A 102,313-nucleotide genomic window follows, 5' to 3' on the forward strand; every position below is an offset into this window, starting at 1 on the left:
ATTTGCAGGATCCCCTGACTCAGGAAGTATTCAGTAAACAGGAATTCTTTTTAAAAGAGGTATACTTGATCGGCAATACTCTGTTTCATGTGTATGGCAAAGTGATTCACATATATATTCTGAAATAATACTTCAGAGTATTTTCCATTACAAGTTATTACAAGATTTGAATATAGATCAATAAATGGGAGTTCTTACCACAACCTTTTATGCTCCCAACTTGCACATTCAGACAGAGGTGACATGCAGCAAACTCTTCAGTCTCCTCAAAGGAGATAAAACAGCCCTAGGCTAGTTCTACACCTCAATCATCTTTAAATACCAAGAGCCCAACTTAGGCAAAGAAGACTTTTAATCAACCACCACTGACGACATAAATGAGTAGCCCAATAGGAAGCACCGAGGTCAACTTCAAATAAATGTTAACTCACTTTAAGCCAAGTGAGAGGAGAAAGAGGCGATCTGGCCAGGTTCTCAAGCCCCGAGGCGTCTTGGTAGAATCCCCCGGGCCTTTCCACAGGCTAACACCTGCCCTTGGCAAAGGAACGCCAACTATGGGTCTCTGGAACCTCTGCCAGCTTTGTCCTTTGTGATAGTGCCACCTAGCGAGGCTCCAGAGGCACTGCTGCCTATCCCCGGCAATGCCGGGACCACTGCGACAAGGTGTTAGCGCTTAGGACTTGAGACTGGGAAAGTGGTCCGCCCAGGCTTGCGTCCCTCCATCTTACTGCCGGGTTAATGGTGTAAACTAGTCATGCACTGCTCCCATGACACCGCAGAGGAAGCCCGTGCCGTCCCACCCCAAACGTCGTCCAGACCCCGAGAGTCTGATAGCCGTGAAAGGTTAGCTTATTGGCTACTCTTCGTACATAATCGACCAGCAATCACTTCGTGATTTCAATTCCAATCCTCGGAGGGAGGCAAAGCAAGCATTACTATCCTCATCTGTCATTGCACAGATGAGAGAAATGAGGGAAGGTAATTAACCCAAGGTCACAGAGGGTCCTGGCCCTGCCAATCCGGCTCATTCTCCAATCCCATGTCCCTCATTCAGTGTGTGCCCAAGGGGACAGAGGCTCGGGCACCCTGCGCCGAGGACAAGCGTGGGTGCGCAGGACAAAGCAAATAGGCGACCGCAGCTCTCCGTCTTTCTTCCGACCACCGAGCGCCCGGCACGTTCACCGGTGCTCGGCGTAAAAGGGCCCAGAGCAGGAAACAGAGTCCCGCACAAGTAGCCCCTGGGAGCACGCGGCGCCGGGTCACGTGAGAGGGGAGAGCCGGCGAGGGCCGTCGCACGCACGCACGCACGCACACCCGCCGTACGTAAACACGCACTGAGGCTCTGCAAGCCGCGAGCTGAAGCCCTGGGTCACATGTGGAGGGTGGCCGCGGAGAACAAGGGGCGGGAAGAAGAGAGGTGTCACGTGAAGGAGGTCAGAACAGCGAAGTCACGTGAGAGGGGACGGAGGCGGAGTCTCCGAGAAGGAGGAGGAGGGGCGCGCGGCTTCCGGCGGCTGTGGGGGGGGCCAGGGAGCGGAGGGGGGGGGCCCTGTCCCAGAGGTGGCGGCGGCGCCATCTTGGCGAAGGGGGGATCAGGAAGTGCGGACCGCGGCGGCGGCGGCGGCGGCGGCGGCGGAGCCCGGAGCGGAGGCCGGAGGCTCCCGGCCCGCCGGCCCCGGAGCGGAGCGGAGCGGAGGATGCAGCAGCCGCAGCCGCAGGGGCAGCAGCAGCCGGGGCCGGGGCAGCAGCTGGGGGCCAGGGGGCGGCGCCGGGGGCCGGGGGCGGCCCGGGGGGGGCCCGGGGCCGGGGCCCTGCCTGAGGCGGGAGCTGAAGCTGCTCGAGTCCATCTTCCACCGCGGCCACGAGCGCTTCCGCATTGCCAGCGCCTGCCTAGACGAGCTGAGCTGCGAGTTCCTGCTGGCTGGGGCCGGAGGGGCCGGGGCGGGGGCCGCGCCCGGACCTCATCTCCCCCCACGGGGGTCGGTGCCTGGGGATCCTGTCCGCATCCACTGCAACATCACGGTGAGGACCCCTTCGCGTGCGCGTCTCTGGGGACCTCTTGTCTGGGACTCGGGATTACCCCACACGGCTTTTTGCTCTCCAAAGACCTGGGAGGCCGAATCCCCCTCTCGGGGCTAGGCTCCTTTTCTCCAGGTTACACTTGTTTGTGCCGTTTGAGGTTCTGTCGTGCACCTGGAAAGAATCTCTGCCCTTCATAGTGAGGGACACCCGACATATGGCGCCTCAACTACCCCTTTCCACTAACCCACCCACATCCATGGGTTCATGATTTTGGCTACTAAGCAACTTTACCTTGCCACCCAAGAATGCCCCTCTCATCCCCCCACTATCACCTGAAGGTTCCAGGCTGCTGCACTGACTTGAGCTGGAAGGACCTCCCTTGGAACTCTGCAGATTTCAGTGATGCCCCCTTTTCAGTAGCACCTTTGATTTAGGACGTTGCCACCTGTGGGATCCCTGCCCAGGCATCTCTTATTTAGCCCCTCTTTCAGTTTTATTAAGTGATAGTTTGCAGTTCAGCGACTCCTCTTTTTGGATTCCCTTTTATTCTGGTATAACCTCTAACTCTCCTCTTGCCCCAGCTGGTAGTCGCCACTCCCCTCCTGGTCCCTGTGGGTATCTCTCGTTGTCTTGGGTTCTTGCCTTTCCTGGTAATGATGGTGACGTTTGGGGGCTATCCCGTTTATTCTGACAGTTCCTTCTTTTTTCCTAGTGAACATCATACCATCCTAGGTGCGCTAGAGTAGGAGGCACCTTACATGTCCTAGGCTATACCCTCAAACATCCTGTGAAGAGGTTTGGCCTCTGATAATCTGGGAATGCCTGATACTGCATGGTGTAGCACTTACAGTGGTTGATACCACCTGGTGTGATAGTGTTTGCCCTGCTGGCAGCACTGGTTAGCGAGCCAGGGGACAGTGCTTTAATCCAGGCAGGCAGACTGCAATTGGGAGCAGCTTGGGGAAAGGCAGACTTGTGAATTGCGTGGCGCTTGGGGGTCTGAATTCAGTTTACATGGCTCTTGTTTCTTATCCCTTTTTTCTATCAAACCAGGTCAAGGTGTGGTGAGGCCAGCCTCCGCTTGGGTTGGATGATGCCCCACCAAACTGTGTTTCATGTCCCTCTCCTTTTTCCTGCTGAGATATTAAGGTTGAAGGACTAGGTGTGGCTCAGTGAGCTGAAGACTTGAGCATCTTTGATAATTTGTTTTCCTTCAGCATTGAAGAGTGTAGCCATGGCAGAGCTAAGAGCCCAGGGAGGAGTGGATAAGGTTTCCTTGGCATGTGTGGAAACTTCAGGAGTTAATTTTGTGCCTGAGTTATGCTTCCACTTCCTTAAGGATAGGTTTGCCCCCTTCTATCTGCCCTCCCAGTTACCAGAAGCCACCCACTGTCTTTCTGCCTGGAAGGGCTTCGTTGAGAAGGTTCTCAGTCGGACTTCTTGTGGCCCCCATATAGGAGACTTTGGCCTGAACTGGCCCCCTTGGTTTGGGCAGAGGGGGAGTCTGGTCAGGCTGCATTTGGCACCGGGGCTCAGGAATGCTGGGAATGTTAGCAGCGTAGGCTTCTTTCTCCCAGCCTGCCGTGTGGAGCCCTACAGCCTACGCCTGGACTGAGAGGGTGGCAGGTTCCCAAGGGAGAGGTGGGGAGAACCGGCCTTTGAGGGGTTCTGTTGGGAACGGGGTGGGAAGATTCTTCCTGCTCCTCTTTTACTTTTAGATTCTGGAGAACTAATCTAGTTTTTAACGCTTCCCTCCCCATCTAAAATGAAAGTGATCTGTGGTTTCTGCTTTTTTCACGTCAGTGTGATGGTGATGAGGTGGTCCTGTCCTCAACTGATTATGGAGTTTCAGAAACAGAAGGTTGGAGGACCATGTGTTGGGGGCGGGAGAACCCCCAGTCTGGAGCACCCCCAGTCTGGAGCGTGTATGGGCAGCACAGGAGAGAGGAGACCTCCCTCCCTGTTAGGAGAGTTTGCTGCGCTGCTTTCTTCTGACATTTACTCTTGAAGAAAAAAAGAAGGGGACCTGGCTTCTTGGAAAGGGTCCTCCCAGGGACTTTTTCTCCTGGTCTGGGATTTCTTTGGAACCTGCTGAGCTGGGCGAGTGGGGGGGGTGGTGGCGTTGGTGGAGAGCGAAGGGACTAGAAGTCTTGGGGAGTGTAAAGCAGGCCAAATCTAGCTTTTCCCTCTGGAGTCTCCCATCTTGATTGTTCTCCCTGCTCTTTTGCCCTCAGGAATCATACCCTGCTGTGCCCCCCATCTGGTCGGTGGAGTCTGATGACCCTAACTTGGCTGCTGTCTTGGAGAGGCTGGTGGACATAAAGAAAGGGAATACTCTGGTGAGGGGTCCAGGGTGTTGAGGTGGGGGTGTGTGGGACCCATGTCCTGAAAACATCCTGTGAAAGATACATGTGGAAAGTGGATGGTGTAGTATAGCCTGAACATTTGGAGGCAGACACCTTAGGGGAGTTGCTTCCTGAGGCCACAGGGAGAGCCCTGCCTCAGTCCCAGGGCTCCTCCAGTAAACTCCTCCCCACGGCCCCATGGCTTGTGAGTTTTAGAGAACTAGGTACCAATTTGGGTTCTGAGATAAGAACGTGCCCAGATTGGGGTGAGGAAGGAGTATTTGATGTCGTGTGGTCCCTACCCCCAGCTATTGCAGCATCTGAAGAGGATCATCTCCGACCTGTGTAAACTCTATAACCTCCCTCAGCATCCAGATGTGGAGATGCTGGATCAGCCCTTGCCAGCAGAACAGGTGAGCAACTGAGGGCCTTTGAACCCTGTCATGCAGAGTTGCTCCACAGACAGCACTCAATAAGTAACAAGTTGAAATGAACCTGCATTCGTTTCTCCTACCCACTCCAATCACCTACGCATGTCATGATTCTTGGCCTCTTTCTCTAAATGGGAATCCAGCTAAATGGGGCACTGGTAGCTTCCCCTCTCCTATCAAAACACCCTCCTGGGCAAGATTAGTCCTTATATTGAGAGGAAGGGGGTGGTTTTGTCGTTGGGTTTTTTTTTTTTTTTTTTTTTACCATTTGCAGGGGATAGCCACTGGGGACTGAGACCCCCTTGTCCAGATCCCAGAATGCAAATATCAGTCTAGAAATGACTGAATAAAGCAGGGCTTCTTGGGGAAATTAAATGGGTGTGTGAGTTAGGTAACAGAAACAGCCATTGTGCTACTCTTTTATTCTCTGGCTTATGGTAGAAGAATGGGCTGGTAGTGAAGCCATTGCCAGGGCTGTTGCTTCCACTCAGTTCTGGCCGTGGCAGCATTATGGGCAGGCACACAGCTTCCAGACCCAGGGGCTCAGGGGAGTAGGTCAGAGGCTGCATTCTAGGAAGCCAACAGGGTCTGATCCCTGTCTTTCCTCTCCCCACTGCAGTGTACACAGGAGGACGTGTCTTCGGAAGACGAAGATGAAGAGATGCCTGAGGTAAGCTTCCACCCAAGGTGGCACTGAAGGAAGCTCTTTCAGTCACAGCATTGAGCACCTGCTATATGCAGAACTCCAGTCTAGAACTGGGACAACAAAGGAATAAAGACAGATTCACTGCTGTGGAGGGACAGCAGAGTCGTAGAGGCAGGGCACCCACATCCAACCACAGAAGACAGTTCAGCGCAGGTCTGTTTACACTAAATAGTCAAGAACTTAATCTCAAATGACTTTGTAGTCACACCTGAGCTTGCATCCTGTCTCTCCTAGCTATCTCAATTGGGGAATTTTACCTGCTCTCACTAAGCTGCAGTTTCTTTATAAAATGCATCATACTATCTATCACATCTGATTTTAAGATTAAATGAGGCGTTGCACGTACAATGCTAAATAATTTATTTGATACATTCTCTGAAGATATACTTTTGTGAAATGTAACAGTTAAAAATTTGAACTTCAGAGCCAGACAGGATTTGATTCACATCTTGGGCCTATTGAGAGTTATATAACTCTCAATATGATTATTATTATATGATTATTAACCTCACCTGAACCTCAGCTTCCTCATTTGTAAAAAGGGGGTAATGATGGAATAATGGCCTGGTGGTTATAAGAACTACATGAGCTAATGTGTATATAGCATCTAGTATGGCACCTGACATATAATTTTAGTCAGTAGATATTAGCAATTAATGTAATTATTAGGTTAGTATTATCATGTCCTGCCAGAGTGAGGAAATCATTCTAGCCACTTTCTCAGCACTGAGCTAAGAGCCCAGGTTCTGCGATTTCTGTAACTTTGTCAGAGTCTTAAGATCCACTAAGGGGTTGGGGATCCAGGAGACATCCTCTGGCTGGACAGTCTCCACAGGCTGACAGAGAGGGGGCTGGATCCTGGGTGCAGTGTCGTTCCCCCCCCCCCATGCAGTGAACGGCTTCCTCCCTCAGGGCAGGGCAGAGGGCTGCTCCTGTTCTTGACCTCTACCATCTGCCTTTTTGGACCTCCTTCCTCATATCTGTCTTGACAGTGGGTGCCCCTCCATGCCTGATCCTGGCCCTGCACTTGGGAAGGCAGGAGATTTCTGATCCAGGTTTCTCCTTTGGACCTGGAATCCTGGGAACTCCTGGGTACAAAAGGCATCTAATGAAACATGAGCTTTTGAGTCATTGTGTCAGGCCCAAGTCATTCTAGGAATTAAGAGTTTTTGCTGCCAAAGGAGAGCTTGAGGGAGGGTTGAAGGAGGCTCAGTCAGGGAAACAAGAGGGCCGAGTCTCTCTCCTCCTTTTCCTAGGCCCTTACATAGCTCTGCAGCTTGAGAACTGAATAGGAGAGACCGGCCTCATCCTTTGGGTTGTGGAGGGAATGAGGCTGGGAGTTCTCCAGCAGTGGGTAGGCTGGCGTCCTCACTGGCCTGCCACGCAGACTACTGTTCCTTAACTCACAGCTCTAGCTCAGGTGGGACAGGGAAGGGGACGGCCCCTCTCCACAGCATGTGTTGGTTTCTTTCCTCCTCTATCCTACTCCCACCCTACACCTCCTCTAGGACACAGAAGACCTAGATCACTATGAAATGAAAGAAGAGGAGCCAGCCGAGGGCAAGAAATCTGAAGATGATGGCATCGGCAAAGAAAACTTGGCCATACTGGAGAAAATTAAAAAGAACCAGAGGCAAGATTACTTAAATGTACGTGCCCTCTAGGGAGAAGCTGGGCCAAGGGGTGGGTGGGTCCTGGCTGGGAGGTGTTAGGCCATCAAGTATCAGTCTGGGGACCAGGATCCTCTTCTGGGTGGGTTATGTGTGTGCCTCATCCTTGCCTGAACCCTGGGCCTGCTGCCAGGCTGCCCCTAAGGTCTAGTGCAGTGTTTCCGAGCACATGACCATGAGGCGTTCTCTCGTCTCTCTCCCTCGCAGGGTGCGGTGTCTGGCTCGGTGCAGGCTACTGACCGGCTGATGAAGGAGCTCAGGGATATATACCGATCACAGAGTTTCAAAGGTGGTGAGTTTGCCTCACAGAGGGGTCTGAACACGAGCTTCTCATGAGGGGCATGATGGTGGCAGGAGGTTTGGGATGTAAGGGTGCTTATGAACACCCCAGGCCAATGGCTTAGATTGGATGTACATCCATCTGGAGGGAACCTGGAGCCTTTGACCTTTTTTTCTCAGCCTGAGAGAAGGACGTGCATCGAGCATCACTCACCCCTTGGATCATGCTAATAACACCCGTCTTCCCTCCTTCCAGGAAACTATGCAGTCGAACTTGTGAATGACAGTCTGTATGATTGGAATGTCAAACTCCTCAAGTGAGTGGGGGCTGCGGGACTGGAAAGGAGGGCGAGGAGTGAGTGGAGCCACTGGGGCGGGGCGGGGGGGGGGGTCCTCAGGAGTGGGTGTGGCCAGGGGCTTGGTCCTCTGCTGCTTGCTGGTGAGGGGGAGTTGGGGTCACCAGGCTCCTGCGCCAGACTGGGAGCTGAGCCCAGACTCATTGCTTTCTAGAGTTGACCAGGACAGCGCTTTGCACAATGATCTCCAGATCCTCAAAGAGAAAGAAGGAGCCGACTTCATCCTACTTAACTTTTCTTTTAAAGTAAGGCCTTCTTTTCTAGAACCTCCCTCCCCCTCCTCAGCCTATGCCGCCTCCTCCACCTTAGAGTCCCCCGAGGACGCTGGCCTGCCTTCTCTGATCATCGCCTGTCTCTCCCTCAGGATAACTTTCCCTTTGACCCGCCATTTGTCAGGGTTGTGTCTCCAGTCCTCTCCGGAGGGTGAGTGGCCCAGCCAGGGCAGAGGGTGAGGAAGGGCGGGGACCTCTCGCCAGGCATGCCTGACTAACCTTTCTTCTGCAGGTATGTTCTGGGTGGAGGTGCCATCTGCATGGAACTTCTCACCAAGCAGGTGAGCCTGCTGGCCTGGGCAGGGCCAGGTTGAGCTTTACCCACACAGCCCCCTACATAAGGTGGCCTTTTCATTCTGCCGGGCAGGCCCTGCACCCACTGACCTGGGCAAACAGATGGCTGTTCTGGGAGTGAAGAGCAGGGGCCCTTTAGTAGGTGCAGCTGCTGTCTGGAGAACAAGCTCTTGAGACCTTTTCGCTTCACCCCCACTGTTTCCTAGGGCTGGAGCAGTGCCTACTCAATAGAGTCAGTGATCATGCAGATCAGTGCCACACTGGTGAAGGGAAAAGCACGAGTACAGTTCGGAGCCAACAAAGTAAGGGGCGGGGACTGGCTGGACCACAAGGAGGCCGAGGAAGCCTCTGGGCTGGTAGCATGGGCAGTGGGCTAGGGAGGCCCATGGTGGGAACAGGAGCAGGGCCTTGGCCTGAGGGAGGGTCTGGGTAGCGACTGAGCAGAGCACAGTGCTGGGAGCTGGGACTCGTGCATCTCTGGGTAGCAAGAAGGCCATGGCCTGATTTTGGTGGCTTCCTCTCCCCAGTCTCAATACAGTCTGACAAGAGCACAGCAGTCCTACAAGTCCTTGGTGCAGATCCACGAAAAAAACGGTGAGGCTGGAGCCACAACTTGAGATTTAGACCTTTGCAAGCCTGAGGTTTTCACTTTCACCAAAACAGCAAGAACCCCTTTTGGTTTCTGAGCCTTTCCTGCCCATTAACACAGCGCCTGCCCCTGTTCTGCGAAGTGAGTGAGGCAGAGGTGATGCCTGCCACCCTTGCTTTGCCACTCCTCCTCCAGTAAAGCACGGCAGTCATAGCACATGGGCGCTCGCCGCTGCCCCTCTTCCCCAGCACCCTTTAGGAAAGCTCATCTCACGCTGCTGTCCTCTCGGGTTGGGCGCATCATTCTCCCTGTCCTTAAAATCTCCAGGTAGGCTGGTTCTCGCCTTCCCACATACCTGTCCTCCCCACACCAGGAAGCTGTTCTAGGACCTTTTCACCTTTGACCCTGGAGACACCTTCAGTGACCTGGAGCCAAAGGTGCACATCAGCCTCTGCCTCACTGTTTTCTTGGGTCTCTCTGCAGGCTGGTACACACCCCCGAAGGAAGATGGCTAACCCTGGAGAGCGGTCCCCTTCCTCCTTCCCCAGGCACCACTGGACCAATTACCTTTGAATGCTGTATTTGGATCTCACGCTGCCTCTGTGGTTCCCTCCCTCATTTTTCCTGGACGTGATAGCTCTGCCTATTGCAGGACAATGATGGCTATTCTAAACGCTAAGGAAAAAAAAAAAAAAAAAAAAACAAACAAAAAAAACAGAACTGTTTCAAGTACTCAAGACTGACTTACAGACCAACCAACCACCTGGCTGGAACCCTTGCTAGCAGGCATTCTTATAAAAGAAACTTTCGAGCCTCCTTATATTGCTGGAAACTCAGCTGTGCTCCAGACTAGAGCCTCCTTACCTATGCTATGGATTTTTAATTTATTTTCTCTTATTTCATGTACACTGCTTTTTTTGGTTACAGTGTATGATGGATGTGTATGAAAAAAAAATGTATCTTTGGGAAAACAATTACAGTTTGTTAATTTGAAGACGCTGGTCTTGACTCATCTTTTTTTTAAATTCCCCACCCCCATCCCCTGAACTACTTGAGGGGTGCCAAGTCCACTGTGGCTTTGGTATAAATGAGGGGCTCCTTCAGCCAGAGAGACAGGGCTAAAAGCACCCAGCCTCCTCCTGGGGGCCCTGGAGTGCCCAGTACTTGTACCCCCTGGAGGCAGAGCCTGTTTTGCTGAACCAGTGTGGGAGGCTGAAGTGATGACCTTAATGAACTCTTAGGACTACTTTTCACTTCTAGTCACAGATGTTTTCGAATTTCTAAGAAGAAAAAGGCTGAAAAGGCGGTTTCAGAGAAACGCTTTTAAATGAACAGAGTGGGGATGGGGGCAGTCGCGAGCACTTATGTGGTCTCTCTAGTCTTGGCAACAAACCGTGTAGCTACCACTCCTGTGTCACTGGTTCCCCTCCTTCCCAGGAAGTGGCTTCTAACTAGCACTCAAGGGTGACAGCTGGTAGCTCCCTTGCTCCTGCCTCCCGTCTCTCACTTCATCCTGTCTTGTCAGAGAGTGGCCGACAGAGCTCTGAAGTGAGTTGTGTGGCTTGGAGATGGTGGGTTCTTTCAGGGCACTCCCTTGAGGTGGGTCCTACCCGAAAGGGTCAGCTTTAAGGAGACTGCTCTGTCTGCCTGCATCCTCGCCTCAGGCCCTGGGAAGCGCTGGGGAAGGGAGTCCGCTGAGCTGAATGGGCAGTGCCCAGGGCCAAGCCTGTTCCTGTGGTTTAGAGGTGCGGGCATGACTTCCGCGTGTGGCACCAGCTGCTGCTCTCTCCGGGTCTTGGTGAGTCTGCTTTGAGGCAGACAAACTCAAATCCTCTGAGGACTGACTCTGCCTACAGACAGGATGGTGACAGACACCAGAGGCCAGGGCTGGCTAAGCCCAGACACAGGACAGCAGCCATCTGGGAACCTGTAGGATGCCAGAGCTCTGGGATGCCTGGTTTGACACAGCCGTTTTCACACTGGTCATTTTCCCCTTTTAAGGGACCGTAATGTCCTGCTGCTTCAGGGGGATGGAGAGCTCACCGCTCCCACGCTACCGCACCCGCCTGACACGTCGCTCACCTGTGCTGAGGTGGAGATAAAAGAGGGGACCGGGGTAAACTCACAGAGTTGAAATCGGGCCCCTGTGGCTTTCTTCTGAACTAATCACCAGCCCCGGCTGGAAGGCAGATTGCGTTTTCAGTGATGTGTACTGTGAGCTGTTCTCTGTACAATGTATTTTGTAATGTATCTTTCTCATCTACCAAAGGATGAAGCAAATAAAATTATTTAAATAGTTTGGCTCCAATCAAATCATTTAAAGAAATAACAGGGTCCACTTCACCTGCTGTAAAAGGAAGCACCAACTCCTCTGCGCGAATCAACATCAACTCTAAGAAAACCCTCCCCCTTTCTGGTCAAACCTAACGCTCCCTTTTGTGACTTACCTGAGGTTTCTCATAAAGTCTCACAGCATTGAAAAAAAAGACTCAAGACCATGACATCCTGAACCAATGTTCTTCTATCCACTAAGAAGGTGAGAAAACAAACTTTGACCTGCATGTATCTACATCCCAGACGGTGTGCAGGGCCCTCAGACGCCGCGGGTACGTGCAGGAGGCACACAGCCGCTTCCTAGTTCCACTGCTTGGGTTTTACAGGGCAGGGCTGGGGACCGGTGGCTACACAGAGGGATCATTCACCCCAAATGTGAAGCATGCCAACATTTATTCACCAAGGTGACAGCTCAATGTTTAAATGTTCCCTACCTGATTCTACAACGGAATGCCAGGAAAATTAAGCAGCGGGGCCCCTCCATTCTCCAGAATCTGTCAGGGCAACTTACATCATGCTCTGGGGGCACAAAGGGGAGACACGGGAAAGAATACACCGGCTACCTCCATCTGTTGACCTCATGGAACCGTGTTTGGTTCATATGTTCACTCTGAGCTGGGGGGCTGCAGAGACAGGATGAACTGAGAGGTGAGCTTGGGAAAGGCCAATGTGGCCTCTGTCTTCCCCAAGGCCTTGAGAGTGATGGCAGGAGAGGGAACATGCCAGCTGTAGCCACGTTATTTAAACTCTTCAAACTTCAGGATGTGAGACTGGAAGAGAAAGAAAATTTGAGAGGGAAGGAAGGATGGCCCCCAGCCGGTCCACCCAACCCTCGGACAACTTCGGATTGCTTCTGCGCGGCCTCCAGGCAGGGGCTGGGCCTGTCGCTGAGACCCTGGGCTGGGCAGGGAGGAGAACAGCAGATACAGGGCGGTTACCTCCAAGTTCAAGGCGCCGGTGATTTTCCCTTTGAGGATGTGATGAATAACCTGGTACGAACTCAAAACACCTGCAAAACAAAGCACAACAAAACCTTAGTGGCCCTTGGTCAGGCAGGAGGAGCCCAGGAGGGAAGTGAGAGGCCGGGGCTCCAGGAAAGTGCTCTGGCTGCAGACCAGCTCCTGCAGACAAGTCTCTGCTAGTTTAGTGCTCACTCCCTGCTGCCAGGATAACACGAGATAATAAACGCTGGGGAGGGAGGAGAGGGGGAGAGCAAAGCAAAGAGCATGTAAAAGGAAGCATTATTGTCGTTAAAATAATTACAGAGATCTGGGGTTTGACATTCCCTAATGGGAAATTCGGGGGACAGAAAATTGCCTTCACTCAACTCTGCTCTCAGAGTCTTGCCTGAAGAGATAGCGGTTAAAAGACAGAGAAGCCCCTTCATCAGAACCAGGGAGCATCCCACCTGCTGGGACAAGGCAGGGTAGAGCGCTGGTGTGACACTCGCCTTTCTCCACGACGACAACGTCTGCCCTTACTCAGCTCCTGCCCACCCACCCCCAAATTCTGGGACTGAGTGTATGAAAGCAGCTCATAGCAAGGGTCAGGCCTTGGTTCCACACCCAGCTATGCCATTTTCTTGCTATGAAACATGAAATCCCTTTCACTTTTCTGAGCCTTTCCTCATCCATAGAGAGAAAAACTACACCTGTCGCTTGGCTTCAGGGGCTGTTTCAAAGCTGAGCACCCCTGTATCTGGGCTGTAAACACTGGCCACTCTGACAGGCTGGGAGCTGCTCCGTGGGGCAGGGGGCTCCTTACTCTGGACCACCCTCCAACCCCCAAGCAGTCAGGTTCAGTCTACCAGAAGGAAGCTCTGAGCCAAGAAGCCCTGTCTGCTGGCTTCACTCCCTGGGCTGGGCCTCCCTCTTCATGCAATGACCCAAGATGACCTCTGGGTGGAGCCTCCTGACCACTGGGCAAAAGCCCATCAGCCTCACAGGGAGGCTTGGTCCAGCTCTTCTGGGAGGCGGTTTTCCATCATACTTTGCGTGTGTGTGTTTCTTCACGTCCACATCTCCTCCTGACCCCTCACAGCAGTCTTTCACCCTTTCATGTCTCACCTAAACCCCAGTCTTGAGAAGGGGCCTCTCTAGTTCAAGACTGTCTGGCTCTAGAGCAACAAACACCTCATACTATCTACAAAAATAAACTAAAAATGGTTTAAATACTTAAATATAAGACATGACACCATAAAACTACAAGAGAACATAGGCAAAACATCTTCTGACATAAATCATAGCAGTATCTTCTTAGGTTCAGTCTCCCAAGGCAAAAGAAATAAAAGCAAAAACAAACAAACAGGACCTAATTAAACATAAAAGCTCTTGCACAGCAAAGGAATCCATAAACAAATGGAAAGACCACCTATAGACCGGGAGAAAATATTTGCAAATGATGCGACCAACAAGGGGTTAATTTCCAAAGCATACAAACAGCTAATGTAGCTCAATTATCAAAAAACAAACCACCCAGTCAAAAATGGGCAGAAGACCTAAGTAGACATTTCTCCAAAGAAGACACATATGATCAACATGCACATGAAAAGATGCTCAACACTGCTAATCATGAGAGGAATGCAAATCACAACTACAACGAGACATCACCTCACACCAGCCATCATCACCAAGTCTACAAATAATAGATGCTGGAGAGGGTCTGGCGAAAAGGGAACCTTCCTACATTGTGGGAATGTAAATTGGAAAACAATATAGAGGTTCCTTAAAGAACTAAAACCAGAGTTGCCATAGGATCCAGCAATCCCACTCCTGGGCATACATACCTCTGGAAAAGATGAAAACCCCAATTCAAAAGATGCGGAGTTCCAGTCATGACTCAGTGGTTAACGAACTTGACTAGCATCCATGAGGATGCGGGTTCGATCCCTGGCCTCAATCAGTGGGTTAAGGATCTGGCGTTGCCATGAGCTGTGGTGTAGGTCGCAGACACGGCTCAGATCCTGCAATGCTGTGGTTCTGCTGCGATTCGACCCCTAACCAGGGAACCTCCATATGCCACTGGTTCGGCCCTAAAAGACAAATAAAAGAAAAAGAAAAAATACATGCACCCCAATGTTCACAGCAGCACTATTTACAACAGCAAAGACACGGAAGCCACCTAAATGTCCATCGAGAGATGAACAGATAAAGAAAATGGGGGAAGTTCCTTTGTGGCTCAGGAGTCAAGAACCTGACACAGTGTCCAGGACGATATGGGTTCAATCTCTGGCCTCACTCAGTGGGTTAAGGATCCAGTGTTGCCACAAACAGGACCTCTTAATAGGCAAGTCACACATGTGGTATGGGTCACAGATGTGGCGCTGCTGTGGCTGTGGTGTAGGCCTCAACTGCAGCTCTGATTCGACCCCAACCTGGGAACTTCCACATGTCACGGGTGTGGCCATTAAACGGGAAAAAAAAAAAAAAAAAAAAAAAAAAGATGTGGTACATATATATTACTCAGCCATAAAAAACGAAATACTGCCATTTGTAGCAACAAGGATGGACCTAAAGATTACCATACTAAGTGAAGACAAATATGATATCACTTATATGTGAAATCTGAAAATACAAATGAACTTCTTTACAAAACAGAAACAGACTCAGACACAGAAGACAACATAATGGTTAGCGAAGGAGAAGGGGGAAGGGAGGAATATACTAGGAGTTTGGGATTATCAGATACACACCATTATGTATAAAATAGATAAATAAGGATTTACTGTATAGTACAGGGAACTATATCCAATATTTTAAAACTACCTATAATGGAAAAGAATCTGGGAAAAAAAAAAGCACATATATATATCCGAATCACTCTGCTGTAGACCTGCAACCAACACAATACTGTAAATCAACTAGACTTCAATTTTAAAAGAGAAAAACAAAAAACAAAAAACAAAAAACTAAGGGACAAACAGCACATCAGGGAAAGACCCTGAGTCCAGCACTCAAAACCCCTATCAATGGTCTTCAAATTCTAGTTTTTTCTACAAAGAATCCTTCTCTAAAGAAATCTTAAGCAAAACTCAATGCACATGAAATACATGGCAGCTGAGCGGCTCTGGCAGAAGTGAGGGTGGGACGCTGCCCTCCTCTCCATCTCCCCAGAGAACTCTGCCTTTGGGCAGCACCTGCGGCCCCTTTGGGGATCTTCCTGCTCACAGAGACCATGTATGCAAACCAATACTCAAGACGCAGCTTTGCAAGGGGCAGATTCGGCAACCTGGGGGGAGATCAGAAGAACAGAGGCTGACGGGCAGATATCCTGAGGGCCTCAGCTGCCATCCTGCTGAGGGTCCGGAGGCGGGCAGAGCATCTCTGGTCCCCAGGTCCTCATGAGGAGGGTGAAGGGTGCCTACCTTTCTCCAGCATGAACGGCTGAGTCAGAGGAGGGATGGTCCAGAAGTCGTCACTGTCCAGGCTGCGCAGGGACTGCACGGGGATGGTGGCTGACCGGCCAAAATCAATGAACATGACCACAGCCCAGGAGTCCACGCGGTCCAGCACCCAGCACCTGGCCAGAGGGAAGGAGAAGCAGGTCATGGCACCGGGAGCCACACACAGCACAGAGGGGAGGGCTTCAGGGGCTGGACTAAGAGGAGTGGGGTTTCCTCTGTCTTCTCCCCAGACCAGGAGATGATCCAGAGGAGACATGATCCTGAGAGAGGAAGCAGCAGCAAAGAAAGAGTCCGCAGGAGGGAGAGGCGAGGAAGGGCAGGCGCGCTCTGTCCGAGGGCCTCCCCGCCTCCGGCCCTGCCCGGGCACGCACCTGTTCCAGGCCCGGCCGTACTCGCCCAGGTGGTACTCGGCCAGACAGCGGGTCCCGCGCCGCACGGCCAAGTCGTGCAGGTAGGGCTGCTGCTCCTCCGCCTCGGCCAGGGCACCGAACAGCGCCTGCATGTTCTGGTGCAGAGTCTGTGGACGGTACAAGCCCCACAGGCCTCACTGTCTGCCTCGCGTCCCACGTCTGTTCCTGCAGAGGTCACCTATCCCATCAGCACTGCTGAGCTACCCCAAGGGGATGGAAGGCATGAAGGGCGAGAATGAGACTGCGACCAAGAGTGTGGCCACTCTGGATGAGTACCTCTGACGCGCCCCCCGTCACCAGGGGGCCCAACAGGGCCACAGCAAGCCCGTACCTCGGTGACATGCATGGCCCAGAAGAAGGGGGTCTGAGGGACGATACTGGTCACCAGCAAGCCTACTTCCCCGCCGATGCCGTGGATGGTGGCCAGCCAGCCCAGGTCTCGGAAGCACTCCCTCAGGAGCAGCACCAAGAAGGAGCCTCTGCGGGAAGAGCGGGAAGCAGGTGAACACAGGAGCGATTCCACCAAAGCCTGTCCTGGAGGATGCCAGGCAGGACAGCCACCCTGACTGGGGGCCGGGTGCCCCCCCGAGTGGGGACGAATGCCCAAGTAATCCGAACACAAAGGAAGTGCCCGCTGGGGGCTCAGGGGTTGGAGAGTCTGGGGAGGTCCCAGAGAGGAGACGGGAAAACAAAGACACCAGGAACTCAGTGGAGGGAGAGACACGGGCAAAAGCCCTCGCTGGGCTGACCCCGGGCCTGTGAGCGATTCCTGAACCTCAAGCGATGCATCTGCGGCCTGTCCACGGCGCAGGCCACACCCACATCACGCCTGCCTGAGTTTAAGCACAAGCCACACTTCATCCTGACACTCCAGTAACTTTTATCACCCAAGCCATGCGTCGTTATTAGCAAGGAAATTTGCTGCTTTAGAAAAACAAAATAAAAACCACCCATCCTACGGCATTTCAAGTCAGACAGAGCTCCGGCATCCCTAAAGTTAAAGGCGTCTGCTGTTAAAGCAGAAGATGTGGTGCACATGCTGATCTCATAGCATCCTGAATGGGTAGTTGCGGGGGGCGGGGGGGGGGGGTCCACAGGCCATTACTGTACAGAAATGGAGACAGTTTTTGTTTTGTTTTGTTTTGTTTTGGCTTTTTTAGGGCTGCATCCATGGCAATATGGAAGTTCCCAGGCTAGGGGTCTAATCGGAGCTATAGCTGCCGGCCTACACCACAGCCACAGCCATGCCAGATCCGAGCCAAGGCTGCAACTTACACCACAGCTCACGGCAACGCCAGATCCTTAACCCACTGAGCAAGGCCAGGGATCAAACTCACAACCTTGCGGTTACTAGTCAGATTTGTTTCTGCTGCGCCATGATGGGAACTCCAAGACAAATTTTTTTTTTTTTCTTGGTCTTTTTAGGGCCACACCTGTAGCATACAGAAGTTTCCAGGCTAGGGGTTGAATCGCAGCTGCAGCTGCCGGCCTACGTGGGATCCTTAACCCACTGAATGAGGCCAGGGATCGAACCCACATCCTAAGGGATACTAGTTAGGTTCTTAACCTGATGAGCCACAATGGGAACTCCAGAGACAGATTTTTTTTTAAGTCACTGTGGGTCACTACCTTAGAGCCTGGGTCTGACACAGGAAGGAGCTCCTGAGAACTTTATCCCCCACCCACAAAGACAGAGCAATGTTTGCAGTCGCCATTTGGCAGGCACCTCTCCCCACCTCGGCTCACCTCATTTCCATGGGAACCGCAAAGACGCTTGTCCTTGGCTTCTCTGGCACACAGGCATCACCAGAAGCTTTAGGAGTGAACTGTGCACAAGCTAGAAGGCAGGAGATTGAGCCCTGGAGGCACCAGGGCTGTCTGGAAAGGACTGCACCCCCCACTCCCCAAGAAGCCCTGGCCCCTGCCCTCAGCAGCAGGATGAGATGGGTGGAGAAGCCACATCCTCCCAGGTCTCAGCTTCCAGATCCTCAGCTGGGTGGGGAGGGTCTGCTGGTTATCTTTAATCAAGAAAGCATCCTAGAGGAATAAAAAAGGGGTACTTCCTACACCAAGGGGTCGGCGTGGGACAAAGCTGGAAGGGAGGCTGGGAGAAGATGATCAGGAGCTGCAAAGACCCATCCTAGGCACAGACGGCAGCTCAGCATCTCACCAGTGGTTCTGGCAAATCCTTGACCAGAGGCCTTCTCCAAAACCTAGGAAGAAAAAGAAAAGGGATCACTCAGGCATGGCAGTATTCATTTCAATGGTTCTTATGCTGAATCTTTCCAAGGAGATTTGGAGACAGAGCATCAACAGCCCCCGGCTTGCTTCAGCTGACTTTTGGGGCTCCCCCGCTTTCTCCTTTCTCACAGGGATCCTGAGTCAACCAAAGACAAAACATTTCGAAACGGGAAGGGATGGGGAGGGAGGTACTGGCAGAGGGTCTCATCGGGACCTACAGTCACAGAAGCGCCATACTGCTTAGCCAGGGCTGCTCCCGCGGGCACTTCTGGGGGGAGGAAGGGGAAAAAGAGGTGGAAATGGTTACCCTGGCAGCAGGGCTGGGTGGACACAGAAAGTCTGCAACCCTGCAGCCCCCACCCCAGGCGGGCTGGCCTCTCTCCACTGCCCTGGAAAACCTCCAGCCCTGGTTCCACCACAGATCTGCCTGCCTGCTGCTTCCCTGCCTCCCCCGAGGCCCACGGACACACACACAGCCACTGTTCTCAATTTCAGGAAACTGTGCCATCATCTACCTAGCGGCTCAAACCATGTTCCTCTCTCTCAACTGGACACGACGCTACAAGCCCACCGCAGGCCCCTGGCGAGTTAACCTCCCTTCCCTCCAAATGGACTACACCTCACCCTCACCTCTCCTCAAAGCCTCCACACGTCCCTGCCGAACCTGCCCTTCATCAGAAACTGGAAGCAACGGGATGGGAGGTCCCGCATCCTCTGACCGCCCCTCCAACCCACCCAGCACCCTCTCCGCCCTCCCTCCATCACCCTGGCTGCTCAGAAGGCTCCGGCTCTGGGGCTGGCACCTGCCCCCCTGCCCAAGGACAGCACCCCTGCGGCCACGCCCTTTCTCCTCCGCTGCTCTATCCCTCCCCGTGGACACCTCCCACCAGGAAGCAAACACACTTGATTATCCATGTTTGAAAAGACCCTAACCTGCCGCACACCCCCACCGGCAACTCCTCTTCTCCGCTCCCTTCACTGAAAGTGTCGTCTAGAGCCCTGTCTCCTTGGACACCTAACATCGAATCTCCAGCTCCTTCTAGTCAGGCCTGCCTGGGCTCTGCGGTGGCCTTCGTGTTGCCCAATCCTCTGTGTCCTCTGCTCTGACTGTACTGGCAGAAGCCGTGCCCCCTCTTCTCGGAAACATCTCTCCTCTTGGCTTCCCTGACATGCGCACATCGGGTTTTCCTTCTCTTTCACTTGCTGGCCCTTTCCAGGTCAACCAATAAACACTGGCACATGCCAGGACTTGGTCCTCTCCTCCACCTCCCTTCTCTCCAAGGTCATCTCCAGTTCCATGGTTTCAGGTGTCACCCACAGACCACGGACTCCCAACCCACGTCTTCGGCCCTGATGACTGTGGAATTCAGCTCCAACATGGAGATGCCTCTTGCAGGCCAACCAAGAAGAATAAAAGCTCAGCATGTCTGAAACAGATCCTTCCGGTGCTGCTTCACCTCATCTTTCTCCGTCTTAGTAAACTGCATTATTATCTGCCTAGTGGCCTGGGCTAAATTCCCCTCTCTCTCTAGCTCCCTAGATCAAATTCTCAGCAAGTCAAGCCATCTCTTTCTCCAGACACACCTGAACTCATGACCTCCTCTCTCTCCACATCCACCACCCCGACACTAGCTATCACCACCTCTTGCCAGCACCATAGCAACAGCATCCGAAGAGCTCCCTGTTGCCGCACTGGTCCCATGATCCAATCACTGCACCATAAGCTCTTACAAACAAAACTCAGATCACATCACTCACCTGATTATCCGACCTTCCAGCACTTTCCCATGGTGCTTACAAAGAGAACCCCGGGTCTCCACTTGAGCTCAACAAAGCCATGACTGACCCTCCTTCCCACTGACCTCCCCTCGGCCCCCTCACCCTCTTTCCCCCCATGTCACACCCGGAGACATATGTAGGGGGCCCCTCTGTCTGGAATGCTCTCCTCCTGGTCGGCTCTGACTTGTCATCCAGATCTCAGCTGAAACGTCACTTCCTCTCAAAGAAGCCTCCCTAAGAACCATCTAAGGGATCCCTCTCTCTGCATCACCTGACCTTATTTATTTTTTTTTCTTTTTGGGCCATCCCACAGCATATGGAGTTCCCAGGCCAGGGATCAGGTCTGAGCCACAGCTGCGACCCACACCACAGCTGTGGCGACACTGGATCCTTTAACCCACTGTGCTGGGCTGGGATGGAACCTGTGTTCTGGTGCTGCAGAGAGGCCATGGATCCCACGGCGCCACCACGGGAATTACATATCACCTTATTTTAATCCTCTGTCTAGTACGTATGCTCTGGCAGCGTCTTTTTCTTTTTTTTTGGGAAGGTCATTTTCTTATATATTCATTTAACTACTAGTTCACTGTGTCTTTCCACTGGAATTTAAGCATCACGAGAATGAGAACTGCATCTATCATTTAACGATTATCCTCACTGCTGAGCGAACGCCAGGGCCAAGAACAGTGCCCAATACATATAAAGTTCTTAGGGAATAGATGTCAAAGAAAAAAAAAAAGAGAAGAAAAACTAGGGAGGAGAAATGAACTGGGGAAAATTCTTAATCTAAGCCATGGTTTTCCCATCGATATCACGAATCCCATTTGATGAGAGGATTTTGCTGGGCAGTACCTGTTCAGCACGTGACCTCAGTAGGTGCTTAATGACTGGAAGTGCTGTAAGAGAAGTTAAAAGTGCAGGTTCTATTGACAGACGAATGGATCAAGAGGATGTGGTATATATACACAATGGAACGCTCCTCAGCCATAAACAAGAACAAAATAATGTCATTTGCAGCAACATGGTGGGAACTAGAGACTCTCATACGAAGTGGGGTAAGTCAGAAAGAGAAAGACAAATACCACATGATATCACTTATATCTGGATCTAATATACGGCCCAAATACACCTTTCCACAGAAAAGAAACTCATGGACTTGGAGTTTCTTTTACACTTATGGTTGCCATGGGAGAGGGAGTGGGATGGACTGGGAGCCAACTGTTGCATCTGGAGTGGATAAGCAATGAGCTCCTGCTGTATAGCACAGGGAACTATATATCTAGTCACTTGTGATGGAGGAAAATGTGAGAAAAAGAATGTGTGTGTGTATGTGTAATATATATAACACATACACACACACATATATACATGCGAGACTGGGTCACTCTGCTGTACAGTAGAAAACTGACAGAACACTGTAAACCAACTATAATGGAAAAAATCAAAATCACTAAAAATAAAAAAAAATTATCTTTACTAATCTGGCAGAAGATCTAACTTCAGTGGCAATTCTCCTGTCATGCGTAAAGACTGGATTTCTCATTTTAAAAAATAAAAGTGCAGGTTCTGGAGTCAGACCGTCTGGGCTCCAGTCCTGGTTCCAGAACCCACTGGTGACTTGGCCTCCTCGTCTGCAGGACGGGAGAGGCGCGGCACGACTGCCGTAGCTGAACAGGTTCATACAGCAAAGCGGGCAGAACAGAGCCTGCAGACTGAGCCCTCCGTGAAGCCTGGCTCCCAGGGCCAACCCAGGAGGCCCAGATCAAAGCTCCACGCTGAGCCGGGCTACCCCGGCCATTTATCTACAACAAAGCAATGTTGCAACGTAAAAACGGTCCCCTAGCCAAGTACAGAAGGTGCTGCTTCGTCTGGCCACATCCACAGCTCGTGGAAGGTCCCGGGCCAGGGAGCAAACCTGCACCAAGTTGTGACCTGTGCCACAGCTGTGACGAAGCCAGGTCCTTAATCCGCTGGGCCACAAGGGAACTTCCGGAAGGTGCCTTTTTATGTGGAATCTCCTCAGACAGCTCCACAGACCAATTCCAAGAGCCAATTACCAGCAGTAATTTCACGCTAAAAATTATCATTAATATAGAAATATTTAAAGCCATTTTGGGTCTAATTATGATTCCCTAATGATTTAAGAGAGAAATACAACTAGCCGGTCTCGGTAGTTTTATTAAATTCCGCTCCAGAGGAAAATCTAAACAATCATCATCCAACCACCACGGCAGGCATGTCACCCCAAAACGAACCTCAAATTTCAGGGTGTCAGTAACACAGAAGTGGCCACCTGGAAGCTGCAGAGATCAAGGCAGCATCTCAGGAGCTGCCAAGCCAGCCAATTTTAACTAAGTTCTCTTGTTGCTACAGGCTCAGGAGCTCTACACACATCAGTCAACAGCTGTCGACAAGCTCCTTACTTTGTTCTGGGGCATTTCTACCAGCTGGTCAAGAGCTCTAAGAGGTGGTCTTCTCCCGAACTATGCTGGTGAGCTCCCCTGGGCACCCAAGGTGGCCAGAAGGCTTTTCCGGGCAGGGATGGGAAGCCCATCCACTTGCCCCACACACCACGGAGAAGCTCTCCAACTAGTTGGGGGGTGGGGCACAGGTGCTCGGAGTAGTGGTGGCCTCCCTGAGACCACACCCTGCCACGCTCCTGGTCCACTGCAGTCACCCCGGGCCATCACATTGAAGGCCCCTGTCTCCACACAGGGAACCACACCTGGAGCCACCTGAAGGGCAGGTCCTGGTAGAAATTTAATACGTGCAGCTTTAACCCTCGACTGCTTGCCTGTCACCCGGTACCATGCCTTGCACTCCAATGTGACAGAGAGACCAAGATGACAGACACAGACCTTGGTCTCAGGGAGCCACACTGAGTCACTCCACACATTTTGATAAAATGTGTATGTCCCCGACACCGCTACCATGAAGCTCACACCTTGGTGGGAGCAGCAGACAAGACATACACAGAGGGGTATAAGGTTGGTGACCATAAGGGCAAAGAAGGGGCATAAAGCAAGGAGAGGGCACAAGAGGTGGTGGGGTGGGGGTGGGGTGTGGCTGAACAGAAGCCTGAATGAGGTGAGAAGGCAAACCCACAGACACCTGGGAGATGACCCTGCAGGCTGAGAACACCTGAGGCCCTAAGGTGGGGACATGTCTGGGCAACGGCACTGGGGCTGGCATCTTTTTCCTGGACCACCTGAGATGCATCTTCCTGCTTCCACTCTGACCCCTGATGTCTATTCCACAGGGGTCTCTTTAAGACTTAAATCTAGGAGTTCCCGTCGTGGCGCAGTGGTTAACGAATCTGACTAGGAACCATCAGGTTGCGGGTTCGGTTCCTGCCCTTGCTTAGTGGGTTAACGATCCAGTGTTGCTGTGAGCTGTGGTGTAGGTTGCAGACGCAGCTCGGATCCAGTGTTGCTGTGGCTCTGGCGTAGGCCAGTGGCTATGGCTCCGATTCAACCCCTAGCCTGGGAACCTCCATATGCCGCAGGGGCAGCCCAAGAAATAGCAAAAAGACAAAAAAAAAAAAAAAAAGACTTAAATCTAGGTGTAGTTCCCGTCTAGCTCAGTGGAAACGACTCTGACCAGCATCCATGAGGACGCAGGTTTGATCCCTGGCCTCTCTCAGTAGGTTAAGGATCCGGCATTGCCATGAGCTGTGGTATAGGTGCAGACATGGCTAGGATCCCACATTGCTGGGGCTGTGGTGTAGGCCGGTGGCTATAGCTCCGATTGGACCCCTAGCCTGAGAAGCTCCATATGCCACAGGTGTGGCCCTAAAAAGACAAAAAAAAAAAAAGGACTTAAATCTAGGTGAATGGAGGAATCAGTGGTGGGACATCCATTCGACAGAATACCAGTCACCAATAAAAAAAGAATTGCTGATGGTGCGAGCACATGGATGAATCTTAACAACATGCTGCAGAGTGAAAGAAGTCAGACACAAAGAAGTGGAGATGGCAGGGTCCACTGACACACAACTCTAAAAAGGACAAATCTCATCTAAAGTAATGGCGAGCAGGAGTTCCCATCGTGGCACAGTGGTTAACGAATCCGACTAGGAACCATGAGGTTGCAGGTTCGATCCCTGGCCTTGCTCAGTGGGTTAAAGATACAGCATTGCTGTGCCTCTGGCATAGGGTGGCAGCTACAGTTCCGATTAGACCCCGAGCCTGGGAACCTCCACATGCCACGTGTGCGGACCTGAAAAGACAAAAATAAAATAAAAAGTAAATAGCTGCTGCTAAATCAAATTACTGAGAAAAAAAAAATTTTTTTTTTCTTTTTTTGGCCACCCCTCGGCATAAGGAGTTCCTGGGCTGGGGTCAGATCCGAGCTGCAGTTGCGACCTACATCACAGCTGTGGCAATGCCAGATCCTTAACCCACCATGCCAGGCCAGGGATTGAGCCTGTATCCCTGAGCTCCAGAGACACCACTGATCCCATTATGCCACGGCAGGAACTCCTAAGAAAAAATGTTTTAATTTCAATACTAAAAAATGTATGTATTATGATTGTTTTAATCCTTATACAACATTCTCCAGGAGTTAGCTGTTGCCTTTTGCCCCTTTCATTTAGTTGGATTTCCTTAAATCTCACTGAGTTTCCCCACACCCTCCAATGGCTCTTCCTAACACCTCTCCAATCAATTGTACACTTTTCTCCACACAGATGTCACCCTGGAGTCCCACACTGTCCTGCGTGTGTCCTGGGCGGTACACAATGAATGTTTTACCCTTTTGTCATCATCTGGGAAGTCTCGGGTCCCCTCCCTGGGCTGGATCTCTTGTTCCCAGATCCCCTCATTTTTTGGCTTATTGCTTCATTTTATTGGAGCACATTCTTCCATGGCTTTCTGAGAACAGGTACATGGGACACAGAAGGTTTCTGAGACCCTACATTCTCAAACAAGTTCTTATTGTACCCTCATTCTAGAGTAATTGAATTAAGAAGAGATTTGGGGTTGGGCATTATCTTTCTGCAAAATTCAATGACAGCATCCAATCCTATACCCTTCGATGTGGGCCTCTCTTTCTGAAGCATTACTGAATATTCTAGAATACTTCTATAATGTTTCCTGATGTCGGCTTTTATTTTCTCATTCATTATCCTGAGCACTCACTGGTCACTTTCAAGCTAAAAACTCATATCCTTCCCTCCTGGGAAATTCTGCCCTATCATTTGATACTTTCGCCCTCATGCTCACTTGAATTCTCCCTGCATGTTCATATTGTACCACTGAAGCTGAGCCTGTAATTTTATCTTTTCTCTATAACAATTTTTCTACAAAATATTTCAACTGATAAATTCTCTCCCCCAAAAACTATTATGATATTTGACAAAACTGTCAAAAACAACCATTTCAGGATTCTTGAAATTGACCAGAAGCATACAACAAAACGACAGTGTCAAAAAAAACGACAACAAACTACAGGCCCTTAGATAAGAACAACTGGAGACAGAAGTTTTTTTCAGCATGGAGCTTCTTCCACTCCCCACCTCTTGGCTCCTTTGTTCTACCAGGGTGAGCAAAGCTGTGAAAACAAGTAGCTTCAGGGGTGGTTGACTTTTCTGGAACCTGGAAACATCAGGAAGTAAGAAAGAATATGGGGAGTGCCCATCGTGGCTCAGCAGGAACAAACCCAACTAGTATCCATGAGGACTCAGCTTCGATCCCTGGCCTCACTCACTGGGTTCAGGATCTGGTGTTGCTGTGAGCTGTGGTGTTGGTCGCAGACTTGGCTTGGATCAGGCATCGCTGTGGCTGTGGTGGAGGCCTGCAGCTTTAGTTCTGATTTGATCCCTAGCCTGCGAACTTCCACATGTGGGTGCGCCCTTAAAAAAAAAAAAAAAAAAAAAAAAAGGCTAAATAAATACATAAATTCGTCATTTAAAAATACAGATTGGCAGTGTAGATCAAAAATATGACCCAACTATATGCTGTCTACAAAAAGTTAACTTCAAATATAATGATATACAGCAGAAATCGACAGAACACTGTAAATCAACTATGATAGAAAAAATACAAATCTTTAAAAAATTAAAAAAATATAATGATAGGAGTTCCCTATCATTGGCACGGCCAGAAACTACTCCAACTAGGAACCATGAGGCTTCGGGTTCAATCCCTGGCTTAGTTCAGTGGGTTAGGGATCTAGCATTGTTGTGAGCTGTGGTGTAGGTTGTAGTCGCAGCTCGGATCCCATGTTGCTGTGGCTGTGGGGTAGGCCGGCAGTTGGTATAGTGCCAATTGGACCCCTAGCCTGGGAACCTCCACATGCCGTGGGTACGGCCTTAAAAGAACACCCCCCACACACACACACGCACAATGATATAGTTAGGTTTAAAGTATAAAGATAAGAAGCTTGCAAATATTAATCAAAGGAAAGTAGACATGGCTATATTAATATAAAATAAACCTCAGAGTAAAGAGAATCACTAAGATGAAATCACAGGAATATTACGTAATTATAAAAACATCATTCCACCAAGAATACATAGTAACCATAAATGTATACCCATTAAACATGAGAGCCACAAAATACATAATGCAAAAACTAATAGAACTGAAAGGAGAACTACACAAATCCACAATTATAACTAGAGACTTCAACACCCCTCTCAACAACTGATAAAACAGCTACGCAGAAAATCAGCAAGGAACTTACCACCACCAGCAACCAACAGGATCCAACTGACATGTACAGGACATCCCTCGCAACAGCAGAATACACATCTTGACAAGCGCCCATGGAGTATATACCAAGACAGACTATATATACATCCTGGGCCATGAAATAAGTCTCAATATGTGTAAAGGGTTTCAAATAATATGAAGTATGCTACTAACCATAAAAGAATTAAATCAAAAAACCAACAATAGAAAATATGTGGAAACAGCCAAATATCTGGAAACCAAATTACACACTTCAAAAAACACCCATAAAATGAAGAAATCAAAAGGAAAATCAGAAAATATTTTGAACTGAATGAAAAGAAAACATACCAAAAATGAAAATGAAAAATACTCAAATTTGTGGAATGCAGGTAAAGTGTCAAAGAGAAATTTATAGCATTAAGAGACTACATTAGGAAATAAAAAAGGTTACAAATGAATGACCTCAGCTTTGACCCTAAGAGGGGACAGAAGCTAATTAAACCCCAAGAAAACAACGAAAAGGAACTAAGTGTAGAAATTAACGACATTGAAAAAATAAAACTAGAGAAAATCAATAAAACAAAGAGCTAGTTCTTTGAAAGGATCAGCAAAACTAATAAACATCCAGCAAGACTGAAAAAAGAGAGGACACAAATTACCAATATCAGGAACAAAACGGGATGTCACTACAGACCCTGCAGACATCAAAAGAATAACAAGGAGGAGTTCCCGACGTGGCGCAGTGGTTAACGAATCCGACTAGGAACCATGAGGTTGCGGGTTCAGTCCCTGCCCTTGCTCAGTGGGTTAAGGATCCGGCGTTGCCGTGAGCTGTGGTGTAGGTCGCAGACGCGGCTCGGATCCCGCATTGCTGTGGCTCTGGTGTAGGCCGGTGGCTACAGCTCCGATTCAACCCCTAGCCTGGGAATCTCCATATGCCGAGGGAGCGGCCCAAGAAATAGCAACAACAGCAACAACAACAACAACAGACAAAAAAGACAAAAAAAAAAAGACAAAAAAAAAAAAAAAAAAAGAATAACAAGGAAATACAAAGAACAATTCTACAAACGTGAATGTCAAACATGAAGTTTTTTGTCTGTTTTTGTCTTTTCTAGGGCTGCACTCATGGCATATGGAAGTTCCCAGGCTAGAGGTCTAATTGGAGCTATAGCCCCCAGCCTACACCACAGCCACACCAATGCCAGATCCGAACCGTGTCTGCGACCTACACCACAGCTCATGGCAAAGCTGGATCCTTAACCCACTGAGTGAGGCCAGGGATCGAACCTGCAACCTCATGGTTCCTAGTCGGATTCGTTAACCACTGAGCCACGACGGGAACTCCCAAATACGACGTTTCAAAACTTAGACAAAATGTACCACTTCCTCAAAAAACATAAACTATCAAAACTCACCCAAGCTGAAAGAGCTGATTTGAATAGCCCATTACTTCTGGAGACACTAAACTCTTAATTAAAAAGAACACCTTCAAGTCCAGATGCTTTCACTGGAGAATTCTACCAAACATTTAAAGAATTACGGAGTTCCCGTTGTGGCCCAGCGGTACGAACCTGACTAGTATCCATGAGGATGTAGCTCTAGATCCTTGGCCTTGCTCAGTGGGTTAAGAATTCAGTGTTGCTATGGGCTGCAGTGTAGGTCAAAGACACAGCTTGGATCTGACATTGCTGTGGCTGTGGTGTAGGCCGGCAGCTACAGCTCCAATTTGACCCCTAGCCCGAGAACCTCCATATGTCGTGGGTGCGGCCCTAAAAAGACAAACAATTAATAATAATAAATAAATAATCACTCAAAGAAAATGAAATATTTATGTGTAAATCTAAAAAAATATTATTAGGACTTGTATGCTGAAAACTGTACAAGGCTGATTAAAGAAACCAAAGACCTAAATATATGGAAATACATACTGTGTTCATGGATTGGACGAGCCAACATATAAACATATCAATTTTCTTCAAACTGACATACAGATCTTATGTAATTGCTATAAAATTCTAGTCACAATTTTGTAAGTATAGATAAAATCATTCTAAAATCTATATACAAAGGCAAAATAACTCAAACAGCTACAACACTGAAAAACCAAAAAGTAGGAGGAATCAGTCTACCCAATTTCAATACTTCTTACAGCTCCAGTAACTAAGGCTGTGGTAATTGGAGGAGGTACAGACATGCAGATCAACAGTACTGAGAATCCAGAAACGAACCCACATATATGCCCAGTTGAGTTTTGATAAAACTGCAAAAGCAATTTAAGAGTGGAAATATAACCTTTTCAACAACTGGTGCTGGAGAAACTGAACATCTATAGAAAAAATAAAACTCAATCTAAGTTTCAGAGTTTCCATAAAAATTAACTCAAAATGGAACATGGACTTTAAGATGTAAAATTTATAACTTAAAAAAAAAGTATGATAAAATCTTTGAGACCAAGGGCTGGCCAAAAAGTTCTTTTTTGTCTTTTTTTTTGCCATTTCTTGGGCCGCTCCTGCGGCATATGGAGATTCCCAGGCTAGGGGTCTAATCGGAGCTGCAGCCACCAGCCTATGCCAGAGCCACAGCAACGCGGGATCCGTGCCGCATCTGCGGCTTACACCATAGCTCATGGCAACACCGGATCGTTAACCCACTGAGCAAGGGCAGGGATCGAACCCGCAACCTCATGGTTCCTAGTCGAATTCGTTAACCACTGCGCCACGACGGGAACTCCATAGTTCTTAAGACTTGACAACAAAAACACCATCCATAAAAGGAAAAATAGGAAAAACTGATAAATTGGACTTCACTGAAATTTAAAACATGTTCTACCAAAACAAAAACAAAACAAAACAAAACCCTGTTAAGAGCATGAAAAAAATGAACTACAGAGTAGGAGAAAATATTTGCAAATCACATATCCAACAAAAGATTAGTTAGTACCCAGAATCCATAAAGAACTCTCAAAACTCAAAAAAAAAAAAAAAAAAAAAAAAAAAACAATCCAATTAGATAATGGGCAAAACAGGGAGTTCCCATCATGGTGCAGTGGAAAAGAATCTGACTAGGAACCATGAGGTTGCAGGTTCAATCCCTGGCCTTGCTCAGGGGGTTAAGGGTCAGGTGTTGCCGTGAGCTGTGGTGTGGGTTGCAGATGAGGCTCAGACCTGGTGTTGCTGTGGCTCTGGTGTAGCTGGCAGCAACAGCTCCGAGTGGACCTCTAGCTTGGGAATCTCCATATGCTGTGGGTGTGGCCCTAAAAAGACCAAAAAAAAAAAAGAAAGAAAATAAAAGAAAATGGGCAAAAGAAAGATATTTCACCAAAGAGGATATACAAATGATAAATAAGTACATGAAAAGATATTCAACATCATTAACATTAGGAGAGTGCAAATTAAAATCCTAATAAGATATTATTATATCAGAAGGCCAAGACAGAAAAGTGACAATACCAAATCTTAGAGGGGATGCAGAGAATGCCTCACACATCCCTGGGAGGCGTGTAAAACGGTAAAACCACTCTGAAAACAGTGGCTATTTCTTAGAGAGATAAACATGCAATGACTATACTACTCAGCAATTTTAATTTGGGCATTTATCCCAGAGAAACACAAACACACACACACACACAGTACACAAATGTTTACAGCAACTTTATGATAGTCTGAAACTAGAGACAATCTAGATTTCCTTCAATGAATAAATGGTTAAGCAAACTGTAGTACATCTACAACACAGAATACGACTCAGAATTAAAAAGGAAATCAGGAGTTCCCGTCGTGGCATAGTGGTTAATGAATCCGACTAGGAACCATGAGGTTTTGGGTTCGGTCCCTGCCCTTGCTAAGTGCGTTAACGATCCGGCGTTCCCATGAGCTGTGGTGTAGGTTGCAGACGCGGCTCGGATCCCGTGTTGCTGTGGCTCTGGCATAGGCCGGTGGCTAGAGCTCGGATTAGACCCCTAGCCTGGGAACCTCCATATGCCACAGGAAATAGCAACAACAACAACAAAAAAAGACAAAAACAAAAACAAAAAAAAAAAGGAAATCAACTACTGGCATGTGCAACAACACCTGGATCAATCTCCAAAAAATCACATGGAGTGAAAGAAAGCCAATCCCCAAAGGTTACATACTATGTTATCCCATTTATATAATAATCTTGAAATTAAAGAGATAGAGAACAGATTCGTTATTCCAGGGATTAAGGTGGGGATGAGGATGGGAGGGAGGTGGGTGTAGTGATATGGCTACAAAAAGGCAACAGGATTATTTGTGGCCCTGATGGAAAGGCCATGCATCTTGACTGTATCAATGTCAATATCCTGGTTGGGAAATTGTTACCACTGCAGGGAACTGGGTAAAGGGTACAGGGGATCTCTGTTTTGCTTTTTTCCTTTTGCTTTATGACGGAATGCATGTGAATCTGTAATTATCTCAAAAAGAAAAGTTTAACTGAAAGAAAAAAAAGTTTTCATCTCACCAGTCGCATAAAAGCAGGCAGAGAGCCACTGACCAAAGTTCACTGACCCCCTTCCTGGTTAGTTGTATTATTGCACTTATGTAAGTTATAGCTCTTCTCCCAGTTTTTGGCTTGAATTTAGCTTCCTTTATATTCTCTTTCAAAGAAAATAAGTTCATAATTTTAATTCATCCACCCATCCTTTTTTTTTTTTCCCCTCAGTTAACTCTTTATGCCTTAACAAATCTTATCTGACTCTTGAGGTCATAAAGATATTCTAAATTTTCTCCTACAAGTTTTAAAGTTTTGTCTTTCCCATTTTAGACTGGTCTACCTAGAGTTTATTTTTCGGCATGAGACAAGACAGGGATACGATTTCACATTTTACTACATGAATAAGCAATGGTCCAGATTCAATAACTGAAGTGTCCATCCTTTCGCCAGAGATGTACAAACAACTCCACCAGAAGAGCCAGTAGTTCTGCATCTGCATGAGCCTCTTTGGGGGGCTCCCTACTGTATTTTACTGGTCAAACCGTCTTCTCCTAGGTCAATACTACAACATCTCCTTGTAGGGCAAGGTCTCCCATCTTTATTTTCAGGAAGAAATGCCTTAAATATTTATTGCCTTTTGGTCTTCCATATAAATTTTAGAATCAGCCTGCCTCATTCCTGAGAAAACCTGTGGGAATTTTTATTGGAATTATCCAGAATCAATAGATCAATTTGGAGAGAATGACTCTTCGATAGCTCTTATTCTGTCTTCTTGTCCATGAATATGAAAGTTTTCCTATTTAAGACTAAAGGAGTCCCCTGGTGTTTCAGCAGGTTAAGGATCTAGCCTTGTCCACTGCGGTGGTTCAGGTTGTTGCTGTGGTGTGGGTTCGATCCCAGGCCCAGGAACTTTTGCATGCTGTAGGTGAAGTCAAAAAAAAAAAAAAAAAAAAAAAAAAATCCTTACAGACTTCCTTTTTTGTTTTGGAGGTTTTTTGGGGTTGTTTTTTGGTGAGGGGGTGCTTTTCTCAGCTGCACCTGGGGCATGCCTGTTCCAGGACTAGCAGTCAAATCCATGCCACAGCAGTGACAATGTTGGATCCTTAACCTACTGAGCCACCAGGGAATTCCCAGACTTTCAATAAAGCTCAATTATTTCCTCCAGGCAGGTGATGCTCTTATTATTATTTTTGTTGTTTATTCACAGAAAATATAAATAAAACTGATTTCTTATATACCTGATATATATATCCAGCTACCTTGTTAAATAAACTATTTCTAATAATTTATATATTAAGTTTTTCCATGTAGAGAAACCTCATCTATAAATAATGACAATTTTGTTTTTCCTGTTCCAATATTTATGCCTGTGACTTAAATTTCCTTGTCTTAATAGACAAAACTGGAACAGGTATATCCTTGTCTTATTCTTTTTTTTTTTTTTTTTTTTTTTTTTTTTAGGGCTGCACCTGCAACACATGGCAGTCAGTTCCCAGGCTACTGCTGAGCCACAACACGAACTATCTTGTTCCTATTTTTAAAGAGAATGCTTATGTTTTTCTACTAAAATAGTATTTTTCTGAGTTCCCATTGTGGTTCAAAGGGTTAGAATCCAACTAGTATCTATGAGGATGGGGGTTCAATCCCTGGCTCTACTCAGTGGGTTGAGGATCCAGTGCTGCCACAATCTATGGCATAGGTCGCAGATGAGGCTGGGACCTGGCATTGTTGTGGCTGTGGTGTGGGTCAGCAGTAGCAGCTGCGATTCAACCCCTAGCCCGGGAACTTTCATATGCTGCAGGTACAGCCCTAAAAAGAAAAAAAAAATTAAAATAGTATTTTCTATAGAGTTTGGTAAGAATAACCTTCTATTTCTAAATGCTGAGAATCTCTATTTTTAAATTATAAATTAGTGCTCAATTTTATCAAATGCTTTTGCTGTCTATTTAAGATGATCATATGGTTTTCATTCTTTAATCTGCTAATGTAATAAAAGATTTATTATTTTTCTAATATTAAAGAACTTTTGCATTTTTTGGAAAAAAAAAAACAAATTCTCATGACATACTTCCTTCATTAGCCAACATGGATTTAATTTTGCCAATATTTTGTATAGAAACACTGCATGTATATTCATGACTGAAACCAGCCTGCAATTTTCCTCTCTTAGGCTCTCCTGTCTAATCTCAGAATATCAGGGTTACACTGGCTTCATACAAAGAACTAGAGAGTATCTCTCTTACTCTTTAGAATAATTTACGTAAATAGTGGAGTTTTCTGTTCCTTGAGAATTCGGTAAAATTTGTCTATAAAACAATCTGGGCTTGGTGTTTTCTTTATAAGAAGATTCTAAACTTTGATTCAACTGCTTTACAGTTATAGGACTACCAGAGTCTTATATTAGTTTTGAAAATGATATACTTTAAGAAGTGTGTCCATGCCATTAGCTGTGGTGTAGGTCGCAGATACGGCTTGGATCCAGCATTGCTGTGGCTGTGGTATAGGCTGGAAGCTACAGCTCTGATTCAACCCCTAGCCTGGGAACCTCCGTGTGCCAAGAGTGTGGCCCTAAAGAGACAAAAAAAAAAAGTAGTATGTCCATTTCCTCTAAGTTTTCAAATTTATTATTACCACATTAGCTTATGTTTTAATATGTTTCATCTATAGTTAGTGATATTTTTTATAACTAATGTTGATTTATGCCTTTTTAATCATTCCAAAGGCTTTTCTATTTCATTAATCTCTTTAAAGAATGACGTTTTGACTTTACTATCCCTTCTACTGCAGCTTTGTTTTTATGCTTCTTGTTTCCTCTCCAGCTTTACTGAGATAGAACTGACATGTAACTGTAGATTTATCTACAAAATCTTAAATTTTAAAAAGCTTTGTTTTGGAGTTCCCTTCGTGGCTGAGCGGTTAATGAACCTGACTAGGATCCATGAGGATGGAGGTTCAATGCCTGGCCTCGCTCAGTGGGTTAAGGATCTGGCGTTGCCGTGAACTGCGTTGTAGGCCGCAGATGCAGCTTGGATCCCATGTTGCTGTGGCTGTGGTATAGGCTGGCAGCTGTAGCTCTGATTAGACCCCTAGCCTTGGAATTTCCAAATGCCGCAGGTGAAGTCCTAAAAAAAAAAAAAAAACTTGTTTTAAAATTTTTGTCTGTTTCTTTAAAAAAAAATTTTTTTTTTTTTTTGTCTTTCTAGGGCCGCACCCACAGCATATAGAGGTTGCCAGGCTAGGGGTCGAATCAGAGCTATAGCCACCGGCCTTTGCCAGAGCCACAGCAATGTGGGATCCAAGCCACATCTACCACCTACACCACAGCTCACGGCAACGCCAGATCCTTAACCCACTGAGCAAGGCCAGGGATCGAACCCGAAACCTCATGGTTCCTAGTCGGATTCATTAACCACTGAGCCACGACGGGAACTCCTAAAATTTTATTATAGTAGATTTACAATGTTCTGTCAATTTCTGCTATACAGCAAAGCAACCTAGTCATACATATATATTCTTTTTCTCATACTATCTCCCATCATGTTCTAGCACGAGTGACTGGATGTAGCTCCCTGTGCTGTACAGCAGGACCTCACTGCTGATAAATGTGAGGTTTAAATGTAAATGTGATAGTTTGTATCTACTAACCCCAAACTCCCAGTCCACCCCACTTCCTCCCTCCTTCCCCTTGGCAACCACAAGTCTGTTCTGTGTTGTCTGTTCCTTACTTGGGTTTTTTTTCTTTTTTTAATTATTATTAAAGTGTAGTTGATTTGCAATGTTTTGTCAAGTTCTATTGCACAACAAAGTGACCCAATCGCACTCATTTTTCCCTGTGCTGTACAGAAGGATCCCATTGCCCATCCGGTCCAAATGTAACAGTGTGCATCCCCCAAACCCCCAAAATGCCCATCCCTCCCACTCCCTCTCCTTTCCCCCCAGGAACCCCAAGTCTGCTCTTCTTGGCCATGCTCTGTTTCTGTTTTTTTGTTTGCTTATTTTTAGATAGGATTATCTGTTCCACATTTTAGATTCCACAAGTAAGTGATATCATATGGTATGTATCCTTCTCTTTGCGACTTACTTCACTTAGCATGAGAATCTCTAGTTCCATCCATGTTGCTACAAATGGCATTAGTTTGTCCTTTTTTATGGATGAGTAATATTCCATTGTATATATGTACCACATCAGGGCCACACCCGCAGTATATGGAGGTTCCAAGGCTAGGGGTCGAATCAGAGCTGTTGTCGCCGCCCTACACCACAGACACAGCAATGCAGGATCCGAGCCGAGAGAGTGACCTCCACCGTGGCTCATGGCAATGCCAGATCCTTAACCCACTGAGCGAGGCCAGGGATCAAACTCGCAACCTCATGGTTCCTAGTCAGATTTGTTTCCACTGTGCCATGACGGGAACTCCATGTACCACATCGTAATTCATTCATCTGTCAATGGACATTTAGGTCGTTTCCATGTCTTCGCTATTATGAATAGTGCTGCTATGAACACAAGGGTGCATGTGTCTTTTTCAATGAAAGTTTTGTCCAGATACATGCCCAGCAGTGGAACTGCCGGATCATATGGTAGCTCTATACTTAGTTTCCTGAGGTACCTCCATACTGTTGGACTTCCCGTGTGGCTCTCAGCAGTCCTTTTTTCTTTTTTGGCCACTCCACAGCATATGGAGCTCCCTGGCCAGAGATCAGATCTGAGCTGCAGCTGCAACCTAAATGGCAGCTGCGCCTATGTTGATCCTTTAACCCACTGCACCAGGCCAGGAGTTGAACCCGTGACATGGCACTGCTGGGCTGCACACCCACACTGTGGTGCCACTGTGCTAACTCCTTTTATTTTTTTATCTACTTATTCAATCAACTCTTAAGCTCATTAATTTTCACCCTATCTTCTTTGCTCATTTAAGTGTTCAACATTACACACTTCCTTGTAAGTATTGCTTTCGTTGCACCTACAACTTTTTTGGGGGAGGGGGCACACACACATATGGCATATGGAAGGTCTCAGGCCAAGGATTGAATCTGAGCCACAGCTGTGATCTGTGCCACAGCTGTAGCAACTTGGATGCTTAACCCACTGCACAGCGGCAGGGGGGATCAAGCTGCTCCAGAAACACAACGCCAGATCCTTAACCCATCCCACTACAGTGGGAACTCCCCCACTACTTCTGATGAGGGAATTTTCCTTACTGTTCAGCTCTAAGTACTTTTAAATTTCTTTCTTCTTTGACACTTGTGTTGTTTACTTAGGAATGCATTTTTAAATTTCCACATGTATGGGGATTAGGGTTCATCTTTTGGTGACTTATTTCCGATGTAAAAGCATTAGGGATTTTCCTGAGAATCCCTATCCATCCCAAAAGGAAGAAGGAGAGCCCCTGAACACTCTTTCCTAGTATCTGGTTCTGGCATGAAAGTACACGCTCATCCCTAACAAGCCCAAATCTGGACAAAATACACGAACTAACCATTTCTGGCACAGGCTAATAATAGCGGATAGCAGAGGGCAATTTGCCTGAGAAAAGGAAAGCACAGGCAGTAAGTCCACATTTACTCTGGCCTCTTGCCTGAGGGCATTTTCCCAAACCACAGCAAAAGCAAGCAGAGCTTGGGAGGTCAGTGGCAGACTCCCTGGGCAGAAGAAACAGAGTGTGCATGTCCGGAATTTGCGAGACAGGGTACCAGACAGGAAGGAGCCTCAGAAAGGCCCCAGAAATCTAGGGGCTGAGCCCGGGTCCTTGGCTGAATCCTAGGCTGCCCACATGCAAGGCAAGCTCTGGGAGGCCTTGAAGAGAAGAGCCGCTACAGGAGGCAGGGGAGAGGGAGCTGAGAGAGGAAGGCAGGTATCAAAGGTCTCATGGTGTTGGGAAAACAACGGCGCTGTGACCCAGCCAGAGTGCAGAGAACCTGGGAAGCGCCCTGAGACCCTCACCCTAGAAGGCCAGGTCTTAGGAAAAGGATGGTGCCCAAGAACCACGGCTCATACTCAAGTATACCAATCCCAACAAAGAAAACCAACACTAGTAAGATCGAAAAACCAGCTAGCGATTTCATTTTTGCTAGAAAAAAAGAATCAACAGTATACAAAGAACATAACATAGAGTCTCTACAATCAACAACCGCAATATCCAACACACGACAAAAAGTACTATATTTGGGAGTTCTCTTGTGGCGCAGTGGGGTAAGGATCCAGTGCTGTCACTGAAATGGCTCAGGCTACTGCTGTGGCTCCAGTTCAGTCCCTGGCCTGGGAACTTCCCTATGCTATGCCCCCCCCCCCCGAAAAAAAGTATTTATTTATTTATTTTTGCTTTTTGGGCTGCACCTGCAGTACCTGGAAGTTCCCAGGCTACAGGTTGAGTTGGAGCTAGAGCTGCAAGCTTATGTCAAAGCCATGGGATCCAAGCCATGTCTGCGACCTACACCACAGCTCATGGCAATGCCAGATCCTTAACCCAGTGAGCAAGGGCAGGGATTGAACCCATATCCTAATGGATACTAGTCACATTTGTTTCTGCAGCGCCACAACAGGAACTCCCCAAAAGCACTATATTTGTAAGAAGCAAGGAGGCAAATATGAATAGAAGCAGAGCCACAAATGACCTAGGTGTTGGAATTAGCAGAAGATGATGGTTTTACAGCTACAGTAAGTACATTAAAGAACCTGGAAGAAAAGATTAAATCAGTGAAAAGAAGAGTTCAGCTGAGAAATGGGGGGAAGAAAGAACCAAAAGGAAGTTGAAAACTACACTATCTAAAAAGAAAAATGTATTAGACGGGCTTAATAGCAGATTGCACATAACAACAGGAAAGATCAGAATTCCCAAAACAGGTCAGTTCAGAAGAATAGGAGAGCTGTGGCCATAGCTACACTGAGAGCAGTTAGCAACCTGGTGTCAATGTCTTTAGCGGCTCAGAGGGCAGCTTCCTTCAGAAGAGGTAGAGGGCTGGGTTCAACTGGAAGAGGGATTTTGCAAGATCTGGCCCAGTGAGCTAAGGAAATTAAGGACATTGAACAAGCTAGTTATACAGCTATGGAATCTAAGCTAAGAAGGAAGGTGAGGAGTTCCCGTCGTGGCTCAGTGGTTAACGAATCCGACTAGGAACCATGAGGTTGCGGATTCGATCCCTGTCCTTGCTCAGTGGGTTAAGGATCTGGCGTTGCCGTGAGCTGTGGTGTAGGCTGCAGACGCAGCTCGGATCCCGCGTTGCTGTGGCTGTGGCATAGGCCGGTGGCTACAGCTCCAATTAGACCCCTAGCCTGAGCAGCCCAAGAAATGGCAAAAAGACAAAAAAAAAAAAAGGAAGGCGAGCGGGTAAAGCGGGTGCTGAATAGAGAAGGAATGGTGGGGGCAATGGATATCAGGTCCTCGTGTGTCTAATAGTTAGACGGCGGGGGCTTCAGAGCCTTGCTAAACTCAAAATAGGGTCCTAGGACCAGTAGCACCAGCACCAACCTGGCACGTGTGCAAATTCTCAGGCCCGGCCCCAGACACACTCAATCGCACCTCTGCGGTGGGGATCAGCAAGCTGTTTTACAAGCTCTTCAGTGGTTCTGACGCTGTTGAAGTTTGAGAACTGCTCTTCTGGAGCAAGAGAGCTGCAAAGAAGGGGAGGGGCAGAGGGGGATGCCCGAAATGAGCACTTAGGCCATGCTCAGCTACGAGCAAGGGGAATGGCAAACTGTGACTGAGAGCAGGAAAGATCATTAAAGATGAGCAGTGGAGGAAATAAGGGGCCAGATGCTCAGATCATCCACAGGAACAGTGACTTTAAGTGATAATAAGAGAGAAAGACAGTGAGTCAAAAGCTGAAGTTACAGGTTAATAAGGGGCATGACAGTGGGAATAAGAGGCTGATGACTGCAACCAAGGTCAGTACAGGAGTTCCCGTCATGGTGCAGCGGAAACAAATCCAACTAGGAACCATGAGGTTGCGGGTTCGATCCCTGACCTCGCTCAGTGGGTTAAGGATCCGGCGTTGCCATGAGCTGTGGTATAGGTCGCAGACGTGGCTCGGATCTGGCATGGCTGTGGCTGTGGTGTAGGCTGGCGGCTGTAGCTCCGACTAGACCCCTAGCCTGGGAACCTCTATATGCCGTGGGTGCAGCCCTGAAAAGACCAAAAAAAAAAAAAAAAAAAAAAAAAAAAGGTCAGTACAGAGTATAATGGGACAGCCCACCCTTCCAAGGGGTAGAGTTTAATGAGAAAGGACAAAAAATAGTTTGGCATTAGCAAGGGGAGTCACCTCTGACAATGTCGCGGTGATTCCAATCTACCTCTCAGCTCCCGTCTGCAACTTCTCCAGCACTGCTGATCTTGTTAGGCTGACCTTGTGGACCGTGTTAACCCAAGGCCAACAGGCAAGTCCCCCTTTCCCTACTAACAGATGCCTGCGATTAGCAACAATATGCCTACTTGAAAAGCTACATTTTCCAGCCTCCTTTGCCTGGAAGGTCAGGAGTTGCAGTTCCCAACAAGCACAACTGTGCTCTGGCTTCTGGGAAGGCACCTTTTAAGAGGATGCAGGCTCTTTACTCTCTGCCTCCCCCTTCTTGGCTGGAGCCCTCATAATGTCACCGAGTTCCTGCCCCAACCTGGGACACCCTACCTCCTCCATGGTTCTACTGGAAAGAAAAACAGGTAATTTAAGTCCCTGTCATTCAGATTTCCTCCGCCAGGCAGCCAGGTCCATCCCTAATAATTCAGGCTCTGAAGTGGGATCCTATGCCCTGGCACTACCCTACCATTAAATCCCCCTCTTCCCAAACCTCCTATTCATCTTCCTGCCAGGAAGGACCAGATTTTATTTCCCTTTTACCTTACTGACCCTCGCACCAGCAACCGGAACAAGGCTGTGCAAACAACAGATACCCAATTAATGTTTGCTACATTAAACAAGTAAAAACCTCCATTTCAATAACCCAGGTTGAAAAAGCCCCTGAATGCAATGAGATCCTGCTGTGTAGCACTGGGAACTATATCTAGTCACTTACGATGAAGCATGATAATGTGAGAAAAGAAGAATGTATATGTGTGTGACTGGGTCACCCTGCTATGCAGTAAAAAATTGACAGAACACTGTAAACCAGCTGTAATGGAAAAAATAAAAATCATTAAAATAAAAGACTAAGGAGAAAAAAAAAAAAAAAAAAAAAGCCCTGAATGAATTGCCTAATAGTAACCCCTTTTTGTCCTTGCCAAGAAAACAGCCTTCCTTCCATTTCAAAATTCCAAGTTTTTGGAGTTCTTGCCATGGCTCAGCGGAAACGAATCTGACGAGCACCCCTGACGACACAGGATCAACCCCTGGCCTCGCTCAGTGGGTTAAGGATCCGGCACTGCTGTGGCTGTGGTGTAGGCCGACAGCTGCAGCTCCAGTCAGACCCCTAGCCTGGGAACCTCCACATGCTACGGGTGCGGCCCTAAAATGACCAAAAAAAAGTTCCAAGTTTTCTGTACCAACCTTCCTCTCGACTGTTAAAGGTCATAAAAGTTTCCTAAGTTCATCCTAGCCCCTGCTTTATCCACACTAAGACGGGACAGAAGGAGGAGAAAACAGAAAGCAAAATGGGCCAAGCTCTGAAGAGTGAACACAGAGCGACCCAGAGCGTGGAGAAGCCAGGGACCTACCGGCAGCTCCTGGGGCCGCTCAGCCACATCAGGGGACTTCTTGGGAGATCTTCTGTTTGAATTCACGTATAGTTTTCGTTTATGGAAGAGCCTCCCATTCAGCTCCTGGATCGCAAGGGCCACTTTCTGCATGGAGCCCAGATCCACAAATGCGAAGCTACAGAGGAAGGAGAGGGCAGCTCTGAGCCCAGCTGGGAACAGAGCTGCAGCAGGGCACCGAGCCCCCACCTAGAAGATTCTTCTCTCCCCTCTGTGAGGACAGAAGGAGGCCACACGGGTGTCTAGACTTGAGCTGGGATGGGCAGTAGGAGAGCCTGCCCTGGTGACACACTGACCCTGTTGCCAGATATACCATATGGCACAGCTTTGGGCTGCCCTCAGAGCACTCCCCACAGAAGTCCAAAGCCCTTTTATTGCCTTGAAAATAAGAAAGGGGAAACATGAGTAGGTTGATTTGCAGGTCAACTAAAGCTGAGAGAGGTCCAGTAACTTGCTCTGAGTCAGAAAACAGAGCAAGGACATTATCAAAAGTAAGCCCCCGTCTCTGGATTTTTAAACCACGGCTGTATGGATAAGGCGGTATGAGCTACCGAGTCAGAGCCTTAAATGTGGAAAGGGGGTTTCCCAAAAGTCCCTCTGCCAAGTGGCAGTAGGTGTGGCGTTGGGAGCTGCTGAGCTAGTCTGTGACACCAGCGCAGCAGCGAAACGGACAAAGAGGAAAGGAGTTGCTTCCTAAAGAAAACAAAGGAAGAACGGTCATTACCATTTGCAGCCATTCTGGATTTTGTGGACGTGAAGAGGGTTGAAGTCCTTCAGAAGGCACCGAATTTCCTCCTATAATGGCAGGGTTTTAGAGAGAGAGAGAGAAGGCTTCAAAACTTACAATCAGTTCGCCAGGTGTCATATGCCCAACCAGCTAATCTGTAATCAACCTGAACACATACCTAATGAGAACCTATTGTGTGCCCCGTATGCCAGGTTTTGTGCACAGGGATGCAAAACAGAGGCAAGAAAGCCCCGCCTTCAGTTGAAGCTCAACAGACATGTGGGGCACCGACCAGACAATCATGTAAACTGACCATTTCAGCAGAGGGTGCTCAGGTCCGTGATGAGGAAGTAGAGACGCACCCAGGAGCACACAGTATGGGGCTCCCACCCAGGTTTGGAGAGAAAAGAAGTGGTCAGGGTGGGCTCCCAGGAGGAAGTGACTTTTAATTTATTAGGTATCTAGGCTACCTCCCTTTCATCGCTACCTAGGCGGGGAAGCTTGCTTTAACCAAATCTACAGTGCGAGGCCAACTGCCCCTGCTGACTCAGTCCTGTAGTCATGGCAATCTTCCTTCATTTCTCTCCTCGCCCATTTAACCGAGGCTACATACCAGCCTTGTGCTGATTGTTACAGGAGATACGGATTTGAGCTGGACATAAGCCTTGCACTCAAGGAGCTTATAGTTTAGAGGGGATATACAGGCGTGATCCATCTAAATGACAGGGCGAAGTGAAGTCTGGGATTAAAAACCAGCGGGGGCGGGCAGTGCGCTGAGGGAGCCACGGACCCAGCTCTTAAATCCACCATACCTTCTGTGCAAGTCTCCCCTCCCCACTTTTCCCCCTGCAGCTGGGCCTCCACTGCCCCAGGGACATGGTCACCTCTCCACTCCTTCTTTTTTTTTTTTTTTTTAAGCTTTTTAGGGCTGCACCTGCGACATATGGAAGTTTCCAGGCTAGGAGTTGAATCAGGGCTGCAGCTGCCGGCCTATACCACAGCCCAGGCAACCTGGGATGCGGGCCGTGTCTGCGACCTACACCACGGCTCACAGCAACGCCGGATCCCAGACCCACTAAGCAAGGCCAGGGATCCAACCCGCAACCTTATGGATACTAGCTGGATTTGTTTCCGCTGCGCCACAACGGGAACTCCTCTCCATCCCATTCTCAGCTGCTTCCCCTGCTGCACTCAGGCTGCCTCCCTCTCCTGTGGACCCAGGTTCTATTCCTTCCCCTCCGCTTCCAACCAAGACCAGCCTCCCTCCTTTACGGAAACACTGACCCAACCCTGATGCCCTCTTGAACTGACACCCGCTTTTTCTCTTTTCTGCCAACCCTGTGTAGAAAGAGCCGGGTCTGCCTAAAGCCTCCGTTTCCTCCCCACCCACTCCCTGCCAGCTGCCCTTTGGCTGCCACTCAGCTCTACTGCAAAGCTTTCTGGAAGGTCACGGATGCATGCTCCTCTGCCCGCATCGGGAGCCGGTGTCAGCTCCTACCTGGGCCCCTCCACCTCCTCAGCTCCCCCTCCCCCCTCGCCCCCGCCAGCCCCCAGCACGTTACCACTGTACAGTCCACACTCGTGATCAAAACCAATGTTTCCCTAGAAACTTCTACTTTGGAAAAATGTATATTTATACACCACCTTCTGTTAAAAGCAGCTTTCACCGATTTAAAGTCACTTTACTGGCTTAGGAAAATAGAAATGCATAATGTATAGCGCATTTTTTGCTCAATCTTCATGTTTATATTACATCTAAATTCAAATTTTCTAATTTGCTTTTACTTTTAAATATTTAATGCTTATTACACACGAATCTACAAGATGCTGAGCAACGGGCAACGTGTGAGAACAAGGAGTATGTGCTTAGCATTGTCAGTCTATAAAGCACTTTCACAAACCTTATTTCATTTCCTCTTTTCAACCACCCTGTGAAGTGTACATTATCATTGGCTTCATTCTCAGAGGCATAAAGTGAGGACCTGAACGGTTACGTGACAGCCCTCAGAGGACAAAGTGAATTTAGAGTCAGGATTTGAACCCGGGGCCTCTAACTTCAAATCCTACATTCTCTTCATGATATCATGCAAAACCACAGCTTTTTTTTCTTTTCTATTTTAATTATGGTAAATTTTGACAACTCTTATACTTTTGTACCTTCGATGACAGATGTCAGGAAACCACGGCCCTGGGCCAAATCCAAACCACCATCCTTGTTGTAAGTAAACTTTTACTGGAACACAGCCACGCACATTCATTTATTTACCGTCTATGGCTGCTTTCATGCTACAGTGACAGAGCTGAGTATGTGCGACAGAGGAACACTGCCTGCAAGGCATGAAATATTTATTATCTGATCCTTTATAGGAAAAAGTTTGCCAACTCTTCTTCTATAGCAATGGTCCTCAGTTCTGACTGCATATGAGATTCAGCTGGAAAATGACTTTTTTTTTTTTTTTTTTTAAACTACCGATGCAATGTCTGGCCCACCCCAGATAAACAAAACCAGAATCGGAGGTTGAGGCTAAAGCAATATTTTTATCAATATTTTTAAGATGACTTTTGGAGTTCCCATAGTGGCTCAGTGGTTAACAAACCCGACTAGTATCCATGAGGACGCCAGATTGATCCCTGGCCTCGCGCAACGGGTTAAGGATCCACATTGCCATGCGGCTTGGATCCCACATGGCTGTGGCTGTGGCCTAGGCTGGCAGCTACAGCTCTAATTTGACCCCTAGACTGGGAACCTCCATACACTGAGGGTGCAGCCCTAAAAACACCAAATATACATAATTAAAGATGATTTTAATATGTAGCCCAGGTCAAAAACTACTGTTCCATGGCATCAAGCAGATTCAGGAAGCACTCGTTTTCAGACAACATGCTTGAGCGTGAGATGAGAGAAGAACCACCACCACCTTTCTCTCACACACACGCACCCCCCCCCCCCAAAATACAAAAGAAATCTGCTGACATCTTTTCACCCACGGGATGCCAATCACTGTTATCAGTGAGGTCCTCCCATCAGCAGATGCTGTTCCTGTTGAACGTTATCATTAGGAACTCCGAAAATCTGAAGGCAACCCTACGCTACTTTTTTTCTGCCCCATAAGAGTTCCATTTGTTTATTTAAAAAAATTTTGGTTGACTATAGATTTGACAGGACACTTGGTCCTTTAAATTGAAATTGCCTCATTCCCCTTAGGGAATCTTTTACATCTCATTTCAAATAATGAAAATAACTTCCTAGGATTTTTCATTACAAAAGCATTAATTGTTTATTACAGAAAACTTTAAAAAATACAGATAAGCAAAACAGCAGTATCACCCATAATCCTGCCACCAAAACACAAGCACTGCACATCTATGCAGAGATTATGGGGTCGCACTGTACCCTCTGCTTCACCTATTTCACTTAACAATAGATTCCTTCCAATCAATCATCACCAAAACATTGATTATAGCCTACTCGTAATTATGGCACCAGCATTTATGGGCCCCTGACTTTGTGCCGGGCAGATGGAAGGTTACTGCAATTACCTATGTGTTAAATAATTCCACACCCATCAGAAGGCAGCAATTTAGCAGCTGGACAACACCAAGCATTGCTGATGCTGCTGTGTGCGCTAAGTGGCCCTGACTTCACCCCCAGGTGCAGGTCCTAGAGACACTCATGCGTGTGCACATGGACACGGGTACAAGCCAGTTCACTGAAGCTCTGTTTAAAGTAGCAAAAACTGGAAAACTTTTTCTCTTTTTAAGCGTAGCACCTGCAACAAATTGAAATTCCCGGGCTAGGGGTCGAATCGGAGCTACAGCTGCGGACCACACCACAGCCACACCAGATTAGAGCCAAACCTGCAATGAATGCCACAGCTTGCAGCAATGTCAGATCCTTAACCCAGTGAGCGAGGCCAGGGATCGAACCCACAACCTCACAGATACTATGTTGGGTTCTTAACACAGTGAGCCACAATGGGAACTCCAAAACTGGGAAACTTTTAGTTCGAGCCATGTGAACGGACATTTTTGCAGATAAAAATAATGGCCGAATGCCAGCAATTTCCTATGGTACAAGCTAAGCATCTGAATGCCTATTGGCAAAGCATGCATGTGCCAACACGGTTACGTCTCTTAAATATATGAAATGATAAAAGCCACACACACAGAGATGAAAAACAGGGACCAACAGGTGCCTCCCATCGCCTGAGCTCCCTTCCTCCCAGGACACACCCCGCACCCTCTCATTACCATTGACTGTGCCGATCGCCAAATGGCAATTTCAAGCTGCATTCTTTAACCACCTTTCCAGCTCACACCTGGAGTTCCTCAGCGCCACTCTCTGATCACCATCCTGCAAACTCCTGAGTGTCTCGACTCTGCTGCTGCTGTTCTGCTCAGCCTCACCCCACCCCGCCTCGCCCTTGCCTTCCTATTCGCCCTGCACAGACGCCTTGGTTCATCGCTGGCTGTGATCTTTCCCTGTGCAGAGGGCTTCACGGCATCCCCACTGCGTATTCCTAATGGTCAGATCCCCAGTCTCCCAAACAAAATGACTGCAGGCTACTTCTCCACTCAAACCTTCTACACCCTCCTTCTACTCAGCTGATAACCCTGACTCTTATTTCACTGAGAAGAGAGAGGCACCCATATTCTGCTGCTGTCACCTCCGTGCACCTCCCTGCACCCCTGGGTGCACCCCTCTGTGCAGATTACCTGTCGCTGCTCTAGACCCCCCACACCTTCTCAAGGTCTTTGATGTTGAATTATCTACTCTCTCCCCTGCAGCAACCCCCTTCCCCACTAAATGAACATACAAATGAGCTCTAATATTTGCCATCTTAATACTTACAGACACAATACCTTTGACCTCACAACCCCCTCCTGCTCCCACCCCACCTCCTACCCTCCTTTATTACAAAAATCCTTGAAAAAGTTGTCTGTGTTCACTGTCCTCCCTTCCTCTCATTCATTCAACTTCAAGTGCCTCCTCCTGCTACAAAATGCCTTAGGTGAAGCCAACAGAGGACCCAAAAGCCTCTCCCTTCCTGGGGCTGAGCTTATTTGGGGAAGAGAGATAATACAATGAATGAGTAACATGCATGGTATGTTCAATGCTGAGAGGCATTAAGGGGAAAAAAAAGGATTAAAGAGACAAAGTCAGAGAGGGACAGGAGGAGGAGCTATAATCTGGGGGCGGGGCTGCCAGGCAGGCCCTTGGAGAAGGTGACAGCTGAGCAAAGGAGGCCAACGCTTGGAAGAAGGGCCGCTTTAACAGAGGGAACAGCAAGTGCAAGACCCGAAGGCAGGCTGGGGTCTAAGCAAGGAGGCCAGCAAGGCTGAAGCGGAGCAAGGAAAGGGCACGGGAGACACAGGCACAGGACCACAGGGGACCAGCTCTCGTGAGACTCTGGCTTCTCCTAAATAAGAGGGAAGCCATTGGAGGCTTCCGAGTACAGGGATGCCAAGATCTGCTCTTTTATAGGCTTGCTCCAGCTGCAGTGTTAGGACAACACTGAAGGGATCAAGGACGGAGGGACACAAGCTAAGAGTGACCCTGCAGTGATCCAGGAGAGACGATGCTGGCATGGATCAGGGTGAGAGCCGTGAATGGGAAGAGCTCAGATTCGGGGCACATTTAACTTTTTGTGATAAAAGATTCCAAACATACATAGAAGTAGAAAGTATAGGAACCCCCACAAACCCATCACCGAGTTTCAACGACTATCAACATCCTGCCATAATTGTTCCACTTACCTCTCCACCTCTGATTTACTAGAGTGTCTTACAGCAAATTCCAGGTATCATGTCATTTCACCCTTAATTACTTTATACCTCCAAAAAGGATGTTTTCTTATGTAGATACAATACCATTATCAAACCACAAAAATTACCAATAGTTTATGGACTAATGGGAAAATGTCTCCAGTGGTCTCAAAAACACCTTTTTGCAGAGTTCCTGTCATGGCGCAGTTGAAATGAATCCGATTAGGAACCACAAGTTTGCAGGTTCGATCTCTGGCCTTGCTCAGTGGGTTAAGGATCCAGCGTTGCTGTGAGCTGTGGTGTAGGTTGCAGACACGGCTTGGATCTGGCGTGGCTGTGGCTCTGGTGTAGGCCAGCAGCTACAGCTCCGATTAGACACCTAGCCTGGGAACCTCCATATGCCACAGGTGCGGCTCTAAAAAGACAAAAAAAACCCCCAAAACACCTTTTTTTGCTGTTGTCCCCATCAGGATGAGAGCAAGATCTACTCATTATATTTGGCTGTCACTTCCCTTAAGTCTTTTCTAAATTTTTCTACATCTTCAGATCCCCACATTTTTTTTTTTTTTTTTTTTTTTTTTGGCCACACCGTGGAAGTTCCCGGGGCCAGGGATCAAACCCATGCACCACAGCAGTGACCAGGCCAAGATCCCCTACTTTCGATTTTTCCTTGACGCTGACTTGTTATAGTTATCTGCTCTGTGGACGAGAGTACTGCTTCTTTTTGGCAGCATTTAACTTGATCTTCTCTCCCCCTTCCCCTATTTCCTTTAGACTAGAAATTAGCCAGAGAGCTTTCACATACAGGTTATTATTTACAACTTTTGGCTAGAATATTTTATAGATGGTACTGATCTTCAATAATATTGCACCACTAAGGAGGCTTATATCTGCTTGTCTCCCTTTTAGTAATGCTAAATTAATCAACAAATTCAGATAGTAACAGCCTGATCCCTCCATCGTAAAACTGCCCATCAAGGAGTTCCTGTCGTGGCTCAGTGGTTAAGGAATCCAACTAGGAACCATGAGGTTGAAGGTTCAATCCCTGGCCTTGCTCAGTGGGTTAAGGATCTGGCATTGCCATGAGCTGTGGTGTAGGTTGCAGACACGGCTCGGATCCCCTGTTGCTGTGGCTCTGGTGTAGGCTTGGCAGCTACAGCTGCAATTCAACCCCTAGCCTGGGAGCCTCCATATGCCGTGGGTGCGGCCCTAGAAAAGGCAAAAAGACAAAAACAAAAACAAAAAAAAACTGCCCATCAATATTTTACCTAATAAACTTACCATGCTCTGATATCCACTGTCTGAAACAGGTATTTTACTACGGTTTGCAAAATGATTACTTTTCTATGACTTCTTCATTTATGAGCTAGAGTTCCTCTGTAAAGAACTTCCTCTCATCCGCTAGGGTCATTTGGGTTGCCCTGAAATGGCACTGGCGTTGCAAAAGCAAGATAAACACTTATTCTTTCCCCTTCATTACCAAGCTTTATGTTAATAAACTATTATCTTGCTACCTTCAATGTGTCCAGTGAATTTTGGTTTTTTTAGTTATTATTTCTTTAGATATTACTACAAATCACTGCTTTTTATCATTGGTAAGTTTTTTCTTTTGTTTTTGTTTTTTTTTTTTTTTTAGAGCCGCACCCATGGCCTATGAAGGTTCCCAGGCTAGGGGTTGAATCAGAGCTGCAGCTTCGGGCCTACACCACAGCAACTCAGGATCTGAGCCACGTCTGTGACCTACACCACAGCTCACGGCAATGCCGGATCCTTAACCCACTGAGCAAGGCCAGGGATTGAACCGGCGTCCTTGTGGATACTAGTCGGGTTCATCACTGCCGAGCCACAACAGGAACTCCCTATCATTTGTAAGTTTTAATCAAAGATAGTCATTAGTATTTTTGAAGCACAAATTGTCCCATCTTTGACCCATGACCTCCTTTTCACGTGCTCTTTTTATTTGGAAACTTTCAAACATATATAGGAAATAGTACAGCAAATCCCTACATACCTATCATGCAGCCTTAATGATTCTCAACTCAAACAAAAAAAAAAAAAAAAAAAAAAAAAAGGTGGGGGGAGAGCAAGCAAGGGCACCTCTGCCTGGTTTTCGCTCCCTCATGCTGCAGCACAAGTCCCCCCCAAAAATTCATGGACGTCCTGGTTTCATCTATACCTCTCTCCCTGCTGCTAGGGTGGCCTGAAACAAATCTCAAACACCTCTTTACTACATCTGCAAACATTTCAGTACACAGCTCCAAGAAGCAAGTATCTCTCCTTTAATTACAACCATTGCAACCTCTCCCATCCTTTCAATCAAACCTAATGGGCTTTGAGAGCTTTCTAGCTTTCTGGCATAACAGCTCCTGACCAGGAGTTGGTTATTTCCTTACATTGCAATGGCTCAGGTCACTGCTGTGATGCAGGTTTGATCCCTGGCCCAGGAACTTCCCCATGCCTTGGATGCAGCAAGAAGAAAAAAAAAAAAAAAAAAAGCCTAGTTCCTTTCAGTAAGGAATGGTATTTAAAGTGAACAGTCTATTTAAGGGGATGTTACTTGCTTACCATACAAAAAAAATAAATAAATAATAAAGTGAACAGTCTAGGAATTTCCGCGTGGTTCAGTGGAAATGAATCTAACCAGTATCCATGAGGATGCAGGTTCAATCCCTGGTCTCATTCAGTGGGTTAAGGATCTGGCATTGCTGTAGCTGTGGTGTAGGCCGGCAGCTACAGCTCTGATTCGACCCCTAGCCTGGACACCTCCATATGCCACAGGCGTGGCTCTAAAAAGACTAAATAAATAATAAAGTGAACAGTCTAGGAGCTAGGAGTTCATTGCCACTGGGTTGTTAGAGTGCCAAGGTCTTTCAATGAACAGAGTTAGAAGGTATCTTTTTTAAGTGGCTGCACCCGTGGCATATGAAGTTCCCAAGCCAAGGATGGAATCTGAGCCACAGCTGCAATCTATACTGCAGCTGCGGCAACACCAGATCCTTTAACCCACTGTTCCAGGCCAGGAGTGAACCCTTACCTCCTACAGTGGGATTCTTAACCCACTAAGCCACAAAGGGAATGTTTGTTTTGCTTTTTAGGGCTGCACCTGCAGCATATGGAAGGTCCTAGGCAAGGGGTCAAATCAGAGCTGCAGCTGCCAGTGTACATCACAGCCACAGCAACGCCAGATCTGATCCGAGTCTACAAACTACACAGCTCATGGCAACTTAACTCATTGAGGGAGACCAGGGACCAAACCTGCATCCTCATGGATACTAGTCAGCTTCGTAACATACTGAGCCACAATGAGAATGCCCAGAAGGTATCTTTGAAAGGGAAAATAATCAGTTATCATGATTCCAACTCATATATAAAAGCTATAGAAATTTTTACTTAGTTTCTTTTATTTTTACACCTTTTCTCTTATGCAAAGTATCTTTATTCCTAACGACATTAATTACCTGTTGTTACTTTTTTAATATAAATTTTTTGTCTTTTTATCTTTTAGGGCCGCGCCCGCAGCATATGAAGGTTCCCAAGCTAGGGTTCCAATCGGAACTGCAGGTGCCAGCCTACCCCACAGCCATAGCAACATGGGATCCAAGCCATGTCTGTGACCTACACCACAGCTCACGGGCAACGCCAGATCCTTAACCCACTGAGAGAGGCCAGGGATCAAACCCACGTCCCATGAATGTTAGTCGGGTCTGTTAACCACTGAGCCACAACTGGGAACTCTACCTGCTGTTACTGTAAATACATAACAGGTTCAAGTAACAATACCAGGATTATTACAGACAACAAAATTGAGTAAAGCTTAAGATTTCTTTGGAGTTCTTTTGAACCTACTGAGGATATACAGTCAAAATACCATATTCTGAGGTCAATTTGAATAATTCTTTTCTCAGACACCAAACTAGTTATGTCCCTAATTTGTTTTCACGTTTTAGGGGGTGTTTTAATACATAAATTTGATTTCCTTCATTATGAAAATATTTATATATTTTCAAGTCCAAATAATAACACAAGGTAAATTCAGAAGTTGTGCCTCCGTCTCCCTCCCACCCTCTTTTCCCTCCCTCCCCTGGAGGTCACCATCTTTAGTCCCTTTTCAACCTTCCACTGTTTATGTTGGCAAATTTAAAGAGATATTCCATTCTCCACCTCCTTTTGGATACAAAGGATAGTTTGAGTCTAGGTCTATTTTTATACCTGCTGACAGATTGAATGTGAAGTGTGAAAAACATGTGAGGTGCGAAATGAGACTATTTCTCAGCTTTGGGGCCACTTACTGAGTTGGGGAAGACCGTGGGAGGAGCAGGTTGAAAGGCCTGTTAGCTGCCCAAGTAGAGATAAGATACAGGCAACTGAATATACGAGTTCAGAGGTCACAGGCAAGGTACAAGCTGGGCACACAGATAACTGGTCGTGATTTTCTAGCACTGAAATCACATCACCTGCCCCAATGACACTTTCTAATTCTTGTGTCTTCCTTTTTCCTTGCCTTAACTTCACTGACCGAGCCCACCAGTGCAATGTTGACAGAAACAGCAAGAGCAAAACAATGTCTCAGGACCAGCTGACTGAGTAGTCCCTTCTTTCCCAACCGATCTGCAATGCCACTTGGTGGTTCCACACACCAAGCCTTCATAGATGTGAGGGTCTATTTCCAGACTTTCTACGCTGTTCTGTACGTCAGCTATCAGCAAGGCACCCACATCAAGGTCACCGTTACCACAATGGAAAATGTGCTCTCCTCTCTGTCCCCCTTATTCGTCTTCGGAAAGGTGCAGTGATGCACGGGACTGCTCTGTTGCACATAAATTTTGCAATCAGCTTGTCAAATTCTTTGAGTATTTTTGTCACAACCACATTAAATCTATGTATCAATGTAAGGATATAAAACGGATGTTTCCTATCCATCTCTTTAAGTCTTAATGTCTTTTGGTAAATGCTCATAATTTTCTAAATATGTCTTAACAACTTTTATTAATTTCTAGCTCTTTGTGTTTTTGTTCCACTTATATAGAAACACAATTGACTTTTGTATATTTATCTTATATTCAACCACCCTGCTAAATTCTTAATGATTCTAACAACACACCCAAGTCTTTTAAGCTTTATTTGCAAATAATGACAGTTTTTTCCTTTCCAATTCTTATAACTTACATATTTTTTTTTTATTTTCTCACTTACTCTGGCTAAGAAACCCCATAAAATGTTAGAAGAAGTGATAGAGGTATTTGTTCTTGATTTTAAAATATTTCTTTGGGAGTTCCTACTGTGGCTCAGCAGTAATGAACCCAATTAACATCCATGAGGATACAGGTTTAATCCCTGGCCTCACTTAGTGGGTTAAGGATCCAGCATTGCCATGAGCTGTGGTGTAGGTCACAAATGCAATTCGGATCTGGCATTGCTGTGGCTGTGGAATAGGCCAGCAGCTGTAGCTCGGATTTGACCCTAGCCTGGGAAACTTCCATGTGCCACATTTGGCCCTAAAAAGCAAAAACAAACAAATTTCTTTCTCCAAAATGATAATGTTTTCTGTATATTTATTTTTTTGTAGATACTCTTTATCAGATTTTGGAAGGTTCCTTCCACTCATGGTATTAATGTTGTTTTTTTGTTTTTTGTTTTTTTTTTGTCTTTTGTCTTTTTTTGTTGTTGTTGTTGTTGTTGTTGCTATTTCTTGGGCCGCTCCCGCGGCACATGGAGGTTCCCAGGCTAGGGGTTGAATCGGAGCTGTAGCCACCGGCCTACGCCAGAGCCACAGCAACGCGGGATCCGAGCCACGTCTGCGACCTACACCACAGTTCACGGCAACGCCGGATCGTTAACACACTGAGCAAGGGCAGGGACCGAACCCGCAACCTCATGGTTCCTAGTCAGATTCGTTAACCACTGCGCCACGACGGGAACTCCGGTATTAATGTTTTTTCATGAATTAGGTTTCTAACTTTATTAAAGGTTAGATTTTAGCTTGAAGGTTCCCAGACTATGCAGGTAAATGAATTTAAACCCCAATTCACATGAAACCAGGCCTGGTCTTCTATGTTCTTAGTCCTACCAGCCACAGACCCAGGTGAAGAGATTAACCTCCTCATCACTGCTCTGGGCCGAGGAGCAAAGGTTCTGTAGTTGACATTTTCCAGCCCTTCAAGGACCCTGCTTTTGCAGTAATGTCGATTGCCACTGCCCTCCTCACCTAAGCCCAAGGGGTCATCTCCTGTTATAATCCAATCCACTCTTTGGATTTTGAGGCAGGCAAAGACCCCAAAGCATCAGCCAGACTATTCTGGTTTTTACTTACTGCTTACCTGGGGCCCTCTTAACTTTCCTTAGGCCTTGGCTATGTATTTAAAGGTATATTTTAGGAGCTTCCTTGTGGCTCAGTGGGTTAAGGTTCAGCATTTTCACTGTAACAGCTTGGGTCGCTGCTATGGTGCGGGTTCAATCTCTGGCCTAGAAACTCCCACATGCCACAGGTGTGGCCAAAAAATGTATATTTTAGCCTCTATTTCCAAATATCTTCTTGTGAGAGGGTTTTCAGGTTTTATCCAGTCTATCTTAATTATGGAAAGAGGCATTTGAAGGTTTTAAATCCATTTGGCATCAAGAAAGGTACTCATATACTCAGCAACACCAGTTTCAGGAAACTGACTAGGATAGAAAGCAAACTAATGGGTTTAAGAGTAAGTGTGTGATCAATTTCAAAACTCCCTACAAAGCTATAGTAAGCGAATGCAGTAAGCGTAAGGATACACATATAGATCAATGGAAAGAATGAGACCCAGAAATAAACTGCTACATTTATGGTCAACTGATTTTCAACAAGGGGACCAAAATAATTCAATGGGGAAAAAAATAATCCTTTTAACAAATGACACTAGGACAACTGAATGGCCACATGCAAAAGAAACTGACCCCTACCTCACACCATACAAAAGAACAAATTCAAAAAAGACCACAGACCGGAGTTCCCGTCGTGGCGCAGTGGTTAACGAATCCGACTAGGAACCATGAGGTTGTGGGTTTGGTCCCTGCCCTTGCTCAGTGGGTTAAGATCCGGCGTTGCCGTGAGCTGTGGTGTAGGTTGCAGACGCGGCTCGGATCCAGCGTTGCTGTGGCCCTGGTGTAGGCCAGTGGCTACAGCTCCGATTGGACCCCTGGCCTGGGAATCTCCATATGCTGTAGGAGCGGCCTAAGAAATAGCAAAAAGACAAAAAAAAAAAAAAAAAACACAGACCTAAATATAATAAGAGCTAAAACTAGAAAGATCTTAGGAGAATGCTCAAGTATAAATCTTTGTGATCTTGGAATATGCAATAGAGTCTTAGATATGGCACCTAAAGCACAACCAACCAAAGAAAAAATAGAAAATTGGAATTCATCAAAAGTAAATGTTTGTATATTAAAGGATACGATAGAGAAAATAATCCAACTGATGGGAGAAAAATATCTGCGAAATCATATATCTGATAGAACTGGATCCATATAATATATAAAGAACTCTTACAACTCAAAAAGACAAACCAATTTTAAAATGGGCAAAGGACTTGAACAGCCATTCCTCCAAAGAAGATATCAAAAGCACATGAAAAGATGCTGATTAATTATTGAGAAAATGCAAATAAAACCACAATGAGGTATCACTTCACATCCACTGGATGGCTATAATCAAAAAGACAATAACAAGTTTGCACAAGGAAGTGGAGAAATTGGAATCCTCATACATTGCTGTTGTGGATATAAAACAGCACAGCTATTTTGAAAAACAGTTTGGCAGAGAGTTACCATGTGACCCCATACTTTCATTCCTAGGTATATACCCAAGACAACTGAAACATGTTTACACCAAAACCTGTATACCAATGCTCAGAGCAGCAATATTCATAGTAGCCAAAAAGTGCAAACAACCCAAATGCCCCATGATGAATGAACTGTGGCATATCCACAGATATTTTAGCCATAAAAAGGAAGGAAATACTGACAAGTACTATAACATGTATGAACCCAGACAACATTACACTAAGTGAAAGAAAACACAAAATGTCACGTGTTGTATGATTTCATTCATTTGAGATATCTAGAATGGGCAAATCCACACAGACAGAAAGTAGATTAGTGGTTGCCAGGGGCTGGTGGAAGAGAAGAGGAGGAGGAACTGCTAATGCGTATGAGATTTATTTGGGGATGATGAAAATGTTCTGGAATTAGTGGTGATGGCTACACAACCTTGTGAATATACAAAAAATGACTGAACTTCATGCTTTAAAATAGTGAATTTTATGGTACATAATTTATAGCTCAGTACAAAATGTTAATAAAAAATACTGTTACTGTGATGGCTATGGATAATAAATCATCTTTCATGGCTGATCCAAGACGTTCATCTTTTACCAACAGCAATGAAACCGCTGAAGGCTAAATTAGCAAGTTGTTGGTTGGTGAGTAGGGTAAAGTCTTAGGCACTAACTTCACAGTTCCTAACAAGGCATTAATGTTATAACCAGAAATTTCTTATTAAAATCTGACCTTTTCTTTTTTTTTTTTTTTTTTTTTTTTGCATTTTAGGGCTGCACTGGCAGCATATGGAGGTTCCCAGGCCAGGGGTCTAGTCAGAGCTACAGCCACCAGCCTACACCACAGCCACAGCAACATGGGATCCGAGCCGCGACTTTGACCTACACCACAGCTCACGGCAATGCCGGATCCTTAACCCACTGAGCGAGGCCAGGGATTGAACCTGCAACCTCATAGTTCCTATTCAGATCTGCTTCCACTGAGCCACGATGGGAACTCCAAAATCTGACTTCTTTAGTTCAAGTCTTTCCTCTCTAATGAGGGTAGTCTCAGTTTGTAAGCTGGAGAGGCTGCTGTTTTTCTGTGAAGAGGACAAGGATCAAAGGCCCCCCTACCATGCCAGGGGAAAGCTCGGTCAAGCAAGCACCAGGTGCTGGGCTGTGAAACAGGGTCTGTGGGGATAGGTGGCCGAGCCAGTCAGTGCCTCACCTCCCCCAGACCACTGCAGACCTGCCTGCAGGGCTCTTGCCCCCACTGCACTGTCAAGTATAGGGTTGGACCAGCCTGACAAAGAGGGGAAGGAGAATCTTTTCCATCCCATGCCAAGAATCCTCCAACCCACTCATTTGACTCCATGTGAATTAACGCATTGAGTCAAAATGAAGTACTTCCCTCTGGGCACGCCAATATAATTTTCTTCTCTCTTTTTCAGATGAAAACATAAGAGGTCCCTCTTTTTTTTATAGTGAATTACTTACATGTCTCATCAATTATGTGGTCTGGTCTGGGCGGCAACTGGATATGGATTCAACTCTTGGCTGGCCAGTCACTAGGTCTGTATAGCTGGCTAAGGGGTACCTCTTCGAGCCTTGGCAGCCTCATCTCCAAGATGAAGACACTACCCCCCACCCAGAGTTACTATAAGAAATAAATAAAATCACACTAACAAAGCATTTAGCCTATTTCCTGGGGCATACCTGTTAATTAAAATATAGTTAAGTGGCGTAAAAGAAGTAAGGCACAACTTGGGCAGAGAAGATTGAGTTTAGCTGGACGGCAAGGGGGGCACGAGACCAGAACATTTCGGAAAAATGTCTGACATGCACTGGGGGTTCCACAAGTTAGTTTCTCTCATCCTCATCTAAGACTGAGCTTGGGGGCAAGGACTAACTTATTTACCTTGAACGGGCTGAGAGCGCCTCAGATACATTGTTTTGCATAATGCACAAAATTTAAAATGCTCAAAAAAAAAAAAAAAAAAGCCAGGGGATACTTCAAATCATTAGACTTACATTTTGTTCTCTTTTCATCTATACTTTAAATGCACTATGAGGGATTTTCAGCACCTATGGAGTTCCATAATCACTTCCAATTTAGTGATTAGGCCTCCCCAAAGAGGAATGATTTCTGGGGTCAAAAATGCGGTTGTTTACATTCTACTCTCCAAATACACAGCCAGCTGATGGAACTGGTTCATGGCAAAGTGAAATGAGTGTGGCTTTTCAGCTGAGCCCCCATTGCTCCCTAGAACCAAAAGATCGGCCATGGAACTGTCACAAAGCCCCCTTCCGGAAGGGAAGCTGCCTCACTGCGGCCCCTCCATCCAGATCCATAAACAGGGCGACACCCATCCGTCTTTACATGGAAGGTTGGATGCAGGACTTTCAGCCCTTCAACTGCGAAAATCCAAGGCAAACTGTGATGAGGTGGTCAGCCTCGTCACCAACTAGTGACCGCTTACACATTCGCAGCTGTAAGAGATCTTTTAAAACCGGTACCAGCACAGAATTCACACAGCAAGCGTTCACCAAGACGGCAGCCTACCTCAGAGATGTCCAGCGGGAGATTGCCGACATACACCTCCGTCTCTCTCTTCCTGAATCCTAAGAAGAAAAAGAGCATTTAGAAAAAGCAGGTGTGAGGCATTGCCAGCATGGCTCAGCAGAAACGAATCTGACTAGTATCAGTGGGTTAAAGATTCGGTGTTGCCGTGAGCTGTGGGTCGCAGATGCAGCTAGGATCTGGCGTGGCTGTGGTGCAGGCCGGCAGCTGCAATTCCGATTCGACCCCTAGCCTGGGAACCTCCATATGCCGCAGGTGCCTAAAAAGTCCCCAAAAAAAGACCAGAAAGAAAAAGCAGGTGTGGGGTTAGAGAATACAGAGGAATTAGAACATGTGCTAAGTAACAAGTTTTCCTAATATTAAAACATCCACACACACTGCCCTACAAACATTCCTGCTCTGTGAACGAAAGGTCACAGGGCACTCAGTTGGTCAGCAGTCTCGTGGGTTAACACGTGGTCCTTGTTAAGGGCTGGCCGTGGATGTCACTGCCTTCGAGTGGCTGGGAGGACAGCGAGTCATCAGTACACCAGGAATCCAGCGCTTTCGGGGGTTTTCCAGGGCCAAAGCGGGCAGAATTTCAGAGCTAACACTCAGCCAAGGGGGGGAAGAAGGGGAATCCAGGCAGAGGGCACCGCACACGCAGAGGCACAGAGCTGCGAAAAGGCCTGGCCTGCTGGGGAGTCTGCGTGGAGTTGGGGGATAGCTAGACTGCATGCTGCCTGCGGGTGAGTGGTCAGAGGGGAGGCAAGACAGGCCAGGCCGAATGCTGAAATCGCTGACCATGCCCCCCTGCAGTCTCAGCAGAGCCCACTGGGAGGTGACAAGTAGTGGAAGTGTTTCAGTAGAGAGGTGACATCCACACAGCTAGAGATCACTTTGGAGCTGGTGTAGGGTGAAACGCAGGGAGGAAGAGATTAAAGAGAAGTATGGGCTTAGCAACCGCCAATGTGACACTGACTGAGGGTCTGCCCTGTGCCTGGCAGGGGGACGCATCTGCCATGTGACAAGAAGCGTGATGGCTGCCTGGAGCAAGGGCAGAATTATATGGATCCCACGTTTCATGCTTAAATGGAAACTAAGTAGATTAACTGGGATCCAGGTTATGGACTGAGGGTTCCCAGCACCGACCAACCCCCCAGGCCCCCACCCCACCCCAGGCTAACTCACTTGGTGATTTCTGCTCCTCCATCACTCCTCACTCCTATTCTTCTCAAATAGTTGAGCAGAGGGTCGGAAGTGACTGCTGTTCCAGGACCTGCCAAAAACAGGTCTTAGCACTGTAGCTCCCAAGGCCAAACTCCAACAAAAGGAGTTTGGGCACAAGAAGCAGAGCCCTGCACAAGCCTCCACACCCCCTTCCTGACAGAGGGTTCCCCTCCTCCTTCCAGACTTGGGTTCCAAGCCAGGAAGCCCTTCAGTGGACCATTTTAAGTGCTCGTTGTTAAAGGACACTTAGGGTTAGGCAAGAAATGCTGGGGTTGACTCTGTTTTTTCGGAGGGCGCGGAATGTAGACTCAAATTCTGGGCATGGTGAGGCAGGAGGAAGAGATGCCTGTGGGTGAAAGGAGGCTTGTTTATCAGCAAAAGGAAGCAACTTACTTGCTGCAGTTTCTTTCCAACAGGATCTCCTGCAAAGCCAACCAGCCACAGTTAGTGGAATGCCAGGCTCATTTACCATCATATTACTGAATAGGTACTGTGGCAGGCAGAATAATGCCCCCAAAGTGGTCCATACCTTGACCCCCAGAACCTAACAAGGGTTCTAGTCACCAATTTCAATGAAGAGGAACAGTTTTTCCACTACCAAGCAATGCTTTGGACACTAGCTGGGTACCCCACAACTCAACTCAATTCTGAACTTCTGAGATTCCAGAGGTTAAGGATTCAGTTCCATTGGACTGCCCCCACCTGCTTCAGCTCCAGCAGCCCGCCAAGGCTGTCACCTCCAGGCTATAGACTAGAGGTTCCCACGACCACCACCTTGGGTTCCAACAACTATGCTGGGGTGGCTCGCATCTCAAAGAAAGATTTTCCTTACTAGATTTTGCCACTTATTTTAAAAGGATCTAACCGGGGAGCAGCCAGATGGAAGAAGGCTCAAAGCTTCCACGTGCTCCAGGTGCACCACTGTCCCCAAATCTTTAGTGTGTTCACGCACCCAGAAGCTCTCAGAATTCGCACTTTTGGGGTTTTCTGGAGGCTTTTCTGCAAAGGCATGATTGATTAAATCACTGACCACTGGTGACAGATTCAACCTCCAGTCCTTCTTCTCCCCTCAGAGGTGGGTGGGGGGGAAATCACGCTGCAAATTCAACCCTTTAATCACCCAGCCCCCATCCTTAGGTTACCTGGGGCTTTCCAAAGGTTACCTTATTCACATAACAAAAGAGACCTTTACTTCTCTCATCACTTAGAAAATTCCAAGGGTTTTAGGAGCTCTGTGCTAGAAATCAGATGAAGATGAAATGTCTATTTATCATAAATCACAAAATCACACCTATGAATATATATGGTTATATGGCAAAGGGAAATTAAGGTTGCTAATCAGCCGACCTTAAAATAGACGATCCATATGGGCCTAAGGTAATCAGGAAAGTCCTTAAAAGTGGAAGAGGGAGGCAGAGAGACAGAGATGTGACTAAAGAAGAAAGATTAAATAAAGCAATGCATGGAGTTCCCGTTGTGGTGCAGGGGAAACGAATCCGACTAGGAACCATGAGGTTGCGGGTTCAATCCCCGGCTCAGTGGGTTAAGGATCCGGCATTGCAGTGAGCTGTGGCGTAGGTCTCAGACCAGGCTCAGGTCCCTCATTGCTGTGGCTGTGGTGGAGGCTGGCAGCTGTAGCTCTGCTTAGACCCCTAGCCTGGGAACCTCCATGTGCTGTGGGTGCGGCCCTGAAAAAAAAAAAAAAAAAAAAAAAAAAAAGCGATGCAATTTGAGAACCCAACCACTTGCATCAGGCAGCCTCCAGAGGCTAGAAAATGCAAGAAAACAGATTCTCCCCCAGAGCCTCCTGAGGAACACAGACCCATGACACCTTGATTTTAGCCCAGCGAGATGTGTGTCTGGCTTGTGACCTACAGAATTATAGTGTGCTGTTTAAGCCTCTGAACAAGTAGTAATTTGTTACGGCACCAAACTGAAAACCAATAGGGGTACCCTGAGCAACTTTTTTTTTTTTTGTCTTTTTGCCTTTTCTAGGGTGGCTCCCGCGGCATATGGAGGTTCCCAGGCTAGGGGTCGAATCAGAGCTGTAGCCACCGGCCTACGCCAGAGCCACAGCAACATGGGATCCGAGCCTCGACTTTGACCTACACCACAGCCCACGGCAACACCGGATCGTTAACCCACTGAGCAAGGGCAGGGATTGAACCCGCAACCTCATGGTTCCTAGTCGGATTTGTTAACCACTGAGCCACAAAGGGAACTCCCAGTTTGTTTGCTTTTGTCCTTTCCCTGAGCAACTTTAAAACCATGGCTGCCTCTTCACAGTGGCTGTGGACGGAACGGGGCCTTCTAGAGTTGGGTGCAATCCTGAGTGCGTCAGAGACGTTGGGCACGTTTTCCCTGTTAAATGGGAATCAAAACTCCTGTGCCATAGATCACGAGGGTGATGTGAGATACAGCACTTAAAGCACTTGCCGCCAATTAAGAAGGCAGTAAGTGGCAACCACTGTGTTTATCCGTATAGATTTCACTGGCACTTTTCTATGACCCTGTGGAGTGTTACTGCTCCATTTCACAGATGGGAAAATCAAAGTTCAAGGGCATTTGATGATCTCATTAAGGTTATAATAGATACTGAGATAGGAGTTCCCGTCGTGGCGCAGGGGTTAACGAATCCGACTGAGAACCATAAGGTTGCGGGTTCGAGATCCCTGGCCTTGCTCAGTGGGTTAAGGATTCAGCGTTGCTGTGAGCTGTGGTGTAGGCTGCAGACACGGCGTGGATCCTGAGTTGCTGTGGCTCTGGTGTAGGCCGGTGGCTATGGCTCCGATTAGACCCCTAGCCTGGGAACCTCCATATGCTGCGGGAGCAGCCCTAGAAAAGGCAAAAAGACAAAAAAAAAAAAAAAAGATACTGAGGTAATTCAGGTCTATGACTCCAAAGCCTTGGTTCTTTTCCTGCAGGAAAAGAAGGCTGTCAGAGTCATTTTATTTATTTTTTGCCAGCCAGGAAACTAACCCGAGCCACAGCAGTAGCCCCAGCCATTGCAATGACAACATGGGATTCAGATCCTTAACCTGAGGAACCACCAGGGAACTCCTCAAAGTCAAAGGGTTTTATTTGTTGCTGTTGTTTTACTTTAGACAAAACAAATCAAAACATTAAATTTTAAAAGAGTCGTTAACGCCTCGAAATTGTTCCCAGCTGTAGAAGCTTTAGCTGCAATTAAACTTCAACAGAACTAAAAGTGGTGAAGATAATTAAAAGACTCAGGAATTTATGAATAAAAACCATTTCATGGACAGAATCAGTCTGTGGGTGTTATTCCCAATTTCCTGGTAATACCTGGAAAAGCATATGGGCTTTAAGAGCCGAGCAGGCACCAACACCTCCCAAGGAAGGGCCCAGAATAAATCAAAGATGCCAGTAAGGGCCTGCCAGGTGCTCTGCTAACTCAACAGCTTATGCACATTATCTCATTTAATCCTTATGGAAACTCTCAGAACTTGGCATTATTACCCCACGGTACAGATGAAGTCTAGAGTCTAAGACCACTTAATTTATGCTCATAAATGGAAAACCCTGTTGTTGTTGTTATTGTTGTTGTTGTTTAAATCCAGACTGTATGATGACGCCAAAGTCTTGAGCTTCCACTCCATTGTTTGGTCTCGAAAAGTATTTTATCGGTGGGTTCTTTTATTTTTTCCCTTTCCATGGCCGCACCTGCAGCATATGGAAGTTCCTGGGCCCGGGGTCAAATCAGAGCTGCAGCTGAGGTCTACACTACAGCCACTGGCAACGCAGGATCTGAGCCATATCTGCAACCGACTTGCAGCTTACAGAAACCCCAGATCTTTAGTCCGCTGAAGGAGGCCAGGGATCAAATCCTCATCCTCACAGACATTGGATCTTTAACCCGCTGAGCCACAACAGGAACTCCCTTGTTTGTATTTGTTATTTTATTTTTTACTTGTTTGTATTTTTTAAAATACAAATAATATATTAAGAACTCTTACAACTCAGTAAGAAGACAAGTAAAGCAATTAAAAAGTGGATAAACTATCTGATAGACATTTCTCCAAAGATAAATAAATGTCCAATAAGCACATGAAAAGATGCTCAACATCTTTAACCATTAAGGAAATGCAAATCAAAGTCATAAAGATACTGTCACATCCACCAGGAGGGCTGTAATTTAAAAGACATTAAGTGTTGAAGATGTGGAGAAACGGGTACTCTTATATTGCCAGTGGGAATGTAAAGTGGTTCAGTTGGGCATACAGTCTGGCAACTTCTCAAAAAAGTTAAACAGAGAATTTCACAAGAGCCAGCAATTCCACCCCTGATAAATTAAGATAAATTAAAACCCATGTCCACACAAAGACTTGTTCACAGATGTTCACAGCAACATTGTTCATAATATACAAAAAAAAAAAAAAAACAACCAACTCAAATGACCATCAATTGATAGATGACTGGATAGGCAAAATGTTTCATACTCACAGAAGAGAGTATTATTTAGCAATATAAAAGAACTAAATGTTACAATGAGGATGACTCTCAAAAACATGATGCTATAGGAAAGAAGCCTGACACAAAGGGCCACATATTGTAGGCTTCCGTGTACAAGAAAAGCTCAGAATAGACAAATCTGTAGAGAGACAGTAGATTAGTGGCTGCCAAGGGAAGGGGAAGGCAGGGGAATGAGGCCTGATGGCTAACAAGGTTTCTTTTTGGCTCCTCAAATGTTTTAAATATGGAAATGTTCTAAAACTAGATTGTGGTGAGGGTTGCACTGTAAATATACTAACTACCACGCCTAAAACAGGTGAAGTTTATAGTATGCCAATTTTATCTCAATAAAGCTGTGGGGGTTTTTTAAAGTCAAGACACATTTTCAAGAATGGCTAGTGTGAGCAAGCTTTTCTTTTTTTATTCTGCCTCAAGAACCAATGCTCACACAAATGAAGCCAATGAGCAGCTAGGGTCACTCACTCCCCATGTATTGGATTGGATTTTAAACGTATGGCGGCGTTAGCCTCAACAGCACGTTTAGTTTCTTAAACCAAAAAGTTCTGAAATTGCTTCGAAGGGGAGGAAGATGGCAGAGGAATCTTTAAACCTAAAGTGCCCCCCAGTTTTGCACAAAATGCTCGCCATCTGCAGATTCAGTCTCTGCTAGCCGCTTCCAACCACCGTCCCCACTAAAATAATTCTGCAGACGCACCTGGGGAGAGTACGCGACAAGCCCCAGACGTTAACAGCGCGCGCCCCACCACCCCGCAGTGGAAACGAGGAGTGCAGTTTACACAAACGCCTCCCGACGCTCGGGTGCCCCCCACCCCGCCACGCTGCGCCGAGAACCAACAGCCTTACCTTTCGCCCGCCAGACGCGCGTCCAGCCCGCAGCCGCAACGCCGAGCCTTCGCGCCTTCTCCCTAAGCGCTCCGCCCCTCCGAGACTCGCGGGGCGCGGGGCGGGGCCGCTCCTACGCAGCCAATCCCCGGACGGCTACAGCCCGGGCCGGGCGGGAAGACCGGGATGCTCCCGGCGCTGCGCTGGCGGTGCTCTCGGGGACTCCAGCTGCCTGGCTTCCAGAGCAGCGCCTGCGGTGTCTCTGCCAGCTTTTTGTAGCCACCCTTCTCCCAACCCCGACACACACATACACACACACACACAGACACCGCCTCCCCCCCCAAAATATGCTTGCAGAGAGAGTGGAGTGACTGACCGTGGCGCGCGCCTAGCTCTTTGAGGACTGGAAGGTCTCCCATCCAGGGTCGCAGAGATGCACGTGGCGCGCCCTCGGGCTGTGTTTGAAGGCAGCGTCCGGCCGAGACCCGCTCCCTGCAGATGGTGAGCTGCTTGCTCAAAAACTTGAGGGGTCTAAGCACGCGGGAGCAACGGGTCAGCACGTAGAGCTGCTGCTACCTTCTCCCGAATACGCATCCCCGGACCCGCCTCTGCAGAGGCGCTGACCCTGGCGCCCCCGGATCTGGGCGGGAGGTGGCGGGCGGGGAGGCGCCAGCCTCGAAGGGGAGGGGCGCGGGTGGGCGGCCGCCGGCTGCCCACTGTCCGTCGCGGCGCCGGGGACACTCCCGCCACCTCCGCTCCATCCCCTCTGGTCTCCCGGAGTGTGGGCAGGGCTGTCCCGGGGCTTCCGTGGGCCCGGGCCTCTCCCACTTAAGGAGGAAAAAGCAGGGGAAGCCCCCGGCGCCCGCCGCCTCCGGAGAGCCGCGGAGCCCCCAGCCGTGCAGCCCCTGAAGACGAGCCCGGGCGGGGCCCCGGTGCGTCGTGCCTGTCGCCGTCCGTGTCCGGAGCGGCGGCCTGCGCTCGCCGGCTCGGCGCCGCGAGCCCCCAACCGCGGGCCGTAGGGGCCCCACCCTACGGGGCGTGGGCAACGGCCGGCGGAGGACGAGCGGAGCAGCCGTCGCGGGGCCTCGCCGCGGCCTCCAGCGCCCCAGCCCCGGGGAATGCAGTGGCCCCCGGCCCCTGGCGCCTCTCTGTGCCTAGGCTGGGCCTCCTCGCTCGCCTGTTCCGCGGCCACGACGCTCCTGAGCCGCGCCGGCTGGGCCCCCGTCATGGCGGCCAAGTGGTTCAAGGAGTTCCCCCTGAACCTGAAGACCGTGTCGGAGCGGGCCAAGCCCGGCGGCGGGGCAGGCGGCAAACTGCGCAAGAACTCGGAGGCGGGCGGCGCGGGGCCAGCCCCGGGCAAGGGCCGCAAGAACTCGGCAGCCGAGCTGGGGAGCGGCCGGGCGGGGGTCGGTCCCCCCAAGGACAGCCGGCTGTCTCGGGACAGCCTGCAGGGTCTCATTCAGGCCGCCGCGGGCAAGGGGCGCAAGAACTCCCGGGCCGCCGAGGAGGAGCCCCATCGGGGCGCTGCCAAGAGCACAGGCTGCAGCACCTACATCAACAGGCTCATCAAGGTGGACACTCAGGAGAAGAATGGGAAGACCAACTACCCCAGCAGCAGCAGTAGCAGCAGCAGTAGCAGCAGCAGCTCTTCCTCCGCGTCCTCTTCCCCTTCCTCCCTGGGCCCCGAACTGGACAAGGGCAAGATTATTAAGCAGCAAGACACGGTAAGAACACAGCCTCCTTTGGACCACTTCTCCCCTACCGAAGCCAAACAGTGAGAAGGGAGCATCGTGAACCCACTAAACTCTAGGGTTCTTTATACCCCAGAGAAGGTGAGGATGTATTTGCCCTCCTCTAGCATTTGACGACTCCTAAATGACCATTTAAAAATCATTCGATTTTTTTTTTTTTAATCCTGAAGAATCCTCGTTCAAGCAGTGGGGAACTTGGCAGAAATGTCATTTCCGTTTAATTTTGTTGTCAGTTTTGAAGAATAATTAAGACATTAGGTGCTTTGTTAAATTTGACCGCCCTGGAGATGTAGTTTATTTTAACTTTGAAATCCAGGGGAAATGCAAAGCTAGACTTGTTTTTAACTTTGATCCTGCTTGAGAATGAGGAATGGTAACCTCTGAGCTAAGTATGGATTGCAAAGCTCCACAGAGTGAGTTGGCCCCTGTGCCCATTCTCTGCTAGTTCAGATGTTCCGTCATTCTTTGCACTTCCACCCAGTAAAGGGTTTCTCTGTGTTTCCCTCGAACCCCAAGATTATAGCCCTTTCATTCATCCCATGAACATTTGCTATGCAGCAGCCATACAGGATAAGGGGCAGAGGGCTCTGAGCGCTATGGAGGATACAGAATAGGACAAGGAAATGCCCTTAAGGAAATTACGGATCAGGAGAGGTGTTTCCTGCTTCTTACACACTGGAGGTTTTCTGGGTGCTGTCTGTCCTATGCAAGACAGTTAAGAAAAGGAGTGTGAACATGTAAAGAGACCCATTCCATTCTTACAGAGATAGTTGGGGTTTTGGTTGGTTGGTTTTTTAAGCAGCATGCAGGGGCTTGATGTGGGATCTCAGTCCCCAGACCAGGGATTGAATCTGGGCTACAACTGTGAAAGTGCCTAGTCCTAACACTAGACCACTGGGGAACTCCCTGTTTGTTTTTAAATCCACCCTTCTGTGTGAAAAGGAGAGCAAGAAGCACTCACACCCAGCTTTCAGACCCCAACCCAGATGATCACTTCCCTGTCATGAGAACTTTAATTTTCCCTTGCCCAGGCTTCAAACATGCTGCCCACCCATATCAAATCAGGAGCCGATAGCACATACCAGTGTGCCTGCACTGGCACCTCTGTGTATTCCTCCACTTACTCTTTTTTCTGTTGTTGTTTGTCTTTTTACCTTTTCTAGGGCCCCTTCCTGTGGCATATGGAGGTTCCTAGGCTAGGGGTCCAGTCGGAGCTGTAGCCCTCGGCCTATGCCAGAGCCACAGCAACTCGGGTTCCGAGCCACGTCCTTGACCTACACCACAGCTCACGGCAACGCCAGATTCTTAACCCACTGAGCAAGGCCAGGGATCGAACCCACAACCTCATGGTCCCTAGTCGGATTCGTTAATCACTGCGCCACGATGGGAACTCCTCCTCCACTTATTCTTTACACGAATATTTACAGCATGCCCACCCCCATGCCAGGCACTGCAGGGAGAACCATGGAAAGATGGCCAGCTCATCTAGACATGTCAGTGGTCTGTGTGTTTGACTAGATCGCAAGCACCTTGCAGCCAAGTGCTGAGTATCATGCTCCATGTCCCTGGCTGTACCTTGGGGATGCAGTCCTCTTGGGCGGACAGGGAGCGTGGAGGGAGGGAGGGAGCGGTCATCACAGCCCTCCACAAAGTGATTGCCTGGTGATTTTCATGGTCTGTTGGTCGCTTCTCGATGTGGGAGGTTTCCCAGGCCATCTCCTCCCAGGGAGACTCTCACCCAGGCCATCCCCCTCCTCCTCACTCCTCTGGATCTTTCTGCCAGCTCCAGTGGTACTTCTCTGTGAACTCTTTGGAGCATGTAATCAGAGCTGGGGCTTCCTCCCTTAATTTTGATTTATCTTTGGTTTTTATTCTTCTCTTTCTCTTTAACTGGAATAAGTCATTTGTCTATACTATCCCAGCTGTTTATGTGGGGAGCCACACTGATGAGAGGGCAAGTGCTGTGCTTTGTAAAAATGAGTATATCTTTTGTTTTCCCATGAAACTCTTTCTCCCTGAGGAACGCCTGTCAAGCTCAGGCTCCCTAACTTCCCACATCACCACCCAGCTGCTGCAGCACAGAAATATTACACTCACACCACCTTCCCAGGCACCCTTCTATTTTTTGGAAGGATGGATGCTTTCTTTTTTTTCCTTTGGTCCTTTTAGGACTGAATCTGGCATATGGAAGTTCCTAGGCTAGGGGTTGAACTGGAGCTGCAGCTGCCAGCCTATGTCACAGCCCCAGCAACTCGGAATCTGAGCCACGTCTGGACCTACACCACAGCTCAGGGCAACGCCTGATCCTTAACCCACTGAGTGTGGCCAGGGATCAAGCCCAAGTCCTCGTGGATACTAGTCGGGTTCCTTACCACCGAGCCACAACGGGAACTCCGGGATGGATGCTTTCTGACACACTGATCAAAACTCTGTCTGATCATAGTTTTTGAGAATCAGTCTGTCCATGTATTATTGAGCCTAGAACTCCCACAATGCTGTTTAGTTCTGACCCATTTCTTAGGCTTCTTATTATGAAGGCTGTCTCTTTAGAGCAGTTACAGATTCCTCGAGGACAAGAAGCAGGTCTTGGTCTTATTTTGATTCCCTCTCAATGCCTGGCCAGTGCTGGTGGATGTTCACTGTCAATGGGTGATGGGCTGACTTACTATGACTATATTGCTCAACTAGATGGCATTTAAAAAAAAACAAAATCATGGAAAAGATGGTAGACCCGTTCATGTTTTTATGATCTAAAGCCATAAACGTCCACCCCTGCCACACTTTAACCATCAAATGCCTTATTGCTTGGGAAGAGAGGGAGGAAGGTAGAAAGAGCCTTGGGGATTAGCAGAAAAGTTTAGATGGATTATTGCTAGTCATTTATACTACCACAATAAACCAGATGTTTGTCCAACTGGGTGAATAAGAATGTGATCAAGTATGAAAGCTCTTTGGGTGCTGGGGTTGTGGGATGGAAATCCTATAAAATTGAATTGTGATGATCCTTGTACAACTATAAATGTAATAAATTCATTGAGTAATTTTTTTTAAAAAAAAAAAGCTCTCTGGAACTGGTTGGAAATTTTGACTTCTTTTGGGGTCTGTAGATTTTCGGTAGCCTTTTTTGAGACCATTGTCAGTCTGGTATATGATAATCCTTAGCAACTCCCCTGTCTGATTCTTTGGCAGGTCATCATTTTAGAAGACTATGCTGACCCTTATGATGCTAAACGGACAAAAGGTCAAAGGGATGCAGAGAGAGTAGGAGAGAATGACGGTTACATGGAACCCTATGATGCACAACAAATGATAACAGGTTTGTAAGCAGGAGCTGCTTTATACAGACTGAAATCTCACACTCCCTTGGAGTGTAGTAGAAAAACAATCTCCCACGTGTACCTGGGGAAGAGGGATGAAGGGACTTTACCAGATCCTGCTGACTGGAAGAAACAGAAATTAGACCTCAAACTAAAGTCAGAATCTCTAGTTAACATCCTTTATGGGGTATTTTTTGTTTGTTTATTTGTTTGTTTTTGTCCTTCAGTGTTAGAATTTGCAAGGGTCTTTAAAGTTTTTCTAATTCTAAGCAAAATGAGTTTGCATGGACATCCACCCCTGCCATGTTTTAACCATCAAATGCCTTATTGCTTAGGGAGAGAGAGTGAGGTGAAAAGAGCCTTGTGAGTTTTCACATCTGCTCAGAATGCGATCTCCAGTTGTAAGACGATCTCAAAACACTTCTTGGCCACTTTCAAAGCTTTGACATCCCTAATGCTTAAAGGATTTTAAGTTGTTCAACGATGCAGGCATGACGTGATCCCCTGTATTATAGTGGAAGATTGAGTCCTCAACCAACTCTACATTGTTGGAGCAAAATACGAAAGACTGACTGCTAATCACTGGCATGAGCCACATTATTTAAGACAAACCTCCTAAAACCCAAACCGACTAATCTGGTAACTTTTTAGGTCATAATAATTCCAGTTTGTGAGTTGCGCAGTCACTCTGGTGGGTCTTTTTTTTTGGTGTCAAGACTTTTCCCTTTTATTCATGATTCTCTTAAGTTGGTGTAAAAAAATACTTTGAAATAATGTAAACGAATTATTTAGATGTATTTGTGAAATTTTAAAGTACATTATTTATTCTTCTCTTTAATCCATAATGAAAAAACTGCAGTTCCTAAATGCTGACTCAAGGGAGCCTAGTTTGAATGCCATGGGTTTCAAGCCTGGGAAAGGAATAATTGGTCACACATTAAAGACTTTGTCTCTTCTGTTTAAAGACAGATTGAAAAGCTGTCAAGCTCAGGCTCCCTAAGCATAGTCTCAGAAGAGCTGAGCAGGAGGGGAACCGCGGGACCCTGGAAGGGTCAAGACAGGCTGCAGAATGAGGCCGAGCTGCAGCAGGAAAGCACTGCTCTGTTTCCTGCTCTCTGCTTACAGAGATAAGGCATGGCATTTGGGGAGGGTGTACCCTGGCCAGGCTGTGACCCTGAAGGTCACCGGACGGTGACCTCTAATGAAATCTGTGAATGAAAGGAAGTGAAAATGAACTTAGTCAGAATTTTAAAAAAATATCAGAGGCTTGAAAGGAATGGGGGGAAAGATGTTCTTTTACGTAAAACTCAGGAACAAGATTTTCTTAAGGAAAAAATTAATGCTTTGTTTTGATTAACTTTCTTTCTCCTTTGGTTTTTATTTCTTTCTCTTTAATTGGAGTAAGTAGATCATCTATATTATCCCAGGTGTTTTTTTGTTTGGTTGTTGTTGGATTTTTTTGTGTGGGGAGCCACACTGATAACAGAGAAAGTGCTGTTTTTAAAACTGAATCTCTGTTTTTTCCCCCATTTCATCCCCACAAAAGCCTGCAAACTAGGGGGTTCCAATACTACCCCCTTGTTACTGGATAAAAAATAAGATCAAAGAGATTCCAACTTTCCTCTGGAGGAAATGCAGAGCAGAGGAGTTCCCTGGTGGTGCAGTGGGTTAAGGATCTGTCATTTTCACTGCTGTAGGGCAGGTTTGAACCCTGGCCTGGGAACCCCTGCATGCCACAGGCACAACCAAAAAGGAAAAAGAAAAGATAAGGATTAGAAATTAGAACCCAGACCTTCCCTCTTCAGACTGGGTGGGCTGCTTCCCACACCAAGCTGCCTCAGGACACACTAGAAATGATGTATGCAAAAGCCTTTTACACTTTACACATAAGTAAGACATCTTTCCACTAAAGACTCACAGGAGGGTTGTATTTAAAAGTCAAAAGCTTGTGGAGGAGTTCCCGTTGTGGCTCAGCAGTTAGTGAACCCGACTAGCATCCATGAGGACGTGGTTTCAATCTTTGGCCTCGCTCAGTGGGTTAAGGATCCGGCATTGCCGTGAGCTGTGGTGTAGGCCGAAGACGCAGCTCAAATCCTGCGTCATTGTGGCTGTGGCGTAGGCCGGCAGCTGCAGCTCCAGTTGAACCCCTAGTCTGGGAACCTCCATATGTCTCAGGTGCAGCCCTAAAAAAGACAAAAAGAGCAGAAAATTAATTAATTAATTAAATTACAATAAAAGTCGAAAGCTTGTGAAGTTCCCCTTGTGGCTCAGCGTTAAGAACTCGACGCTGTCTCTCTAAGGATGTGGGTTCGATTCGAGAATGCAGCTCGGATCCAGTGTTGCCAGTGTTCCTCCAGCCCAGGAACTTCCTATATGCTGCAGGTGCAGCCATACAAGGGGAAAAAAAAGTCAAAAGTCTATGTAACATTGCATTTCCCAAATAAATAAATAAACAAAATTCATAAATTTAAAAAAAAAAGTCTAAAATGCCCTACATGAGGAGTTCGCACTGTGGCGCAATGGGGATTGGCATCTCTGCAGCACGGACGCAGGTTCGATTCCCAGCTCAGCACAGTGGGTTAAAGGATCTAGCATTGCCGCAGCGGCAGCGTAGGTCACAGCTGGGGCTTGGATCTCATCTGTGGTCTGGGAACTTCATATGCCGTGGGTGGGTTTAAAAAAAAACAAAAACTGTTCAACATGATTAATAATAGCAATAGCTAGCATTTAATATTTGAGCACTTGTTAAGTTCCAGGCTCTGTTTTAAACAGTTTATGTGAGTAAATTGACTTCGGAACACAAAGCTAGTATATTCAATTGAAGAATAAATTAAAACGTATTAAAATTTTTAAATACAAACTTTTAAAAATGACTAGTTTTCCCTTCGCTCTTTTAAATATTTTATTGGTCAACTTTAGAAGGTTGTTCATTTAAAATATATATCACAAAGCACCTTCTCAATCAATGCATAGAATATACCTCTCACTCTACGCATAGGTTGCACAGCTGGACAGAATAACAGGAAACAAGTTTATCGGAAGCTGGAAATAAAAGATTTGCTGCTGGGTGGGCTTTTTTTTTTTTTTTTTTTTTTAAACCTATTACTTTCTTTGTTCGGTTTGCTCCTTCTATACTTGGTTGTCAAGTCTGGGTTCAGAAAAGTCTCATATTTCTTCGGAAATGTTAGGGATTGTTGGTTTCAGGGTTTCTGCAGGCGACGGAGAGGGCACTAAGGAATGCCATTCACCCAGCTTCTGTAAGGCCTCTTTGAAACCTGTGAAGTAGGAGTAACAAGCCTGATTTCAACAGCATCTTGGGTAGTTAGAACACTGTTCAGGATGTTATTTTGTAACAGCCGACAAACATTTCTTAGGCACTTTGTGACCACGCACCTGGCCCGAGGCTGGGCTCTGGGCATCCAGGAAATGATGCACACCAACCCCTGTCCGCATGGACCTCACAGCCCAAGGGCCAAACAGACCTAACACCAACAGAGCAGAAAATATGTCACTGAAAAGTGCCAAGAAGTAGAAAATAAGAATCACCGTCCGCTTCAGGGAACAGAGGAAGGAGTGGAAATTAAGAGGTTTATTTTCCTATGGCCAAGTAGTGGTGGGACCCAGGCTCCCTGGATTTCCCACTGCCCAAAACTTTGCTCTTAACTTTTAAAAGCTAAAGATTTATAAGTTTATGAATAAATTCTCACTTAGATTTATGCAAAAGGATTGTTCATAAGATATGACTCTGGGGAGTTCCCATTGTGGCATAGCAGAAATAAATCCAACTAGTATCCATGAGGATGCAGGTTTGATCCCTGGCCTCGCTCAGTGGGTCAGGGATCCAGCATTGCTATGAGCTGTGGTGTAAGTCAGGGACTCGGCTCAGATGCCACGTGGCTGTGGCGTAGACCAGCAGCTGCAGCTCCAGCTCTGACTGAACCCCTAGTCTGGGAACTTCCATATGCCACGTGCGCAGCCCTAAAAAGAAAAAGAAAAAAAAAATGAAGGTATGACTCCGAATATAAAGCTATATTAGTTTACACCTGTTGTTCTGCTAAATTCACAGCCTACTTTAGCTAAGTAATTAGCAGAAGCATTCTGTTTAATTTAGTATGATGAGTTTTAGCCATGAAATTAAAACTTTAGCATTAGGAAGGTCTTCAGAAGTTCCCTAAGACGAGCCAGCATGCAGCATGACAATTCCTGCTACAGCTGGCATCACACAAGTTGAGCATCTATTAGGCGCCAAGTTGCCAGATGACCTCACTTAATGCCACTGCCCTATGCAGTGGGTATTAGAAGTCTCTGTTTTACCAGTGGAGGAAACCCGGCTTCAGAAAGCTTCAATAACTTGTCCAAATTAGGCATCTGGAGAGTGGGACTATCAGTCATCCAGCACCCTTAGGTTTTAGTGACTGAGCTCTAGTCATGGACTGTTTTAAAATTTTTAATTTTGGAGTTCTCTTGCGGCACAGCAGGCAGGGTCAGTGCTGTGGCACAGTTTTGATCCCTAGCCCAGGCACTTCCATACGCCGCTGGCACAGCCAAAAAAAATTAAAATAAATAGGTTTTTATTTTTGCCTCCCATAGGTTTTGTTGGTTGGTGTAATTAGTCAACTCTAAAGGAGAACCTTATTTTTTCAGTCTCCATTGTAAAAAACTGAAACATCCATCATGGAAAAAATGTAGAAAGAAGACTTTTTGACTGATTTACTTTGCTTGTTAAACTTAAGTTTAAAGGACTTCTGAATTATATCTGCTTTTGTTCAGATATGTAGATTTGTTTGCTAGGACAAAACTAATTTTAAATCAAAAGCCTGATCACCGATAAAAAATGTGAGTAAAAAAGTTACCTAACAATGCTATTTCTGATCCTAAGAGAAAAATAGAGCCTTGAGAGGCCCTAAGTTTGATGAATTGAAAACATGAAATGGATTAAGTGCATTAGAGAAATAATTAACCTTCTCTATGAAAGCTCTGAGGCATAAAGAAAGATATGATAGGGAGTTCCCTTCGTGGCTCAGTGGTTAACGAATCAAACCAGCAATCACGAGGATGCGGATTCAATCCCTGGCCTTGCTCAGAGGGTTAAGGATCTGGTGTTGCCATGAGCTGTGGTGTAGGTTGCAGACGTGGCTTGGATCCCGTGGCTTTGACATAGGCTTGCAGCTCTAGCTCCAACTCGACCCCTAGCTTGGGAACCTCCATATGCTGTGGGTATGGCCCTTTAAAAAAAAAAAAAAAAAGTATAATAGAGAAAGCATGGGCTCTGAAGGCAGTAGTAAATGGCTGCCCTGCTGACTACTGCGTGCCCTCAGTTTATTCACTTATGAAAGTGGGCCAACATGTCTCTTGCTGCATTACGATGAAGCGTCACTGAGCTGCAGGTACAGATAATATGCCTAGTACATGCATCCGCAAAAAGTATCACCATTCTTTTGACACTCTGGAGAGAGAATTCCATTTTCAAAGAGAATTCTGGGCAAGTATAAGGCCATAGTTGCTAACTAGAATTAATTCAGTCTAAGCAAGTCTTGGTTTTCTGCCTGTGTGTTCAAATACCAATGGCATCACTCGGTACAGCTCAAGGTGGGAATTGAGAAAGGGCACATTTCAGCCCGTGTTACGTCTCGTGTTTGCAGATGTGAACCAGTGCAGGTCAGGCTTCGGTTCAGCCCTTGGTGCAGATGGGTGTTTATCTGCGGCCCGGTGGCTGCATTCTGTTGTCCGCCGTGGTAAATGGCCTCTATCGGCAGAGCCAGGGCGTAGCTTCCTCTCGCCATTTCCTCCTTCTCAGGCTCGTTTCCTCTCCAGGCCAGCTCCGCACGTCAGGGGCTATTCTCCCTGCAGGAAGGGTCGCCTTGCAGCCCCACGATTGTTTCTGTTTCTATGGCGCCTCAGGTTGGGGGCAGCCAGGTGCTGGAATGGACTGGAAGGTTAACTCCCCTTGAAGGGGTGGATAGGCCCTGCGCTCAAGCCCTTTTTTCCCCTAATTAAACAGCCTTTGAAAAGGTGCTCCTACTTTGCAGATTTCACCCCATCCCAGGGCTATCCTGGGCGGGAACATTCTCAATTGCCGGCTTCCAGTGTTTTTCCCAGAGCTCTAGGTGTGCATAAATTATCGAAAACAGGAGGAATGCAAGGGCCTGACCCCCGAAGCAAAAACCCAAATACATGTGTAATAAAAATTCGAGATTCTACTCACTCTACACCATTTTAACTCAGATTTATCGAAATTTACCATGAGCAGGACTCCTTCTATCTTAAGATTGGAGTCAACTCTTTTTCAGTTCAACTGGGACAGAATTGAGGTGAGAACATAGGGAAAGGTTTCTCCAGCCTGTGCCAGTCTAAACTGAGGGGGACCTTGAGTTTGGATCAGAAACTTTCTAAATTGATCCTTTGAATTCCTTTGTGGTTTCTCTGTCCCTTGCCTTATTTCTGTAGAAAAGTTATTTTCAAAAATCCCAGCCTTATCTTAATTGAACCAAGAGCAGAGTGTGTTTTTGTTTCTTGTTTTCCATAACTCCATCTAGAATAAGCAGTGAAGAAAAAAAGCTGTCGATTGAAAAGTCAAGAGGCTTGGACCGGAGATGCGGGGGACCTCAAACAACCCCAGGCACCTTCCTGGCCCTGGGGTGGGGACGGTCCTTGTGGCTCTCCCATTCAGACGTGGAGGTTTCAGATACTAGGCGGACCCTTCTTGGGCTGGGGCCAACAATGACAGCAAAAGCCCTGGGGAGCAGGAGGCCCTGAGGTGGGGACTGTGGGGACCCAAGCAGTGTGGGGGTGCTTCTTCAGGCTCCCCTTCTTATTGGAATCACCTGAGAGAGCTTCTGCACACCTCTGACTCTGGGGCCGTGTCCCAGCTCTGCTAAATCGGGACCTGTGGTGATGGGACCCAGGCCCGAGTATGTGTCAAAGCTCCCCCAGGGGATTCTAATGCGCCAGACCTGCAGTTTCAGAGGACTGAAGCCAGCTGCAGTGAGGGGCCCCTGCCCAGCAGAATTACAGCCACACACTATAAATAAATGTTGCCCCTTCGATTTGAATGTCCTCACTTTAATAACGTTCCCTAGAATGTTTCGTTGGTGGTCCTTGTTACAGAAGTCTTATGGAGTCAGTGATTCTCCTCTGTGGAGTGTCACCAGGCCCGTTTTAAGTCACCCGTAGAGTTTTCTTTCCCTTGCTTCTACGGCACTGTACATGCTCGAATCCTCTGCCCCCTTACCTGACCGCGCCTTCTCAGTCTTTTTTGGTGACACCTCTTCTCCTGTCTGCTCTTTGGCAAAGAAGTCCCGGAGTTTGCCTCGCATCCTTTCCTTTTCAGTTGGCCTCCTTTTCTCTGGTGATGGCTTTCATTCTGACAACACCAGCCGTGATCCATCACTCCTTGATGTGTACCTTGACCTTCGTCTCCTCACAGAGCTCAGATCCACATTGTCACCTGCCTGGAGAAGCTCTAGAGCTCCTTTCCCTCCCTTTCTTCTCCCATCCATCCATCCATTCTTTTTTTTTTTTTTTTTTTTTTTTTTTTGCCTTTTTCTAGGGCCACACCTACGGCATATGGAGGTTCCCAGGCTAGGGGTCGAATCAGAGCTGTAGCTGCCAAGCCTACGCCACAGCCACAGCCACAGCCACACGAGATCCGAGCCTCATCTGCGACCCGCACCACAGCTCAGGGCAACGCCGGATCCTTAACCCACTGAGCAAGGCCAGGGATCGAACCTGCAACCTCATGGTTCCTAGTCAGATTTGTTAACCACTGAGCCACGACGGGAACTCCCATCCATCCATTCTTTAGCACAGCTGTGTATCCTACAAAGTCAAACAAGACATAGTGGTCCCTGCCCTGGCAGTCTTCACCAAACTGGAAATACGGGCACATCAGCAAATAAATCCCTTCAATGAGAGAAATGCAAGGTGAAAGTGGTGGCATCTCGGGGAAAGTGGGGCATTGGAGGAGAATGTAGGCTGGAAAGAGGAGTTGCTAGACTAGACGTCAAGGAATCGGAAGATCACTGGGACACTGGAGGGCATAAGTCAGTGCAGTACACTGGGAACGTCAGAAGTTCCATCTGGTTGGAACAAAGAATTGGATTTCAGGGGGCCGGAGATAGGGCAATGTTGAGAGAAGAAATTGGAGAGGGAGGCAGTGGTGTGGTCACAGAAGGCCACCCTGAGCAGTTTGCACTTTGTAAGTGGACAGTGGAGATCTTATGGACTATTAAGTGATGAGATGTTTGCATTTAGAAAGGTCCTCCTTCACTGTGACCAAGTGGACAGATTGAAGGCTTCCTCATGGGCGTTTAGAGGAAACACAACATGATGCTTCTGTTGGCCTGGATCTCCAGCTATGGTTGTCCAGACTCTACCTGCCAGAGGGTCTGGGCCCCAAACTGGTCAGTGCCCAGACGCTGCTGCTTCCTTCCCACTGAGGCTGGCTGGCTGGCTGGTTATCTGGTGGTTGGTTGATTTGCATCAGGTTTTTTGTATCCATTTCTATACCTCAGCTCAAACCATATCTGTATTCTATCCTGTATGCTGTGTTGGGTTATCTTCCAGCAAAACATAAATTGTTCCTCTTTGGAAAGAAAGGAAAAAAAAAAGTTTCCGTCGTGGCTCAGTGGTTAATGAACCCGACTAGCATCCATGAGGACGCAGGTTTGATCCCTGGCCTCACTCAGTGGGTTAAGAATCCGGCATTGCCGTGAGCTGTGGTGTAGGTTGCAGATGCGGCTCAGATCTGGCGTTGCTGTGGCTGTGGCATAGGCTACAGCTCCAAAATGACCCCTAGCCTGGGAACCTCCATGTGCCACCTGTGCGGCCCTAAAAAGACAAAAAAAAAAAGCTCATAGTGGTTCTCCACCACATACAGAACCATCTAAGCTTTTAAATTCTGGCTTTGAAAACTTCTGCACTTTGGTTCCTGTCCTGCCTATTTTCCAGCTGCTTCTTCCACTACCTGTCTGCACTCCTGGCCTTCTGTCCTTTGAACTTTGCTCCCAGTTACCCCTGATGGGAACCGGCCCTTTCTGGTTCCCACCTCCCTATCTTCACGCACGCAGCTTCCGCCACTGGAAATGACCTTCTCTATCAAAGTCCATGCATCTTCCATTTCTCGTCCACTTGGAGTCCATCCAAGTGCCGTGGTTAAGAGTATGGCTTCTAGAGCCCAACGTCCTGCTTTTGAATCCAGGCTTTGCACTTACTGGTTTGGGCAATTTCCTTAAACTCTTTGTGCTTCCGTTTTCTCTTCTGTGATAGGGGGAACTAACAGTGCCCATTTCACAGTGCAGTTGTGAAAATCATAATACACTGAAAAAACTGCGTACCGCGTAGTACGCTATGCTAAATGTTAGCTCTTGAGTTATTATCTTTGTTTTTCCCCATAACTCCCTGTTTACTTTTATCTATTCTGCAGTCATTCGTCTGTTATTATTTGTGGACGTATCACTACTTTGGAACCACCTAAAAGTCACACTGCCCTCAGTGTATGTGGCCCATTGCTTGAATACAGTAAACAGTGGATTTTTATTAAAATATTTTGGGAGTTCCAGTCATGGCGCAGTGGTTAACGAATCCGACTAGGAACCATGAGGTTGCGGGTTCGATCCCTGGCCTTGCTTAGTGGGTTAAGGATCCGGCATTGCCCTGAGCTGTGGTGTAGGCTGCAGATGTGGCTCGGATCCCGAGTTGCTATGGCGGTGGTGTAGGCCAGCGGCTACAGTTCCGATTGGACCCCTAGCCTGGGAACCTCCATATGCCGCGAGAGCAGCCCAAGAAATGGCAAAAAGACAAAAAAAAAAACAAAAAAAAACCTTTGATCTCAGCTTCCTAACAAGAGGTAAACACTCTGAAGGTGAACCAAACTCATAGACTGGACAGGGGCTCCAGGAGCTGTGGAGGGGGGTTGCCCTGAAACCACTTCTCTTCTCTCAGTTGGCTCCTGCCACCTGAGGCGGGCCTGCCTTCCCCGGTGATCCCATGCTCTGGCTCAGGCCCAGGGGGAAGAGGTTGTAGCTTCGAGGTCATCAGCCCCATCAGAGACAACCAGGCCAGCAGACAGATGGGGGGAGGGTCGGTGAAGAGGGAATCGGTTCTTCCCCAGGCTTCCATGGCACCTTTTCTTCAAAGGTGTGGGGTACGATGTGTGTTTTTCAGAAATCAGACGACGAGGTTCCAAAGACCCGCTGGTGAAGGCTCTTCAGCTGCTCGACAGCCCCTGCGAGCCCGGGGAGAACGGCCTGAAGCCCGAGGCTCTGGCCAAGAGACGGGGCTCCAAGGAGCTCGCCGGGAAGCCGCCGCAGCTGTACGACACGCCCTACGAGCCAGCGGCCGAGGGCGTCCCGCGCGCGGAGGCCCCCGAGCGGAAGGCGCGGCCCCCCGACGGCCACAGCCGGCTGCCCCAGGACGACGAGAGGCCCGCGGCTGAGTACGAGCAGCCCTGGGAGTGGAAGAAGGAGCAGATCGTGCGGGCGCTGTCAGGTGAGGCTGGTCCGGAAACCCCGCCCGCCAGAGCTTTGTCCCAAGGCACTTTACTTTCTGTTCCTCGAGGGCAGGTCTTTTCCCAAGGAATTTGATGGAGAGAATTTGGCCAGGGTTGGAAGAGAGGACTGAAGAAGAGCCCTTAGTATTGCATGTAGCTTGTCTCCTTCTGAGCATCATTCCTATCTTCTCAGTGTGCTGACAGTTTTAGAAATGCCTTCAGTAACTACTGAAAAGCCCTATCTAATCACCACCAAAGCTATCAAATTGAGAGCAGCTTTTTCTCTTACTTGGTGCTACTCCTCAAACCTGTTAAAATTCCTATTTATAAAATGGCAGTAGTGACAGGCAGCGGTGGTTGGAAAGCTTGCGGAAGCTAGTGTGAATTTTTAATTTTAATAGCTTAAGAGGAAGTTGATAAGTAAATTGCCAACGGATATTAAATATATTTCTGGAGTTCCCATCATGGCTCAGTGGTTAATGAATCCGACTAGGAATCATGAGGTTGCAGGTTTGATCCCTGGCCTCGCTCAGTGGGTTAAGGATCCGGCATTGTGAGCTGTGTTGTAGGTCACAGACGCAGCTCAGATCCCGAGTTGCTCTGGTGTAGGCCAGTGGCTACAGCTCCGATTAGACCCCTAGCCTGGGAACCTCCATATGCCTTGGTGCAGCCCTAGAAAAGACAAAAAGACAAATGTGTGTGTGTGTGTATTTCTCCCTCCTGCTTCTCCAAGGACATGGTTCTTCTGCTTGGCTCACCACCTGATTTCTTTTGCATTTGATTTGAAAAGTTAGGAATGTCTTTTGCCTCCAACAGTAAACCTGTGTTTTGGGTTTGGTTTTTTATTTTATTTTTTTGTCTTTTTAGGGCTGCACCTGCGGCATATGGAGGTTCCCAGGCTAGGGGTCCAATCGGAACTGTAGCCGCTGGCCTCCACCCACAGCCAGTTTTTGATTAAAAGCACAGTCAGTGTAAAAGGGTGACCAGAGAAGGTAATAGATTTGATAGCAAACATGTGAGTCTGTTTTTGTTTTGTTTTAGATTGTTTTCCACACATCTCTCTTGGCACTGGCTATTGTGCTAGATACCACTCATTTTATCTCTCTTCTATCCAGCATAGTTGCCATAGCATCTTTAAGGCGCTGTTAATAGTTTGTTTCTGAGCTGTCTCTTTATTGTTTCACGGTGAAAACCTTCATTTAGTTTCATAGAACGATACACACTCTTGCACAGAGTCGTCATCTATGATTATGTTTAGTCTTTTTTCTCAATATACCAAAACAAAGAGTTGGGTTTTTTTTTTTTTTTAAGTACATGCTGACATATACTAAAATGGTTTCCTCTCATAGTCTAAAATCATTTTACGCTAATGAATATCGTGCAGAAAAAGTGGCTGCACGTGGATGCTGGCCAATCAAAGACAGCAGGAGCTCAGCTCGCCCAGGTTCCTTTGCCGTATATTTTAGCTCAAATGAAAGAGGGCGAAAAGTTTCTTTCCCAAGATGAGGCAGACAAGGTCCTCGCATTGAAGTGAACATGGGTCGTTCCTCAGTGGCCTCTGATGGTAAATGGAGCCTTCCTTCCAGTTCAGTTTGAAGGCTCTGAGCGACCTTCCATCAAGGAGGAGTCTGTGAGGCAGCACCACCGACAGAAGAGCTGGACCCAGAAGATCTTGAAGCCAAGCCTCTCTGACCACAGTGAGGGGGAAAGAGTGGACCCAGCCCTGCCACTGGAGAAGCAGCCGTGAGTCTCTCCCACAGACACATGTAACACACACTGGCCCCAGTTTACATGGTTCCTGAATACGTGGCTGGGTGGGGCTCATGAATGAAAACTCATTTGCAAAGCCTGCATTTGTGCAGAGTGGAAAGTGCCCTGCATCCCAAGAACCTGATTTCAAATTCCATTCCCCTGAATAGAGCAAAAACTTGAATGACACCAGCCCCATTAACTCCCTCTTGGATGACTGATAGGTTTTGCGATCCGGGATTACCCACATCTCATTTTGTCTGATCTGAATAGGAAGCAGCATCTAATCCAGGCTGTTGAGCTTGCACCAGAAGTTCATTTCAGATAATGCTTTGTGGAAGGAGGCCTGTCTGGATTGGTAGCCTGATGCTCCTGGTTCTCTCCCCACCCCATTTTTTAGTTGGTATCATGGTGCCATCACCCGTGCTGAGGCTGAGAGTCGACTACAACCCTGCAAAGAAGCTGGGTACTTGGTTCGGAACAGCGAGTCAGGGACCAGTAGGTACTCCATTGCACTAAAGTAAGTACTAGAGCCTCCTGGGCTCCCCCTGACTGGTTGTGGGAGTGGAGTGCAGGCTTTCCTATCATAGGGAGAAGACCAGGCAAAAAAGATACACTTTGAAGGTGATTCACCAGGGCCTTTTTTTTTTTTTTTTTTTTTTTTTTTTGTCTTTTTAGGGCCACACCCAGGCATATGGAGGGTCCCAGGCTAAGGGTCGAATCAGAGCTGTAGCTGCCAGCCACAGCCACAGCTACATCAGATCCGAGCCACATCTGTGACCTGCACCACAGCTCACGGCAACACCGGATCCTTCACCCACTAAGTGAGGCCAGGGATGGAGCCTGTGTCCTCATGGATGCTAGTCAGATTCGATTCCAGTGAGCCACGGCAGGACCTCCGATTCACGAGGGCACTTATTGCCAGAAAATAAAATGCCTTTGCTTGAACGACAGAATGTGACATGCACTGATGAGAATGCAGAATTGATATTTGGTAAATGTACCAATATCTCTTAGAATAAAGAGAGTCCTATTTCATTACCATTGTCCATTAATCAGTTTCTGCCTTACATTACCTGGTCTAAAGTAGGTCCTCTCAGATGTACAGCAGAAATTGGCACAACACTGTAAATCAACTATACTTGAGAAATAAGAAAAAGAATTTAAAAATTAAAAAAAAAGAGAAGACCTACTTCAGTAAGTCCTGATAAAAAGAAGAATTTCTGGATATGATTCTGGATATATAGTGTCCTACTGTGCAGCACAAGGAACTATGTCCCATCTCTTGGGTTGGAACATGACGGAAGATAGTATGAAAAAAAAAAAAAAGCATGTACATATATATATGTGACTGGGTCACTTTGTTGTACAACAGAAATTGAAGAAACATTGTACATCAATTATAATTTTTAAAAACCAAATTGGAAAATTTTTTTTAAAAAGAATTTCCAACAGGGTGGTTCAGTCCTTCTTTTATTCCCCAGTGTTTGGGACTCGGATAGATCAGATCCCTTGACTGTCAACATGCCAGCTGCAATTTTGGTACCCATTTCTTCCGGGCGAAGAAGGAGACACTGCCTTGCCATGACTCCTCTGCCCCATTGGACCCAGAACATTCGTTTGGCCTGGCAGGCCTGGTGGCGCTGGTGTCATGGAAATTCTCATTGCTCTGCAAGTTCAGTGCTGCTATATTGGAGGATCATTGTCAAGCGCGCTAACAGCATTTCCTTCCTGAGGAAGCTGAGCCCCTGCAGCTGAAACAATCAGACTGGAGGGGAAAAGAGGTTGGGGAGGGGAGCAACATGGCTCAGAAAACGGGATAGGCCACCAGATACACAATACCAGGAATAGCTTTGCTGTGTTCCTGAAACTGGTACGGGTGGATTAGATCTTTGAGCCTTCGGTGCCAGCTGTCATTATACACAACCAGGAACAGTCCTTCCAGACTGGGGGGGGGGAACAGTTTTATTATTATTATTATTCTTAATGTGTTCTTTGGGGAGGAAAGGAGGAAACCTTACACATGTCCTTTTAGCCTTCACACAGGGTGAGTTTAAACCTCCCTGTCGTGGTTTCATCCTGGGGCTTAAGCACTAGTTTGCCAGTTGGGGGGTGCGGGCAGAAGGGACTGGGCTTTTTTTTTTTTTTTTTTCTTTTTTGGTCGAGTGCCTGATGACTTGTGTGTCTCAAGGATCCACAACCCACGGATGATACCCATTTAGCTGAGGGCTGCGAAGCTTCGGAGCATCCAGTGGGGTGCTAGAAACCTTCCTGTTTGTGCGTGACAGTTCCGGGGATGGATGGGAACCTTTTGGCCCGTGAATCAGGCTAGGATTGTTTTCAGTGGAAGGGACCCTCTGTTCCCCCATTCACATCTTCTCCTTGATTTTGGTCTTGTTCCAGGACGAGTCAAGGCTGTGTCCACATCATCGTGGCTCAGACCAAAGACAACAAATACACCCTGAATCAGACGAGCGCTGTCTTCGACAGCATCCCGGAAGTGGTACACTATTATTCCAACGAGAAGTTGCCCTTCAAGGGGGCAGAACACATGACCTTACTCTACCCTGTACACAGCAAGCTGCACTAAGGTTCAGCCACCAAAAGCCCCGGCGGGGCCTCTTGCACCTCGGAGGGCATCCGCACCCAACCGGCATCTCAGGAGACAGGGCTGAACTGCACCACAGTATTTGGGAGGAAGCGGGACTCTTCATTTAGAAGTCCAAAAATCTTTGACCTTGAATCCATTCTGTGACACTTGGTTCCTGACCGGTCCCTTTTCTCCTTGCTCAGTCGTTCCACAATAAGAAACCAGCATGGACCAGTTGCCTCCACTCTCTGGAGTAGGGTGTTCTGTTTGGGGCATGACCCTCAGGAAAGGTAAGTCCAGAGTCCAGAGATAGGAAGGTTGTCCAAGAATGTGCCAGCTGTTCCCTGGAATGCCTGGTCTCCAAACAAACCAACACAAATGCACTTGGCTTTGACATAAGACAAAACAATGATCATGTGGGCTCAAAGAACAGGTAATACAGGAGCCCTTCTCGGGGAAAAGCATGAACAGTGGAAAATAAGTTAAGTGGTAGGCATTTTGGAGAAAGCTGTCTTTCTCTCTCGAGGGTCCTAGCTAAGCTCTGGAGTGCATGAAAATTCACAGCGTTAGGGTCTGGCCAAAGGATTATTTTGTCAGCCAGCCTTCTAAGAAAGTTTGTGTTTTCTCAGTCTCTGAGGACTTTTTCATCATTTCTCAGCCAATCAGTAATATAAGCATAAATAGGAAGGAAGATAGCCCCGATTTAAGAATCACCAATATAATTTAGCATTGGCAGCGTTACCGTCCTTCTGAATCACAGGATAAAATACACAACAAAGATTTCATTTTTTATTTTTAGCAAATCTGAAAGTCTGCAAAACAAATTTACAATGTATTTTTATATTGGATGCTTCTACAGAACTTCTCAAATCTTTTGTTTCCTCTTTTGTGCATTTTAGTTGTTATTGGAACCATTTTTAATTTTTAATCCCTAAAATTGGATTTGCTTTGTATTTTTAGAGTAACTTAAAAAAAACAAAAACTCTCTATAAAACCCTGGGATCTGATTGTGGGAACTGATTCTCTAAAGCCCGTAAGGTTTCTCTCATGCTGTACAAAGCAGACCAGTTTGCACTGCATAAAAATATTTCAAAAGACTGAAGACTTCTTTAACTACTGTTGCTTAAAGATATTAAAATAATATTCATAGCATTGTTATCTTTATGACTTAACCGTGAACTTATATCACCAATGTACTTACTGTGAAAAAAACCTGCGGGAATGGCGTACTGTGAGAAGCTACAGTGAGGGTCTCTATAATTACAACTGCGCAGATGTTTCTGTATTCTGGGCTTTGTAATTTGGTTCTTAAAACTGGTCTAGATACAAATGTGCTGCCTGTCATCACCGAAAAGTTAACTTTGGTAACTAATATTAAATGCACAAAAAAAAAATGTTGATTTGGGTTAATTTTTAGGGAAACATATCCTTCTAGTTATCAGTCATCATTTACTGTTATAATTAGAGATTAGTACATATTTGCTTCTTTATTAAGATCGTAGCCAAAGGGTCATGATTTTGATTTTAAAAATTTGAAAGAAACTTTTTCTCACTGGATCGCAACGATTTTTGTAATGAATGTTCTGGAGTTCTCTTGTGGCAGAGTGGGTTAACGGTCCCACATTGTCACTGCATTGGGTTGGGTCACTGCTGTGACGTGGGTTTGCTCCCTGGCCCAAGAACTTCCACATGCTACAGGCATGGCTTGGTCCAAAAAAAAAAAAAAGGACTGATAAAACTTTTGCCTTTTTTTTTTCTTTTGGGTGGCACCTGCGACCTATGGAAGTCCTCAGGCTAGGAGGTGAATCGGAACCATGGCCACAGCAATAAGGGATCCAATCCAGGTCTGCGACCTGCACCACAGTTCATGGCAACGCTGGATCCTTAACCCCCTGAGCGAGGCCAGGGATGCAACCCGCATCTTCATGGATCCTTGTCAGGTTCATTAACTGCTGAGCCATGAAGGGAGCTCCCCAATAAAACTTTTTAAATGTATTGTATGTACTATATCTTTAGCACAAGATTTTTTTTTGAATTTTTAGCATCCATAATTGCAATTCAATATTTATTATCTTCCATATACATTGTGTTAGACTTATCTTTAGTTCAACATTCTAAAAATGAAACTTTATTTTTTACTTAAACTTATTCTACAGAGGAAATACAATAGTTATCCTAATTTTAATAAACGCTAAATGCTTTGTAAAATTTTTCTTTGTGCACTAAATGATTTTGGCCCACACCCAGCAACTGTGATGAATGTAATAATGACATGACATTTTGAAAGCAGGCCTGATGCATTAAGTATTTATTGAGCTTCTATCATACGCTTAGTATTGTACTTTCTCTATACTGTTTTTCTGTGACCATCCTGATGTTTTCTTTACATAATTAAAAGTGGAGATGTGGAGTTTATATATAGTCCGGTTGCTTCACAGTTGTACTGGAGGTTATAATAAGAAGGGATACAGTAAATTAGTTGTGGGGGGGCGGGGTGTAAGCTACCATTTTCTTCTTAAGGTTGTGACACTAGCTGACAAATCCAGGGAATTCACAGCTGGGTGATGGCACAAAGTACCGTATGTTCTAAAAACCATTCGGCCCAGCAGGGTGTCCCTAATGGCTTCCTTGTTAAGCCTCCAGGGCCAGCTGATCTGAAGCCCTCTGACACGTCTCCCCTCTGACACGTCTCTGAATGCTTGTGCTTTGTGTCATTTTGTCACGATACAAGTGTTTTCCTGTTGTCTCCGTTCTTGGGAGTTCGTTCTGTCTCCCAGAATATTTTCTGATTCCTTCTGGAAAGGATAATGTCCTCCAGCAAACCTGCACTCATCTGCCTTGAACTTCAGCATCCACAGAGCTTCTGACACATGTTCCTTCCCCTTTATCGCACCTCCTTTTTTCAAAAGGCTCAGTTCTCAGTTACAAGGTGAGATTCTTTAGTGGACCGCTCAGAACAGAGGGTAAAGGGACACTTCTATCTACTTTGCTCCCGTTGCCATTTCTCTCCGGATGGATTTTAAACATTGGCGTTTGTGTAGTTAAATAAGTATGAATAAAACAATGGAGAAATGTTAATATATGTACAAAAAGGGAAATACTCACGTGCATACTCTCTACTGGGGACAGGAAGTGTCCCTTTTAGTTATGCAGAGTGCTTTCTTAAGAAGCATATATGAAAAGAGCCTTTATTCTTTGCTGTTTCCAGTCTGCATGCTTTCCTGAAGTGTTACGCATTGATTGGCCTCTGCCACAGGAGCAGGGAGGGGGACAGAGCATCCACAGGGACAGCCACAAGTTTGGGAGACAGGCGGGAAACTAGTCCTAATTGATTAATTGGGTCATTTCACTATGTCGTGACTCTGTTAATGGCCATTGTTAGTGAGTAAATCTTAATTCAGAAGACCTGAGCATTTGAGACATTTTTCGGTTGCTTTTTAAATGAGAGTAGCCGTTCTAGTCTATTAAAATGTCCTTTTTTAGTCAAAGGTTAATGGCTCATTTTCCCTTCAGTCTAGGGGGGATACTTCCCTTCTCTCATCCTTTTAACAAGTAGCAGAATTTCTTTGATACTTCTTTCACAGATGTCTCTTACTCGTCAGCTGTCTCTTTCTTCTTTTCTACAACCAGCACTATTTAGGTCTTACACATCCCTCTTCTCTATTGTTGCCTCTAATTTTTGTACCCCATTAACTTGGACTTGGCCTGCAATGGAACTGAATTTATCCTCCTTAAGGTCTATAGAAAGAAAATGATGGTGTGCTACTGCCATCTAATGGAGATAAAGAAAATGACAGTGGAAAAACAAAGCACGTTTAGGGCCGGGTTTTCTAAAGGATTTTTGATACCGTCCTGTGGGGGGAGGGGGTCGGGAATGATGACACAGCAGTTGCCATCTTGAAATCTGCCCTTTCCTGCGGAAAGGGTGATTTGAAACGCAATGCAACCATCGTCACAAGGCCCCTGGACTATGGCTGAATCTTGACATTTAGAATTTGAAGTTGTTTTTTAATGAAGATGGTAGCAACAGATTGTTGAGACAGGCATCTCATTTTGTCAAGCTCTTAACCATTCAGTTATTTTGTCAGGGGCCCTTAACATTTTAAATATCAACCAATACATAGTTTTAGCTTCTGAAGATATTGGAAGATTGTATGTAATACAGGTATCTATCTGTCGTGCTCTAGTAATTTATATATTCAGAAAGATTTTATAGCATTTCTGGATGTACTGCAGTAGCCAATATAAGCTGCATGCCTTCCTGAAGTTGGTTTACTCTGAAATGTAACTTTAAATAAACATTATTCCAAAAAAAACCCCAGTATTTCTGCTTGAGTCAATTCGTTTTGAAAATTGCACTTCTTCATAAAAAACACTTTTCTGCTATAGCAGCGAGGGTCAAAAGTTTCATTCGCAATCAGTTGGTGAATTGTGTCAACAAACCGCAATTGAGCATAACTAGCAGACGTGACCTTATATTTTTTTTTTCCCCTTCAGTTCACCTCTAGAGCCCTCCTTCCCAAATAAAACATTTGAAGTTTGCTCTTCCGTTTCCCAGGCCATCTTCTTCCTGAGTGGGCCGTTGTTACATTTGTCCTTGTCCCTGACCAGGCATCAGAGTTGGGGCTTTACTTTTGTTTTTATCCTTGTTTGTTACTCATACAGTTGCCCCCAGTCCATCCATGGGATTTATCGCTGCTGTAGTCTGTTGTGAAGCTTGAAATCTTTTTTTTTTTTTTTTTTTGCTGCACCCCAAGCATGCAGAAATTCCCAAGCCAGGGATCAAACTTGTACCATAGCAGCAACCTAAGCTGCTGCCATGACAATGCCAGATCCTTAACCTACTCTGCCAGAAGGGAACTCCTTTCAATCTATATTTTAAAAACCTCTACCACGTGATTTTGATACCTAGCCAGGGCTGAGAACCCCATTGGAAGCAACTACTTAGTAATGCGCAAATAGGAGTTCCCATCATGGCTCAGTGGTTAAGGAACCTGACTAGCATCCATGAGGACACCGATTTGATCCCTGGCCTCGCTCATCGGGTTAAGGATCTTGGTGTTGCAACGAGCTGTGTAGGTTGCAGAAGCGGCTCGGATCCTGTGTTGCTGTGGCTGTGGCATAGGCCGGTGGCTACAGCTCTGCTTCAACCCCTAGCCTGGGCACCTCCATATGCCGCAGGTGCAGCCCTAAAAAGACAAACAAAAACAAACAAATCGTAAAATAAAATTTAAAAAAATACACAAATTTGGAGTTCCCGTCATGGCGCAGTGGTTAACGAATCCGACTAGGAACCATGAGGTTGCGGGTTTGGTCCCTGCCCTTGCTCAGTGGGTTAACGATCCGGCGTTGCCGTGAGCCGTGGTGTAGGTTGCAGACGTGGCTTGGATCCTGCGTTGCTGTGGCTCTGGTGTAGGCCGGTGGCTACAGCTCCGATTGGACCCCTAGCCTGGGAACCTCCATATGCCGCGGGAGCGGCCCAAGAAATAGCAACAACAACAACAACAACAATAATGCCTCGGGAGCGGCCCAAGAAATAGCAACAACAACAACAACAATAACAACAACAACAACAAAAAAAGACCAAAAAAAAAAAAATACACAAATTCATCTGAGCTTCTAGAAGAAGGCTATAGCGTTGAGACTTTTGCTATCAAAGTCCTAATTTCCACTGAACATTTATATTAATTGCCACCAGGTGGTACAAGTGTTTATTTTTTCCCATCTGTGTTAACAGAAAAGGAAGTTTGCATTGAGAAATTTTCTCCTCCCCCACATGGCCAGAGCAATTGAGTAATGGTTTCCAGAATTCAGGTTGAACACATGTTTACAGGAGCCCAGGATTTGGTTTGTTGAGTGTTGGATTCTAACCCTGTGAAAGGCCAAGATGTGAGTAATGAAAAGGCTCTTGCTACACACCAGGTGTGCACCTAAACACATGCTTTTCATGCTACATTGTGTCGCTTTAATCCCCCACAACTCAGTGAACCAGGTGAGAGCCTTGTTTTTTCAGATAAGGACACTAGGTCAGACACAGAGTAAGGGGTAGCCCAGAAAGCAACCCAGGGCTAATTCTGGAATGGCTTTTTTTAATTTTTTTGCCATGCACATCCCATGTGGAAATTCCTGGGCCAGGGGTTGAACCTGTGCCACAGCAGCCACCCAAGCCACTGCAGTAACAACCCTAGCTCCTTAACCCGCTGTGTCACAAAAGAACTCTTGGAGTGGCTCTGGATTGCTGCGCCTTGACAGCCATACTTCGAAGTATTGCTTTTCACTTTAATGCAGTTCACAGATACTTCGATTTTTACAAATTGAAGGTTTATGGCAACCCTGCAGCGAGTAAACCTATAGAGACCATTTCTTCCAATAGCATTCTCTCTCCTCCTCTGTCTGTGTCACATTTTGATCATTCTCACAGTACTTCAAATTTGTTATTATTATAATATTTGTTATGGTGACCTGTGATGTTTGATATTACTGTTATAATTGTCCTGGGGCTCCATGAACTGCTCCCACACAAGACAGTGAAGTTAACTGATAAATACCGTGTCGGAGTTCCCGTGGCTCAGGGGAAACGAATCTGACTAGCATCCACGAGGATGCAGGTTTGAATCCCTGGCCTTGCTCAGTGGCTTAGGATCCGGCACTGCTGTGGCTGTGGTGTAGGCCAGCAGCTATAGCTCTGATTTGACCCCTAGCCTGGGAACCTCCATATGCTATGGGTTTGGCTCTAAAAGGAAAAAAAAAAAAGGGAAATTCTGTGTGTGTTCTGATTGTTCCACCAACTGACTGTTCCCCATCTCTCACTCTCTCCTTGGGCTTCCCTAGTCCCTGAGACACAAAGATATTGAAATTAGGCTTATTAGTTACTCTACAATGACCTCTAAGGGTTTGACTGAAAAGAAGAATCTCTCACTTTAAGTCAAAAGCTAGAAATGATTAAGCTTAGTGAGGAAGGCATGATGAAATCTGAGGTCAAAATCAGGCCTCTCGCATCAAAGGGTTAATCAAGTTGTGAAAACAAAGAAGTTCCTGAAGGAATTGAAAAGTGCAACTCCAGGAGCTCCCCTTGTGGCATAGCAGAAACGAATCCATTTCCGACTAGGAACCATGAGGTTCTATCCCTGGCCTCACTTAGTGGGTTAAGGATCTGGCATTGCTGTGGCTGTGGTGTAGGCTGGCGGCTACAGCTCAGATTCAACCCCTAGCCTGGGAACCTCCATATGCCCTGGGTGTGGCCCTTTTAAAAAAAAAAAAAAGTGCTACTCCAGTGAACACGTGAATGATAAGAAAACAGAACCTTATTGGAAAGATGGAAAAAGTTTTAGCGGCCTGGATAGTAGGTCAACTCAATCACAACATTCTCTTATGCCAAAACCTAATCCGGAGTGAGATCCTAACTCTCTTCAGTTCTAAAACGGCTGAGAGAGGTGAAGAAGCTGCAGAAGAAGCGCTTGGGGAGTTCCCATTGTGGCACGGCAGCAACAAATCCAACGAGCATCCATGAGGATGTGGGTTCGATCCCCAGCCTCACTCAGTGGGTTAAAGATCCAGCATTGCCGTGACCTGTGGTGCACATTGCAGATGAGGCTTGGATCTCAGATTGCTGTGGCTGTGGTGTAGACCAGCAGCTGTAGCTCCGATTCAACCCCTACCCTGGGAACTTCTGTATGCCACACATGCGGCCCTAAAAAAAAAAAAAAAAAAGGAACAAACAAGATAAAAAGAAAAGTTTGAAGCTAGCAGAGGTTGGTTCATGAGGTTTAAGGAAAGCAGCCGTCTCCATAACATCAAAGTGCAAGGTAAAGCAGAGAGTGCTGATATAGAAGCCGCAGCAAGTTATCCAGACCATCTAAGGCAATTAATGACAGTTGTTTTCCTACACTGAACGACAGAGTTTCAGTGTAGGAAAAACAGCCCTCCTTTGGAAGAAGCTGCCATCCAGGACTTGCGCAGCCAGAGAGGAGCAGTCAGTGCCTGCCTGGCTGCGTCAAAAGACAGACCGGCTCTTGGTAGGGGCTGATTCAGCTGATGCTTCCTTAGCATTCTGAAAATCCTAGGGCCCTTCAGAAAGATGCTGAATCTACTCTGCCTGTGCTCCCTAATTAGAACAAAGCCTGGATGACAGCACATGTGTTGACAACATGGTTTACGGAATATTTTAAACCTACTGTTGAGACCCACTGCTCAGGAAAAAAGATTCCTTTCAAAATATTGCTCCTTGACAATGCACCTGGTCTCTCAAGAGCTCTGATGGAGATGTACAACGAGATTCATGGGGGTTTTTTGTTTTGTTTTTGTGTCTTTTTGCCATTTTTGGGGCCATACCTGCGGCATATGGAGGTTCCCAGGCTAGGGGTCGAATCAGAGCTCTAGCCACCGGCCTACGCCAGAGCCACAGCAACGCGGGATCCAAGCCGCATCTGGGACCTACACCACAGCTCACGGCAACACCAGATCCTTAACCCACTGAGCAAGGCCAGGGTTCGAACCCACAACCTCATGGTTCCTAGTCAGATTTGTTAACCACTGCACCACAACGGGAACTCCCCTCGTGTTGTTTTCACACCTGCTAGGCCAACAGCCGTTCTGCAGCCCATGCATCAAGGGGTAACTTCGACATTCAAGTTCTATTACTTTAGAAATATATTTTATAAAGCGCCAGCTGCCACAGACAGTGATTCCTCTGATGGATCTGAGCAAAGGAAATTGAAAATCTTCTGGAAAAGATTCTAGATGCCATTAAGAACCTTCATGGTTTGTGAGAGGAGATCAAAATATCAGCACTAACAGGAGTTAGGGAGAAACTGATTTTGGTCCTTGTGGCTGACTTTGGGGGGTTCAGAACCCCAGTGGAGCAAGCAACTGCAGATGCAGTGGAAATAGTAAGAGAACTAGAAGGGGAGCCCGAAGGTGTGACTGAGTTACTACATGATAAAACTTTAATGGAGAAGGAGTCGCTTCTTAGGGATGAGCAAAGGAAATGATTCCTTCAGATTTAGATATTTCTTCCACTCCTGATACAGAAGTTGTGATGATTGTTGAAATGACAGCAAAGGATTTAGAGTATTACATAAACATAGTTGATAAAGCAATAGCAGCGTTTGATTCCAATTCTGAAAAAAGTTCTACCACAGGTAAAATGCTACCAAACAGAATCACAGGAGTTCCTGTTGTATCACAGTGGGTTAAGAATCGACAGCAGGAGTTCCCGTCGTGGCTCAGTGGCTAACAAATCCGATTAGGAACCATGAGGTTGCAGATTCGATCCCTGGCCTTGCTCAGAGGGTTAAGGATCCAGCGTTGCCGTGAGCTGTGGTGTGGGTCACAGACGCGGCTCCAATCCTGAGTTGCTGTGGCTCTGGTGTAGGCCGGCAGCTACAGCTCCAATTGGACTCCTAGCCTGGGAACCTCCATGTGCTGCAGGAGCAGCCCTAGAAAAGGCAAAAAGACCAAAAAAAAAAAAAAAAAAAAAAAAAAAAAAAAGAATTGACGGCAGTGGCTTGGATCTCTGTGGAGGCATGGGTTTGATCCTGGGCCTGATAGAGTGGGTTAAATGGTCTGGCGTTGCCCTGGCTGTGGCAAAGATCAAAGTTGCGGCTCAGATTCTGTCCCTGGCCTAGGAACTTTTTCCATATGCTGCTGGCGGGGCCATTACAACAAAACAAAACAAAACAGACCAGCATTGCATGCTACAGAGAAATCATTTGTGAAGGGATGAGTCAATCAGTGCAGCAAACTTCAGTGTTGACGAATTTTAAATTGCCACCATCACCCCAACCTTCAGCAACCACCACCTTGATCAGTGAGCAGCCATCAACATCAAGGCAAGGCCTCCACCAGCAAAGATTATGTATGACTCACTAAATGCTCAGCAGACGATGGTAGGCAATTTTTAGCAATAAACTTTTTTTTGGTTTTTTTGGTTTTTGGCTGTACTTGTGGCATGCAGAAGTTCCAGGGCCAGGGATTGAATCTGAGCCACAGCAGTGAAAAGCCACTTCCTTAACCTACTGCACCACCAGGGAACTCCAGCAATAAAGCATTTTTATTTATTTTTGTCTTTTTAGGTCCACACCTGTGGCCTATGGAAGTTCCCAGGCTAGGGGTCAAGTTGGAGCTACGGCTGCTGGCCTACGCCATAGCCACCGCCATGCCAGATCCAAGCCGCGCCTGCAACATACCCCACCGCTCATAGCCATGCCAGATCCTTAACCCACAGAGTGAGCCCAGGGATCAAACTAGCATCTTCATGGATACCAGTTGGGTTTGTTCCTGCTGAGCCCCAACAGGAACTCCCTAAGGTTTTTTTTTTGTTTTTTTTTTTGTCTTTTTTGCCATTTCTTTGTCCTCTCCCGTGGCATATGGAGGTCCCCAGGCTAGGGGTTGAATCGGAGCTGTAGCCACCGGCCTACGCCACAGCCACAGCAACTCGGGATCTGAGCCACATCTTCGACCTACACCACAGTTCACAGCAACGCCAGATCCTTAACCCACTGAATAAGGCCAGGGATCGAACCTGCAACCTCATGGTTCCTAGTCGGATTTGTTAGCCACTGAGCCACGATGGGAACTCCTCCCTAAAGTATTTTTAAATTAATGTCTGTACCTTGTTTTTTAGACAAAATGCCTTGCACACTTGACTACAGTATAGTGTAAACATAAGTTTTGTACGCACTGGTAAACCAAAAAATACGTGTGACTCGCTTTACTGTGATAGTCACTGTATTGCAGAGGTCTGAAACCAAAGCTGCACTGTCTCCAAGGTATGTCTGTATGTCCCTCTGAGAGAGTATACCTGGCCTGCAAAACTCTCCCCATTTGAAGAACCTAATTTGTTCAGACTAGTGAGGCTAGAAGTAATAAACTAGCCACCCAGTTTTACTTAGCAAGTGAAAAAGTTAAAAAAAAGTCACAACAGCCCAGGAGAGGAAGCAACCCAAATGTCCATGGGTAGATGAATGGATAAAGTGTGGTATATACGTACGATGAAATATTACTCAGTCTTGAAAAGGAAGATGATTCCAACATGTGCTACAACATGGGTGAACTTAGAGGATATTATGGTGAAATAAGCCAGACAGAAGAGGACAAATATTGTATGATTCCAATTGGATGAGCTACCCAGAGTGGTCAAATCATAGAAACAAAATAGAATGGTGGTTGTCAAGGCCTAGAGGTGGTGGGGTTCATGGCAGTTAGTGTTTGATGGGTATAGAGTGTCTCAGATTTGCAAGACGAAAACATTCTGGAAGGTGGTTGTACAACAATATGAATGTACTTCACACTACTGAACTGTACACTTAGAAATAGTTCACAGCAAATTTTACCTGTCTTTTGCCTCAGTTTTTTTTGTTTGTTTGTTTTGCTTTTTAGGGCCACACCCTGGGCATATGGAAATTCCCAGGTTAGGGGTCAAATCAGAGCTGTAGCCACTGGCCTACACCACAGCCACAGCAATGTCAGATCCGAGCCATGTCTGTGACCTACACTACAGCTCACTGCAATGCGGATCCTTAATCCACTGAGCGAGGCCAGGGATCGAACCTGCGTCCTCATGGATGCCAGTCAGATTCATTTCCGCTGAGCCATGACGGGAACTCCTACCTCAGTTTTTTAAAAAAAGAGTGCCAGTCTATTTGATTATGGCGAAAATGCATCGAGCAGACTGGACAACCAGGTTGTCGTGTGAGACCAGCACGTTGTCTCCCCACAGATGAGCCGTGTGGACTCGGGCTGGGGAGACAGGAACTGGGTTTGAGGTATCCATCCCCGCCACCAGGACCACCCTGTCCTGGGTCTGGTGGGTCCTGTCACGGGCTCAGGCATCCTTTCTCTGCTTGAGAGAGGTTCCATCTATGAATCTGGGTGGCCTGAAGTCCTTTGGAGACAACTGAAACTCTGATAATCACCATAACGATTATACATTAAGTAGAGTGACTCTGAGACATGCGAATCAGCATTCCCCAAATCCACCAGTAGCACCAGAATTACTTCCCCCACACTGTGAATCATATGGCAGAAGCCGCTGTTCTCATTTTGATTCAAACTTAAAACACTTCCTGTATGAAATGATTCCTATTGCCTTCTGATTTGTGTGTATAAATAAACAGGATTACTAGCTTGGATAAATTGAGGGAAAGAGCTAGGGCCTATGTGCTTAAAAGCCAGAGGGTGGGCAGGAAGGGATAAATGAGGAGTTTGGGAATTAACGTATACACACTACTGTACATAAGATAGATAAACAACATGGACCTCCTGTAGAGCACAGGGAACTCTATTCAATATCCTGTAAGAACTTGTAACAGAAAAGAATCTGGAAAAGAACATATATGTACAGCAGAAATGATCACAACTTTGTAAATCCACTATACTTCAACCAAACTTAATGTGTATGTGTGACTGAATCACATTACTGAACACTTGAAACTAACATGCTACTGTAAATCCACTATACTTCAACCAAAAAAAAAGAAAAATCCAATCAGTTCATCAAAGTATCAAACAGTAACACTGTTGACAGGTGAGAACTGTGGTTTACATTAAAAGACAGTTAAGAGAGAGTTCCCGTGGTGGCTCAGTGGTTGATGAGTCTCACTAGCATCCATGGGGACACAGGTTTGATCCCTGGCCTCGCTCAAGAGGGTTGGGGTTCCAGGGTTGCAGTGGGCTGTGATGCAGGCTGCAGCTGCAGCTCTGATTTGACCCCCCTGCCTGGGAACCTCCATGTGCCTCGGGTGCAGCCCTAAAAAGACAAAATAAACAAATAAAAGTTAAGAAAGATGTGTTCGTATTCATCTGAGATTATTTTAAATGGTATGTTTGCAAATGAAACATCCCCCCTAAAGCCCCTGCACTTTTTCAAAGGGAGGTCAAGGCTTTTAAAAGATTATCGTATCCATCACCGTATCCATCACCAGCTTCAACAATTACTATCTCTGGGTCAAATTTGTTTTGTCTATGATCCCCACCTCCTCCTTACACTTTTTAATAAACAATTTTTCTGAATGATTCCAAAATAGAGAGATGACGATTGTTTAGTGAAAAGAGTTCTTTAACCATAAAAGCACACATGCTTATGAAAAAAGATGCATTAAAAAAAGGGGAGCAAAGCTGGTCCCCAGCAGCTTCCTAATGCTCTTAGAATATCAAAAAATTGCTGGGAGTTCCCGTTGTGGCGCAGTGGTTAACGAATCCGACTAGGAACCATGAGGTTGTGGGTTCGATCCCTGCCCTTGCTCAGTGGGTTAATGATCCCGGCGTTGCCGTGAACTGTGGTGTAGGTTGCAGACGCGGCTCGGATCCCTCGTTGCTGTGGCTCTGGCATAGGCCAGTGGCTACAGCTCCGATTCTACCCCTAGCCTGGGAACCTCCATATGCCGCAGGAGCAGCCCAAAGAAATAGCAAAAAAAAAAAAAAAAAAAAAAAATTGCTCACCAGTCTGCGTGTCCAAGACAGGCCTCCCCCCAGCCTAGCCCCCAGCCCAGGAGCCCTGGACAAGCCTCCTACTGCTGCTGCCCGCTCCACCACCACCACCAACTGGGAGCTCTTCTCCTTCATCTTCCCTCTCCCTACCCCTTCCTTCCTGGGCCAGATTTGTCACTTGCTCCCAGAGACAGTGTTTGCTCCTGAGTTGTGTGGCTCACTGGGTAGCCTGACAGCACCCTGGGGAAGGAATAGTTTCCTCTCATGGCCCCACAGCCCTCATGGTGGTTCAGTAAACAGCCCCTAAATAATCTCACTGCCCACAGAGAACCACCTTTTTTTTTTTTTTGGCCACCCTGCGACATATGGAGTTCCCAGGCCGGGGACTCAGACCTGAGCTGCTGTTCCCACCTAAGCCACATCTTCAGCAACGCCAGATCCTTTACCCACGGCACTGGGCTGGGGATCGAACCTACATCCCAGGGCTCCCAAGATGCTGCCGATTCCATTGTGCTACAGAGGGAGCTCTCAGAACCACTTCTTGCAGCGTGGTGATCATCCATCCTTTCGAAAGGAGCGGACAGAAGGATCCCACACCATAAATAAAGCACAGTTGAGGGTTTCTAGGAAGTTCATTAAAGCCTATACCCAGGAAGCAACCAAACCCACACCATTCAGGCAGAGTTCAGAGGAATAGATGGAGGGCTGATACAGAAGCGGGGGAAGTGGTGTGGTTTGGTTTCTGATCAAGGATCATTAACCATAAGGAGCTGCTTGCTGCCCTGCCCCTTTGTGGCGCACCTGCTCTGCGGCTGCCTCCTACGTGAGCCTCAGGTCTGGTGGCCCCAGAGCCACCCATGGGAACTCCAAGGACCCGACTTTTTGCTTGTGGCTCAGACTTCCAGGGTCTCAGCTTCCCCATGGACAGACGTGACAAACAAAATGAGGGATCCTGGTCCATCTCCTCTTGGGGGGCGAGTGGGCCAACCCCCCACCCAGCACAGGGTGAGGGCACCTGGCCTGGGAAGGAGGTTGGAAAGACACACCCACCCTGGTCGTCACCAGGGGCTGAGGTGCCACACGACAAGGGCAGAGAGCACTGGCCTTGGAGTCAGGCTGCTTTGGGGTCTAGTGCAGCCTCTTAACGAGCTCATGATCTTCACCAAGATAGGCTTCCGTGGCCTCGTCTGTAAACAAGCGAAAACACCTTGCAACTCAGGATGAGACAGACATCCTGTTTGTAAAGCCCATGGTGGCGGGTCCATCAGCAGTAGTCTTCATTATTAGCTAATTTGTTTTCTTGGCTGTAACTGAAGCCTTTGAAAGGTCCTGGGCAGGGGATCAAATCTGCACCACAGCAGCAACCCAAGCTGCTGCGGTGACAACACTGCACCACAAGGGAACTCCTCTATTACGAATTGCAATGGACCCTCTGGTCTGAATCCCTGCTGGTTGTGGTGACTCCAAAAAGAACACCTCTGCTCTGTAGGCTAAACGTGCTGCCCATGGCATCCTCCTCCTCTTCTCCCTCCGTTTATGGCCAGGCACAGACTCCAGGAGGTCCCACTTACACCATTCATCCTCTTTTTTTTTTTTTTTTTTTTTTGGCCACTCACTAGGCATACAGAAGTCCCAAGACAGGGATCGAACCCACGCCACAGCCACAGCCCGAACCGCAGCAGTGACACCACCAGATCCTTAACCTGCTGCGCCACCAGGGAACTCCAACACCATACATCATTGCAAAACCCTCATTGTGTAGCATGGACACTTAAAACCAAAAGACAACTGTCCTCCTGATAAACTGCATTCTTTAAAAAAATCATCATGAAATATTAAAATGCAGCTTCCCATTACATAGTAGGCTGTTGTGAACACAGTAGGCTATTTGCGAATTACTAAGCAATTTGAAGTTACCTCAGAAGAAACATCCTAACTGAACATCGCATCTGCCTATGATATGGGGTTTCTGGATTTTACTGAAAACTTAATTGTATTCATGTTTTGGATTGTTACCTGCTTGTATGAAATTGGACACAGCTGAGGTTGTTCTGTTTTGTTTTTTCTTGTCGTTTTGTTCTGTTTTGCAATGACGTGTGTTGGCAGAAGCAGGACTTTCACAGGCAAATGAGGCGTTGGTCAGTATTTGAAGGACAGTGGGGCTAACTGTCATGCTCAGGATTGTGTAAGCGACGGGCCACAGGCCAGCCCACCTGGTCGCCACTCTGCCGGAGGGGCTGTCATGTCCCCAGCTCTAGTCCTGGCCTACTGCGTTTAACCAGTTTCAGGACTTTCGACAGGACACTTCTCCTACTGCAGGAAGACCCACACATTTCCCTGCCTCCGGCCCGGGCTTCTCCCAAAACCTGGAGAAAAGTTTGGTCTCCTTAGGTGTCAATAAATAAGGAAAATGCTTTTCTAAGTGGCTGTTCCAGTAATTGAGTGTTCCTTGCCATCTTCTGCAAGATTCACCATCTGCTCTCCCAAATTCTTCTGGAAAGAGCATGGTCCAAAGAAGACATACAGATGGCCAAGAAACACATGAAAAGATGTTCAACATCACTCATTATTAGAGAAATGCAAATCAAAACCACGATGAGGTACCACCTTACACCAGCCAGAATGGCCATCATCCAAAAGTCTACAAACAATAAGTGCTGGAGAGGGGGTGGGGAAAAGGAACCCTAGTACACTGTTGGTGGGATTGTAAATTGGTGCAACCACTGTGGAAAGCAGTATGGAGATTCCTCAGAAAACTAAACATAAAACTACCATTTGATCCAGCAATCCCACTCCTGGGCATCTATCCAGAGAAAACCAAGACTCGCAAAGACACATGTACTCTGATGTTCATTGCAGCACTATTTACAATAGCCATGACATGGAAACAACCTAAATGTCCATAGGCAGAGGAGTAAATCCAGAAGATGTGGTACATATACACAATGGAATATTACTCAGCCATTAAAAAGAATGAAATACTGGCATTTTTAGCAACATGGATGGACCTAGAAACTATCATGCTAAGTGAAGTCAGCCATACAATGAGACACCAACATCAAATGCTTTCACTGACATGAGGAATCTGAAAACGGGACAGACTGAACTTCTTTGCAGAACAGACATTGCTGACTCATAGACATTGAAAAACTTATGGTCTCCGGAGGAGACAGTTTGGGGGGTGGGGGGATGTGCTTGGGCTGTGGGATGGAAATCCTGTGAAATTAGATTGTTATGATCATTATACCACTACAGATGTGATAAATTCATTTGAGTAATGCAAAAAAAAAAAAAAAAAGAGCATGGTAACCATGTCATCCTAACAGTGCCCCCGTGGAGAAGAGGGAGACACTCCCCCCACTTCCTCCTCCTCACACCCACTCCTGCATCCCTCCATGGGGCCCACACAGCCCAGCCACCCAGGGGACATCTGTTTCCTGTGTCAATTTCTGCGAGACAGGGACCAACCTCAAAAGAGACGGTGGCGTCCTCCAGGAGTTGATGGGTGCTGAAGGTGCGGTCCTGTGGCTTTCGTCTATTTCCCCGGGCGGGGGGGCCACGCAGTGGGGCCTCACACTTCAGCTTTCAGTCTGAGTTACACAATTTCCAGGCTTCCATGCAGCTTCCTCCTCCCCAGCCCTGAACTGTTTACACAGCAACTCTTATCCACAGAGCATCCACACCGAGGCTTTCCTCTGTTTGGAAGATGTGGGATGGCCGGATCCCAAGTTTCTCCTATTGAAGACCCTTTTCAATAGGGGACAGATGCAGCCTGTCTGATAATCAACGAGGGCTGGGTTGCCTTTGTGATGCTGTTAACACCCCCTCCCCGTCCAATAAACAGTTTTCTGATGAATAATGGCCCTTCCTTTTCCTTCCCTACGTGTTCATCACCTGTAATGATGTAAACATGGCAGAAGCACCCACGCCCCTTCCAGAAACCTCGGGGGCCCATTTTGGGAAATACTTTCATAATTCAAGTCTTTTGAGAAATTGCTACCTATTCCTTAAACTTACCTGGGTTTTTTTCCAGGTTTATTTATTTATTTATTTTGGGGTTTTTTTTTTTTTTTTTTGTCTTTTCTAGGGCTGCACCCACAGCATAAGGAGGTTCCCAGGCTAGGGGGTCTAATCAGAGCTGTAGCCAGCGGCCTACGCCAGAGCCACAGCAATGCCGGATCCGAGCTGCATCTGCGACCTACACCACAGCTCACGGCAACGCCGGATCGTTAACCCACTGAAGCAAGGCCAGGGATCGAACCCGAAACCTCATGGTTCCTAGTCGGATTTGTTAACCACTGAGCCACGACGGGAACTCCCCAGAGGTATTTTTAACTCGCATTAAGGACAAACTCACCCCCAAATGGTCCTCCTTGATTTTTTTTTGCCTTTTCTAGGGTCGCTCCCACAGCATATGGAGATCCCCAGGCTAGGGATCGAATCGGAGCTGTAGCCGCCGGCCTACACCAGAGCCACAGCAACGCGGGATCCTTAACCCACTGAGCAAGGCTAGGGGTCGAACCCACAACCTCATGGTTCCTAGTCAGATTTGTTAACCACTGCGCCACGATGGGAACTCCCTTAATTTTTTTTTAAATTGTTTATTTTTGTTTGTTTTTAGGGCCACACCTGCGGCATATGGAGGTTCCCAGGCTGGGGGTCAAATC

At 47.0% G+C, this 102,313-nt stretch overlaps 3 protein-coding genes across 3 annotated transcripts; 2 read left to right on the plus strand and 1 right to left on the minus strand.

Annotated features, from left to right (window-relative positions):
- Window positions 1,574–9,958, plus strand: UBE2Q1 (ubiquitin conjugating enzyme E2 Q1). Its single transcript, XM_001929469.6, is given in 15 exon segments — window positions 1,574–1,752; window positions 1,755–1,781; window positions 1,784–2,022; window positions 4,257–4,361; window positions 4,676–4,780; window positions 5,418–5,468; window positions 7,013–7,153; window positions 7,382–7,466; window positions 7,710–7,770; window positions 7,964–8,054; window positions 8,174–8,232; window positions 8,314–8,362; window positions 8,582–8,677; window positions 8,903–8,969; window positions 9,448–9,958. Coding segments are annotated over 15 exon segments (1,263 nt in total). The 5' UTR covers window positions 1,574–1,697; the 3' UTR covers window positions 9,480–9,958.
- On the minus strand, window positions 11,678–64,910 carry TDRD10 (tudor domain containing 10). The gene is given in 14 exon segments (NM_001246198.2): window positions 11,678–12,068; window positions 12,237–12,307; window positions 15,662–15,816; window positions 16,072–16,217; window positions 16,442–16,589; window positions 17,857–17,947; window positions 18,281–18,323; window positions 40,901–41,057; window positions 41,664–41,734; window positions 57,780–57,838; window positions 58,968–58,995; window positions 58,998–59,055; window positions 59,400–59,428; window positions 64,699–64,910. Coding segments are annotated over 13 exon segments (1,062 nt in total). The 5' UTR covers window positions 59,402–59,428; window positions 64,699–64,910; the 3' UTR covers window positions 11,678–12,035.
- SHE (Src homology 2 domain containing E) lies at window positions 64,700–88,534 on the plus strand. The gene is made up of 6 exons (XM_001929442.4): window positions 64,700–66,046; window positions 69,263–69,389; window positions 79,555–79,878; window positions 81,466–81,622; window positions 82,029–82,148; window positions 84,032–88,534. Exons 1-6 carry the CDS (start codon window positions 65,441–65,443, stop codon window positions 84,216–84,218), a joined length of 1,521 nt encoding a protein of 506 aa, XP_001929477.1. The 5' UTR covers window positions 64,700–65,440; the 3' UTR covers window positions 84,219–88,534.

This window comes from Sus scrofa, chromosome 4, assembly GCF_000003025.6.
Source record: "Sus scrofa isolate TJ Tabasco breed Duroc chromosome 4, Sscrofa11.1, whole genome shotgun sequence".
Taxonomy (NCBI): Eukaryota; Metazoa; Chordata; class Mammalia; order Artiodactyla; family Suidae; genus Sus; species Sus scrofa.

What these genes read in the sequence shown, in the direction of transcription:
- SHE (XM_001929442.4), top strand. Translation starts at nt 65,441, where the DNA reads ATGCAGTGGCCCCCGGCCCCTGGCGCCTCTCTGTGCCTAGGCTGGGCC. An exon ending in GATCGTGCGGGCGCTGTCAG is followed by an intron (nt 79,879 to 81,465) that starts GTGAGGCTGGTC and finishes CCTTCCTTCCAG; the next exon opens with TTCAGTTTGAAGGCTCTGAG. An exon ending in CTGCCACTGGAGAAGCAGCC is followed by an intron (nt 81,623 to 82,028) that starts GTGAGTCTCTCC and finishes CCCATTTTTTAG; the next exon opens with TTGGTATCATGGTGCCATCA.